General features: G+C 42.2%; 1 protein-coding gene across 1 annotated transcript; it reads left to right on the top strand.

Moving 5' to 3' along the window:
• The first annotated feature begins 69,773 nt into the window (after positions 1–69,773).
• Positions 69,774–140,691, top strand: HPGD (15-hydroxyprostaglandin dehydrogenase). The gene is made up of 7 exons (XM_088448471.1): positions 69,774–70,105; positions 84,741–84,864; positions 86,947–87,053; positions 103,336–103,432; positions 126,663–126,739; positions 130,934–131,097; positions 136,801–140,691. The coding sequence occupies exons 1-7, from the start codon at positions 70,013–70,015 to the stop codon at positions 136,931–136,933; spliced, it is 795 nt and encodes a 264-aa protein (XP_088304597.1). The 5' UTR covers positions 69,774–70,012; the 3' UTR covers positions 136,934–140,691.
• The last annotated feature ends 3,488 nt before the right edge of the window (positions 140,692–144,179 follow it).

Here is a 144,179-nt window from a genome sequence, read left to right as displayed (position 1 = left end):
AATTTCTTCAGAGGTTCCCCATTGCCGAGAAACCACCATATAGGTAAGGTGAGTTTTTATTTATTACACACAAATGCAGTATTTATTTTTGTCCTATTAAGTGGAGCACCAAAAGGAATTCTCGCCCTGGGCTCTACTTGGTCTAGCCCGTCCCTTATATAACACACAAGGTCCCCCTCCCACAGGTGACTAAAACTGGATTAATGAGGAGTCTGAGGACCCAGGTGACATGTACCTCACTCCCTGGGCCCCCATTGGGATCCATGATGATGGACAGATCACCGACGCGGTGGCAAGCACATCCTTGCCACCACTGCATATACACACACCGCCCCCCTAAAGCAAGAGTCTAAATCCACCCCTGGGGGAAGCAGGTACCAATTGCTCAGGCCCAGGCTTGCTGGAGGGGCCCCGGTGGGGGCCCGGGTCCAACACCGCCCCCCTCCCTCCTACCTGTCAGCAGCCCAGCACACGCTGCTGTGTGCTAGGGTGTAGTAGGTAATACCGCCGGCCGCATGGCCAGCGATTCAAATCCCAACAACGGAAGCCTGGCAGAGGTGAAGACCCTGATCGCTAATAAGGTAAGTATTCTAACCCTATTTTATCCCCTAACCCTCCCTTAGGGGTGCCTAACCCTAACCTCCCCCCCAAGTGTCTAACCCTAACCCCCCTCTAAGTGCCTAAACCTAACCCTCCCCATCCCCGCAGCCTAAACCTAAGTCTCCCTGGGGGGGTACCTAACCCTAACCTCTCCCCTGGGGGTGCCTAACTCTAACCCCCCTTCCCCTAGCCTAACTCTAACCCTAACCCTCCTGGGGGGTGCCAAACCCTAAGTCCCCCCAGGAAGCCTAAAACCTACCCCCCCAGTGGCTGTCCACGCCCGGCGCCCGGCTTACCTTCATTCGGTATGCCGGGTGTCGGTCTCCCGGCGTAGGTCTAATGACAGGCGTCGGATTTTCGATGCCTGTCATTAGTACTTTGCCGGGATTAGGCAGTCGGGAAGCCGGCGGTCGACATTTAGACCGTCGGCTTCCTGACTACATCCCATGTGCTAGGCTACAGTTGGAGACTGTTCACTGCTGCTGAGCGACAGCAGCAGCAGTCTCCTTTGTCTGTGGGGAGTAGGCAACCTATGCCACTTAAGCTGCTGTGAAACAACACATCCCAGCATGTCCTGTCACAGTTTTGCTGTTATGGAATGTTAAATGCTAATTCTGTTTACTTACTTACAGTACTAGTCGGGTTACATGAATTTGAAGTTGAACACAGATCTGTATAACACACTGAAAATGCACATCCATAAGCATGCACTCATTAAATATTTATATTCATTGATGAAAAATCACATCACACCTTACCACAGCAGTAGGCAACATGTGGTACTCCAGCTGCTGTGGATCTACACATCCCAGCATGTCCTGTCACATTTTTGCTATTAGGGCATGCTAATACTGTGGCAGGGCATGCTGGGATGTGTATTTTCAAGCAGCTGGAGTGCCACAGGTTCCCTGCCCACTGTGTAGAAACCACTGTGGAGAAAGGTGTCTGTCTAGAAGCATTGGGGAGGGGCCCCTGCAAAATGTTGCTATGGGGACCACAATGGTCTGGCTATGCCCCTGACCATACGTCAGCCCATTTTCACAGTTTGTTTATTGTTTAAAAAATACTTATGATAATATAATTTTTCTATATTTTGTTTTTCATGGTCTTATGTTGAGGCCATTTTTGTAATTTTTTTTACTTATCACTGAAAATACCTTTTTAATTTGAATTCACTTTCATACATTTGTGATAAAAGTCCTTTATTATTGCCACGCTAATAATTGATCATTTTTGCATCTAAGATGTGATAAATGATACATCTGCCCCCAATTATGAAACATACGTATTATTAAATGGCCTTATAAAGCACATACCCAGGGGAAAGTTTATAAAGTACAAGCAGCAAGCAAACCATACCAAAGGATCACCTTTAATATAATCGGGATGTAGTTGGCATCCAGGCTGTCAGGATACCAGAGATCAGAATGCCAATACCAGAATCCCGACAGCAGTCAGGATCCCAGCTCCAGGACCTCAACCGCTGACATCCAGATGGTAAGTATTAGGAATTAGGGTTAAGCTCTAGGGGGAGGCAGTAGTGCACACAGGGGGGCTCTCTGTGTACCCAGAAACCCCCCGTGACAGCCTTGAGAGCAGACACCATGCTATTAAGCCCCGCCACCTCGCTGCCAAATGCTGCGATACGTGGGTTAATAAGGAGGAGGCGGAGCCAATATGACACCATTAAATTAGAATCGTGCCATTTGGCTCCACCCCCTCTCGATTGACCCACGAATTATGGCATTTTGCCACTATAGGGGAGGAGCATAATGACATGGTGGCTGCCTGCCAGGTTCCATCCCCACAGCTACTGCAAGGTAAGTGTAATGTATGTGTGACATTTGTATTTGTGTGTAAGGTATGTATGACATATGTATGTGTGTACATATAATATATGTATATGTTTGTGTATATATGTATGTCTGCATGTGTGTACATGTATACGTGTGTGTGTGTAACACCCCCTGGAAAAAATCCTACATTTGCCAGTGGGAGGGATAGGGTTAAGTTGTGGGGGGATAGTTAGGCTGCAAGAGGGGTGAGTTAGGTTTAAGCTGCGGCGGGGGGTAACTGGCTGAGGCACTGGCTAGTATCAGAGCCAGATTTACAGATATATTCAGTATATGAACCCGGGGATTCATGTGGGCATTATACAAATGTGCAGCTGTATATAGTGCTGGAAATTTGGTGTTTTTGATAAGGGATGTGTGGAAAAGGTAGACAGGGGAGGCAGTGCCTCACCTGTCATACACTTTTTGCTCCAGAGTTTTGGCAATAAAAATGATTAGAATAATACAAAGAAGATATTTATAATATTTTCTTTAATTTTTTCTTATCCTTTTATAGTCAAAACTTTGGCGTGTACCTAAGTATGACAGGAAAGGCTCTGCTAACCTGCCCCACATCACTGAACATCACTGGCAGGGGGGGGAGGGTTAGGTTTAGGGATAGGGTTAGGAGTAGGGTTAGAGTGCTTACCTAAAGGTGTCGGTATTTAAAATTAATCGGGATTCCAGCATCGAGATTCTGAGCGCCGGTATTGTGTGTGCCAGGATCCCATACCCAACCCATGTAATTAACTTATACATAGCAAAAAAGTAAATATATGTATAACATGTAAAGTACTGTACCTGTACAACTCATTAAATGTTATTTATGAAACATACTAAATACCAATTGCAAAACACCTTGGTTTTGCAGTGTTGTGCCTAGATGGTCTGTCTAGCACAGGGCCGAAACTAGGACATCTGTCACCCGGTGCAAGGCAGCAATTTTACGCCCTCCCTTCCTGTACCTGGATTTTGTAGTTGCTCCTCCGTAAGGCAGTGCACTACTCAGATGTCCCTGGTATAGTGACTTACATTATTCCACACACCATAATGCCCATTATACACTGTAATGCCTACTACCAAAGTACCACTTACATATTTGCCTGACACCATTTTATGCCCCACAGTAAGGCTTCTAATTACTTTAAAATTACCTACTCATTGTCAGGGGTTTTATGCTCATTACCATTTCCATGCTCGTTGCCAGGGGGTTTATGCTCATTGCCAGGGGGTACATGCTCGTTGCCATGGGGTTTCATGCTCGTTGCCAGGGGGTTTATGTTTGTTGCCAGGGGTTACATGCTCATTGCCATGGGGTTTATGCTCGTTGCCAGGGGTTACATGCTCATTGCCAGGGGGTTTCATGCTCGTTGCCAGGGGGTTTCATACTCCTTGCCATGGGGTTTCATGCTCGTTGCCAGGGAGGTTTATGCTCATTGCCAGGGGGGGTTTTGTTCATTGCCAGGGGGGTTTATGCTCTTTGCCAGGGGATTTCACGGGAGAAGATGCAGCTTTCAGCATCTTCTCCCGTCAATGCTAGTGTTCCCAGCACTTCTGGGAACGCTGTATACATTGCGCTGGCCTAAAAGACACTAGAGGTCCAGTAGGACCTCTAGTATCTGTCTCCTCCTTGGTGGCGGCCATTTTTGGATGGCCATTTTCAGCAGAGAACATGCGGACGGCTAGTCCGCATGGAATCTGCTGAAAATGGCCATCCATAAATGGCCGCCGCCAAGGAGGAGACAGACACTAGAGGTCCAGTAAGGACCTCTAGCATTTGTCTCCTCTTTGGCGGCGGCCATTTTTGGATGGCCGTTTTCTGAATCTGCAGCCACCAAGCCACCGCGAGTCAAGCTTTTTTCATCCCCTGCATTCCGGCACCCGGTGCACGTGCACCTCTAGCCCCCCCCTAGTTTCGGTCCTGTCTAGTAGACATGACATGAGACATGAGTAGACATGAGATCTCTGCAAGCTAGAAGTACATCTTTTTGTGAGAGTCCAGCTGTGCACAAGTGACATCAACTACTCACCTTTTTTCCTTTAATACTCTCTTTCAATAAAAAAAAATTTATCCAAAATATTATTTTTTTATTTTCATTTTTAAATACATGTACTTTATATTTGTTTTGTCCTGTTTATTTTACCTTTTGCGTAAGCTTATTACTGAATGTTAGATTGAGTAACAATGAATCAGCTGGCTACAGTAAGCATGTATTTACTAGAAAATGATGGGGTCGAAATGATGATGATATACAATATCGGTTATGAAAGCCAACAGATGGATAACTATGACACTTACAAGCATTAGTAAAATTGAGTACATGCCATTTTCTATGAATGAGGTGGCGAAGTAATTGAAAGCTTACACAATACTGAAATTACTTCTTTCAACACTGCAAATATTTGGTACAGGTGTTCTACAGGTTTAGTCATAGTAAATATATTTACAGTAGAAAACATTGTTGCTGACTTAAGGAGTATTTATGACTGATTCACTTATAATACGTTTCCGCTTTAACAAGCTAAAGTGATCAAAACCGTGTCCTGCTTAAATTATTCTTACCTGTACTGTATGTCTAGTCAGGTGCAATTAATAGGCATTACAGAGTGACATTTTATTCTGAACAAATTTATGACCAAGAGCCTTCTTTTATAATAATACTATTATGATAACTGGAATGTACTGTACAGTATAGGAATGTATGAGATAATAATTTGTATGTGACATGCTATGATAATTATATGTTGGTCATGTGCTCTGACCATAAACTAAAGCTTATGTCGAAGTTCTCAATATGATTCATAGTTTCAAAATGAGGACAGGAATAATAAACAAGATATATCTGTAGTTAACTGTTTCAAGGCTGGTTTCATGTTATATTTCAATGCTTAAGGGTAAATTTACTAAGAATTGAGATTGGTCGAGATGCCATTCTCAGGAGAGTTTAGGAATGATTTTCAACTCACAAATTTACTAAAGGCAAAGTTGGGTGAGTTAGAGAGATAGAGATATCTCGCAAAACTCGGGTGAGATAGCATACTCGAATCAACTCACCATCGGAACAGCTCTGAAATACTTTTCACCTAAAAGATAGATCTCTCAAATTTACCAAGAATCGGGATGACAAGCTCGGGTGAGATGACAGCAAACTCTCTGCCAAACTGACCATTCAAACTCTCCACCTCCTGAGCTGCGAGTTTAGCAGAAACATACACAAATCATTGTGATTTGTGTATGTTTCTGCATGTAAATAGTTAAAATTGGGTTCCCCTATGTTAGATCCCTTGCCGGGATTACACTGTCAGTATTGAGTCTCATAACTACATACCTTATATACAGCGTGTGTGTTGTGTCTTTATTTAACTATTTATTTTACAGTGGAGGTACGGGTGCCAGCCACCTGCTGGCACTTGTAGTTCCACAAGTGCCGAAGGGCAGGCATGCTGGCACCTGTAGTTCCACTGTAAAATACAATAGTTTACTTCTCTTTTACACTTTATTACCCCCCGTACCCACAGCCCAGGGGTGCTGGGAAGAGCACCGGGCTTCAGACCAAGCCTGGGGTTTCGGGAGAGGGGAGAACCCTTTTTTGGGGGTCCCCACCTCCCCTGAGATCCCCAGCTTGGCCTGACCAGCTTGGGGTGAGAATGCTTTGGCCCTGGAGACCCGGTAATAGGGTCTCCTGGCTGTGGCATTACACCCCAGTCGGTTTGGGTCCGGTGCTGGTTTTAAATATAGGGGGACCGCTATGCAATTTTTTCCCCCCTTTATTTAAATCCAGGACTGGCCCTGCAGCCTGGTGCTGGTTCCTAAATTATGGTGGAACCCTACTCAATTTGTTCCCTGTAATTTACGGAACCAGGACTGGCTGACAAGTCCGGGGCTGGTTATTCTTTTGGTGGGGGACCCTACATCTTTTTTTTTACAAAATGTAACTCGTCTTTTACAGGTTTTACACACAAGCAGCCTTCACATATCTCACTGATATGTGCAGTCTTCTAGCTCGGGAGAGATTTGCAGAGAGAAAACACTGCAATCTCGGATGAGTAATCTCATCTTCACTTGCAACTCGGGGAGATATCTCGATCTGCTTCACCATCTGCCATCTCACTTTCAGCTAAACTCACTTTTTAGTAAATTTGAGAGATGAAAAACTGGAGGAAAATCACCCAAGATTCGGCGATGCAAATTCAGATTAAAAAAACTAAACTCGACCATTCTCGATTCTTAGTAAGTTTACCCTTTAGGCTCACATGTTTGCAATATCCTAGATTTAGAAGGACTTACTTGTTTTGTAGAAAAAGGAATACTGATCCTGGCATCTATAAGTTCAAACCACACACATTAACATTAGTACTCTGATCTGTAGTTTCTGGTGCTTACAATAGAAAGGTGCTAGTCCTCTAACAAAGAATCAAAATAAAAAAATGAAATACAGAATGTTACAGCACTTGGAAGTCAGAATCAGAGACTGCATTCAAATTATATATATAATAGAAAGATGTTTATTGCACAATATACAAAAAAAATAACTCCGTGGAGTGGAAAATAACATGTCCACTAAAATGAAACATGGAAAAGCTCCAATAGGTAAATGAAATACTGTGCAAATTTCACTATAAGACACCACTGGTGATCCATCAATAAATGTAATAAAAGATGTTGTACTGGTTGAGTCTCTGGGATGGAGAAATGAAAACATCAAGAGTATACAGCTCATTTGAAGCTAAGTGATACAAAGTTTCCAACATTTTTGCAAACAGATGATACGGAATCGGTATGAAATATCGCCGGCCACATGGCCGGCGGTTCGATTCCCGGCAGCGCCTGGCCGACAGATGAGCAGAGCCCGGCAGTGGAAGCCCGACAGCGCTGGAAATCCTGATCGTCCCTAAGGTAAGTATAAACTAACCTAACCCCCTAACCCTCCTTAGGGATGCCTAACCCTAACCTCCCCCCAAGTGCCTAACCCTAATTCCCCCTCTAAGTGCCTAACCCTAACCCCCCCTTCCCCACTGCCTAAACCTAAGTTCCCCAGGGGGGCCTAACCCTAAGTCCCCCCCGGGGGTGCCTAACCCTCCCTCCCCCTAGCCTAACCCTAACCCTCCCAGGGGGGTGCCTAATGCTAAGTAAAAAATGAATACAAAGAAGACTTGCGCTGCTGATGTATAATAGATCAATGTTTATTAATAGATTCCAAAGTGGAATATCAAAGTATAAAATGCACAATAAATTATATGTGGTAAAAATTAGTTATAAAGTAAGAGAAGATCTATAAAAATAAATAAGTAGGAACACGTATTGAGAATGAATCCAAATAAACAGATATACAGATTCAAAATGAAACCATGACATGAAACAATGTATTGTTTCTTTAAAAAAGAAAAAAAAAAAAACCAGCTGGTGACTAAAAAAAAAAAAAAAAAATGATGGAAGTTCCTTATAATTAAGAAGTGGGCCTCCTTGGCACAACAGAGTCTATTAGGATATGAAGATAATCCCTAAATAAGGGTGCAAATCCTCAATATGCACACTGTAAGTTTACCTCTGTATATGAGTACAAAAAAGCAAATAATGGAGGATATTTTAGAAGGTAATAGGCCCCCTTAGCACAACATAGTCAGTTGAAAGTTAGAATATATTCCCTTTAATTGGGCACAGTTCCTCAATTGGTACACAGAATGTTCACCTTAATGTAAAAATGGTGAGTATATACTCACAGTGAGAAAGATGGAATTTAAATAGTACCTACATCAGGCACAAACTTCAATGTATATGGTCCCGTAGATAATGGACAGGAAACAACTCACAGTTAGATGAATAAGTCCTGGAGTGTAGGTATAGCTGTGTATCCCCGGTATACAGCACGGACTTGTAAATTCTGCGCTGTAGATGAAGCGCGTGTAGTAGCAAACGACTGTAGAATGATGCACTAGATCTATCCGAGCGTCCTCGGAGATCAGTGAAGGTTGGATTAACCGTGCTGGAGTCCGGTGTAGGTCCAGAAGGGACAGATAGATGACGTGGTTCCAAGTGAACAGATGCGGTCTCCGCTCGCGGGACCAGAGGTCTCCCGCTAATCTCCACAGCACAGGTGTAGGACAGGAAAGCCGGCAATAGTAGTTGGAACAGCCAGACACTCCGGTCTCCCTGGATGTAGACAGGGTGGTCACCGATAAGGGACCAAGGTTATCCGCTTGTCTCCACTGTACAGGTGCAATGAATAAAAGCCGGCAGAGGTAGCTGGAGCGGCCAGACACTCCGGTGTCTCTAAAGGTCAGAAGTCCAAGAAGCCCTTAACGCATTTCGTCACGCTCACGTGACTTTCTCAAAAGGTGTGGCTTCAAACCTTAGATGCTTCCTATATATAGATCCCATTGAATAGTAGCAGGTGTGGGAATTAATCAAATCAAAGTAATCGTTCTTTTTAAAGGCACATGAGGTGATAATTGCATGTTAAGCACTCATAAACTATTATTATAATAAGAAAGTATATATATATATTTAAATATATTGACCAGCAAAAAATCACTGAAGTAAAAATAATTATTCTAAACACTAATCATATCAAAAATTATATACATATCTAGACAAATAAACATATATAGATAATACAACAATATAATAATGTAAGGGGGTATCATAAATAAGGAATTAATAAAGATTCAGATGAGAAAAAAATATATAAAAAAAGGAGAAAATATATATATATATATATATATAAAAAAAAAAGAAAATAGATAACAAGACCATAGTCTCAAATATCAAAAAAGAAGGAGATAAAGAATAAATAAGAAATCATAATGGATATCTATTGCATAGTATAGTGAGACCAGAAACTTATCTTAAAATCTAGCATCGTTAATTAAATTAGATACTATTAATCCACAATAACTATGTAATAATTTCGTATCCCTGCAGTGATTACGATAGATAATAAACATAATGCATTTATATTAAACCAGATATGTCGTATATGTCTCCAATAGAGAGAGCATCAAGTTCAATACAGATTAAAAAAATGTATTCAAATAACAACATATAAGAGAATAAATAAATAAGAAAGTCTGCATTCATATAAGAAAAAACCACAAGAAAGAACATTGCATAATTTCTCCTTGTGGAGTGATTGAAACAAATCCACAGATAACTTAAACAAATCTACATCGGCTTGACTCCATATTATGGGTCAAATTCTATGCATTCATTTAGTCCCTCGGGAACGAGGGTCCTAAGTTTATGTATCCAGAAATTTTCCCTAGTACATAATAGTTTGAATCTATCACCTCCGCAGGAGGTGGGTTTGATCCATTCTATTCCTATCAAGGATAGTCCATGTGGATTATTGCCATGAAGGTCTACAAAATGTCTGGAGAGCCCATGAGTACAAAGACCCTTTATAATGTTCCTTCTATGCTCGAAGAATCTTGTTTTGAGGCAACGTGATGTTCTACCTACATACATTAATTGGCATTTACAGATCAGCACATATATAACAGATGTAGACTTGCAGTTAATATGTGACTGTATCTCAAATGATTCGTCGTCGTTTGAAGTTTTAAAAAAATGTGTTTTATTCTTAATAAAAGAACATGTTATACATTTTGTTGACCCACATTTATAACAACCTTTTACATTGCTTGGTAACCAGGATAATTGTGAGGGCAAGGCAGTTATTGAAGGATTCCTTTTATCTATAAAGAAGCTTTGTGTTAATCGATCTTTAAGATTATCCGATTTTTTAAACACAACTGAGGGTTTATTTGAGAGACAAGAGTTGAGTATATTATCTGTTTGGAGTATACTATGATTCCTTGTTATTATATTCTTTATCTTGCTAGACGCAATATTGTACTTAGAAATAAATATAGGTTGGTCTACATTAAAAGTAGACTTTTTACTCTTATATTGTAATAAGTCGTCTCTATTAAGATCCCTGGTTTCCTTAAGTGCTGTATCCAAAAGGGATAGCGGATATCCTTTGGATCTAAGACCATCACAAAGCTCTCTTGCCTGTTCTTCAAAGATGTCATTATTAGTGCAATTTCTGCGGATGCATCTTAATTGCCCCGGGGTATGTTGTTAATCCAGGGTCTATGATGTGAGCTTTTAAAATGTAGAAAATTAAAGTTATCTACTTCTTTCCTGAAGGTTCTAGATATGATGGCATCACTTTCTATGGAGAGTGAAATATCAAGAAACAAAATATTTTCTTTGTGTATACAGGTAGTGAATTTCAAATTAAAATCATTACTATTAAGTGTATCAGTGAACCGTGAACAAAAATCATGTGTATCACCATCAAAAATAAAATATAAATCGTCTATATACAGGCCATAGAGGACGAGGTCCGCGCCCATGCTCCGCCCCCAAATGTGCGCATCCTCGAACGCGCCCATATAAATGTTGGCGAAGCTGGGCGCGAACCTCGTCCCCATCGCCGTGCCGAGTGTCTGCAAGTAATAAACGTGATTAAAAATGAAATAATTATGTGATAATATAAACTCAATAGAATCCAAAATAAATTCACGTAGTCTCTCCGTCACATCTAAAGAGCATTCCAAACGTTTTCTCACTGCCTCTATACCTTTATGGTGTGGAATATTAGAATAAAGTGCTTGTACATCACTAGTAACAAAAAAATATGATTTTTTCCACTTAATTTTGGAAATAAGATTCAAAAAAGTAGTAGTGTCTCTAATATGTGACGGTTGGGAGACTGCGAGTGGTTGTAAAAAATAATCTATAAAATGTGATAAATTAGCAGTGAGGGACCCAACACCAGAGATGATAGGACGTCCAGGGGGTGCATTAAGTGATTTATGTATTTTAGGAAGGTGATAATAGGTAGGAGTGATAGGGTGTTTAGGAACTAAATAATGTGATTCGTCCAAAGTAATAATACCATCAGATCTAGCCTTCTCTACTAGATTTTTCAACCTCAAAGCAAAATCCCTCGTAGGGTCCATTCCAAGAACTTGATAAGTAATCTGATCATTCAATTGTCTATTAGCTTCTATGACATAGTCATCTGTATCTTGTATCACTATACCTCCTCCCTTGTCAGCAGGCTTGATGACAAGGGAGGGGTCTGAGGCTAAACTTTTTAAAGCCTCTCTTTCACTCTTAGACAGATTATTTTTATACTTAAAGCGTTTTTGTTCCTTTTTACACAGTGTGTTAAATTCGATCTGATTGCTTCTATAATGATAAGGAAAAAAATTGGATTGCAATTTGAACTTGTTTCTCTCATTTCCAGATCTATCTACATCAAAAATTCTTACATCACTTTCTGTTAAATTACCTTCTAATTGTAAAGACTCCAGGATCTCAAGAGTTTCTTTATCTGTGTCATCTAAAATTATGCTATCCCCTACTATACCTTTATTTTTTTATTTTTTAGTAGCGAAATATCTTTTTCTGGTGAGGCTCCTTATATATCTATTCAATTCAACAAATAGATTAAAAAAGTCAGGAGGTTTGGTGGGAGCAAATTTAAGACCTTTCTCTAACAGACTAATAGCATGTGAATTGAGTGGTTTGGAAGATAAATTATATATATTTGACCCTTTTATGTTCTTATATCTTTTCTTTTTCTGTATTCCAAAACCTCCTCTACAGCCTCTGGGCTTTGTTCTCTTCTTCTTTTGGGAGTTTCTACTCTCAGGATATCGTATCGATTCCTTTGCGATGGATACGGGTAGTGAGTTCTCAGGGGTCTTTCCTCTAAAAAAGAGGTCTGTCTCTGTGTATTCAAATAATGGGACTGACTATCTAAATTAAATGTTTTGGGTCTGGTGCTTTGTTGAGAAAACATAGGTTTATTTTTAAATTCCTCATTATCCTTTGGATGTACATTATCAGACCTACCCGGTGATGATCTGTCGGTGGACATTCTGGCCCTCCTAGCATCATCCCTTTTATTTGAATATTTTTTAGAGTCAAGGGGAGATCTATCTCGTCTCGCTGTCCATTTATATTGCGAACGTTGATTATAAGATCCCTGATCTTGGTAGAAATTTTTTCCGTTCTTATATACCCAGTCTGATCTACTATGTGACCTTCCTGGTTGAGGATGTTTTTTATTATAAGTCCTTACTTTATTTCTTCGATAGTCATCTAAATCACGATTAAACTTCTTATTTTTCCCTTCAATAATTTCTTTTTCGAATCCTACTATCTTCAAGTTGGTCTCTATGTCTCTTTTTTTATAACTAGGGTGCGTAGAAAAAATTTCAAAAGCTTTTTTAGTATCCTCTATTTCTTTAATTATAGTTTCTATTTTCTCCTTTCTATAGGATATTAACAATTCCATGAGAGCAAAGGAACAATTATCTAAGAGGCCTTCCCATTTTTCTGTTAATTCAATATTGTCAATAAAAGATAAAGCTTTGAAGATCCTAAGACCTCTAGGGATCTTCCTAGCTTTAACATATTTTTGTAATGTGATCATATCCCACCAATGGCGAGTCTCTGCTTTAAGAAGATCCTCAAGTTTAAAAAATAAAGTATTAAAATTCCTTTCACTACTCATATCATCCCTAACATCAATGATAGGGCTGGATTCATCATTTAGGTCAACCAGGTATTTTTGTCTCCTTTTCTCTCTTTCTGAAAAGCAAGTGAGATCTGACATGTTGTAACAACAGTCGCTTAAAGGACGACTCAAAATGCAGCCCTGCTAGAACAGTAAAAAGATTCTAAGAACAACAAACAACAGAATACAAGGCGCTTTAAGAGAGTCCAATAATAATCAGTGAAATATATGTCCTCAGCGCTGCAGGTCCAGAGAAACCTACTGTGAAGGTTCCCAAGTAACAAGCAAAAAATGAATACAAAGAAGACTTGCGCTGCTGATGTATAATAGATCAATGTTTATTAATAGATTCCAAAGTGGAATATCAAAGTATAAAATGCACAATAAATTATATGTGGTAAAAATTAGTTATAAAGTAAGAGAAGATCTATAAAAATAAATAAGTAGGAACACGTATTGAGAATGAATCCAAATAAACAGATATACAGATTCAAAATGAAACCATGACATGAAACAATGTATTGTTTCTTTAAAAAAGAAAAAAAAAAACCAGCTGGTGACTAAAAAAAAAAAAAAAAAAAAAAAATGATGGAAGTTCCTTATAATTAAGAAGTGGGCCTCCTTGGCACAACAGAGTCTATTAGGATATGAAGTTAATCCCTAAATAAGGGTGCAAATCCTCAATATGCACACTGTAAGTTTACCTCTGTATATGAGTACCAAAAAGCAAATAATGGAGGATATTTTAGAAGGTAATAGGCCCCCTTAGCACAACATAGTCAGTTGAAAGTTAGAATATATTCCCTTTAATTGGGCACAGTTCCTCAATTGGTACACAGAATGTTCACCTTAATGTAAAAATGGTGAGTATATACTCACAGTGAGAAAGATGGAACTTAAATAGTACCTACATCAGGCACAAACTTCAATGTATATGGTCCCGTAGATAATGGACAGGAAACAACTCACAGTTAGATGAATAAGTCCTGGAGTGTAGGTATAGCTGTGTATCCCCGGTATACAGCACGGACTTGTAAATTCTGCGCTGTAGATGAAGCGCGTGTAGTAGCAAACGACTGTAGAATGATGCACTAGATCTATCCGAGCGTCCTCGGAGATCAGTGAAGGTTGGATCAACCGTGCTGGAGTCCGGTGTAGGTCCAGAAGGGACAGATAGATGACGTGGTTCCAAGTGAACAGATGCGGTCTCCGCTCGCGGGACCAGAGGTCTCCCGCTAATCTCCACAGCACAGGTGTAGGACAGGAAAGCCGGCAATAGTAGCTGGAACAGCCGGACACTCCGGCTGGATGTAGACAGGGTGGTCACTGATAAGTCCCCCCAGGTGCCCTAAACTTAAAGCGGCAGTCCTCTCCCGACGCCCGGCGTTGGGGAAATGTCAGGCGTCTACATCTAGACGCCCGGCATTTCACCCTCGCCGGGATATGACAGTCGGGATGCCGGCTGCCGGTATTATGGCAGCCGGTTTCCCGATTGTATACCAATGATACAGATATTTATGGGCCACTGTATAATGCTATTTTTTTCATAAAATTATATAGAAACAACAGTTACCACATAATTTTATGTATCGATCTTATGTACTAATGTCACATTGCAGGAGATTTCACCTAAATCTCCTGCAAAGTGCTAATTAGCACTGCAGATCGCAGTCCCCATTATTATAAATTGGGATTATGATCTGTTCCCTATGTACTAAACTCCAAAGAGCAAAGCTTTTCGGAGTTTAGCCACTGTAGTTTACACCACCTTCAGATTAGATCTCTCCCCCGCAGACCCTGTCTGGCCCCGGAAGCTGGAGCTGTGTGCATGTGCAGTGTCAGCTTCCCCCGGGGAAGTCTTTCACCTCTCCAAAATGCCGGGGATATAACTCACAAGGACAGCGGTTACCGCAACCATTGTCTCTGCGAGTTCCCGATAGTACATAGCCGGAATATTTTCATTAAAAATGGAAATACTTACGGTGAGTTGGATTGTTAATAATTGTGGCAGTACCACGATTATTAATACATAGGCCCCTTGGTCTGTAATGGAATTACTGGATCCTTAAGTAAAAGAATAATGGAATGCTCCTAGAATGATTGTGTAAGGTCACCATTCCTGATGGCGTGTGTCCGGTGGCCTTGGTCCTGCACTGGAGCGTGCTCTGGTCAGGAGTTCCTACTCACTATTAGAAGGTTCTGATATCTGGCTTGCAACAGCGTGATGTATTGGGACTCACTTGTTTTGTATCTACACTTTTCTTCACCATTCATATTGTTTTTGTTTTGCTGAACAGACAGCCCTATTAGTCATATTAAATGCTGCAAATTACTGGAGCTGTGTTTGCAAGAACAAGTAAAAACAATGTCAAACGTATTTGTTCAAGTATAAAGAAATCTGAATACTAAATGTATTGTTGTGTGCAGAAATTTTACCTGACAGGGTGTGAGGATATATCTGTAGTAAGCTATCTTTTGTTCTGTCTTTAGAGGAACTCCATTCATATCTGCAGTTGCCTGGAGCCTCCCACCCCCAGCCAGAGGCTCAAATCATGTCCTCAAAAGTATATAATGTGATTTTATTAGCGCAATGGCCATAACATAAGGGATGGAATGGAGCAACTACACATACCCAGTGGCAGCAGCTTCTCCTACCAAGGCCAGTATTCAATTTGGAGCGAAAAGACGGAATCGGCGAAAAAGTTTTGCAGATGATGCCATTTCGCCAGACGGAAAAGTATCGCCGTATTCAATTTGAAAGACTTTCCGCCTAGACGGAGAGTCAATTCAATGTAATAGGCGAAAAAGTTTTGCCTATGAATAGCAGGCGGAAAAAAGTGCAGAATTGGGGTTTTGGGGTGCAACGTTGCGGGAACACCCGTGCAGCCTTCAGACACCCCAAAAAAAAAAAAAATCACTTTCAATTTTGGGGCGAAAAAAAAATGTTGGGGACAAAGTTAAAAACCAGCGAAATAGACTCTAGGGGAGTCCCCAAGTATGCCCCATGTGTCTCATGTGTTTTTTTTTCATTGCAGGGGCTTGCGGAAGATTCATTTTTCACGATTTTTTAAACTTAACTGTAGCAACTTTAAAATATGCTGGCCCCCATTTTAAAGTACCCCAAATTTGCTGGGATAAGTTATTTTCTGCAAAAAAACCTCCTGAATACTATTCTTCAACACTTATACAAAAACACTACTTAGCAGCTATGGAGCCCATTTAAAAACACCAAATTTCTTCAGCAAGCCACATCGGGGGGTACCATACCTAAACCCCATGTCAGAGCATCTTTTGGGGGGTGTCAGGCTGATTTCCCCAAATCTGACAGGACTTTCCGCTTGTTTCAGTTTCGCAGGGTCCCGTTTTTGCCTACTTTCAAATTGAATACGGGGATAAGCGGGCACGCACATGATACTTTGCTGCATGCAAAACAGGCAAAGTAGGCGGAAAGTTCGGGAGTCGAAAAAGTATCGCCGGTGAGATTCAAATTGAATACGACTCCAAGTCTGCTGTGTGGGTGGATCTGAACACTCAATCAGTGTATGGAGCAGAGAAGGAATCGTTATGTAATGCAGCCGGCTCTATTCCCAGCGGACCATATACCAACGCCGGAAGCCCAAACAGTGAAGATCCCGACTAGGGCTGGTAAGTACCCTAACCCTTCAGGATGCCATGCATCAGGATTTTGGCGTGGGGCTAAAGATAGGTGTCAGGATTTAGACACCTATCTTAAGTCCCTGGTCGAGCTTCCAGCATTGGGATTCCAACAGGCGGCATTCCGGGCGCCGGTATGTTAACTGCATCCCGCAGAGAGATCAGAGAGCAGCTACCAGCAAGTAGTGAAAGGTCTCTTAACATGAGGTGGGAGAATGTGTAAATAGAAAGCTCATTGCTGTCTTTTATTGTTTGTATTATGTTTGTATATTTATAATTCGATGTTTAAACTTTCCTGACCAGTTATGTTATTCATATGAGATAAATATTTTAATACAGAAAGTTAATTTTTAGACGGTCTCCCCTACAGTCTATACTATAGATCATCTATATTGTTACTTATTAATACTGTTTTACATACACTATCCAGTGTATAAGGAGACTAATGTGTACATATATGTCCAGAGCCAGTGCTAGGCTGTTTTAACCCTCCATTACACTTCTGGACTTGCTCCATTGGTCCGCAGACCAGGGGACTTGCATTGTGGAATGCAAACCCAGAAATTAAAAACATTCAGCTCAGACAGGCTGGCCCTACTGCCGGGATCAGTATGATATACCGCCGGACGTAAGCCTGGCGGATGTCATACCAATGCTGGAATGCAAACAGTGAGGATCCTGACGGAGGTGAGTACCCCAATATCACTAACCTTTTCCCCTGCTAACCCTAACCCTCGCTTAGGGGTGCCTAACCTTAACCCCCCTGTAAGTGCCTAAACCAACCGCCCCTTCCCCACAGCCTAAACTTTACACTCCTGGGGGGTGCCTAACCCTAACCTTCCCCCGGGGGTACCTAACCCCCCCTTCCCCTAGCCTAACCCTACCGGGGGGGTGCCTAACCCTAAGTCCCCCCCCGGGAGCCCCTACCCTAACCCTTCCCCCTCCGCGGCTGTCCGCGCCTGCCGCCCGGCTTACCTATGTTTGGTCTGCTTGGCGTCGGGCTCCCGGCATAGGTATAATGACAGGCGTCGACATTTCGACGCCTGTCATTAGACCCCTGTCAGGATGACACAGTCGGGAAGCCAGCGGTCGGCATATAGACCGTCGGCTTCCTGACTGCATCCCTTACTGCCAGGTGTTGTATATTAAATCTAATTTCAGGATTTCCACATCACAATGTTGACATGGTCAGAACGTCAACATATCAGATGTCAAACTTCACAATGTCGAAACTGGCAAAAAGTCAACATTGCCAGTGTGTCATATAATGCTAATCCTAACCCTAAATGTATCCCTACCTGCAGCTTAACACTAACCTTAATAAAACTCTAACCCTATTTGCAATTTAACCATAATCATAACCCTAATGTAACCCTAACTCTAAATAAGGAGTACCTAGTGTCGGACTCGGGCATAATGGGTTTTCGGGGGAAATGCAGCAGTAAGGGCCCATGCTTAAGGGGTGTGGTCAGCCACCACAAAGGCTTGGCTAATCATTAGAGAGTGTGTGGTCTGGGCTTCTTTATAAAGATAGCGTTCCCCCTTAGCTGTTTTAGCGTTGCACCCTGCTCGATTTCTAAAAGGCAAACTGCTCCCTGCCCTGTGCATACCCTGTTGCTGTATTTAGTGGCTTACTGTTATTGCTAGTTTATGCAGTTTGTGAGGCAGACTATAGCTTGTTACATGCTAGTTATGTCCTCTTCATGAGCTGGCTAAGTTTACTCTAAAATTAAGTATTTGGAAACCCTCATTTAGAAATATTGCTTGTCCCCCAGCTACCCACCCCTCACAAAAGTAAAATTAGAAAACTTATGATAGTAGGCAGCAGTTTGAGAAGAGATTTACATTTCAGAAACAAAATAAAAAATTCAGAAAAATGTTGGGCCAATCAACGGTTCAAAAGGACACTGGTGGTGAACAGGGCTATTTTACAGTAGGTTCAGGAGCTGTGGGTGTAGCTACTGGGGCTAAAGAAAATCAATTATGTACAGTATATATATATATATATATATATATATATAAAATACATCAATTAACTTCCCTTAGGTACAGAATAATTGACCACATCCCGGTTCGCTTCAGAGGCGGTGATCGTATTAAAGCTTTAACTAGGTTGGAAGCCTCTTGGATCTTTAAATTGGACACAGTTTCCCCTAGGGGTTTAAATGGACGTATATCATGGAATACATTACTGTGAACTAACTGCTCTAATTATATCAGTGTACCAAGTTTTGCTCTAGCTTTAACTTTGGTGCCTTACGAGTTAATATTTATAGGTTGTTATATTTGCATGAAAACATTTTTTCATTTATTAGCTTTCATATACCATTTGGCATTGTTACTTGAATACTGTTTTATCATCTGACTGATGCAGATCTGTCTTTTTTATACATGTCTTTCTGCTCTATTTCACATATTTTCTACAGTCAGTCTATGGCCGGGCAAGCGTCTCAGGTTTCCATGACAACCGCCGGAGAACGTAGGCTGCTGCGTCATGAAGATGCGCTGATGCTGCCACCCACTCCCTCCAGTCTCGTGCACCCGGCTACACTGCCTGATCTGCATTCACATCTACCATGGGAATATAAGATAAGGTGATCATCTCTTTATTTTCTTATGTATTCCTGATGACGGTGAATTAAATCATTGCATTTATTAGAAGTACTGCAGTGCCGTGTTGTGATTTGCCTAGTGCATCTCAGAGACCATATATATATATATATATATATATATATTATTTGGAAACAGGCACTCAAAAGGGATTTTAAAATAAAATTTATTTTGTGGAAAATACATTTTGGCCCCAAAAATTACATTATAGTTAATGAGAGGTTCAGGAAATGTGTGCCTGCTTGTTCCTGCTGAATAATAGCACTGGTGTTGAATTCTAAATATATATACATACTGTATGTTGCAAGTGCATTGAAGTGATGTTGTGAATACTTCCTCATTTTATACACTCAGTGGTAGAACTAGAGCCTTTGGTGGAGTTGTTATGAGAAGAGGGGGTGCCTGTTGCCACCGCAAAACCAGCAAATGCTATAGTTCCACCATTGCCAGTGATCTATTAACCACTTGCCTGGCATGGTCGTATTTTTCCAACCAAACCAGGCCATGCTTTATCTGATCTAGTCGCAATATTTCAGCTAGTCAGATAAACAGTGAAGGCGGCTGCAGCAAGAGAATCTTCCCGCAGCTGTTGCTTTTAGAGGGACCTTCCGGTTCCTCTATTTCTGCTCTGCTGCCGATTGGTCAGCACAACAGGACCCCACCCAGCGGCTGCTGAAATTAGCAGCCGCCGGAAAACTTTAAATTTAGTCGCCCTCAAGTGTACTTGGTACCTAAAGCCACTCTGAAATGGTATGTCATGATGGTCGCGATGTTTCCAAAGTTCTCGATGTTCCGATGATGGTGTTGCGATGTTTCAAAAAACTATTTTTTTACAAAAAATTTAAAAAAACAATCTTTTTTTTAATTAAATCATTTTGGATAAGTGGAAATAGATGTTCTTCACCTAATTCACTCATTAAAAATACCCGACAATTTCTGAGCGTTTTTTAGAAACAAATGTTGTCAGTTAAGTAGTTAAAACCACAAATAGGGGTATTTATGAAAGCTGGAAGAGAGATTAAATTATGAGAGATAAAGTACCAACCAATCAGCTCCTGTCACTTTACAGACTGTGTATGAAAAATGACAGTTTGGAGCTGATCGGTTGGAACTTTATCTCTCTTCACTTTATCTCTCTCTGAGTTTTCATGAATACAAAATTTCACTTCACTGTGCATGAACAGGTCCCCAAGCATGCTCATGGGCCATACGAGGATAGACTGCATCGCCACTCCTCAGCAAAGTTTGCTATGATATGTGGTGATTTGGGGCGGGATGTAATAGAGTTCGAGTTTTTAGTCATATCTAAACTCGCACATTCTCGCACATTTGTTTTGATCGTGTTTCACATACAACTCACGCTATGTAATGGGGTGTCAGCCAAATTGCGATTTCGTGTGCGCGTTCTCCTGAGAATACAGATCCGGAAGTATGCGTTTTTTTGGACCAACCAGAATGCGAGTTTCATTTAGTGTTCTGTCGAGTTTAAACAAAGTCACTCATTGGCCCTCCAAAGTCTCCTGATGCCTACCTCACACACCATATATAAACCCCTATCCTCCATTTTGTCCTTTGAAAGGTATTGAGGAGTTTTGTGAAGGAGTGGTGAGAGAGAGTGAAAAAAAAGCCTACAATTGTATTGTAATTGTGCTGCAGCATGGCATCCAGAAAAGCAAGGAGGGTGGCCAGGATGGTGGAGAAGGAGGATGAGGAGGTTGTACTGCAACCTGATATTGGTGAGGAGGTGAGCAGTGAGGAGGAGAGCAGCGAGGAGGTGAGCAGTGAGGAGGAGAGCAGCGAGGAGGTGAGCAGTGAGGAGGTGAGCAGTGAGGAGGTGAGCAGTGAGGAGGAGAGTAGTGAGGAGGTGAGCAGTGAGGAGGAGAGCAGCGAGGAGGTGAGCAGTGAGGAGGAGAGCAGCGAGGAGGTGAGCAGTGAGGAGGAGAGCAGCGAGGAGGTGAGCAGTGAGGAGGAGAGCAGCGAGGAGGTGAGCAGTGAGGAGGTGAGCAGTGAGGAGGAGAGTAGTGAGGAGGTGAGCAGTGAGGAGGAGAGCAGCGAGGAGGTGAGCAGTGAGGAGGAGAGCAGCGAGGAGGTGAGCAGCGAGGAGGAGAGCAGCGAGGAGGTGAGCAGCGAGGAGGAGAGCAGCGAGGAGGTGAGCAGCGAGGAGGTGAGCAGCGAGGAGGAGAGTAGTGAGGAGGTGAGCAGGGAGGAGGTGAGCAGGGAGGAGGAGAGCAGCGAGGAGGTGAGCAGCGAGGAGGAGAGCAGCGAGGAGGTGAGCAGTGAGGAGGAGAGCAGCGAGGAGGTGAGCAGTGAGGAGGAGAGCAGTGAAGAGGTGGAGGAGCAGGAGACTGTGGAGCAGGAAGCGCAAAAGCTGGAATCTGAGGCTGAGGGTAGTGTTGAGGATGAGGAGGCTGAAGCACTCCCAGCCCCATGGAAAACATGTACTGGCCGTAATATACGCTTCAGTTATGATGAAAATTGCACCCTGGTCCGTGCAATAGTACCTGTTTTTTCAAACCTACTTGGGCACAGTCACACCGAACGTCAGCAGCGCGGCGACAGGAGATGTGGCATAACATCACTGATGCAGTGAATGCATTGATTGAATACCTGCGTGACCTTAAAAATATCAAAAAGTGCTATAATGATATTAAAAGGAACACAAAAGAGAAAATGGCTGAGGAGCATTGGCAGCGACGCATGTCAGGAGGAGGACGAGCAGTGTGAGTTCACTTCACTCCATATGAACAGGAGCTGAGGCTGATTTTTGCTCCTCAGGTTTTTCCAGGTCCACATATAGTAGACACTGACTGGCCAGCAACCCGTAGGTGTCATGGTGAGTATGCAAACAAATGTTACTACTTTTCACTGTCTTTTTTTAAAAGTATTGTAGATCGTAATTTATTTATTTATTTTTTTAAATGGTGTAGTGTGTATGCACCTGTAGGCAGTCCCATAATTAAGCCATATTCAATTTGGGACCGTATTCAATTTGATTCGCACCCGCAATACTTTTTCGCCTCCCAGACTTTCGGCCTACTTCGCCTGTTATGCAGGCGGAAAAGTATCGCAGGGACGCCCGCAATACTTTTCCGGCTGCAAAACAGGTGAAGTAAGCAGGAAGTCCGGGAGGTGAAAAAGTTTCGCTGGTGATAACCCATGTCAGTGCATTTTTGGAGGGGTGTCAGGCTGTTTTACACCAATCTGACAGAACTTTTTGCCTGTTTCAGTTTTTGCGGGTGCCCTTTTTGCGTCCTTTGCAATTGAATATGGGCCAATGTTTCAAATTGATTTGTTTTTGTCTAATCTCATTTTTTTTTTTTTTATTAAAACACAGCTCCTGCGCCAAGGAGGTCAAGAACTCCTAAAAGACTTTGCATGGAAAGGTCAATGGAGCAGGCTGGTGAGTTAAGCAAATGTTTGTAGAACCCACTTACACAAAATTTTTATTTTTTAAAGTTTTGAATTTATAAAAAATTTCACATTACTTAATTAACCTTAGGATTGTGACATTAAGGTCTACAACAATAGAAAGGTCGAAATTATGTTCTACACATATTATTTATTTTAAAGTATTAATTAAAAGGTAATGATAGAGATGTGTACACATACATAGCCTCCTTGCATGTTAAACAGCCCTTATCATTTTTATGCAAGAAAAAAGAAAAGAATGGATTGGCGCTGTCACAAGCAGCTGGTTCAAAAGGAGTTGTCAAACTCCAAGCAAAGATATAGTGGTAGGAAGGGGATTGAACAGTGCTGAGGCAATGAAATAATAAAATGGATGTAATAAAATAAATTATCACTGAAGACAAATAATGGGATAAAACATGCTGAATATATCAACAATCAAGGTACCTAATGCTCGGCTCTCCTATTCAATGGTCTCATACGGCTTGGTTCACAATGAAAAGGTATTTAATGATATAAAACATTACATAAAAATCAATGCATAAAAATCAAACATGAAATTGAAAAGCAGTAGTGGTCTGATCCTGATATATAAATTAACTCAGTCTATATAAATCCATTGTCCATGAAAAGATATGAAAAGTCAATGACAAAGTCACATAATTAGTAGCAGCATTCATATAGAGGAAATGGAGTCAGATATCAGGGCAATCCAGATGATTATCCAGCAAACGAAATGAATATATTACCAGCCTTCAAAATTGGTCCATTTTAGCTTTTATCTCCTGTTTAGCAGATGGAAAACAATGTCAGTGGCTGGGAAGGAGTGTGAAAGATGCTGGTCCGGAACCTCCCGTAACATCTCCAATTCAATAAGATATTCAAGGGGTGCTAAACGCGTTTCGTTGTGGAAAAACCCAACAACTTTGTCAGTAGCTTAATGAACAGTGATCCAAAAATGGGGTTTATATACCATTAGGCACCTTGATTGTTGATATATTCAGCATGTTTTATTTTATTATTTGTCTTCAGTGATAATTTATTTTATTACATCCTTATAATTTTTATGTTTTTTTATATTATAGAAATTTTAATTGTAACAATGTGTTTTATTTGCACATCAATGGAAAAACAATACACAAGCAGCTTCTGCTGATTCCAATGATATGCGGCCTATATTTTTTGACAGACAGCGGGTGTATCTGCATGCCAAATGCTACGTTACAGTGGCATAAGCGATGCCACTGTAACATAGCATTTATCATGCAGATACACACGTTGTGTCACTTAATTGCAGTCACTACTGAATGTACCTGTTTTGTTTTTTATATATGTGAAACTCAAATTCAAAAATTAATCCTAACACACTTTTAAACATTTTAGATCTATTAGATTTTATTTTAATTTTTCAGGACCATCAGCAGTTTCTGTGCCTCCACCCCGGACCACACCACCAGCGTCTAGGGTCCCAGGAAGTAATTTGGCTTGGTGTCCTACACGTCTGAGGAGGAAGCTGAGGCAACAATTCCTCTTAGTTCTTTGGAGGCAACAGCACCAACAGCCACCAACACAGCAAACAGCACTGCCACCCACCCCCAGTGCAGATGATCTGGCTCAGTCCCTGCACACCTTCCATCAACACCAGATGCAGTACATGGAGATGCAAAAAATGTAAATGGATAGCATCACACACAAGCTCAGGAAGCTAAATAGGACCTCCGTAGTAGCCAAGGGGACCCGCACCCATATGGATAGTGACTTTAGTAGACATCTGGTGGAGCTAACCCAGGCCGCCAGAGACCAAAATACTGCCATTCAGGAGCAAACAGAGACCAAAATGCTGCCATACGGGAACAAACACAGGCCTTTGTGGCATTACAAAGGGAGCTGGTGGCACAAAGGGCCCTTAGGGAAGTGCCATCAGCATCTACACCCAGCTCACAAGCCACCAGTCCCCAAACGGCCTCACCAATGAGTCCCCCGAGGCAAAGTGCCCGTACATGGGGGGTGCAACTACAGAGTCAGGGAGGGGTAGAGGCTCATCTGCCTCACAGTAATTTTTGTTGTTTTTATAATTTGTGGGTTTTTTCCTCATACCTTACTAGTTTAGTAAAGTAAGTTGAATTGAATTTGTGTCTGTCTTTCTTTATAAACTAAACTTAGATTGTATTGTTTATTTTGAACTATATTAAATGGAAAAGATGTTGTATATAATTAGCCGCAAAAAGTAGGTTTCCGGGAAAAAAAAACACTGATTGTGACTTTTCGCCGTGGCAAAAAGTTATCCCCAAGACTTTTCGCCGGGGCGAAAACTTATCCACAAGACTTTTCGCTGGGGCAAAAACTTATCCCCAAGACTTTTCGCCGGGGCGACAACTTAAACGGGGATCATTTTTCACCACACAATAGGGGTTGAAAAAAAGTCCATAATTTTGGCTCCTAATCGAATATGGGTTCGATTTAGACACTTTTAAAAGAATTATGAATTATGAGTATTTACATCCTTGAAAAGGTGATTTTACACTGATATGCATATTGATATTAGGGGTGTGCACCGGCCACTTTTCATGTTTTGTGTTTTGGTTTTGGATCTGGATCTATCTTCGTGTTTTGGATCTGGATTGGTTTTGCCAAAACCACCCTTCCGTGTTTTGGGTTCTGGGTTTTGTGTTTTGGATCTGTATTTTTTTGAAAAAAAAGCATAAAAACAGCTAAAATCACAGAATTTGTGGGTTTTTCTGCTCCTATGCTATTATTAACCTCAATAACCTTAATTTACACTAATTTGCAGTCCATTCTGAACACCTCACACCTCACAATAGTGTTTTTATGTCCAAAACGTTGCACCGAGGTAGCTGGATGACTATGCTAAGAGATACGAGTGGGCGGCACAAACACGTGGCCCATCTAGGAGTGACACTGCAGTGGCAGACAGGATGGCAGTTTGAAAAACTAGGCCCCAAACAGTACATAATGCAAAGAAAAAAAAGAGGTGCAAGATGGAATTGTCCTTGGGCCCTCCCACCCATCCTTATGTTGTATAAACAGGACATGCACACTTTAACAAACCAATCATTTCAGCGCCAGGGTCTGCCACACAACTGTGGCTGAAATGATTGGTTCGTTTGGGCCCCCACAAAACAAGCTGGCAATTAATCTGTCCCTACACAAACTGGCTCTACGGAGGCAAGATGTCGTCCTCATCCTCCTCATTCACCGATTCCTCACCCTCTTCAGTTTGTGTACATCCTCATCCTCATAGAGTATTAATTTGTCCCCGCTGGAATCCACCACCACAGGTCCCTCTGTACGTTATGGAGGCTGGTCTCCCTGAAAGAATTGATAATTCATTTTTATGAACACCATCTTCTCCACATTTTGTGGAAGCAACCTCCTACGCCTTTTGCTGACAAGGTTCCCGGCTGCACTAAACACTCTTTCGGAGTACACACTGGAGGGGGGGCAACTCAGGTAAAATAGAGCCAGTTTGTACAGGGGCCTCCAAATTGCCTCTTTTTCCTGCCAGTACATGTACAGACTGTCTGACAGACGCACGCTTGTCGCTGCTGCTTTGAGGATGCAAGTGCGGCTACAGCCCACACAATTCACAAAGACAGAAAAAAAAAGAATTTTTTATTTTTTGTGGAGCGCACTTTGAGGGTTACACCACCCTTTAACAGACAGATGCACGCTTGTCGCTGCTGCTTTGAGGATGCAGGTGCGGCTGCTGCGCATACATTTCACACACAAACACAGAAAAAAAGAAGATTATTTTATTTTGGTTGGATCGCACTTTGGGGGTTACACCACCCTTTAACAGACAGACTCACGCTTGTCGCTGCTGAATTGAGGATGCAGGTGCAGCTACAGCCCACACATTTCACAAAGACAGAAAAAAAAGAAGAATTTTTTATTTTTTGTGGAGCGCACTTTGGGTGTTACACCACCCTTTAACAGACAGACGCACGCTTGTCGCTGCTGCTTTGAGGATGCAGGTGCGGCTACAGCCCACACATTTCACAAAGACAGAAAAAAAAGAAGAATTTTTTATTGTTTGTGGAGCACACTTTGAGGGTTACACCAGCCTTTAAAAGACAGATGCACGCTTGTCGCTGCTGCTTTGAGGACAGTAACATATGCAGTGACAGTAGACTTGTCAGAAATTGTTGGCACGTCCTTCAGTCCGGACCAGATGTCCAAACCGGCCCTTAACTTAGGACACAGGCGCACGCTTGGCGCTGCTACTGTGTTGATGCACGTGCGGCTACATCGCACACAAGTCAGAAACAGAAAAAAAATAGTTTTTTATTTTTTGGAGCACTTTGGGGGTTACACCACCCTTTAACAGACTTATGGGACACAGGCGCACGCTTGGCGCTGCTCCTTTGTTGAGGCACGTGCAGCTACAGTGCACACAATTCACAGACAGAAAAAAAAAGAATTTGTTTTATTGTTTGTGGAGCGCACTTTGAGGGTTACACCACCCTTTAACAGACAGACGCACGCTTGTTGCTGCTGCTTTGAGGATGCAGGTGCAGCTACAGCCCACATTAATTCACAAAGACAGAAAAAAAAAGAAGAATATTTTTATTGTTTGTGGAGCGCACTTTGAGGGTTACACCACCCTTTAACAGACAGACGCACGCTTGTTGCTGCTGCTTTGAGGATGCAGGTGCAGCTACAGCCCACACAATTCACAAAGAGAAAAAAAAAGAAGAATTTTTTTATTGTTTGTGGAGCGCACTTTGAGGGTTACACCACCCTTTAATAGACAGATGTGCGCTTGTCGCTGCTGCTTTGAGGATGCAGGTGGAATCTAGACAGGATTTGGAACCGGGGACACACTGCCTCCATCAATTGTCTAAATCCCACTGCACTAATGGCGCATACCGGACGCACGTCTAACACCAACATAGCAGTCAAGGCCTCAGTTATACGTTTTGCTTCAGGATGACTGCTGTCGTACTTCATCCTCCTCGCTAAGGACTGTTGGAGGGTCAATTGTTTAGTATCTTTATTTTTATCGGAGAAAGTTTGGTCCTCCATTTATGTTATATTGATATATACGTGCGGCTAAGGCGCATACAAACACAGAAATTATTTTTTTATTTTTGTTGGAGACTCGTGCACTTTGTGGGTTACACCACCCTTTAAGAAATGAGCCAGCCGGCCCTTTACTTATGGGACACAGGCGCACGCTTGGCGCTGCTCAAGCAGCCACAGTGCACACAATTCACAAACACAGAAAATATTTTTTTATTTTGTTTGGAGTGCACTTTGGGGGTTACAGCACCCTTTAAAGGTCAAGCCAGCCGGCCCTTTACGTATGACACAGGCGCACGCTTGGCGCTACTTTGTTGATGCACGTGCGGCTACTGCGCACACAATTCACAAACACAGAAAAATATATTTTTTTATTTTTTTTGGAGTGCACTTTGGGTGTTACAGCACCCTTTAACGGTCAAGCCAGCCGGCCCTTTACCTATGACACAGGCGCACACTTGGCGCTACTTTGTTGATGCACGTGCGGCTACTGCGCACACAATTCACAAACACAGAAAATATTTTTTTATTTGGTTTGGAGTGCACTTTGGGGGTTACAGCACCCTTTAATGGTCAAGCCAGCCGGACCTTTACTTATGACACAGGCGCACGCTTGGCACTACTTTGTTGATGCACGTGCGGCTACTGCGCACACAATTCACAAACACAGAAAAAAAATATTTTTTTTGCACTTGGGGGGAGCACCCCTGTGGACAGAGCACCCCCTGGACAACACTACAGCACCCCTTTAGGACTGGGACACTGCACAGGACTTTGGAGTGGACACAGCCCCTATGGACAACTGACTGCACAACACAGTCCAGCCAGCCCCTATGGACTTTGGACTGGAGGAGTGGACACAGCCCCTATGGACAACAGCAGCACAGCACAACACTACACTACACAGCCCAGCCAGCCCTAACTCCCACCGTCCCTCTTCACTGTCCACAGCCGAGTGAGAAAATGGCGCCGACGCAGGTACCTTATATAGAATCCAAAACCCGCGAGACCCGGAAGGTGGGATGATGACGTTTTGCCTCGATTTCAGATCCGAGTCAGGCGCAAAAAGTCGAGCCTGACTCGGATCGGCCTCGGATCGGGTGGGCTCGGGGGGATTCGGATTTCAGAAATCCGAAGCCGCTCACCCCTAATTTATATATGTTTATGGATTGAAAGATTCCTTTGTAACCTTTTTGAAAAAAGATTTCAATTTTTCACATACAACTCTCCATTGTTACTTTGGTCTATTTTTTGTCGTGATTATGGTAATGTTTTATGTGCGAGTTTCGAACTTGCACCCTATTACATTGCACGAGTTGTATGTACAACCTGGGGAAACATCTGGATGCAAGTTTGAAAAATGTGTATTTGGAAAAATGCCAGTTTGCAGGATCGCGCACGCTATTACATTGGTTGAGATTACAAAATGTCCGAGTTTTGCGGGAAACTCGCGAAATCGAAAAACTCGTACTCTATTACATCCCGCCCCTGGTTCTTCAACTCTGTCCATAGTGTTAATGATTACTAGCTGGGATACCCGGCATTGGCCGGGTTGAAGAATGGATCGTGAAGTACATCTGCAGCCTTCATTTTTTACATTGCAGACCAACATTGGGGACCATGTCATATGAAAATGTGGTTGGAGGAAACTGTCAGCGCATGTGGAGTGTGACAGTTGATCCTCTGACTCACTGCTCTTCTGTTGGAGCTCTGTCTGCCCCTCACTGGTACATATCAGCCTGTGTCTTCACACCAGTGCAGTTTTAGGCTCTGGAAGACATCCTGAGTGAACTTGCATCAAAATTTTATAGCAGAGACTCCACGGCCTACTTGTAAGCGCCATGTAGCCCTCAATGGCCCTGATGAACTTCAAACATAGCCAAAACCCTAATCCTGATCAAACTACACCACAATCTCAAATCTGGTGGAGCTAAGTACAAATCTCTGGCCACGCATAAAGGACATACAGACGAACACACTTTCTCACTTATTATATAGATGTTACCTAACTGACTACTGAAACAATTACATATTCTAATTTTAAAAAATGGTTAGTAAATAAGGCACAATTATAAAAATATTAAATATAGACCATTTCATATAGTGACATAACTTGACACACTTATACAATATGGGAGCAATTCATTGTTTTTTGGGCAGCTATAATTAATGGACACCCAACAGAGCAATTTAATTGTTTTGGGCGCCCATTTTATCTCGCTTGTCGCACCCAAAAGCACCCAGTATAGCCATTCAAAGCAGCTAAACCTGATTAGGGTGCCACACTATTGTTTGGGTGCCCAAAACATGGACTTTAGTAAATTTCTGCTTGCCACCTCGGGAGGTTGTGCGTAGAAAATTGTGCCCATTAGTTAAGGTGTGCAAAAAAACTATTGAATTCCTCCCTAAGGGGCTTATGCGGAGTTGAATACAACCCAATTTGTAGGCACAATGGGCTAAATTCAGACCTGCTCGCTAGATTCGTTCGCACGCACCCAGCGTATGTAAATTCAGCAAAGGCAGGCGATCGCACGGCAAGGCATCAACACACTATGTCTTGGCGTGCGTTTGCGGTGTGTATGTAGATGCCCACTATTGCACATCATCTCCAGGAAGTGTATGCAACCATCGGTAACATCGAGTACCATCGGATGTGATAGCAGCACTTGTGGCTGACCATACCCTACCGAAAGCACTGCGTGTGCTTCAGTGTGATATTCTACTAAGTGATGTGTACTAGGATGCTCCATATTAATTATGCATGCCTCTTAAATGGCGTTGAGACACGCCTGTGTTTGCACCACCCCTCCCCCATTTCCATCGACCAATCTCTGTTACCACCCACAAACGGCTTGTCCTGTCACTCAGTCTAGTGAGCTGTCTATGGGCAACGAGCGACGGCTTCTCGATCATCTGGACTAGTTCATGCACGCGCACTGCGATCCGCACATTGAAAACCATCAGCAGCTACAAGCGAATGCAGCCTAGCGAGCGGGTCTGAATCGGGCCCTATATGCAGTCAATAAGAATATATATAACAAGTTTGTCTGCACCATTAGCATATGTGCCAGGTTTCTATCAGTCATAAATCCCAATACACTTACTGTATATCAATGTTTCAGGCTTGCCTACCCTCCCGATTTGGCCGGGAGCCTCCCGATTTTCGGGTGCCGCTCCCGGCCCCCCGGAAAGGCAGGCAAGCCTCCCGGAAGTCTCACACCCTCCCCACCTCCACCCTGAAAAAAACAGAAATCCCCGCAGCGGGGGGCCCGGTGACGTGATTCGCGCAGAATCGCGTCATCGTGGCCCCGCCCCCTGCTTCACAATGCCGAAAATCACGGCATTGTGAAGAGGGGGCAGAGTCACGATGACACGATCGTGCGGCTCCACCCCCAGTGTGACCCAAAATGGCCGCTCCGCCTCCAATGGCCGGCCCCGCCCCCCCTATTAGCCGAAGATCAGCTCCCTCCCGGAAGGCTGGAGCTGATTGTCGGCAAGTATGCAATGTTTTTAACCACTTATTTTGCATGTGAAACATGCATTTGCTGTTCGTCTTCAGTCGAGTTTAAAAACTGTCTCTAAAACAGCCATCGCGTGTGTCCCCGCGATTCGCCCTATTCACTTACAAAGGATCCGAAAATGCAACCTGGCAAATGCAAACCAGGCAAAAAGTGATGTCAGAATTGGGGAAAACAGCCTGACGCCCTCTAAATGTACATGCCACCGAATAGCCCTAATAAAGCTATTTAGGGTACTTAAGGTGTGTCAATTTCTTCTAATTAGCATCTTTGCACAAGTGGTGAAGAATAGCATTAAGCATTTTTTTTGGGTTAAAATAAGTACTTGAAAAGGGGTGCAAGCATGGTTTAAAGTTGCAAAATTAAGTTTTAAAAACTTAAGAACTGCACCTGAAGCAAGCACCTGCAATCCAAAAAACACCTCACCCCTACTTGCAGATGCCCCAAATGTCTATTTCACTAGTTTTTAAGTTTGTATCCACACTTTGCACTTTTTCACCCCCATTTTCAAAGTGTTTTTTGGGGTGTTCCTCAATTTTATTTAGGGTTTATTTTGATGCAGTTGTCCTTTGGGGGGCTGTCCCAAGGGTGCTGAGTGGTTTCCCCACCTTTGCACCCCTGAATAGCGTTTTTGCACTTATTTTCTTCACCTATTCATAGGCAAATCTTTTTGGCCTATTATATTGCATTGCGTTTTCGCGTTCGCGAAGTGTTTGCAATTGAATACAGAGATAAGTTTCCGCCTGGTGAAAATTCGCAATCAGCGATACTTTTTCGCGGATTCCGACTTTTCTCGGCTAATTGAATATGGCCTTAAGATGTGAAGATGTTCCCAGCAAAGTACAAAGTAGGAGCACTGGTGCACCTCGTGTTGTAGAGCAGAGCAGAAAAAAAATATATTTATTTTTGCATAACAAGATGAATGAAATTAGATATATGGGTGGAGAGGCACATTTTTAGTGGTGGTTCTTGCTGAGCAGAGCAATGCAAGATAACTTGAATACTGCACCAGCACTGACCTTTCAGTCTCCTTATTCTTGTGATGTGACCTGTTTTGTACCTTCCAGGTTGCACTTTAGTGAAGAGACACCTGATTCGGTAACTACTAAAATGTTGACCACTGTGGGACTGTCCCATCAAATCAGGACTGTCCAGCCAATATCGGGACAGTTTGTTGATATGTTTAGGGTTAGAAGTAAAGAATAAAAAAGTTCAAGCGATGTAAGCAGGGCAAATACATAGGGCCAAATGTAATAGGGTGAGAGTTTAGAAAATGTTTAGCAGTAAACTCTCACACTTTCTAAACTCGGCCAATGTAATAGAGTCCGAGAACATGCAAACTCGAATGTTCTTAGACTCACAATTTAAACTCTCATCCAGATGTTTTCCGATTTTGAAGATAAAACATGACCAATCTGAGAGTTGACTGCTAAACTCTCACATTTTTTAAACTCTCACCCTATTACATTTGGCCCATAGTTTTGATTACAGACAGGAGAAATACTGGCTTCTTTTGCAAGTAGCATACTGGCCAGCTTTATTTTCACAAGGGAGTTTAGATATTTTCTGAGAAAATGCCCACTCCCGACTGTTTAAATTGGCCTCCCACTGCTTGTCCCCCACACTGCAGTGCAACATAATTTTTATCAAGGTGCATTTTTTTTTACTTTTCATTTATATATTTTACATTATATTTTAGAAAAGGCTGAAAAGTAAAACATGAGTCACCTGATATGAATTGAGCTCACAACTAGCAGCTTTAAAATAGGTTACAATAAATTAATATAATATGCAGCCACATGATAAAATAAAGCTCGACCTACAAAAGAAAAGTAACATACATTTTTTTATCAGCAAAAGTCATGTTGGAGATGGAATGTATCACACTATCAATTTTCATGTGTATTTTCTTACATAAAGTATGTCTATTTACAAATGTGAAAAGGGTCAAATGTATAAAAGTTCATGAAATCAATATGAAATATTGAATATTGAGAAGTATACCTTGCTAGTAAGTATAATATTTTGTTATGCATGTTTAATAAAAAAAAAAAGTGTACTAAAATGTATATTGTAAGTTTCTATGTTTGGGATAGGCATAAGAATATCCTTAAAAGAGACGTAAGGAGCAAATAGGGTTGAAGTTGCCAAAAGGATAAATGAAAAGGGGCAGACTAGATGGGCCAAGTGGTTCTTAACTGCCGTCAAATTCTATGTTTCTATATATGTTCATTTTACATTGTCTAATGTAAGGCATTATTTATTTAATACAACCTTCAAAGACTAATATAGTTTACAATTCTGGCTCACTATTCTTTGTATGTGTGAGTATCTGCCTTTGTACTGTATAGTAAACATCCATGTGACTTCATGTGGAACGTATCCCGCCCACTGGTCTTGCGTCCACAGCCGTCATCTTTAGAATCAGGACTTACATCAACCCCATGCTGGGTAGAAAAGATCCATCTGAAATAGACATCCTATTTCCATCCGCATGCTACTAACAAGTAAGGAAGCCATATTGCACGTTCACCACACTCCCATGACACTACATACACCTCATTTGGGACAAAGCTTAAAAAAAATGGCCAGTCCCATTGAATGGCTATAGCAAAGTGATAGCTACCACTGTCACTTTGCTTCCAGGTTTGGACCACACACGCATACTGTTCATACGTGGCCGTCAGCCTGTGCATTCGTCAGTAGGAGCAGACGAAGGAGCTGGAGGATCACTGTCCAGTAAAATATGTGGTCCAGTAGCCAATGGGCTTTGTATTCCAGAACTTGGTAAATCCAACAGTTTAGAAGCCCACATAGAAAGCTATTGGGGCTGCTTTTATGGTTGAAAATGGATAGTTTTTGTTGGGATACAGCTATTTTGGGGGGATTTAACCCAAAATGTTGCTTGTTCAATTATACTCCGTCGCTCTGGGTCTCGCACCAAAGGGGGAGAGTTGTCGATGTTGAGTGACAGCTCGCTCTGTTTGGTGGGCGGGCCGGGGGGGTGGCTGCCCAAACGGTGGCGTTCCCCTGAGAACGCCTGCCGTTTGGGGGCGGTCCCACTGACATCACAAGTGATGTCAGTGGAGAGCTTCCGGCTCTGTTAGAGTCTCGTCGCAAGCCCGATAGTCGCGATGGTCTTGACCATTGCGACCATCATCCTGGCCACTCGCAATAGCTGTGGGTGGTCACCCACAGCTATGTGAGCGGCCAGGAGGCCGTTCTTAAAAAAAAAAAGACCGGCCCTGATTCAGAGCGAGCGCTCTGTCAGAGCGAGCGCTCTGTCAGAGCGAGCGGCTCTGAATCAGGCCCTCTGTCTCCTAACACTGCTTAGTAAATAGACCCCTAACTCAGTTATCTTCCAGATAAAGACGGAGGTGGGTTTTCTGTCTAGTTTAGCAGATGGGAAACTGTTATCTGGTAGAGTATTTAGGAGCTCTGGTTCTACTTCAGATAACTAGATTAGAAACATTAGTTAACATGTCAACCTGAGTAGTAGTGATATGCCTTTTACCAATAGACACACAGTTATACAATAGAATCCAGATTTTACAAAGTTCTATTTCTCTGCAACAAGTAACTACTATACATTTAACATTACAGTTAGAACTAGATTTTTTTTCTGTTTTATATAACATATGGAAGAGCATTGTCAAACTATACAAACTGTAAATAAACTTCTAAACAGAAGGACAATAGGAGTACTCTAGATAAATGCTTGCAACATATTCATGACATATTAACCCCTTCATTTCCTCAAGGATTTTTTTAATTGTAAAAAATCTATGTCCAAACACCTGTTTCTAAAATTCTCTCAATTGATTCTATTACTTAGAATTGAATTTCATGTGATTGCTCCAATATAAATATGTTTAATAAATTGTATGCTCCCTAAGCTGATATAAAGGTTAACACATTCCTCAGGCTAATAACTGATCTATCTTTAGCTACTTTTGAAAGGAAAATTTGATGAAGGTGATAGCACCAGGGCCGCAACTAGGGGGGGGCTAGAGGTGCACGTGCACCGGGAGGGAATTGCGGGGGGGTGAAAATGCAGACTCTGCCATCTGAAAATGGCCGCCGCCGAAGAGGAGACTAATGCTAGAGGTCCTTACTGGACCTCTAGCGTCTGTCTCTTCCTTGGCGGCGGCCATTTTTGGATGGCCGTTTTCAGCAGATTCCATGCAGACTAGCCGTCCGCATGGACTCTGCTGAAAACGGCCATCAAAAAATGGCCGCCGCCAAGGAAGAGACAGATGCTAGAGGTCCTACTGGACCTCTAGTGTCTGTTAGCAGAGCGCAATGCACACAGCGTTCCCGGAAGTGCCGGGAACGCTGGCGCTGCAGGGAGAGGATGCTGAGAGCTGCATCTTCTCCCTTCAAACCCCCCTGGCAACAAGCATAAATCCCCCTGGAAACGAGCATGGAACCCCATGGCAACGAGCATGGAACCAGGGACGTCTGAGTAATGCACTACCTTATGGAGGAGCAAGGACAAAATCCAGGTATGGGAATGGAGGGGGGCGCAAGTTTGCTGCCTTGCACCGGGTGACAGATATCCTAGTTTCGGCCCTGATAGCACATCGCTGAGAAAAAAAACATGAATCTAAGAATATGGTTGAAAGTAATAACAAAACCTGTACACTAAAGGATCTATTGTTTCCCAAACTAGATGATGATGTGACAAATAAAAAATGTATAGATCAGTGATGCCCTACTAAATATCTTAAAATACAAGACAACATCACAGTTTTAAATGTTTACATTTTTTAAAACATGATTTTATTGATTTGAATAAGTGAATAAAGGGCCTGATTCAGTATTGCACATAAGTGTACTGCTGAACGCAAATTCCTGATTATCGGGAATCTGCATGTGCGCGGGACCCGTTCTGCGCATGTGCAAAACAGGTCCTGCGTGATCACACGCAGGACCCCATATGCCTCTGCCTGATTGACAGACAGAGGCGTTTATGGGTTGGGGCGGAGACTGCCTGCATTCCCGGAAAAGGGAATGTCGCCCCCATTTTCCAGGAGTGGCAAGGCCTGGACCTGTGTCCATGGATGCAGATTCCTGGCCTTGCATGCCTGAGGCTTACCCAGCTGGCCGACGCAGTCCAACATCGCGACACATGGTTGTGTTGGTGATCCCAGGCTGCAACCTCGGTCGCACCCCTGGAATTGCAGATACAGCAGGAGGTGTCAGACAGCTCCTACTGCATTTGCACTTTAGCAAGGATGGAATTGCAAAACTGTTTGTGTGCAGAATCACCCACAAAGTGTGAATGAGCAGAGAATGAGGTGACCCAGGTACAATATACTAGTTTATATAATAGTGTAAGGCTGTACTGTCTCTATAATGCCTGCAGTGGAAACCTGGGTTTGCAAGGAGATGGGACAAACCTGGTGGAGGAGACTGGCGAGAATTATGGCAACTGGTATATAGGGCCACATGTAATAATGTGAGAGTTTAGACAATGTGAGAGTTTAGCAGTAAACTCTCACATTGGTCGAGTTTTATCTTTACATCTGATTGCAAGAGTTTTTGGAGTCTGAAAAACATGCAAGTTTGCTCTGGTGATTAGTTCTCGGACTCTATTACATTGGCCAAGTTTAACAAGTGTGAGAAAACTCTGACATTTTCTAAACTCAGAAAGGTATATAGTAAAATATGAGTTTATTGAACACAAATCTGGTTGTTCCTAGTTCTAGCATGGCAATTCCTAGCAAATCAGATGTTGGGAACGCCAATCGTATTACAGGTATTGGAATTAACTTAAAGATGCAAATACTTACATAAAGGACGTTTGTGTAACAATTAATTGTAGCTGAAATGTGTGTATCTTCGAACTGTGCACACTTTTTCCCAATGGCCTCAATATAGCTATAACATAAAATGACTGATATGTGTAGTGAATAACACTGATTATCTCATTACAATGGCACCTGTCAAGGGGTAAGATACATTAGGCAGCAAGTGAACATTCAGGGCCTGATTCAGAGCCGGACGCTCTGACCAGGGCCCTCCTTCATGAAAATGGAGCGTCACAGCTTATGCGAGCGTCCATGATGATGGTCGCGATGGTCAAGACCATCGCGACCATCGGGCTTGCAACGGTGACCCTGCGGTAGGGTCTTGCTGCCGCAAGCCCTGGAGTGATTTTGGCTCTATCAGAGCCAAAATCACTCCCACTGACATCACTAGTGATGTCAGTGGGGCCGCCTTCAGATGGTAGGCGTTCCCATGGGAACGCCTCCACTGGCAGCCACGCCCCCGGCACGCCCACCAAAGGGGGCGTGCTGTCAATCAACATCGACAGCACGCCCCCTTTGGTGCGAGACCCGGAGCGACGGATACCCCATCGCTAGCCGGGTATCACGCATGTGCACGACGGAGCTCCCTCCGTCGTGCGCATGTGCAGTGGGGTAACATTGACCCGCTTGTGAGCGTCCTGCGCTCGCGAGCGGATCTGAATGACCCCCTCAGTTCTTGAAGTTGATGTGTTGGAAACAGGAAAATGGGCAAGTGTAAGTCAATATATGGTGGGTGCTCCTTCATTTGGATTTTATGAACTTCACACAGTATTGGATAGCTGTGTGATTTGGGAAGCAGCTATATATATATATATACATATATATATCGCAAGTGGGTATATATATCGCAAGTGGGTATATATATATATATATATACTGTATAATATAATCCCTCAGGAGTGTTCCAATAAACTAAAATAAAGCAAATACTACAGTGCCACAAGTAGACTAATTTTTTGGCTACTAATTCATTAACTACATATTTTTGTCATTGCCCACAAGGCAGTTATATGCTGTATTGTCACCTAAACACAATAACCTTTCCTGCTCATAGATTAAATATTACATATGTTAACGGATAGGACTTATTTATCTAATTCATTTTAACAGTACGCTCTGCCCTTAACAAATACAAATTAAATATGCAGGTAAAACCAGTTCCTTGTAACCTTTACATGCACTTTGTAGATTACAGCTGGTTATTGTACAAGTATAAAAGTGGAGATTGAAATAATTAGACTGAATTAAAAACGTAGTTACAGAAACTTCACTGAAATGAGCCTATTCAATTAGCCATAGGTAAAGTGGGTGATAAGTCCCCGGGTAAAATTCCCGTAGATATATAATTATAGTTCTGCTATTAAAACGCAAGCAGTCCCAGAGGCAGCAGCTAATACTTATTTCTGCTCACACCTATAGTGCAAGCAGGGAAAAGTTTAACTGCAGAAAGGGATACAGCAGGGGTTATCCCAGCATGCCCTGCTACAGTTTTAGCATGCCCTAACAACAAAACTGGGTATGGCATGCTGGGTTGTATAGTTTCCAAACAGCTAAAAGGTTGCAAACAGAGGATACTCCCCTTTCTGTTTTTTTGTTTAGTATGACCCCTCCCTATCATGCACCTGAAGAGTATTGCCAAATTGATTTGAGCAGTTTCCATTTTATGTTTGCTGTTTTGAGAGGCATGAATGAACCAGCATTTGGAGGGCATACTGGCTCTTGTAGTGCTAGTTTGAGTTCCCTGGGGTGACTCCCAGGTAAGCTGGCTCTCAATTTAGATGTATATCTGTGTGTGCCTTTATCATGACGCCTTACAACAGATAATTACATAGCCCCGAGTGGGCACTGTTATCATGCAGAGTAGGGACTGCCAGTATCAGAGAAGCCGTGAAGTGGCCTGGCAGCTTACCATGTACTTATAAATGCATGCAACAAGTATCTCTGAATTTCTATTACCATATAGTTTTCATGTATTGTTGCAGGTACAATTTAGTGTGCTGGGGGACATATAGGGGATATTCCCCTTTCAGATTTTCTGTTTAATATGACCCCCTCCCTTTCATGCACCTGAAGAGTATTGCCAAATTGATTTGAACATCTTCCATTTTATTTTTAATGTTGACATATTGCATGTCGTCATTTTAACAATGAAGACATCATAACTGTTGACATTGCGATGTTGACAGTATGAATGTCAACATTGTCATTGCTGACCTTTTGACTACATCCCCCTAATGCCAGGGTTAGTAATAATTCTCAGACAGGGGTGGACTGGCCTGGGGGACATGCTCTCCCTTGGTTAGCCCGACATCCGGGTGGCTAAGCGTAGTACTGAATGTGGCCACTGCCTGCAGGCTATATGGCTGCTATCATTGGGTGCTGTAATTTGTCGATATTCATCATTTCGACATTCATAATGTCGACATACTTGCCATGTCAACATTGACTTCAAAATTATTCATGTCAACACTGATGAAATGTTGACATATTGGAATGCTGGCAAAATGTTCGTAGTGGTCTAGCGGTGACATACCTGGTACGGCAGGTTTGGCAGCTCCAGCAGTGTATTCTGGATATGATGGTGACGTCATGATGATGGTTACATCAATGAGTATCCCTAACCCCTAACCCTCCCCCTAGTGCCTAAACCAAACCCTCCCCTTCCATAGCCTGACCCTAACCCTATGCTGCCGCAGCATAACCCTAACCCTCCAGTCCGTGCACAATCAATATTTCACATATTGACATTTTGAACATGTTGACATTTTTAACATGTCGACATTCGCAGATGCCAACGTGATCAATGTCGACATTTCAACATTGTCTACATAACTGTTGACATTGTTTTGTCAACATTGTAAATGTTGATATAATAACGGCATCCTACTATAAACACCTGATCAACCAATAGACTGATCATGCTACAGCTGTTGACTGGACTGTTTTGCAAGAGAGAAGAAAGGATTGGATTGTGCAGAATCTGCAGTAGGAAATCCAAGGAAGTTATAGTAAGCTCTTGCGAGCAGGGCCCTCTACCCTCTTGTGCTTCTCCTTATTTTATGTTCATCTACTTCTTACTCACCACTAGGACACCTAACACTTGGGGTCTGATTCAGACCCACTCGCAAGCGGCTGTCCGCTCGCAAGTGGGTCGATGGTGTGCACTGCGCATGCGCACGACGGAGGGAGCTCCGTCGTGCGCATGCGCCAGACGCGATGAGCGAAGGACTTTCCTTCGCTCATTGTGTCTGATCAAAGGGGGCGTGCTGTCGATGTTGATTGACAGCACGCCCCCTTTGGTGGGCGTGCCGGGGGCGTGCCTCCCAGACGGGGGCGTTCCCAAGGGAACGCCTACCGTCAGAAGCCGGCCCACTGACATCACTAGTGATGTCAGTGGGAGTGATTTTGGCTCTGATAGAGCCAAAATCACTCCGGGCCTTGCGGTTGAGAAACTCAACCGCAGGCTCCGGCTCGCAGTGGCGATGGTCGCGATGGTCAAGACCATCGCGGCCATCAACCTGCACGCTCGTATAGGCTGTGGGTGGTGACCCACAGCTATACGAGCGTCCAGGAGGACGCTCCATAATTATGGAGGACGGCCCTCATTCAGAGCGTGCGCTCTTCTCAGAACGTCCGGCTCTGAATGAGGGCCTTGGTGCCTATGCTTTGTTGCTTAATTGGGTGTTATGGTCACCTATGTATCAATGTATATTATCCATGTCCCTGTCCTTCATTGTATTGTATTTTACTGTAAGTCACGTTTTGGTCATGTACCTTGTAAGGCGCTGCGGAACACTTGTGGCGCCATATAAATAAACGATAATAATAATAATAGTAAGGGGTCCATTACAGGTATGCATTCTGCCAGGGGCGTATCTTCCTATTGGCCAGGATGGCACTTGCCAGGGGCACCGGCCGGTGGGGGGCGCCAGTGGGGGGCCCCCCACCGGTTGGTGCTCCTGGCAAATGCCACCCGCAGCTAAAACCTCCCCCTGATGAGTCCAATTATTTATTTTTTAGATGGAGACAGCTGTGTCTCCAACTCAACACAAATGGCAAACGCTGCCGCGATCACAGCTACAGAGAGCTCAGAATGTCAGAGGGAGCTGCTGCGTATGCTGAGCCACAGCTGCTCCCTCTCCCTCCTCACAGCATGTGTTGTCGCGGCTGCCGATCTCCTCCTCCTCCTCCTCCTCAGGTATGTGATTGTGTGTGTGTGTGTGGTGTGCCATGTACAGTATGTGTGCTATGTATATGTATGTGCAGTGCTAGGTGTGTGTGTACAATGTGTGTGTGGTGTGCCATGTACAGTATGTGTGCTATGTATATGTATATGCAGTGCTAGGTGTGTGTGTGTGTGTGTGTGGTGTGCCATGTACAGTATGTGTGCTATGTATATGTATGTGCAGTGCTAGGTGTGTGTGTACACTATATGTGTGTGGTGTGCCATGTACAGTATGTGTGTTATGTATGTGCAGTGCTAGGTATATGTGTGCACTGATTGGGCCACCGGGTAAGTTCCCGCTGGCCCGGTCCCATTCCCACCTCTGCCGGGCTAGCTTACCCTGTTTGCCGGGCCGAGCCGCTACGCCTACCAGCCCATGCTGATGATTTATGCTTTTGCACTGTCACTGGCTGATTGGTGTACTTCCAGGATTTACGATCCACGTGGATCACAAAACCGGAAGTTGTTACAGGCTCCGGCTAGAAGGTACTTCCTCATGCCGTTAGCCAGGAGCAGCTCTGCAGCTAGCCCACAACGTGATCCCGGCGGTCGGCGCGCTCTACTAACATGCCTGGGTCTCCGCGCTGGGAGCCTGGCAAGATAAACGGCAGTGGTGACTAGTAACGGGGAAAGCGCAGGGGAGGACACACAGCTTCCAGCCCGGCCCAGGGAAGGGAAGTTATGCCCATAGATGCAGATTACACGCTCCCCAGCCCGGCCCAGGTACACACACAGGCAGGTAACAGTCTCTCACCCTCCTTCAGCAGTGATAATATACAGCTGCCAGAGACAGCACTCACTAGGCAGGGGAATAATGAGGGTCAGCGCAGGGAGAAAAGCCTAGCAGTGACCAGAGTTGTCCCAGTTACATATCACAGCTATAGTCAGTCTCTGGTCTGAGATTTCCATATTGCACATTTTTCCGCATAAATGCACACCAGGGAAATTGTTTGTAGCAGCATTAGCAAAAAGGTCGCTGATGCAACGCAGAAGACGCTAGGAAGTCTGCGACTGTGTCCAACTCAGAATCAGACCCTGTGATGAGGGATCCCACCCCCTTTACAGGCCCCACCCCACCAACAGACCCCCACCTCCATTAGGGCTGTTTACATAATTCTCGGGCTGGTTTTCCATCCCAATCCGCCCCTGTGTGTGTACAATGTGTGTGTGGTGTGCCATGTACAGTATGTGTGCTATGTATATGTATGTGCAGTGCTAGGTACAGTATATCTATATCTGTTTACTAACTGACAAAGGGAGGGGGCACCAGTCCCCTACTTACCAGGGGCGCTCGGACCCCTAGATACACCCCTGCATTCTGTACGTGTGCATGTGTGTGTAACCTGTTGATATGTATGTACTATTTTGTGTTGTACACAGGTGGTAAATAGTACACACCAGCGGAAAGAAGTATTTGAGGTGCACCAGGCGGCTAAACTTTAACAGGAGCCTGGGTTTATTGCAGTGCACAGATTGTATAGCTGTACTCACAGTAACACCAGTAGGTAGCGGAGATGGAGTAGAGCAGCCGGACCAGCGGGTCATGTAAGGATAGCGGCAATATGCAGAATATTGCAGGGTAACCCTGGAGCTGAGTACTGTGGCGCTCAAATATGATGGTGCCGTGTATGCCCAGAAGACAGCACCCATCTTGGTAAAGGACAAATGCTTCAGCATCAAAGAGATAGCACAGTAGCACACTCCATACTATAACACAACCAGTATTGCCTGACACTCAGATGCCTCGGTGATCAACCATTGGTAAATTATGGTGAAGGAGGATTAAATATACCACCAAGAGTCTAAGGGCCTGATTCATTACGTATCGCTATTGCTATCGCAGCTGTGTTTATGCTTGCAGTCCTACTGCGAAAATATGCTAATGAATGCTATCGCTATGCCATCGCAGCTTAACATATGGACGCCCTCTTCACCTTACACACATCCGTAATACTTTGCAAGTCTGCAAAACCATCGGTAACATCGAGTACCATCGCAGCCTCACGCACACTTGCACAAGGTCTGACCTTATTAATGAATTACTAACCTCAGAGCATGGAGTGAGAACTGGACAGAGAGGAGGGGGCCTATGTCGGAGACTGCACACGGGCCCCCTCCTCTCTAGAAACCTGAGCCGGATGGTACTGTAAATATAATGGTTGGCGTTAGGCACTAGGGGGAGGGTTAGGGTTAAGCTGTGGGAGAGGAGGGTTAGGCTGTGGGAGGGGGGGTTAGGGTTAGACTGCAGTAGGGGAGGGTTAGGGCTAGGCTGTGGGAGGGGTGGGTTAGGGTAAGCGTTAAAATACCAAAATTCATCTGGATTCTGACCATCAGGATCCTGTACCCAACCCATATGGGCAGCTGTAGTTGTAGTGACTGTACATATTGTTCATTAGAAGGAGGCTACAATTTGTCGACCTCATGTTTTTGTGTAGTAGGATCTCATGGAACACGAATTTTCAATTTCTTATGATGTGACAATTGTTTGAATTTCATTGCACCCTTGTTTAAAGATGTAATAATCAGATATTATATTACAGAGTGTAGGAACTATATATAAAATCAGCTTTTAAGGATGGCAGCTGGTCATGGTCCAAAGCTATGTACTAGCCCCCGAGGCTGAAATATGCCAACCAGCCCCCATTCAAGAGGGTCATATTATAAACCATAACAGCTCCTTCCCAGTCTGCAGACACTACCTGGGAAGCCGGGAATTCCCCTGTTCTCTAACACTGACAACAACAATGCTATTTAATGTGTCTGCTTAATTATAAAATTATTATAATTCTTTCTGATGTGTATGTTCGTCAGCACTGAATTTACTGGAAGATTGTAAGTCAGATTACTTTAGAGGCCAGGTCCTGTGTTTATCCTAGCTAATTTAATCACTGAAGTAAACAACAAGCAAAAGACAACGCCTCGGGAGTCATTACACTTTCTTTATAATCCTCTTAAACGCAGAGACTTAGATACACAAATAAATAATGTTCACCTTAAATTATCTTCAGCATTTCTCACAGCAGGTAAAGGCATTTTAAGGTTTGTAAACATTTATGTTGGGAGCTAAAGGATTTGTCCTTATGTGGAATTTTAATGTTTAACTTAGTCATTTTTTGTTATTCACATTCCTTTGAAAATAGTAAAAAGGAGTTATAACATAGACATGAAAATAAGTATAAATAAATACTAGTGGGCTAACCCTAATTACGTCATTCTTATGTTACATAATCCTGTAAGGGGCAGCTCCCCACATGGAGAAAAAAAGATAGAAAACATTATTCTGCCTTGGAAGCACTTTTAAATCCACAATAAAATTCTAATTAAATAGTGTATTTATTCATCTTTATTATTATTACTTTAAAAAGTTGCTCCAGACTAAAGCTGGGTACAGACTATATGATCCGCATATGTATTGTTCCATCGTGAATCGTAGTGATATATTGTACGGATCGTGCAGTGTGTACGCCCGATCCATCGTTCTGCTCAGCAGATGGGGCGATGCAATGGACGGGGCCATGCTGCTACAGGAATCGGTATGTAATGCTGGCAGCTGATTAGCCGATGGATGAAATACCGTTACAGAAGACCGAAGGCTCTACATTCCAACTGAGGCTGGTAAGAACCCTAACCCTCCCTAGTCCCCCCCTCACCCTAACCCTCCCTTAGTGGTGCTTAACCTTAACCCCCCTTCAAACACTCTAAACCTAACCCTCCCGGGGGGGTGCCTAACCCTAATCTCACCCCGGTAGTGCCTAACCCTAAACCCCCCATATCCCCTAGCCTAAACCTCCCCTGTGGGGTGCCTATCCCTAATCTCCTCCCCCCACACCTAACGCTAACCTGTCCAAGCTTACCTTCGTTTGGGATGCCGGTTGTTGGGATGTCGGCTTCAGGATAAACATAGGTGTCGGTATTTCGATGCCTATCTTAAATCCCAAGTCGGGTTTCACTGTCGGGTTTCTGGCAGCCGGTAACATAACTACATCTCCTGCTACATACAGCATGTAACGATATATATCTCGCCATCATACACCGAATTTATCCATGTGTACTGCACGCACAATGTAACGTTACATCGTATCATTCCGTCACTGCATACACACATCATATAGTGTATACTGAGCTTAATCCTCTCCCAAGCAAATATTTGAAAAATAGATAAATGTAAAAAGAAACAAACTAAAAGTGTGCAAGTGTAAAGAAGTGAAAAAGGTTTTCAATACCTGGCCAGAACTTAATTGAATTCCATTTGATCTAATTTTGCTTAGCTGCACTTTAGGATGGGGAAAGTGATCCTCAGGCAATCCACTTACCGCAGTGCCAAACGTTATGGGATAACAGTATGTAAAGGTAATGGTTGGTGGTGCCACTATACTGTGACGTCTTGTAAATGCCCAGACATGCATCAGTTGAAATCTGACATTTCGTGAGTCACTTTGAACACTATGCTGTCCAAGGCAAGGTAACATAAATGATCAGATTTTGAGCAAGGCATGATAATGGGTGCCTCACAGATGGGACATTCCATTTCCGAAGTTGTGCGGACATTCAACATTCCTCAATCTACAGTGTGACGTGTATACCGGGAATACTTTGTGGAAGGCATTTACCACCCACCATGGACAGTGTAGTGGCTGATCACAGGTGCTTAATGATCGTGACCAGAGACATCTGGCCAGAATTGTCTGTGGTAACAGACAAGTGGAACTGGCTCAAATCACATCCACATTCAATGCAGGATGTTCCAGACGCATATCCAGTAGGTCAGCATACCTCCCAACATGACCAATTGCTCTGTTCCTGGACTACCCTCTTAATTTATGATTGCCATCACCTGTGTTGAAAGACCTGTCTTATCAATTATCTAGTTCAACACAGGTGACAGCAATCATAAATTAAGAGGGAAGTCTCAGAATAGAGCATTTTGTCCCTTCTGGAATGGGTAATGTTGGGAGGTATTGGTCAGTGCAGCGTTCTTTAGATTCCATAGGATATGGGAGGAGAAGACCCACCAGAGTGCCCCTGTTAACACTATGTCACTGGACATAGCACCTCACATGGGATTGTGGCATCCCTAATTGGACTCTGTAGGACTGGCAACATGTGGCATGGTCTGATGAGTCATGGTTCCATTTGTTTCCGGCTAATGGTAGGGTGCTGGTGTGGTGCAGATCCCATGAGACCAGAGACCCCAGTTGTCAACAAGGCACTATGCACACTGGTGGGGTTCCATAATAGTGTGGTGTGTGTTCACATGGCATGGATTGAGTCTGCTGGTCTCCTTGGACACGTCATTGACCAGTAACCGCTACATTGCATTGCTTGATGACCATTTGCAGCCCTTCATGGTGAAGAAAGTGCTCCACTTCTTTTTTGTGCAGCATTAAACAGAAAGTAATATAAATATATATTTTATTAGCTGAATTGAACATCATAAGGATAAGGATGAGTCGGTGTGAGAAGAATGTGGCTGGTTAGCAGTAGGGTGTAGAATCACTTTCCTAGTCAAGTTTGCTGCAACTGTAGAAAGCTGCTCTCTAAACTGCCATGATCATGAAGTAGCCTTTTAGTTGCCACTTTAATTTGGTCAAATATGGTTGTGTTCATCCATCTGATGCTGTTTCGGGTTCCTGTGTGGACTATGCTATGTGCATGCACTAACTTATACCCCTTTTACACCAGAGCTAAAACCCGGGTTATTGAAGGGTTAACCCGGGCACTTCCCAGATTTAAAAGAGGAGAGGGTTGGATCGCAGGGTCGAGTGACCCGGCAATCCAACCCAGGTAAATAGCAGGGTTTAACATGGGCATAGCCCGTGAAACCCTGCTGTGAGAACAGCACACTCCAGGTCACGATGACCTGGAGTGCGCTGCTAGCCGGCCGATTGGTCCGGCTTCAGTGGCGCTTGGAGATGACATCATCTCCAAACGTCCACTTTCACGGCGGGAAAGCCGGGTCTATGCAGACCTGACTCCGGTGTGAGCGGCGCCGACTCGGGAATATCCCAAATATCCCGAGCCGGCACCGACTACATTCCGGGTCTGATCCGGATAGGAACTCTGGGCCCGATTCAGAGCTGGACACTCTGACAAGAGCGCTCGCTCTGAATCAGGGCCCTCCTACCTAAAATTGACCACCCACAGCTTATGCGAGTGGCCAAAAAGATGGTCGCGATGGTCAAGACCATCGCGACCCTGCGGTAGGGTCTTGCTGCCGCAAGCTCAGGAGTGCTTTTGGCTCTATCAGAGCCAAAAGCACTCCCACTGACTCCCACTGACTACCGGCCCCAGATGGTAGGCGTTCCCATGGGAACGCCTCCATATGGGCAGCAACGCCCCCGGCACGCCCACCAAAGGGGGCGTGCTGTCAAATACCTACGACAGCATGCCCCCGTTTGGTGCTTGGCCGTCGCTATGCGGGTCTCACGCATGCGCACGACGGAGCTCCCTCCATCGTGCACATGCGCACTAGGGCACCATCGACCCGCTTGCAGGCGCTCGCGAGCGGGTCTGAATCAGGCCCTCTGTTCCAACTCCGGATCAGCCACGGAATTTAGCTGGAAAAGGGGTATTAGTTGAATGCATTCACCATATGTTTGTTTCAAATTAGCAATAGCGTTTTTCACATTACTGTTACGCATTTGGTGATGTCCTGTTATTCGCTGCGGATCTGCCTTTTTGGATCAATTTGCATGAGAGGTGAGTAATTCATAATGTATTGCAATGATATGATCCAATACATTCTACTAATTACTGCTGAACAGAGAATATTACTGATAAATCTAACCATATAAGGAAGCTTCAGCCCAGGTTATTTCATGTGCTTCCTTCTTATTCAGCTCTCTTTCATTTATTTGTTTATTTATTCAGTTACAAATAGCAAACAATACCATTAAACCTAAACCAACCTATTTACCTATATGTGTATTGGTTTTCTCAGCTGCCACCAAATCTTTGATCCTACCACGATCACTATTTAACCCACTTTAGTTGTGCAGTTTGAAATGGATTTATTTTTTTCTGTTATTGAATATATGTTATGTTCTTGTAAGCTCTCACAGGCATGGCCCTCTTCTTTCATGTGCTTCTCCTTTTCCTTACTTATACTATCATATATACTCCCTACAACGGCACCTAAGACCGGCCATACACGGCGTGATTTGAAAACGTACAACACCTCGCTACGTTTTCAAATTCAGCCCGATGCATCGCATGCTGCTGTGAATGGTAAACAATGCATCTTACAAGATGCTTCGGTTACCTATTTAACAGCATGATGGATCGCAGATCTTATGGTTTTTCCATAAGATCTACGATGCCGATGTATGATGGCGGGGACGCGCATCACCGTCGTACAGAATGCCAAACCACACACGATGTGCACGATTGATCGTTGCGATCGATCAAAATCGTGCACATCGTCTAAAATTTTTTACTGTGTATGGGCCACCTAACACTTACTTGCTGCCGCCCTGCTGCTTATTTGAGTGTTATCATCACGGATGCAGCCATGTTTATAAACCATGTCCTTGTCCTGCATTATTTTGTACTGTAAGTCACTGTTTTCTTGTTTAGCTCATTTGTAAGGCACTGCGGAACCCTTGTGGCACCATAAAAATAGATAATAATAATAAATGTTAATTTGTTGCTTCCATTATTTTTAATTAATCATATATATCCATGATGAAGTAATTAGTGATGAAACATGTAGGTTGGCCTTGCACGTGACATTGCAAGTAACTTTCTGAGCCTTTGAGAAACAGTGTCTGCCTTGGAGATATTGTTTAGATAAGGTTGAGTGTTTTATTTTTTATCAGTTTGAGCAGTCAATTTTTAAGTTGTTACTTTTAATAAAAGAATATCAATGGTATCAAACTATGGTGGCCTACCGTGGCTTGTGATCTATATATTTTTAGATCCTGTGGAAATATATTCCCATCCTAATGAAACTGTGTGGATCCCTAAAGGATATATGAGTATCTCCAAAATGCCTTACAATCCCAATATGAAGTATGTTCATTACTTGTCAGGTAAAGTAAAATTCGGGAGAGACTTCCTTTGACATAGGGTTCCCCCCAAAAAGCATAACCAGCCCCGGGCTCCTGAGACAGTCCTGGTTTTTTAAAATACAGGGGGGGGGGGGGGGACGAGTAGGGTTCCCCCATATTTTATGAACCAGCACTGGTTTTAAAAATTGGAGAAAAAATGTGTGTGGTTCCACTATTTTTAAAACCAGCACCAGACTCAATTCTAGCCGAGGTGTCATGCCACAGCCAGGGGACCCTTTCACCGGGTCAACCCGGCCAAATCAATTAACACCCCAAGCTAGTCAGCTAAAGCTGGGGATGTCAGGGGAGATGGGGACCCACCCAACAAAGGTGTTCCCCTCTCCTAAGCTCCACAGGCTTACAGTGAGGTCCTGTGCTCTTCCCAGCACCCCTGGCCGGTGGGTGCAGTGGAAATCGTGTAAAGAATAGATGTAAACTATTGTTTTTTACAGTGGAACTACAGGTGCCTGGGTGCCTGCCCTTTGGCTCTTGTGGAACTACAAGTGCCAGCAGGTGGCCGGGAACCTGTAACCCCACTGTAATAAAATCGAAAGCGCAGAATGATAGAAGACGCGGTATAGATGTATGTGATAAGACATACATCTATACATGTCCGATGGTTCGGATACTTGTTTTGTTTTTTTTGCCAAGACCAGTGGAGTCTGCTGGAGTAGGGGACCGACCTGCTCCAGAAAGTAGGTGAGTATTGAAAAAATTTTCACAGGTAAATCATGGGAATTCGACTTCGACAAGGGGACGTAAACATCTGGTAGAAGATAAGTAAGTGTGAGTGTGTTAGGTGCGTAATAAAATAATCAAATAACTCCGGCGTTTAGCAATATAAATTACATTAATTATTATCAATAAAATTAACGTATAATTCCAGCTGCAGAGACCTTAATGAGTCTGTGCATACTCATCCAGTGATCAAAATTATAAAAACAATCAATAGAACTCTGCGCTAATAAAAAAAAAAATATAAACACAGTATGTGAGATGGCAGACAAAATATAAGAATTGTCAGGACTCGATCAAGAATGCATAAACATGAATTTTTAATTCAATAATATTATAAAAACACTTTACCTAAAAATATCATACGTTATATACTTGCAACGTTACAATATCTGTAATTATTCCTCGTCAATCAGCTGAGATAAGTGAAACAATATGAGACACAATGTATATACAGTATATTGATTGAGTTAATGGATCTCTCAAATCCTTTTTACTGATATAAAGTGCAGGTTTAGTAGCCTGATGCCGTCTGCATATATTTGCTGTGTAAATTGCATGTGACATACACTGCATACTACCAGAATTAATTGTGTAAGTAGCCAAATGGTCACCCTCTTCAAAAATGCAGATAAAGTCCAGTGAGGGAAGGAGGCTATGGATGGTCTGGAATGTACCAGAGTCTGAAATAATGCTCACCACGTTGGTTTGATCTGTATCTTGGAGGCGTTTTGCCGCGGCTTGGCTAAAAGTGCCTTGAATGTGTAGATTAGCTCCACTCAATGACGGCTGGTACTAATCTACACATTCAAGGCACCTCCCCTGACATCCCCGGCTTGGGCTGACTAGCTTGGGGTATTAATGCTTTGGCTGGGGTGATGAAAGGGACCCCTGGCTGTGGCTTTACACCCCGGCTAGTCCAGTGCTAATTTAAGAAATAGGGGGAGCCCCACGCATTTTATCTCCCCTATTTTAAAAACCAGGACTAGTTCAGGAGCCCGGGGCTGGTTATGCTTTTTGGGAAGGATCCAACGTCATCTTTTTCTTAACATTAACCATGTAACTCCTTAAAAAACACACAAGCAACCTGCACATATCTCACTGATATGTACAGGCTGCTTGTTTGGGAGAGTTTGGCTGCGGTCAGACTCAGGGAACTCGGGTGAAAAATCTCAATCACATACACCATCGGATTACACGATCTCAGCTAATCACGATTCTTAGTAAATTTGAGAGTTTCAGCAGCCTTAAATCACCCAAGATTCAGTGATGTAAATCTAGTTTCTAATCAGGCAATTTCAATCAGACACAATTCTTCGTAAATTTACCCTTAAGTGTGCCTTCTTGTCCTCTTTTTATTAGATGGTAGCAGCAGTATACTATTACTAGTTACAAGAACACTTGGGGATAATTACAGTATTATGAAACATTTTGTGTCACCATAAATTTGAACTCTTGCTAGGTAGTGAGAACTTTTAATGGTATTATTGACAGTTTTTTTTACACTTGCACATAACATTATTTCTTATTACATCTAACTATTAATTCTTAATATTTCATTCGGGAGAGCAGTCAGGAGTAAGTATTTTAATTGTTAATAATAAAGATTCATTATAATATTATTGTGGATTTAAGAATGCCTCCAAGAATCTTTTTCTTCTTTCTTTTATTCCATCAAATATATCTCATTTATTTTGTTAGATGCCCTTTCTAGTACAGTGAAAGTAAAGGTTACATGATTTTGAAATTCTACTCCTGCACATGTCAGAGCATTTTAAATCCCTAGTACAAATAGGCTTCAGAGAGACTTGTGGTGAGAGACATGCTGCATTTAGAGTGCTTGCAAACTAACTGTTTAAGACAAGAATTTAAAAGCTGTGTAAACAGATTAGAAAGTGCAACACAATAAAGCAGAAAGATATCATCGATACAAAGAAATTATTATAATAGTCTATGTAAAATGCTGTATCCTTATATTGTCTATTTGCATTAGATGTTTTGGCAACTCTGCTGCATCCTTAAATTATATAAAATATAAGGGCATGTACATAAGTTTTATTCATACAAATTTGACTTTAGTTGCATGTGTAATCAGTTCTAGTCAGACATGGTTAATGCATTACAAGCTTATTCAACCTCATGAAAAGATGAGGTTAATTTCTCACAAGTCTGCAGAAAACCATAAACTATATATCTTTATGGACATGTGGCAAAGAATATATAGGCAATTCATTAAATCATTTAACATAATCCACAATCAATCAAATTAAAACTATTCTACTGTCTCGAAAGTTTTTGTATACAACATATTTATAAAACACTAGCTGGAGTACCCGGCGTTGCCCAGGTTGAAGACTGGACCTTCAAGTGCACCTGCAGCCTTTATTTTTTTACATTGTCCTCTCCTATAACCCCGTTTGATTGCACCTGAAAAAGACCCCACTGTTTGCTAACATGCATGCAAACAGTGGCGTAACTACCATGGGTGCAAGGGGTGCGGCTGCTGTGATGCCCAAGCTGACTCTGAGGCTCGCCACTCCCCCTGCATCTAGTCACCCACACAAGGTGGGCCGTTCCAGTCATAGTTGTCAAGGGGGGCCCAGGTTTAAGTGATGTTGATTTGGTGCTGGCAGGCAGTCATAGAGAGACAGCACAGCCGGTATGCGAGCTTCGATTAGCTCATGACCAGCACCAATTTCAAATTGTACCGGCGCTGTCTGTCCATGTCTGCTGCTGCCTGCCAGTGCGCCAGCTGTAATTAGCTGATGGCTCGGCCCCACATCCACTCCTGCTGGCTGCTGATGGTACACAGGGTGAGGTGAGAGGCTGCTGGAGGGACATGGGGAGTTGAGTTGCTGGGGGGGGGCATAATGTGTAAGGGCACTACTTTTGTGTGGAATAATGTGTATATGGGGCCCTACTGGCATAATCTGTAAGGACATTACTGTGTGGCATAATGTATAAGGTACACTACTAATGCATGGCATAATGTGTATAAGGGGTACTACTATGTGGCATTACCTGCATTGGCTCTGGCACAACCTGAATGGAGTCTGTGTTTCATAAAATGAATGGGCTCTGTGTGGGGGTAATGTATTTTGTTTTTTTACCTCTGTGGGGGCCCTTTTAAGATCTTGCTATGTGGCCCATGAAGTTATATGAAGTTCTAGTTATGCACTTGCAGAAGTTCTGGATTTAATATGAACTTGCATAAGTCATCAAGTTTGCTCAAACTGAGGTTGAAAGGGTACTTTTGTAGCTTTCTCGCAGGTTTTTGGCAGACTGCCAATTTCCACTGGAGCCAGCCCGGATGTAATTTAAAAGTGTGCCCATTTTTAGGGATTGTGTGACAGTGTGTGGTCTTGACGAAGTTCAGACCTAGGCAAAAATCTAATCCTGGTCAAACTACACTGTTATGCCAAATTTGGTGGAACTAAATCTAAATCTCTGGTCAGGCATAAATGACAAACAGACGACCGACATGCTTTCTCACTTATTTATATAGATAGTACTAGGAATACAGATTACATTTTGATTCAAGTATGGACTGGTTAGACAGTTGACCCAACTGATATGTATTAGAGATGTACATAGACTCCCAGGTTTTAGCTATGGTTCTAATTCATCAGTGGGTTTTGGTTTTGGCAAAACCACCCTCAAGTGTTATGGTTCTGATTTGGTTTTGGTTTGGTTTTGGATTCCTTTAAAATCGATAAAAAATTTATAAACACAGCTAAAATCATGTAACTTTGACCTATATATAAGCAATCCAAAACCCGAGTTTGCTTTTAAATCCAAGTTATGAATTGACAGCAGACCCAAACCAGGACTCGGTTCCACTCAGAACCTCAAAGTGATTCCGAACTGGGACTCAATTCGACTCAGATCCCTTAAGTTCAGGTGTATTTGAATTTCAGGAAATCCAAACCGCAACACATCTAATATGTGTTATAAAGAGTTCTCCATATGGACCTTGTTGAGGTGATAGTCACAAATTAATCAATGAAAAGAGATGTACTGTATGCTTAAATCTTTTAATTTTTGCCTGTACATGTATTCCCGAAAGAGAACACAGAAGAACATTAGAAAAGAAGAACATAAAGAACATTAGTGTACACTGTGTGATGGTAAATGAATTGTGTGAAATGTACTCACCTGCACTTAATCATAACACTAATGTTCACCTGTGGAATCTGAGCATACAGGCATGGGAACTCCAAGGAATGTGACAACAATAGTGTACAATGCATGATTAATTAAATAAAGTGTATTGCATGGATTGCACTCACCTATATTAAGTATCATATTATCTCTAGAGCACAGGTTCTCAAACTCAGTCCTCAGGACCCCAAACAGTTAATGTTTTCCAGGTCTCCTCACAGAATCACCAGTGAAATAATTAGCTAAACCTGTGGATCTTATAAAGTGTGTCAGTGAGCAATAAATACACCTGTGCACCTGCTGGGTGACATGGAAAACATGGCCTGTGTGGGGTCCCAAGGACCGAGTTTGAGAACCACTGCTATAGAGAATCTTCCTCCAATGTTCAGCTGTGGAAGCTGAATAATTAGGGACATGGAAACTTCAGAGTGACATTAAATTTACCAAAAATATAGTTATGTTGTATGAATAAAATATTTGTATATTAACTGAACTCGAATAAAATAAGTGTGTTCAGTTCTGGTATACCACTTGATATTTGTGGTATTGTAATTAACCAGACCTCAGTAAAATAAATAGTTAAAAATATTCACAGCATAAAAAAACAAATAGAAATTAAAGCCCAAACAAAAATTCAAAAAAAATTGTAAGTTAGTAAACAAATAGAAATAAATAAATAATTAAAAAAATAAATGGTAAAAATACCAAACCTTCCCTTCTGATTAGCAAGTGCACTCAAAGAATGCTAACTGCATATATCTGGCAGAATCGTATAGTGGTTAGCACTAACTGCCTCACAGCACTGAGGTCATGAGCTCAATTCCCGACCAAGGGGCGTATCCAATTAGCCACGATAACGATAAGTTTTTTCCGATGAAAACTTTTTGGGCCCATCGCATAAATTTGCCACTTATCGCATGTATGCATGTTCCTGTTTATCGTGCAATCCAATTACAAAACCGGCGATAACACATAATTCTTGCAGGGCTGGCAGGCAAGAAGTACGGGTCAAAATGGGGAAATCAGCTTCTACCCCTAAAAAAAAGGAGTACTTAAATAGTGTCAGTTGGCTGTTATATGCATTTTTCTATAACAGTAAAAAAAAGATAGAATACATTATTTTTTGGCCAAAGGTAAAATTTGTTAAATTAGGGGTACATACAGTAAAATGTGGGTAAGTATATTTTTGAGCCATTTTAGGGCACTTTTAAAAAATGTTAAAAATACACCTGCTGCAACGCAATGTTTAAAACACCTGTCCCATCCACACAGCCCCCCAAAATACCTAACCAACTACTTTGAACCCATTTTCCTGCACTTTTTACTTTTTTACCCCAAAACGATGTCATTATTGGCCCAAATAAGCTAATTAAATTATTTTTTTGCCTAAATAGTCATTAAGGGGGGTTCCCCAGGGCTTTTTAGAGCAAAATTTGGGATATTGCACAACCTTTCACCTACTTAGAGATGGTGAACACTAATTTGCTATATTTGCTATGGAAGATTTCGGACCTGCAACAACCGCGGCTAATTGGATAGCATGATAACCATTTTTGGAGAAAAGTTTTCACAAGGGGAAACTTCTCGCCAAAAAATGGGTTATCGCGGCTAATTGGATGCTCATCCAAGTCTGTATGAATTTGTATGTACTTGCCGTGCTTGCGTGTGTTTCTTCCGAGTGCTTCGGTTTCCATCTGTTTATTAGCAATTACCCTACTCCCACGGGACTTAAGATAGGTGTCAAAATACCAATGCCTATCTTAATTTCCGATGCCGGTATCTACACAAACACCATCCCGAATTAGGTAAAAACGGGGCAAGTTAGCAATTAGGGGGGAGGATTAGGTTTAGGCACCCCCTGGGAGATTTAAGATTAGGCACCCCCCAGGGATGGTTAGGGTTAGGCTAGGGAAAGGGGGGTTAGGGTTATGTGCCACTGGGGGGGAGGTTAGGGTTAGGCACCACCTCTGGGAGGTTTAGGGTGCAGGATGGGGGGGGTTTGGTTTAGGCTCCCTTGGTGGTCTTAGGGTTAGGGACCACCCCAGGAGATTTAGGGTTAGGCACCACCAAGGGAGGCTTAGGGTTAGGGGGGAGAGGATTTGACCACTCCTATAACTGTCCCCAACAGCATACATTGCAGACAATCAAACCGGTGAGTAGAAATACAGGCCTTCAGTACTCCCAGTGTTAACAAAGTCAGATCCCCAAAACTTAGTTTGATCAATACCTGATTATCAACATATACATCAGCATTAACAAAGTGGTAAGTGGAGAAATTAGCTTGATGCACTTCTGCTCCTATGTATAGCATTATCAGCAGAGGCATATACAGTGTGTATATATATATATATATATATATATATAGTAAATAATGGAGTGAGTGAGCACCCAATAGTGGAGTAGTTTAGAAGTATTATTTCTGCACACCTATTTAGAATATGTGTACCAGATTCCTCAATATTATCAAGCATATCAGTGGAAGTCTTTAAATCCCTTTTAAATGATATCCCAGGGTAGAACTACTATATCATCTGCACCACTTAACATCAGCATGTGACTTTAAATATCACCCAGAGTAATAGCAGTGACCACCCGCCCATCATCTCCGATAATGGCGTTTTTCTGAACTGCCTCAGAAAGCGGATGCTGTGCAGAAATGATACACCCTCCACCATCGACTAGAGAGAAAATAAACTATACTGTGGTTTCTCTGCAATGGGGAACCTCTGAAGAAATTGATCCTCCCTGGGCAGATGGTGACTTCAGTTGGTATTCACTACTCATATAGGGCAGGGGTCTTCAGCCTCTTGTAGATGGATCTTTCCGCTGCTGTTACAGCTGAAAGATCCATCTACAAGAGGTTGAAGACCCCTGTCCTACATGAGTGCATAATTCACACTGAAACATATGGAAATTATAAACATTTGCTTGGAACTGAGATTATTGGGTCTATTCGTCATCACTTAAGTTATAGAAAAGCATGTGAAAATTAACAGTTTAATATACTTTTGTATAAATTAACTGTCAGGGCAATTCATCAAGTGTCAGAACTTGATGGCGTTACTGTACGCCATCTTCAGATGGCGTACAGCCCCCGATGATATTCACAGGCCTACTGTGAAGATTTACACTGCAGACACTGCAGCCAGCAAAGGGATTTATTCAGATCCCTCTCTGCTGTAACTGCACTGCAGAGGTCCGTGAGCTGAGAGCTACCCGGGCACCATAGCCCTGTGTACAGCCCACGCTGCCTCCTGCTCCTACTCACCTGTCACGTTCTTCTTCACATCCAGTGTCCAGGCTCCACAGCGCTACTCTGGGTAAGAAGAGGATACAGGTGAGAGGGAGTGGTTGGAGAAGGAATGGCAGGAGGGGACGCTTGCCTGGCAGAAGGGTGAGGACAATAGAGCACACACCGCTGAAAGGATGCAGGGGGAGGAGAGACAGAGGACACCATGGGGGACACAGAGCGCATCCCGGGGTAAGGATGCTGGGCACAAGACACACAAGCAATGGGAGGAGAGATGGGGGGGAGTCAGACAACAGAGCAGACAAAAGGATGCAGGAGGAGGTGACACCGGCGGCGGTGGGGAATTACATAGGAACATGGCAGGTGTAGGGGGAAAAAGTATAACTTTTCTGAATAGCTGACTCCGCAAAAAGAGCAGCTTTTATGAAGTGATACTTTTGTTAATGAGGCATGATGAATGCCTCCAACCAGTTTTTTAAACTCGCAGCAATTATAAACAGAACCCTTAGACAGGGGATGGTTACGGGATCCCGGCCCTCGGAATCCTGGTGGTCAGAATCCCGATGTCAGCATCCCGGCCAGGTTACAATCCCAACACCTAGAGGTAAGTAAGCCTAACCTAACCCCTAACCCAACCTCTAACCCTCCCCACTGCCTAAACCTAACCTCACCCCCTAGTGCCTGAGCCTAACCTTCTCCCAAGTGCCTAAACCTGACCCTCCCTCCCCACAGCCTAACGCTACCCCCCCATGCAGCCTAAACCTAAAACTTTCCCCTAGTGCCTAACCCTAACCCCTAATCCTCCTCCTACCCTCAGTACTCACCTTGGGATCCTGGCGGTCGGGATACCAGCGCTGGTATTCTGATAAGTGTCAGGATTCCGGCGTCTGCATTCTGAACGCCGGAATCCCATTTGTCAGGAATCTGACCACATCCCCTTAGACAGTTATTAATACTACAGTGACTTCTCTGTGGCTTTCTGTAGTTAGTGGACATAACAAGTTCCTGGAGTGGTGAGAACGTTATATCAAGTTTTGTTAGCATGTTCAGATAGAAATAACTATTTAACTCCATATTAGCTGTTTTCTCACTGTAAGAATCATCCTATCTCTTATTAAGAATAGTCTAGCTCTAGATATAATGTCTCAGGTATGTTTTAATGCTTCATCTACAGTAATTAGCCATTAAATGGAAGAGGTGAATTTTTGCTGTCAGGAATACTCTGCATACATTGTTTTATCATTAGCACTGATTATTAACACTGTTTATTATGATTTTAGTGGTATATTAAATAATAATACAGCATATCTGATTTTTACATAAACTGTTATAACATTTTCATTAGAGGAAGTATGAGCATAGCCAAAATACTTTCTGTTTTGGCTTTTGCTGTTAATCATTAATCAATTAGGCAAGAAGAAAAGTGAGCTTATACATCCATCTGTTTTATTATGTCCATGATGGGAGTGAGGTGTGTTTAAAAGACAATTGTAATTGTAGCATTATCCTACTGTGCAATAAAGCATATCTTACAGGTATTTGCTTTGCTAATTATTATTATTATTATTATCATTTATTTATATGGCGCCACAAATGTTCCGCAGCGCCTTACAAAGTACATAAACAAGTTGTAGACAAGCGACTTACAGGACAATACACTACAGGACCAGGACATGGATAATATATATTGCTACATTAGCGACCATAACACACAGATAGGCAACAGAGCATAAGCAACCAAGTGTTAGGTGCCCTAGTGATTAGTAAGAAGTAGATGAAACTAAAGTAGGGAGAAGCACAAGAGGGTAGAGGGCCCTGCTCGTAAGAGCTTACATTCTAAAAGGGAAGGGAAGACATATAACAGTATTTATAGATATTTTATAAATATTAAAATAATAACATAGGTGCACTTGCATCTATATGCCACAATGTAGATTAAAACATTTAAACTCCATACCAGCTGAGACAGTTAAGAAACAATATATACTTATCTAAAGTACAGACTCAAAAGCCCTACTGACAGTGTTACCATCTACAAACCTCCACCACCAGGCCTAAATGGGGGCCTTCTGCAGACCCATCATACTCCCCTCAAGGTATCCAGCTTCCCTCTCAATGACACAAATCCATAAAGGCCCACCTGGACCAGTGGTGCCGCTGACCCCAGTAGAGTAGAATCAGCCTAGCCCATGTATTGGCGAGGAGCGCAGAAGGAGGAGCAGATGATCCAAGCCCTAATGGACACAGACCAGCAGCAAGGAGCTGGAGGGGTTCAATCGGATTCCAGGTCTGAAGTTGAGGATTGGTTGGCACTGGAGACTATGGGGCCTATCCATCACGGATCGGGCTCCTCCAATACTCCCAGTGAGGATTCTGCCATGGATCTGTAGCTACAGTTGGTTCTTAAGTATGTGTAAGAGCCGGACCCTGCGATGGTGCTGCAGCTTGTACAGCAGTTCAATACCAGGGAAGCTGCCAAGCACAAAGCAGCTATGGACAGAGAACCTGCCAAGGGCAAAGCAGCTATGGACAGAGAGGCTGACCGCAGGCTCCAGTTGGAGTTAGCTAAGCTTATTCAGCAGCCTGTAGCTGGAGACATGAATCCCAACAGGCCCACGTCGAGACCAATTCCCTGTGCTAGAGAAGGACGGTGCTTTGGACACCTTCTTCAGGAGCTTTGAAAAAACATTCAGACAGTTTGCACTAGGATTGTGGGCAAGTTATTTACACTGTATACAGCTGCAAGGACCTCTACGATGAAGAAAACTTGGGGGCTGCCGGGGCAACCAGCTTGGGAGGAGAAGCGGCTTGGAGGAGCTAAAAATGACATTACAGAGCGGCAGTTGATAGTTCCCCAAACTTATCAGGAGGGTCTGCTCAGGGTAGTCCATGAAGTACCCCTGGCAGGCCACCTTGGTATTAAAAGGACCAAAGCACACCTGACACAAATTTTCACTGGCCAGGCATGCTGGCTGACATAACCAAGTACTGTCAGTCATGCTATACCGGCAAGTTAGTGGGGAAACCCGGGGATGTGGGGATTGCCTCCCTCATTCCCCTCCCCATTATTTGAGAGCCATTTGAGTAGATAGCTGTACATATTGTAGAGCCCCTTGCAATTCCCAGTAGCTCAGGGAAAGAATATATTTTGAAAGTGGTAGATTACGCCACCCGTTTCCCAGAGGCTTTGGCCCCTCCTCAATTAGAGCAAACAAGGTAGCTGATGCCCTTATCAACATATTTTCCTGGGTAGGGTTCCCTAAGGAGATGCTGCCCAACCAGGGCCCGCAGTTCATGCCCACACTCATGCACAGCCTCTGCAAATGAATGCAGGTGGATCACCTGATCACCTCCTCTTATCATCTGGTCTGAAATGGGCTGATGGAGAGATTCAATAGCACCCTAAAACAAATGCTCCGTAAGCTTGTGGAGTCCAACTGGGAGCGATTCCTGCTGCACCTCCTCTTTGCATACCGCAAGGTACTACAGGAATCCACCGGCTTCTTACCCTTTGAACTCCTGTATGGGCGTAGGGTGCGCGATATCTTGGATTTGTTCCGAGAGGACTGGTAAGGGAAGCTAGCCACCCCTGACACATCTGTTGTGCACTATGTTATGCAGTTTAGGGAAAGGATGCAAACATTGATGGAATTGGTCCAGAGCAATCTTAATGCTGCACAAGCCAGACAGAAGCTCTGGTGCCAAGAAACACACATTTGAAGTGGGGCAGAAGGTCCTGGTACTGATTCCGATGAGGCAGAACAAACTGCAGGCTGCATGGGAAGGAACGTACATGGTAGTTCAATGCATAAATGATGTGAACTACGTCATTGCCAGAGAGGAAAGCAGAAAGAGACATAGAGTCTATCATGTAAATATGCTCAAGGCCTACCAGGACAGGGATGCCTGCTTGCTAGCAGTTTGTAACCTCCAAGAAGAGGAACAGGAACCGAACCCATTGCTTGAACTAACAGCAACTGCTGCTTTAGGTGGTACCCTGCCTATGCCCAGTATGGGAAGTAGTTAACAGAAATGCAGCAAAGTCAGCTGTCTGGCAGCCTGTGCCCCTACCAGACCTACTTCACAAGGAATCCAGGGAAAATGTACCTAGCCACACACCACGTAGACACAGGCAACCAATTTCACACCCTTAGACAGCCAGCATACAGAAGTACACGGGAGGTGTTACATCAATGATGCTGGAGGTGGATGAGATGCTGAGGTTAGGGGTGATACAGAAGTCCTGTAGTTTATGGGCTGCGCCTGTAAGTACTGGTCCCATAGAAGTGTGGGGGCACTCAGTTCTGTGTGGACTTAAGGAGGTTAAATGAGCCCACAGTATATGATGCCTATCCCAAGCCCAGGATGGATGACCTGTTAAGTAAGCTGGCCTTGGCACGCTATGTCACCATTATGGATCTCAGCTGAGGGTACGTGCAGATCCTATTGTCATCCGAGGCCCCGTGAGCAGGCTGCCTTTCGGGCTGTACAAATTTTTAGTAATGCCCTTTGGGATGAAAAATGCCCCAGCCTCATTCCAGTGCCTGGTTAATGACCTTCTGGAGGGCCGGGAGGGGCACACAGTTGCTTACTTGGATGACATTGCGGTATTCAGTCAGACCTGGGAGGAACATTTGATCTATGTGGATGACATCTTAAAGCAGATCACTGGGGCCAGCCTGACCATTAAACCAGATAAGTGCCAACTGGACATGCGTGAGGTACAGTACCTGGGGCACAGAGTAGGGGGTAGTAACCTCCATCCAAAGCCAGGGAAGGTGGACGCTATTGCTGTGTGGCCTAACCTCAAAACCAAGAAATAGGTAATGTCTTTTTTGGGGACTGCAGGGTACTATCGCAAGTTTGTACCCCAGTACAGCACAATTGCAAAGTTCCTGACAGATCTCACAAAAAAAAGCTTCCCCAATTAGAACACTGGACTGAGGCTTGTGAACAGGCCTTCTGCACTCTGAAAACAGCTCTGTCTGAAGTCCCGGTGCTCCAGGCACCTGACTTTAGACAAAGGTTCATAGTGCAAACAGATGCATCTATCTTTGGGCTGGGGGCCGTGCACAGTCAAGTTGATGACCAAGGGAGGGAACACTCCATTATGTTTCTAAGCTGAAAGCTGCTTCTTCACGAGGTAGCATTTGCAACCATTGAGATGGAGTGTCTTGCAATAGTTTGGGCCCTCCACAAATTACTGTCCTATCTGTATGGACGTGATTTTGCCATAATCACGGACCATAACCCATTAAGTTGGTTAAACAGAGTCTCCGGTAACAACGGAAAGGTACTCCAGTGGAGTTTGTTACTTCAGCAGTATAACTTCGCCATCAGCACTGAAGGGTCTCACAACATGGGAACTGCAATGGTCTGTCTCGACAGTGGGATGACAGCAGCCCATAATGCCACCAGAATTGCACCTGTTAGATGCCACTACTCTTGTGGCTATCTAAAGGGCGAGGTGTAGCATAACCCTGGTTATGAACATGCCATCTTCATAGGCTGCACCTATTCCTGTAAAAATATGTCTTTCAAATTGTATGGCAGATGGCTGGGAGGTAATTAACTGACTAGTGTTTACTTATAGCCACTAGGCTCTCGATGTACAAGTTGTTAATATCTGTGGCTTTCTGGCTTGGAATACTGATCAAAAACGAAGGTCGGTTTATAAAACCACAGGGGGTCTGGCTTACAGGTCAAGGAGAGACACCTAGGCCAGCAAGGTGTCGACTTTTCCAGCTGTAAAAATTGTCCAGGTCTGTTACGCAAGTCTGGTCTCCAAACTTCAAACAGGATGGAGTAATTAAATAACCCCTGCTCATGTGACCAGGAGACCCTGTGTTACAGTCACCTAAACAATTACTTCTGATCTGGGACCGGTTAAAACTATCCCAAGTGGGGTAGTGACCAAGAGCAGCCTGCAAAAGGGTATTTATGTGTTTGAAGTGAAACACGGTGCATTACTTATGAGGAGGCAAAGACACGCCTGGGTGCAACCATATCTTTAGGAAGAGACCTCACTTCCACCATCATTTGGCCCTGTCCAGGTGATCCAAACGGTGTTCCTCCATTTTTTATTTTATTTTATTTCTTGAAATTGTGAGTAACTGGTGTGATCTTTAAAATTTATAATCATCTTTGTAACTTTTTTGTAACATAAGCCTTGAAGATATTCTTAGAATTAAATACTTAAAATTCTAGGTCTGGTTCTGTGTTCTTAGATCCAAGGCCTCATGTGTCCCATGTTCCCTATTTTACTAAGTGTCCATAATTGTGTGAGCAGGTAAGGGCAAAGGCTTATCTTGTGTTTTAGCACTAAAGTTCTCCCTTTGCTGGTGGCAGTGACTGTGTTTGAGTAACCACATGTGCTGAGTGGCGTATTTGGAGGGTCGACCTGCAGGACTGTGACACTACCCATTAGAAAGCATGATAATTTGATAATAGCAGTCACCTTATTGCTCCAGTAGGTGTTCAGTCTCATATTTCAAGGAGCACCGTCCCTGTGTATCATATTACGTTTCAAAGCCATTTGTCATTAGTTGCTAGGGGTTACTGCCCATGTGTACTCCTATTAATTTGCAAATATCTTCTATGAAAGGGGTATGAATTTATAAGCAAAAATTTAAAAGTAGACCTTGTTAAATTAGCTTACTGTCCCTCATTTCCAAACTATATAAAAATATTCATAATTTAGTTATTTGTTACCAAGTAGTGTCTTGTTTTCTGCAACAAAACATTTTAAAAAGTTCACGTACATGTAATAACAGTTTGAACAAGCCATAAAAAGCTACATTAGCACTCTTTCCCTCAATTACTTTAAATGGGCTTACTTTATTTTCCCTATTACTACGATATTTTATGGCATTAAATACATTTAGGGGCATATGTATCAAAGTTTGATTTGAGATAAAATTGTGAGATATATATCACCAACCAATCAGCTTCTAACTTACATTTTGCAGGCTGTGTTTAAGAAATGATAGTTTGGAGCTGATTGGTTGGTGACATATATTTCACAATTTTATCTCACATCAAGCTTTGATACATATGCCCCTTAGTTCACAATCCAATTACACCATGGCTTCAGAATCCCAGGATGCTTGTATGTCCTGTGAAATCACCAGGCTAGATGTCAAAGAATGTTCTGTACCTAATGTCTACAGTAGCTGAATCACTTATACCATACACTAGGGATGAGGTCACTATAAAGACATTAGCTTTATAATACCTTCATAATATGACTATAGTTCCCAAACCTCTTGTTTGTTCTAAAGCAAAGGTGCAATGTTCATCAGTATTTAACATTTTTACTTCTTTAGTTTCTGGCCGAGCCATGCACAGAACATGGTTCTTGAATAACAAGTATGACAAGCTTTTATAAAGGAACTTCTGTTGTTGATAAAAATTGGTTTGATTTATATTACTGTAGGTTAGGATGACTCTAGCAGCAATTAAAACAACTACAATCAATTGAGTCAGAAAGGACGCACATCATTTTTTTTCTGTGTAAAATGAGTGCCCTGAGGATCAGGAAATGAATAGGTGTCACCATACACATTATGCAGACGGAGTGACTTATGTAAATACAATTATAATTACACTATAGAAAGATCTGTTTGTGCTCCTGCAAACTTCTTAACAAATGAGAACTATAATCAATGTTTACAATATCAGAATAGTAAAACGCCTGTTTTGTTTCACACAACGTGAGTCTACCTGTAATTCCTCACATGCAATCATAATGTTGTTTCGATTGCTAATCACAAAGATCTTTTTTCAGATACATATTATGTAACAACTTTGGTGAGAAACCAAAATAACAATATTCTTAATGCTGTACTACCACCACCTAGTGAAAATGTTCTACTGTTCCTCTTACAGTCCAGGCCAAATACCAGGGGTTCTGGTTTAAAATATGCTCAGTGAAAGGGTCCTCTGGCTGTGGCATGTGGCATTACACTCTGGCTAGGGGTGTAATGCCACTGAGCAACAGCTTAAACACATATTGCACATCATCCCAATCATTGGAAGTTATATTGGTGTGTGAGGAGTTGGGAGTTGTAAAAGAGTATGCCCAGCTCCCCTATTTGATGAGGTTTGTTGTTCATATTATAAGAAAACACACTTGTTGTATTGACTTCTCCCCCCCCCCCGAATATACTTCCTGCAATCTATACAATAGCCCTATATCCCTTTATCTGGGCTTGTTGGGTATACAAGTCTCAGGGTAATGCACTACAGCTTTTTTTTTTTTCCTTCATATTGTACAAATAGCTTAAGGATAACCAGAGAAACACAATATGACATCATCACTCAGATATCCACCTCAGAATGACATGCAATGACATCATTCAGAATCGGGAATTGCTTTTATCCAGCCATTGGTAATTGGAATTACTTACAGTCCAACTGTTTTTCCAATGGCTTCCACTGCACATTTGGAGCCTAGTCTATATGACATTATAGGTGACTACCCATAAACTGGCCAATAGCATGTATCCACCCAGTGCTATATAATCACACTTTCTCCTTTCATGTACCGTGCACTGAGGAATGCAAACCGAAATAGGTGGGGAAATCAACGGAGAAAAAGAAAAATATTGCCCATAATGATCAGATCATAGAGGCACAATCAACCAAAGCTGGAGAAATTACCTAAAACATAATGAAGAGCTAAAGAGCCTAAAAGTAACATTTACTCAGGCAGGAGCGTATATATAATGGGTGCAGGGTATGCGGTTCACATGAGCCCCTGGGTCCAGAGGGGCCACTCACCGCACACCCTGCACCCATATTATCTAAAAATCACCTGTCCGTGGTCCTGCATCGGTTGTCAGCGCTGCACAGAACACCGGAAAATGTCTGCCGCAGCCATTTTTTATGGCATTCTGCACATGCGCAGTAGACTCTGGGCACACTCTAGTGCCCAGAGTCTACTGACTCTGCGATGGCGGCCAGCTGCGTCAGTCGGCTGCCAACCCTCGGGGATAGAGGAGGGGGCCCGGCATGGGGAATGCACATGGGCCCCCTCCTCTTTTAAGGTGCCCCTGTACTCAGGGGTCTATTTACAAAGAAGTTCCTGCAATTTTCGGGATAATTAAGGATTTTCTTTATTTGATGCCATTCTGAGATGGCATTATATATACTGTAGTAAAGATTTTTCGAGTAATTTAATCCTTTTTGGTTTGTTGAATAGCAAAATGCATTAAAGCACTATAGAGAGCAATGGTGCAGTACTCTGTGATATGGGAATTAAGATAATTGCGTAATCTTCTCCATTAACCCATTGCTGAATTGTGGAAATACTTAAAAAACGCAGAAATGATAGTTTCCGCATTTTTTAAGTACAAAAAATAGACCCCTTAGTTATAATTACTCCATTAATATGATTACTTTGAATCAGGCTAACTAGTCCTTAAGCAAAGTTATAGACTAAATTAGTGGTTCCCAAACTGGGTGCTGTGGCACCCTGGGGTGCCTCGGGATGCTTTCAGAGGTGCGACAGGTTGGTGGTCCAGAACCAAATCAAACTATTTATGGTCAATGTGATAGGCAAAGCAGCACTGTTGGCTGTCAATCATAAAATATATGTACAAACAGAGCCCAACCCTGTCCACCACCACATAACTGAACCTGAGGATGATAGGTAAGCACAACTGACCTAATGTATTGCTAAATTTCTCAATAAGAAACTTTTAGCCATGAAAAAAATGCTGATAACCTACGGGGATGTGATTCAAGAAAGTTTGGAAACCACTGGACTAAATTGCAATAACACAAAATAAAACTACATCCACACAATTCTATTCCATCTTTAAACTATAAAGCCACTTTCTAACGCATATTTAAAATATACGATTGCAGTGTTAAATTTTTTTCCAACTAAAATGCCCTGACTTTGTGAGTGGGACTTCCACACCTGAGGACATCTGTATGATTGGGTTGGCACAGGCGTTTGTATGTAGTGAAATGTCTTATTTAGCAGTGGTCACTTGGATTGAAAACTGGGACTCTTACAGAACTATACAGGTCAGCTATACTACTCCCCATACCCCAACCCTGCCAGATACCCCAAGGAAGCCCAAAAATATGCATTTCTCATACACTTACTACACCCATACCATACTGCTTTGTGTACTGTATTCCTCCTCATATATTGTTGTCGACAACCTACATCAATTACATGCGTTGTTACAAAACTTACAGGGGGTGGGTAGTGGCAAATTATACACTGGAACCGTCAGTAATACTTTATCATGTTATGCTTACTGTCATTCATATAAATTAGGATGTGTGTGTTCATTTATAATTTTTATTATTATTATTTTGTGTTCTCTGCATGAAAACAAAAGACCAGCTAAGTATTGATAATAGCAATATCTGGGTATGACATTGTCTCACAGCTAAGCATGTGTAACACCCTCTAAGGGATGGTATTTGTAAAAACACCCCTCTCAGTGTTAGAGCTTGCTTCCTGTTGTAGATATTACATGCCTGAGACCCTGGGATCAGTTTTGAGGTAAAGGAGGGGCTGGAGAGATAGACACGCAGGGGTGGGAAGACTGGGTGTGTAGCTGGCAGAGCAGAGGGAGGAGGGGGAGAGAACAAAGGGTGTTGAGAAGAAGAATTTGGGAGAGAGCAGACATCTTTGGGAAGCTTCAGAGCTGGAAGCAGAAATGTAGCCCTCGTGCTCCCCTGGCAGGGGGAGATTGGCGGGGCCGTGGTGACTGCCATGATGCCCATCTAACGCCAAAGGAGGAATAGGTCTGGAGTGAGACCACTGAGATAAAGTCTGTGAGAGACCACAGAGAAAGAGCTGGAAGGTTGCAGAGTGAGCCGCTCAGTGAAGTGTTCAGCACCCATGAGAGGGGTAAGAGACGCAAGTATATGTGTTGAAGAGATGGGGAAGAGGAACTTCCCAGGAGCTTCTACTGTTAAGGTACCAGAGGAGTCCCTTATGCATAAAAGCCCCCCAGCAGCCATTAAAGGGGGGGTCACTGTGGTAGCAGTGTGGCTATAGGAGCCATCCCTGTATATTGCTGTCCCATGTGAAAGAGCAGGGGAGCAGAGAGAGGCAGACTGTGTATGAGACACTCTGTATATTGTCTTAGAAGAGACAAAGGAGAGGCAGAGTGCAAAAGGAAGTTATGTGAGATGCGTGTGAAGCTGTGGAACTACAGGCACCAGCCAGCATAGGGCCAGGTGGACCTGCATGTATGAAGTGGAGAACTACAGGCACCAGCCAGCATAGGGCCAGGTGGACCTGCATGTATGAAGTGGAGAACTACAGACACCAGTCAGCAAAGGGCTAGGTGGACCTGCACGTATGAAGTGGAGAACTACAGGCACCAGCCAGCAAAGGGCTAGGTGGACCTGCACGTATGAAGTGAAGAACTACAGGCACCAGCCAGCGAAGGGCTAGGTGGACCTGCACATATGAAGTGGAGAACTACAGGCACCAGCCAGCAAAGGGCCAGGTGGACCTGTGTGGGTAAAATGCAAAGCATTCATTGTGACTGTGCTTAAAGAGTGTGATGTAATGTAACCATATCCATAAGATTGTCATATACCATCTGACATGCCAAGTATATGAGCCGGAGGGAGAGGAGAAGCTGCTGTAACCATATTCTTGTCCTGTAAAGTCATGTGCAGGAGGAGAGAAATAAATTGGTTTATTTTTATAAGAGAAGGTCTGGCGCCCAAGTTATTCAAAAGAACTGTTGCTGCATGTGTCCATCTATACCTGTATCTATATGTGTGACTGTTATAAAGCCTGCATGGTCAGGGACCCCCTTCTCAGGTATTGCCCACACCCTGGAGAGCTAGCCTGAGGCAATAGGAGGTGTATCACTCCAAATGCACCTATGTACCACACCGCACACTGAAGGGGGGTTACACATGGAAGCTATGCAGTGGTTTTACAGCAAATAGACACAAATTCTATTATTTTGTTCCATAAATGCTTGTTCTGGGAAAGAGCTAAGACTGTACTGTGTGACAAGTATCTCCCTTTGTTTCTCTTTATAGCGGCAGCACTATGATGGATAGAACACTTGGCATAATTTAGGACTTTTCAGTGAGATGAAAAACACAGAGAGATAAATGCCAGACAGAGCACAATAGCGCACAGCTAGGGGGGAACTAAATAAATGGGAGATAACCTCCAAGTTTCCAAATAGAGAAGTGAATCAGTCAAATGAGATATATTTAAAGCAAAGTGGAAGTCACACAGAGTTGAACATTAGACACCCCCTGCTGTCATGTGCTTTGTACAGCCGACACCCTAGTGAGTAAAGCAGGTAAGACAGTGACTCGGGAGCAGCCAGGTTACTATAATAACTGCAGCCAGGAGTCACTCCCGCCCACTGCACGTACAGAGCACGGAGAGATAAGAGCGCACAGCACAGGGCTCCGGGGAAGGAATAGCAGCGCAGCAGCCGCCTTATCATACACATGCAGCCTGGGAGGACGTGACAGCACAACCCCAGACTGTAGCAGCTTCCAGCCGGGTCACAAGCTGGGACAGAGAGTGAAACGCATCTACAGGCATCAGCAGGCACGGGTACCCATCATGTATGCCAACGGGAAGGTGGCACTGGTCACCGGGGCTGCACAGGGAATTGGAAGAGCTATGGTGGAGGAACTTCTGCAGAAAGGAGCTGCGGTAAGATTGCTAATAACTGTATACACAAGGTGGTGCTTATGCTGTTAGTATATAGTGATGGGCAACACCATGGATTATTACTTCCCTTTTCTGTATTGCACACTGGGTCTAAGAAAGCGCTTATTGCTGATCTGTGTGTATAGTCCCATTATACATGCTATAAGCGTTTAGCTCTTTATTGTTTATTTACTAAATGTGTTAAAATCTTTTGTAACTGAACTAAAAATACCATGTCATGTATACCTATAAAAGGCAAGTTATGGACCACAAATCCCTGGAAGGTACTGACAGGAAGGGTATGCTGAGACTTGTTGTTCCGTGACAGCTGGAGAACCTTGTGATCCCTTCTGTTGATTCAGAATGGAGCATCTACAGATAAACTGCAATATAACAAAATAGTGTTATATAATGTAATACAATGTCAACATTATGTTGCTCTTTTTTGCAGTTCCATTGTTTAATTACTGTACACAAATATCAGTTTTGCAATGTCAGAATATGCTCAGTAACCAAGTAGATCATATTTAGTCAAAAACTGTGTGGACCATGCAATATACTATAACATAATTTATTTATACTGTATCTACTTTAGTAGTACATGCAGTATGTTTAGATACGTATTGGAAATGCAATATTTTAATATCATTTGACCACATAAATCTACTTCTCTGTACATAACATACAGCACTGGGATGAAATAGTGACAACATTATATATTTTAAAAGTAAATATTCATAATGCAAAAAATAGATATATTAATGTTTTCTTATTGTAGGAGTAGAAGTAGAAGTACTTACTATGCCTCAGCTGTCTGTCTGCCTGTGGAATGCAGGATATTGTTCCCCCAGGTGAACACTTCACAAAGGGGCCAGGTTTTCAGAAACTATGTTAGTTTCTCAGTCACCATGGAGTAAACTACTCCTTAGGGCAGTGATGGGTAACTGACGGTCCTAGAGCTACCTGCAGCCCTCTGAGCCTTCAACTGTGACCCCGTTAAATTGATTTTTATGAAGGTTTTAAACAATTTAACAGCTAAGACAGAACTTTTCTACTATTTAACAAAGCTTGGAGAGAGATAAAATTGTGAGACCCATAGGGATCTATTTACTAAGCCTTGGATTGAGATAAAGTGGACAGAGATAAAGTACCAGCCAACCAGCTCCTGTCATTTTTCAAACACCAACTGTGATATGGCAGTTAGGAGCCGATTGGCTGGTACTTTTAAATTTGAAAAATGTAAGTTATACCCCTTTTCCACTGCTGCAATAACCTGGGATTTTGCTGGGTCTAACTGGGTCTCTGCTCAGTGGAAAAAGGTCCCAGAAAAAAAAACTCGGGTCCAATGACCCAGGAATCTAACCCAGTTAGCTACCAAGGTTGGACACGGGTAGGAACCGGGTTAAGGGGCAGTGTAAAAGGGTAACCTGGGTCGGATGACCCAGGTCCTGTTTACAGTATAAGGAGATACGGATTTCCCAGTGCTTGGAGATGATGTAATCTCCAAGCGCTGGCAGAGTTCCACTGCACACGGGTGCAATGTGAACGGCGTTGACCCGGGAATAACCCAGGTCGGCTCAGCAGTTTGTAAGGGGTCTGTCCCATGCCTGACCTGATGTGGACCCGTGTTCAGAATTATGGGTTGAACCTGGGATTTTGGTTGAAAAGGGGTATTAGAAGTTTATTGGTTAATAATTTATCTCTCTCCAAACTTTGATAAATACCCAATGATTCTGCAAAAGTATCACAATATACATGGAGTACCCTTTGATTAAAAAAACAAAATAAAAAACAACGCCAAAACATTTTGGTCAAGACTGTAATGGTGGGTACACACTGGGCGATATTACTGAGCGACGGCACGATTACGACATTGTAATTGTGCAATCGCTCAGTAATCGTGCACAAATCGTGCACTTTTATGTCGGAAATGACCAGCAATGCGCACTCCCGCTGGTCGTTTCCGACATTGTCCATCGCCTGAACATGCAGCACAATCTGACGACCTCGTCAGGTTGCTGCATGTTGGGGAATGGGGGAGAGAGCCCGGCGCTGAACGATATCGTTAATGATATCGTTCAGCGGCTGTGCTGAATGTCATGAACGACATTGAGCACAGCCTGCCGGGGACACACTAAACGATATCGCTCAGGGAGCATATCGTGTAGTGTGTACGCACCTTAAGTTACATATGTCAGGAAGGTCTAACATTGTTATTCCAGAATATCTATGTCTTTGAAAGTATAATATTTATTTTTATTCATTTATTTACAAAACAGGTAATTTAAATGCCTTAGAATATAACAGGGTAGTTAGAAGCTAAACAGGTGATGGCAACATGTTAATTAGCTTTTGTTATTTATTAGAGTCTAGTTACTATACAGGAAGCTTCAATGGAGTATTACTTTGTCTACTTTGTTATCTATTTATTATAATGAGGCACTAATTAACATTCTGTATCACTGCTATTCACAGTATCACACAATGTTGTACCACTGCAATTTAATATTCTGGGGATCCTCTGGGAAAAGGTATTTAACAGACTCAGGAGTCTGTTAATAATCAGCGCTAACTATAAACTGTATCACTGCTTATCGTGGCAAAACAGATTTGTTTGTGCAGTATTTACCCATCAGGAACTACCAAAATAAACACTGCCAGCAAATAGTCACAGTGATATTCCCAGGCACGGCCAGCAGCAATACAGATTGAAGTTTACCATGCTAGGGTTCTGGAAGCGTTTTTTCCTAGGTACCAGCATCCTGACAATAATGGCAAAATGCACGTGCAGCTAAAAAAAATGCCATTTGTTTGGTAAATATCCCCTCCTTTGTGCAGTTACTCCTCTTACCTATTATACTGTGTTATGAGCTCCCAATATAGTAATGCAAGTAGTGACTTCAACATTACTGCTTGCTCCCCATAATTCATCTAATGATTCTATTAACTTTGCCCACTTAAAATAGTACTGTTGTATACTGTATAATTACAGTACCTCAAACACTCTGCCTGCTATTGAGTAATGACCTCCTTTCTGTGTCTCTTGTGTGCTTCATTTACTTTGACATGCTTACATCTCTATTTATGTCTGCTCCTCATACATATTGTTCTATCGTACATGCTCTCACATCTTACCTTTCTATGGCGTGTCTATGCTTCCCTACACCTGTGCGCATCCCCATGCCAGGTTGTGTGCTTGGCCCTGTCTGTCTGGATTATCCTAACTGTAATCAGGTAGGCGAACCAACAAAGAGTCGCCCATACTATTAAAAAAGAAAAGAGAAACCTGCAACAAGCTTACCCCAATTTCCAAAATTGGAATATTCCCAAAGGGAGGCCCAGAGCTAATGTAACATAAGATAGCACAAGGACTGTCAGGGGAACCCAGCCAAAGGATACATGCAAAGGAAAGATAACTCAATGAAAACTATTTTCCTCAATAGGGAATACAACAACAAATAAACAAACATAAAAACCCACTTTCACCTGCCTGGCAGCACTAAGGACCTAATTTAAAACCTGAAATTAAGAAAATAATAAAAACAGATGTATGTGTGTTATTATTTTATCAATTGCAGTGGTAATCACTCAGATCACAGTTTTTGCTCTCAATGGATCTTGTGCTCTCCATACTGTTTTATTTATATTGTATTTAAATGGAAGACTCATTAGGATAGAATTACGATCATATTAATCTACTAGATGTAAATGTCATTATGTTAACACATCCGGAACTATGAAAAACTTGAGCTCTCAAGACAAGAACAAGCCACAGAAAGGATTGTGAGAGCATCTGATATTTATGGGGAACTGCACAAACAACTCACACGTAACTGGACAAATACACCAACACAAATTATATTGATACTGTACAAGTATAAAACACCACTGACCATTTTGCAGTGTTGTTTTTTCATGGGATAGAAACAGTCCTAGAATAAAACAAACATGTTAAATGCTTTAGAGCAACATAACTTAGTCTATATTTTGTTGTGACTGTCCAATTTCCTTGGCTTAGAGTGGAACATGACGTCTAAGAATGTGGGAGCAGTTAAGTGGTTCTGAGTGATGTTTTGAGAGATATTGGTGTGCTGCAGGTTGAACAACGAATGTTGGCAAGTATGGGTTAATACTATATGTACAATATTACTATGATTTCTACTGAAGGAAGATCTGTTTGTCTGGGCATTGAAACGTCAACATTTTTAAGGTCTTAACCCTTTTTATTACATTTAGATTACAGTACATTTATTTTATGCAATATACAGTGCAGCAGCCACTTGACCAGTGTACAACACAATCCCCAGTTACCCCCTACCACACCAAGTCAAGAATAAGTATTCTCCCTACTGACTGGATGCATTATAATTACCCTTTAGTAATATTATTAACCTTTATCTATATGTCGGGTTCTGCAGTGCCTTAAAAAATACATAAGTGGAAACTGAGCAAACAAGAAAAAGTGAAACAGATTAATAATGCAGGCTACACCCCTATACAATCAGGCTGTTCTTTTGATTTCTGATTCATTTATGAGATATCTTAAGAGTGTGTGCGCACCTTTAATCATGTTTTCTGGTAAGAATACTGGCCGGACTGAAAGATAGGGGTTTATGTGCCTAACCCTAACCTCCCCCCGGGGGTGCCTAACCCTCCCCTCTAGGGGTGCCTAACCCTAACCTCCCCACCCCAAACCTATCCATAAGCCCGCTAGGCTCCTTAAACCTAACCCCACCATACCCCGCTAAGGGTGCCCCAGACTTACCTCGTTCAGGCTGGAGTCCTTTGGTGTTCCAGCATCAGGATTAAGATAGGCATCAAAATACTATACTAAGTTCCTTGCCGGAATTCCGATGTCGGTATTGAGACCAGCGGCCACATAACTACATCCCGTCACAGTGTATGGCCACAATATCTGCTTTCCTTTCCTGGGGATGAGACATCTCACCCTTTAGTATGCAAGCTCTTACAAGTAGGGCCCCCTACCCTCTTGTGTTTCTCCTTACTTTACTTTCATCTACTTCTTATTCACCACTATTGCATCTAACACTTTGTTGCTGATGCTCTGTTGCTTATTTGGGTGTTATGGTTGCTACTGTAGCAATGTATATTATCCATGTCCCTTGTCCTGCATTGTATTGCATTGTACAACTGTAAAGGAACAGAGGAAATGTTGGTCTGGGACAGCGCATACACTGCCAGATGCGACCAACCAAAGATCAGATCAGTCAGGCATGTTCGAAGATTTATCATGCCCGACTGTCTGATCAGGACTGATGTGTCGTGACAATACAGTATGTAATTATCTGCCTGAACTGCAAATAATCTGTGGATTGGGCGGATAAATGCATAATGTATGCCCTGCATTACAGTATAAAACTTTGCAGAACATGGCATACAAGCTATATAAAGATTACTGAACATGCAGTCAAAATATTAATTATACCCCTTTCAGATTACAAATGGCAGGTCTCATCCGGGCTTTGTATACGCGCCGTTACCAAGTGCGACCTGCCTGAGACCCCTTTCAGACTGGCGGCCCGACCCGGCAATATGCAGAGTCGATGATGTCACTGCCATCGCTGCTGAGCAGGCATTTGGAGATAAGATCATCTCCAAGCTCCGGTTCTCCCTATGCAGTGAACGGGACCAGGGTCGCCTCGACCCGGGTTACCCGATCACACTGCACCATTAGCTGGGTTGAACTCGAGTTAAACTCTGCTATTTATCCAGGTTGAAATGGCTTATTTCAACTAGGCCCTTTCACACTGTGCAGTAACCCGGGTTGCTTCGCGTTCATGTGCAGCAACCTGGGTTATTTGATGGCAGTGTGAAAGGGGTATTAGGTATTAGTCTAAATCAGGCCACAACAAGTTCTCATTTATTTTGGCACATTACAGCTCACAGACGCACCATCGTTTGCACAGGTCCTCACTGCGACCGCCGTTGGCAATGAAACTGCTTTTTAGAAAAGGTCTCCTGACTACTAATATATATTTGGAACTTGCTTCATCAGTGTAAATTTTTAGACCTTTCCATATTCCATGTGCATTTTTTCCTGTAGATCTTCATGTGAATTCCATTCTACAAATGGTGTTGGGCTCCATAAATCCAGCTTTTTATAGTGCCAACATATTTTTCAGCAATCTACAGTGTTCCGTACTGACTAAAGCTAAACCTTTCCTACTATCAAATAAGCCAACAAAGATTTAAGTCTGTAGAATTGTGTATTTACAGCAGTAACAGGATGAATGTGGTAATACAGAGTAAACAGACAAGAAAATATGCAATTACAATATTAATAAATCACACAAGGTAAGCAAATAACATATGCAGGATGTATGAAAAACACATATTTGCAAACAAACATGATTAAACACATGAGATGATCATGTTGCTACAGTAGTAAATAAAAAATGCAAATGTTTGCTGCACAAACACAAATGCCAAAATTCCCTGCTTTCACTGTACTACTGTAATAACACCAGATAAGTCTGTTCGCTCACCAGCAATGCTGTTACAAGAAGAGATGTGGAAACACATGCAGTTTCTGTTTAAAGCCCTTTGTAAAAGTGATTATCTGCTGCTTGTACCCAGAATGTACTTGTGTTGTTTCCGGTGGAAGCCTAGTGGGGCAAATTTACTAACAGTTGTCTGAGATAATGAGGGAGACCACTAGATGGAGGTCACACGATAAATACATGATGCAGAAGGCATGACACTCCCCCATCTGGTATCAGAAGACAACAACAGGACCAGTTTGGATCAGGCTTGCCTACCCTCCCGATTTGGTCGGGAGCCCCCCGAATATTGGGTGCTGCTCCCGACCCCCCGGAAAGGCAGGCAAGCCTCCCGACCGCAGCCTGCCCCCCTCCGGACTACATGTAGAAACCCCCGCAGCGGGCGTCCCAATGATGCGATTCGCGCAGAATCACGTCATCGTTGCTCTGCCCCCTGCTTCACAATGCCTTTATTTTCGGTATTGTGAAGAGGGGGCGGGGCTCCCTCCCGGAAGCAGTGCGCATATCCGCTCGCGGGCGAACACTTCGCACCATGCGTGGCAAGTTCTCGTAAGCGGATATGCGCACTGCATTCGCACTCGTGCCTCCATAGGATTGCATGGTGTGATCGCAGTGGATGCCATAGCGTAACATAGTGTATGCTGCTGCGGGTAATCGCATGGTGCGATGTGTGCTCACATTTGTAATGCTATCGGCAAAGATGTAGCTGGACACTTCTGTGCCTTCTGGCAGTGCTGTCTTCCTCCTCCACTTCCCCAACTTGCTGGAAGTCTTCCTCCTCGTCTTTCACAGTGTGAGACCCCTGTCAGTGTGTGTGAGACCAGCAGTGTGTGTGAACCCCTGTCAGTGTGTGTGAGACCAGCAGTGTGTGTGACCCCCTGTCAGTGTGTGTGTGAGACCAGCAGTGTGTGTGACCCCCTGTCAGTGTGTGTGTGTGAGACCAGCAGTGTGTGTGACCCCTGTCAGTGTGTGTGAGACCAGCAGTGTGTGTGACCCCCTGTCAGTGTGTGTGTGAGACCAGCAGTGTATGTGACCCCCTGTCAGTGTGTGTGTGAGACCAGCAGTGTGTGTGACCCCCTGTCAGTGTGTGTGAGACCAGCAGTGTGTGTGACCCCCTGTCAGTGTGTGTGAGACCAGCAGTGTGTGTGACCCCCTGTCAGTGTGCGTGAAACCAGCTGTGTGTGTGACCCCCTGTCAGTGTGTGTGAGACCCATTCAGTCAGTGTCACCCAAGTGTATGTGAGACCTGTGAGGTGTGTGTGTCCCAGTCACTGTCAGGGGTGTGGAGCATGCGCGGGAACAGTAAAACATTGGTGTGTGCCAAGGGTGTTCTGTGGCCGCATCTATTTTTTGTTAAGAAACAATTGGAATCATAAAATGTCTGAAAAAAATACACAGTATAAGCTGTTGATGTATGTATTATTGGGTGTGGTATATTTTGTAGACATTCATAATGTTTGTAAGGTCGGCATGCTTGGCATATTGATATTGACCATGCCGCCATTCATCATATCTTCACTGGTGAAATGTCAACATGATTAGAATGTCGAAAAAATATCCCTGGTGGTCTTGTGGTGACTTACCTGGTATGGCGGCTCCAGCGGTATCTTTAGGGTATGACTTCTGGTAGATCCAGTGGCGCTACTGACGGTGAGTCACTAATCCTAACCTCCCCTCCTCTAGCTTAGCCCTGACCCTCCCCCTAGTGCCTAACCCTAACTTCCCCTTCCGTCACCTAACCCTGACCCCCTGTCAGTGTGTGTGAGACCAGCAGTGTGTGTGACCCCCTGTCAGTGTGTGTGTGAGACCAGCAGTGTGTGTGAACCCCTGTCAGTGTGTGTGAGACCAGCAGTGTGTGTGACCCCCTGTCAGTGTGTGTGTGAGACCAGCAGTGTGTGTGACCCCGTCAGTGTGCATGAGACCAGCAGTGTGTGTGACCCCCTGTCAGTGTGTGTGAGACCCATTCAGTCAGTGTCACCCAAGTGTATGTGAGACCTGTGAGGTGTGTGTGTGTCCCAGTCACTGTCAGGGGTGTGGAGCATGTGCGGGAACAGTAAAACATTGGTGTGTGCCAACGGTGTTTTGTGGCCGCATCCTTTTTTTATTCTCCCCCGCAAACAATTTTCAAAAATTGAATGCCGCGGCTACCAAGAGCGTGCATAGCCAAGGTATTTGAAAATTGGGCGCAAATGCAATTGAATATGGACCTAAGACTGTCCTAGCTTTAGGGGAATGAATTTATACCTTGATGATACCACATTACCAGTGTCAGATTAAGACTTGGGTCACTTGACAAAATACTGGTTTGGGCCCCATTATTCGTAAATTTGTAAACAAAAATTTACTAATCAAGAAAGTGGGTTATAATAATATATAATCCTTAGTGTTGACTGGACCCTAGGTGGGAGTGATCTGGTTATGTATGCTAAATGTCCCTGACCATCAATGATGTTCATCTGTGTTCTTGGCATTGACATTTTATTTTATTAGAATGAAGTAGCCTTCTCTTTTGTGCCCTGGAAAATGAAATATTTCACTACCACCCTGCATCTGTTATGTTATATAAATATAGATTTACAATCGGCATAGAAGTATCATGTACACTGAAGTGCCAAAAGTCATGGGATAAATGGATAGTATCATGTAGGATCCCCTCTAACCCGGTGAAGTGCAGCAACTCTACATGGCATCGATTCCACAAGCAGATGGAAGACCTCTGGAGAGATGTTGACCCATGCTATCTGGATAGCTTCCCACAGCTCCCTGATATTTGAAAGTGCAGGATCTTGGGTGCGAACAGACCTCCCCACCACATCATATAAAAGCTAAATTGGGCTCATATAGTGCAAACCTGGTGGCCACATTATTCATCGGAACTTTCCAGAATATTCATGAAGAAAATTCAGGAAACCTGGGACTGATGACACAGTGCATTATATATATATATATATATATATATATATATATATATATATTTATAGTGGGAATACATGAAGGGCTGCAAATGGTCATCAAGCAATGCAATGTAGCAGTTACTGGTCAGTGACGCGTTCAGGCGGACTAACAAACTCAACCCTTGCCATGTGAACATACCCCACACCATTATGGAACCATCACCAGCCTGCATGATGCCATATTAACAGATGGGGTCTATGGCGTCTGCGCCACACCTGAATCCTGCCATCAGCCCAAAAGAACTTGAACTATGACTCATTGAATCATGCCACATGTGTTGCCAGTCCTCCAAAGTCCAATTAGTGATGTCACAAGCCAAGGGCGAGGCGCTTTCATGATCAAGTAGGACACAACAACATCAGACAGATTACTATAAATATTTAAGAAACAATTGGAATCATAAAATGTCTGAAAAAAATACACAGTATAAGCTGTTGACGTATGTATTATTGGGTGTGGTATATTTTGTAGACATTCATAATGTTCGTAAGGTCGGCATGCTTGGCATGTTGATATTGACCATGCCACCATTCATCATATCTTCACTGGTGAAATTTCAACATGATTAGAATGTTGAAAAAATATCCCTGGTGGTGACTTACCTGGTATGGCGGCTCCAGCGGTATCTTTAGGGTATGGCAGTAAGGTGATGATGACTTCTGGTAGATCCAGTGGCGCTACTGACGGTGAGTCACTAATCCTAACCTCCCCTCCTCTAGCTTAGCCCTGACCCTCCCCCTAGTGCCTAACCCTAACTTCCCCTTCCGTCACCTAATCCTGACCCCCTGTCAGTGTGTGTGACCCCCTGTCTGTGCAGAATGGACACAATATTTTAGATATCGAGATTGTGAACATGTCAATATTCTGCACATGCGGATGTGTTCAATGTTTACATTTTAACAATGCTGACATCATAACTGTCGACATTATGAATGTTGACATTATGGGGTATATTTACTAAAGTGCGGGCTTGTAGAAGTAAAGGTATTGGCCACAGCAACCAATCAGATTCTACTTATCATTTATCTAGCACCTTTTAAAAGATAATAGCTAGAATCTGATTGATTGCTATGGGCAACAACTCCACTTTTAAAAACCCACACTTTAGTAAATATACCCCCATGAGTCTAAATGGTTTTTACAATCTTCATTGCTTGCTCGGGTACCCAAGTTAACCAATAACAGTTTTATATAATAAGTAATTTTCTGCTTTGTCAGTGTTTGCCTGGATGGAAGGTAGTGGTGTGTCAGTCTAAAATTCGACCTTGCAGAACCCTTAGGTCAACCAAGCAGCTATAGCCAGACTCATATCCTTCAGGATCCGGTGGCTTAAATTAGGTGTGATTGCAAATGCAGATCTGATAACAGTAGAAATGTTTCATCACAGAAATCACTGATAATATGAATGGACATCAGGTCATCTTGTTAGGATAAATAAATTAGGGTTATTTATTTTATCTAATCACTTATTTGTCATCTCATAACATGGCAATAATTATCCTCTTTAGAACTCACACTTGACTGATGAGCTAACATTCATTTGCAGTGGGATTGTATATCTAACTCACTTAAGCTATACTGCTGCAGTGACCTTAACTTAACAACACACTCCAACCGTGATTCTCTTATTTGTTCTTGACTACTCTCAAGAAGCCCCTCATTGCCTGTCAAAGTGAGCTCCCACTCTCTCAACTTTTAACTCACAAATGGGACAGGTTGGTGACATAGGGGCCTATTCATCAACACTAAAATAATGTTTTTAAGGACATTTTCCTTAAATAACGTTATTTTGGTATTCATGTAGCCACTTAGCACAGGAGATATCACAGATATCTCCTTGCTAAGTTCCCCTGCGTTAATTTCCACACTCCCCATACATTAGTATGGGGATGTGGAAATTGTGGTATTCATCAAATTCCGAAAATTATCAATTTTCGGAATTTGATGCAGTTACTATTCGCCACTGTGAGGTGGTGAATAGCAGGGGAAACTTACCTGTATCCGTGTGTGCAGGTCCACCGACGAGTCCCTCCGGTGCTCTGCTCCGTCCTCAGGCTCCGGAGGCTGGTCGGACATGTGTGCTCCCCAGCAGAGCACAAGAAAGTTTAGGCAAAAAAAAAAAAAGTTTTTTTTTTTCTAATCTGTCATGTGGTCTGCTGGGAAACCACATGACAGACCAGCAGGACGGAGCCGGAGGCTGCTGCGCGGACAGGTAAGTCGGGGGGGGGGAGGTGAGCGGAGGGGGGTGGGGGGGGTCGGGGGGGTACACAAACTTAACGCATCTGCAGACAGTGCTGCGCATGTGCTGGTTTTACAGATGTAACAGCGCATGCGCAGCACTGTTTCCAGATGCGATAAGGTAGTGTAGGCAGGGAAAAGTATCTATTTCCCGAAAAGCTGTCATCGCAAAAATGACAGCTTTTCGGAATAGATCATATGGAGAGGTGGAATGATGAACTCCACCTATAATTAGGTAGAACTCCATGCGAGTTCTAAAGCTAATTATCTCCAGAGAATTTTTAGGTTTAATGAATAGGCCCCATAGAGGCATATGTATCAAAGCTTGATGTGAGATAAAATTGTGAGATATATATCACCAACCAATCAGCTTCTAACTTATATTTTACATGCTGTGTTTAAGAAATTATAGTTTGGAGCTGATTGGTTGGTGATATATATTTCACAATTTTATCTCACATCAAGCTTTGATACCTATGCCCCATAATACTCCGATGTCACACAGGGTCAGATCTCAATCTAGGCAGCATCACTGTCCTTTATCTCTATGTTACGAAGAATCTCTGTCGGAATCTGGGAATGCTGGAGCAATTAGCAGTATTAGCTCAGACTGCAACATGAACAGACCACACTTGGGCCAATACAAACATAATTCGGAGTCTCCATAATAAATTAGAAAGAAAACTCTTGGGACCCAATAGCTAAATTCCTCTACCGCAAATATTCTCACCATGGTCTGTCCTATGGACTTCACTCCAAATTCACATTTCATAAGTGGTTACATCTGCTCTGGTAAAATATTGCAATTCTTGTAATGTTTTTCTATAATTGTTTTCTGTTCACTTTTATGTCAATTTGTTTTTTGCTATAAAATATCTTGGCTAAAAAGTTGTAGTAACATATTTTGCCAACACTATAAATAGATACGGCGGTGTATCATAGCTCAGTAATTTTGCTTGTAGTGCCAGTTATCTTTATTAGTTAGAATTATGTATACTAATCTGTTCTAATAAATTCCTAACATCAATATTTATAAGGAATTGCAGGTGTGCTAGCAGAGTTTTTCCAAGCATGAAGCCCCCCTTTCGCTTCATACAATGCCAAATGGACAGATGTATCAGCAATAAACAGCCAGCCCGTGTCCATGCAACATAATAAAATAAAACAAATGAGGGGCCTCAAACTTGTCTCTGTACAAATGTAACTTTTAAGGCTGTTAGATTATGAAGTTTGACTTTGCCTCTTAAAGACAGTAAAATGCTGTCTGCTGGAGCTCAAATGGTTGGTTACTTGTTAATATATTTTTTTAATGTTTCTTTTTTCTTAGACTATCGAACATTACTATGCTCAGCATTGATTTGTACATGCCATACTATGCAATGTAGCCAGTTAAACTTTAATTTGTTGCAAGTTATCAAACTTCATAGCCTGTTTGATGGACCACATTTCTAGTTAGCTGTGTTTACAGGACAGTTTCTGATTGCGCTGAAATTGCTAACGGTTTTATAATATTGCATGTGTCTTGGTAAAATAGTACAATACATACTATAAAAACACTGAAGGTGTCAAAAGGGGACGTAGTCAGGAAACCGACAGTCTAAATGCCGACTGCCAGCTTCCCGGCTGTCAAATCCCGGCAAGGTACTAATGACAGGCGTCGAAAACCCAACGCCTGTTATTAGACCTACGCCGGGGGCCTGATGCCCAGCATACCGAACGAAGGTAAGATGGGCGCCGGATGCGAGCAGCCGCGGGAGGGTTAGGTTTTAGGGCTCCCTGGGGGACTCAGGGTTAGACATCCTCCTGGGAGGGTTAGGTTTAGGCTAGGGGAAGGGGGTTAGGGCCATTCACCCCCGGGGGAGGTTAGGGTTAGGCACCCCCCCCCCCCCCCCTGGAGACTTAGGTTTAGGCTGCGGGGACGGGGGGGTTAGGTTTAGACATTTAGAGGGGGTTAGGGTTAGACACTTGGGGGGAGGCTAGATTTAGGCACCACTAAGGGAGGATTAGGGGGGGAAAATAGGGTTAGTTATACTTACCTTATTAGCGATCGGGATCTTCACCCCTGCCAGGCTTCCGCTGTCAGGAAGGCCGGCGGTATTACATACTACACCCATCAACACTGTAATAATCTAAAAAACACTTTTTACAAATACTACAAATATTTAATCATAATAAAAATAACAGAATATATAAATCACTTTTTAGTAAACTGGAAAATATTGTATATTTTGAACTATCTGTAAATCCCCACAAAAATTACCCAGAGGGCCTGTGTTGAGGCAACTGTCTCAGGCAAAAGGGTTTGAATGGAAGGAAAGTAAAATAATTTAAATTAAAAGTCTTTCAAAGTACACTCAACGGATATACAAATGATTATGGCAGTTTGTATTAGGAATGAGAAGGGAACTATTCCAGTTGTTGCTTCACACAGCAGGAAAATGTTTGGCACATCTTGAGCAATGACAAATCTAATCAAATAAAATAGACAATTCTGCCTGCTTCCAAATCTGTCGTCCAAAACGTAGAATAAAAACATATGTTTGTCTAGTAAAGATACTTATATTTTCAAGACTAATGGGTCTGTCTGTTTATGAAATCACCTTGAAAAGACTCTATCGTCACTCAACAGCAAATATTTTGATAAATTTAAGTGACTTTATATATATATATATATATAATGCAGATTTGTATCTATTAATTAAAAAAATACAACAGTATGACTCTAAAACCAGTCAACCTTGTACAGCCTCTTGGAAGTAGTGTTTGCTCAGCTCCAAGCCACATAAATGTATTTGGTATTTTAGAGTTTTCTTCAAGAGTAATCAAAACTGAAGAGGAGCAGAGACATTGGAAAATATAATTAAACCGTTGATGAGCACAAGTGTACTATATTGTGTTTTTATCCTGTGTTTTTTTCATGTGCAGCTGGCAATGGTGGACCAAAATTGCATAGCGGGTGAGCAGTGTAAAGCCTCTCTTGATGAGCAGTTTGGAAGTCACAGGACGTTGTTTATCCAATGTGATGTCACAGACCAAGAACAACTAAAAGGTACAAATGTGTGTGGCACAGTCATCAGTTCTGTACTTTTGTTGTATTATAAACAGCAGTTCAAATTGAATATGTATGTGTAGTGGCACTTAATGTTTATCAAGTAGTAAGTGCAATAATTATTAAATGTAAAGCTACACTATAACAATGGCAAGTAGCACGTATGGTTGCAACTGGAAATCTTACATTTTGAATACTCCTTTTCCAGCAACTGAGATTCCTAAAGCACATAGTGTATCGCAGCATGAGTACTTATATGTCTATGGCTGCTTTGATGCTGGTGTTATGAAAATGCCAGTGACACCATGTGTCAAATGAGATCAGGGGCCAGATGTACTAACTGGAGTGATAAACCACCAGCCAATCGGCTCCCAACTATCATTTTAAAAACACAGCCTGTAACATGACAGTTGGGAGCTGTGTGGCTGGTTGTTTATCACTCTCCAGTTTATCACTTTTTAGAGCTTAGTACATCTCACCCCAGATATGGAAAGGAGTATTAAATCAAACTAATCAGAGTCTGGAGAAAACAACATCAACACAGTGGCATGGTAAAGCAGCATGTTTACAGTTACACTACTGATACAGTTAAAATGCTTAAAGGTGCATTTAAACTGTGTCGGTATAGTGGAGTCATCATGCTGGTGCCCATCTGCACGTTAACGTTATGAATATCAATATGCAGAATGCATACCTCTGCAGGTGAGGCAATGCCTGGTTGTGTGACTATGGCTCTGATTTAGAGTATCACTGTCAGCAGTAACAGTCGCAGCTGCTACTGATAAATTATGCTAATGTCTGCAGGAGGTGTCTGAAGGAAGAAGACGCCTCCTGCCAGCATCACAGATCCAATGCCTGCGTCCAAAATGCATAATCGGATCACCATTGTGACCATTGGTTGCAGTACTCGCATTCCTTGCCCATCTGAGTAAGTCTAAGCTTTCTTAGAATGGGCGACAGAACTCCTCACCTGGAGCCAGGAAATCTGGCCTGGTCATGCATACAAAACACAGCAACACCCCCCTGTTTTGTGAACAGTCCCTGTCGCCACCCTGCAAAAGGCCACAGCATGTCAATCATGCTGCAGCTGTGAGGCACTGCGAATGAGATCACAGATCAGGATCTGCTCATGCGCAGTGTGACCTCTGTGCATGTGCAGATCAAAAAACGGTATGGTTGCGATAACATCACAATTCCATGATACTCTGAGTCAGGCCCCATCTTCCTGTATTGCCAGAATGTTGAGGATGTCTGAGAGAAGGGTCTAAGGGATCAAGGTTATTTAGGTACAAACAGCATGCATTAGGGCTCATATATGTTTCTCTGGCAGAGATAAGTTCTCCCCATGTAAACAGCCTTTTCTCCCCAGCTATCAATGTGATATTTTAATGCCCATCCAAAACTGTAAGGAACTTTGTACGCCAACCCGATGTGCAGAACCGGTCCTCTGTGATCGCTCACAGTCCCCCTTTAGCTACAGCTTGATTGACATGCTGCTACATTTTGGGTGTGGACACAAGGACCATTCTCCAAAATGGAACCAGGTCGCTCCCATTTTGGAGGCATGCCGAGCCCAGGGTCTGCATTGTCGAATGCAGACTTCCTGGACCCAGCTGTCTAGTTCCGACAGACAGCTGGGTTTCAGCTTATGAAGCCTGACCAAAGCAGCAACCGATGGTCGCTATGTTGTTCCGAGCCAGCATCTGTAGACATTGCCCTTGAATCGCAGATTCAGCAGAGAAGTGTCTATATCCTCGCACAATTTTAGCTAATTTAAGCACGCCCATGCAACAGCATTCAAATGGACAACCACTGCCCCATCGCCACCCCCAAGCACTCACAGCCTGTCACTCACTCTGCAATGGATTTCTGTCTGTAATTGCAGTGCAATCGCCGTGCACGCACAGTGCGGTGCATATGTATGCGGAGTACGCAACAATTGTCCAATCTGCATACGCGGTTGCAATTGCGATCCATGCTGAATCAGGCCCATAGTCAGTTATATGTATCTTTGTAAGTCATTTAAATCATCCAAATAATTAAATGCAAGCTACCTACAAATCAAACTTTTTTATATTTTAGATGCATTTCAAAAGACAGTAGAACATTTTGGAAGGTTGGACATACTAGTGAACAATGCTGGAGTAAATAATGAAAAGGACTGGGAGAAAACTATTGAAGTAAACTTGGTAAGAGCCTTTTGGTGCCCCTACATTCTTTGAAAAACTCAGTGGACATACTAGGTCACAGGAGTCCATCATGGTGTAGAGTAAAAAGTAAAGTGATAGACTTTTGGGTTTGGACTTTGCTTACGTATATCGCATGTGCAGCAATCGGACTACTTTATGTATACTATACTTAAACATTATTTACATATAAAGCATTGTATAATGGCACAGATATTACTGCATTTATTTGCAAATCTGTACAGGGATATCCCACGCATGCGATTGGCACAATGATATATTTCGTATATAGGTACTTTTATAGGTGAATGGCCAAATTCCACTGTGGATACAGCATGCCCCTGTGAGATGTAACCACACTCTGTGAGATGAGGCTGCACCCCCTTTTAGGTGAGCGTGCATACCACGTGCGCAGAGAGGGGATTGCCAGGGCTGATTTAAAGCCCCAATCTATCCCTGCATTTACCTTTCACTTTACAAAGGCTGTAGTAAAGGATATGCCTTTTGTCTCACAGTGTCAAGCTCACTGATTACCTCAGCTGTGCCTGTACCTGTGATGGTGAAATGAAAGCATGAGGGGTGGATCATATAAGTGAGGAGCTTTACTGAGAAGAAGAGATAGAGACCACCACCTACATGAGCGCTGACATGTTTTTCTTTTGAGACCAGGCAATGGGACAATTGCTTAGCTGCCAATTTCTGGAACTTGGACAGCCATATGACCTGGGTGCAAGGCCCCCTAATACCACTTTCACATTGCAAACCCAGCTCTGACCCGGGATTTTTGAACACGGGTCCAAACCAGCTGTGACCCAGGTCAGACCCCTTTCACACTGCACCTTTGATCAGGGTTATTCCCGGGTTGGCCCTGTTCACACTGAACCCGGGTTAGCCATGAAAAATCCTATGGATGTCATTAAAAATTGACTTTTTCAGGCTTACAAAGATAAGATCACAAAAGGGAACACAAGGGAGGGGTGGGGACTGCTCACAGCATTGCAGAAATCATGGCAGATGGATTACCAATGTGTAGCCCTGAGTTCAAGAGTGTTTGTGCTTTACTGCTATTTGATTCAGCCAGTGAGAGCATGATGCAGCTTCTGGCAGTATAGTGTACAGTTCACCACTTCACTCCAGCCTTCACTGTAATGACAGTAGTGGTATTAACCACTTTCAGACTGCCAGAATACTGCCTCTGCTGTTGTCTGCAGTGTGCTGCCTGTGTGTCTGGTTGCTGACATCATCAAGTGAGATCCAGTAACGTCCAATCAATGGTGTTTGCTGAGTCCCTGGTTGGATAACTTGGGTAGGGCCTGTTCACACTGCACTTCAACCTGGCTTGTTCCCGTGTTCAACCCTGCAGGGTTGAAATGCCAGGTTGCTCGACCCGAGAATTTGTTTGGTGGCGCGTTCACACTTCACCTCGACCCAGGTTGACCTGGCAATATCCCGGGTTATTTTTGCGATGTGAAAGGGATATAAGTATCTGGGCCCCATAACAATGGCACCCCCAGCACCCACTATAGCTACACACTTGAATGTATATCGTCACACACAGAATGGCTGCTGGGTGTGCTGAAACTGTGTAGGTGGCGGGTATATTTTAAGAGATAGCAAAAAAGAAAATTAAACTTATATTAAAACTAGATATGGGTGACCACTTTTACATATCATCTCTCTCAAAAAGTGCACATGTATTTTCTATGTTAATGCACACAACCAATAAACACATACATATAAAAACAATGTAAAAATTGTCTTCCCATCAAAACGTCCTCTGCAGTCCTTCTAAGCACATGTTTATCTCCATCTGACTTGTTGCCAGAGGTGTACCTAGTATTTATGCTGAATGAAGTGCTACTAGAGTGGTCTCCAGCACTGTAGGGAAGAGTGTGAGACCATTGCCGAGGGGGTGTCGTGGCTGATGTCCTGGTTGCACCTTTTACAGCTTTTTGGTGCCTTTAAGCCCTTCTATAGCACTGGTTGTCGCATTCTCATTAATGAACCATGCAGTTCATAGTGGCAGTTATCATGTCCTAACAATACCTCTTTTAATGCACAAGCAAAATCCTAGTGTGAATTAGCCACAACAATTAATATATCTTGTCGCAAAGTTAAGAGTTATCATGCATTGCGCTGCCATTAAATCTTACTGACTGGAACGGCCTTAGTTTGACTAATTATGGTCATTCCCCTATATGTAATTAGCCTCCTAGCCCTCTAAGATAAATAGCTCAGATTAGACTGGCAGAGAGTAGGTGCTTTGCATGTGTACGACATACATCCTCCTAATGGCAGCACTGATAATAGAACAGTTCCTAAAATCAAATAGCAATATATAATAATATGAGGCTGCAGCAAATCATTTTTGCACCTTATAGCAGATGGACTTTGTAATTATGTCCATGTTAGCTAATAATTTTTGGTTATTTAAATAGTACTGACACATTCTAGAGCAATATGCAGTTAGGGAGAATATTTAACAATATATTAACAGACATTGAAGCTTACAGGGATTAGATGAAGATAATGTTTTGTATACACTTAGTGGCTTCTTTATTAGGTGCACCTTTCTAGTACTGGGTATAGTCCCTCTTTGCCACCAGAACACCCTGAATTGTTAGTGGCATTAATTTAGCAAGGTGCTTGAAATATTCCATAGAGATTCTGGCCCCTGTTAACATCTGATAACAGTTGCTGCAGATCTCCTGTTCCACCTCATCACAAAGGTGTTTTGTTGGATTGCGATCTGGGGACTATGTAAGCTATTGGAATCATGGCTGGCTCTAGGTCCCTGTGCTATACTGCCGCCGCTGCCCTCCCCCACTGCACATGACTTCCCCACCACCCCTTCCTTCCCACTCTCCCTCCCCCTGAGGTCATACCGTAAACACAAGCCGGTGGGTGGAGAGCGGGGTTCTCGTGCCCCACGAGACACTTCCGGAGCTGGGCAGGTTTTGGTAGCTGGTGGTTTCCACCCTGTGTAACCGCACTGCTCGAATGGCCCTCAAGCCGGCCCTGATTGGAGTACACTGAACTTTTTGTAATGTTTCTGGAACAAATTTGAGATGATGTTGGCTTTGCGACATGGTGCGTTATTCTACTGGAATAAGATAAGGTAGTCTGTGACCATAGAGATGTCTACATCGTCACCAACACTACTCAGGTAGGCTGTGGCATATAAAATGATGTTCTATTGTCATTTATTTGTGCCAAAAAAACATTTCCCACACCATTACACCACCAAAACCAGCCTGAACCAGTAACACAAGACAGGATGGTTCCAGTGGCGTGTGGTGAGGTAAATGGCTGGGGAGGCACTGGCTAGTTTCAGAGCCAGATTTATAGATACATATATGAACCTGAGGGTTAATGTGGGCATTATACAAAGGTGTAGCTGTATATAGTGCTGGAAATTTGGTGTGTTTTGAACAGGGATGTGCAGAAAATGTATACAGGGGAGGCAGTGCCTCACCTGCCATACACTTTTTACTCTAGAATTTTGACTATAAAAATGATTGGAATAATACAAAGAAGATATTTATAATATTTTCTTAAAATGTTTCTTATAATTTTTATAGTCAAAACTCTGGAGTATACCTAAGTATGACAGGAAAGGCTCTGCCTCACTTGCCTCGCCTGACCACACATCACTGGCATGGTTCCATGGATTCAATGTTGCATATGTCAAATTTTGCACCTGGCCCAATTTCCTAATCTTACTGACAGGAGTGGAACCCAATGTTTTCCTCTGCTGCTGTAGCCCATCCACTTCATTGGGCAATAAACAGTGATATGCAGAAGATCATCTCTAAATACACAGCAGGCCGAACCTTGACGTGACTTGAAGAGATGATCTTACCACTGTAATAGTGTGTGATTATATGAGTTACTGTCGTCTTTCTGACATCTAGAACCAGTCTTGCTATTAAACTCTGATCTCTCTCAATAACAAGGTATTTTCACCCACAGAACTTATGCTCACTGTATGTCTTTTGTTTTACAAACCAGTCTCTGTAATTTGAGTCAATGTTGTGCCTGGAAATCCAAGGAGATCAGCATTTTCTGAGACATTAAATATCTCATATCTGGCAAAAATGTGCTAATAGTTTACAGTATGTACGCAAAATATCCATCAAGTCTTTATCAGTACACAATTACTATAAATGTATCAAATAAACAGAATACATTCCTCTCTGTCCATGTTTCTCCCGTTTGCACAGCAATAATGAATCATATTTGTAGCTACCATTAACCCAAGATATCATACTGTATTAGTGTAAGATACAAAATGGTTGCACTGTGTATGTCAATCAGCGAAGGTTTAAATACTAAAATCTGTGTTGTACAGAGAGTTATTAGGAATTAGAAGGATTATTCAAACATAATTATTTTAACGATACATGATGTATACTTACAATGAAACATGTCTTGGTATTCTCTGCAAATTTCCCATCCCTCTTTAGAGAGTATTGTACAATTGCATAGTGGTTGGGATTGCTGCCTCACAGTGTTACCTTTGTGTCCACTCCCTTCCGCCAGGTGTTCTATTTCCTCCCACACATCAAAAAAGACATACTGGTATTCATTGGCTTCTGAGAAAAATTAGCCCTAGCTTGTGAGTGGTAGGAAATATAGATTGGAAGTTCCACTGGGGTTGGGATTAATGTGAATGATTAAATATTTTCTGTAAACCACCGTATAGAATGTAGGATCGGTATAAATAAATGTTACTTTAATTCACTTTTCATTTTTATAATATGTTTATTTACTCACATTCAACAAGAGTGTAAGGCAGGCACTTGGAGAGATAAAAGAGGCCAGTTGCCATGGCTCCAAACTCTTCGGAGCCTTCTAAGCATTTTGTTGAGTTGTGTGAGGTAGCCCCCAGAGCTGACATTAGCAACAGACTGGAAATGATATATAGAACCAGAAGGTCCTTACACAGTAGATTATGGCACTCTCTTCCATTAGCCATTGTACAAGTAGCCCAGTGGCGGATCTCCCACTAGGCACTTGAGACATGTTGTGATTGCGAAGAGGTTGGAGCTACCTACTGGGTGCTGGAGGCTTCAGCTTCGAGACCAGCTGACCCCGGTTGCCATTAAGGGGACAGAGCCAGAGCTGGATGTGTTTATTCAGAGCCAGCTGTCACAGCTACTAGGGGGCTCTGCATAAGAGGAAGACTATACATATTGGTTGGTCTGCATGGTTAACATCAGCAGATTTACAGCTCCAAGAGCCTGATTCAGTAACAGACACAAATGCATTTTACAGCTGCAATCGCTAATGGATCGCAGTTGCTAAAATATGCTAATGCATTCCAAAACACATCTGAGCTTAATGGCTAATTTATGCACGGCCATGAAACGCATTTAAATTGTCAGACACGCGTTTTCTAATCACCACCCTGTTACCACCCCCAAATGCTGACTACCTGACACTGGTTTGAGTGTGGGTACTCTGGGCCTGATTCAGACCCGGTCGCCAGCGCTGAGCACTTGCAACCGGGTAGATGGTGGCCCACAGCGCATGCGCACGACCTGGCTATCGACGGGCAATCCGTCGCTCCGGGTCTCACACCAGGGGCGAGCTGTTGATGTTGAGTGACAGCTCGCCTCCTTTGGTGGGCGGGCAGGGGGGGGTGGCTGCCCAAATGGAGGTGTTCTCATGAGAATGCATGCCATTTGGGGGTTGCCCCACTGACATCACGAGTGATGTCAGTGGAGAGATTCCGGCTCTGTTAGAACCAAAATCTCTCTGGAGCTTGCGGCCATGAGACCCTACCACAAGGGTCTCATCGCAAGCCCGATGGTCGTGATCGTCTTGACCATCGCGACCATCATCATGGCCGCTCACCATACCTGTGGGTCACCCACAGCTATGCGAGTGGCCAAGAGGCCGCACCAAAAAAAAAAAAAAGCCCGGCCCTGATTCAGAGCGACCGCTCTGTCAGAGCGACCGGGTCTAAATCAGGCCCTCTGTGTAAACGTAATCACAATGCAATTGCTGCTTGTGCGCAATGGCAAATAACCACTATATAAGTTTATCCTCTTTAAGAAAAGCCATGACGTTAAAGAAAAGTCTTGTTCAGCACTCTGCCATATGATGTTGGCTTCTATTTAACATTCCTCATTTCTGCAGATTCGCCTCATCATATCTTATTATTTTAGCAGTGTTTTAATGCTGCATTTGAAGTTGTTAGAATTATTTGTTTTTGTGTATTCTGTATCAGTACATTCAGTGATGTAAGAGTGACACTAATAGTTGTTTAATTTACTATATGATTATAAAGCACTCACAGGTCCCGGATGTCTGTCCTTAGCATTCACTGTATTTGCCTTGTTTATTTTATCCACATATTGGTACAAGAATATTTCCTCCTCTGACCTATTCAGTGCTTGTTTTTCTCATTATGTTTTCCAAGGAAAGGATTTAAAAATACATACTACGTAATATCCAGAGAAATAGGCCATTATTTATAGCTTTTACTATATGTTTTCGTGGACCCAGATGTTTCAAGTTGGGCTATCTTTATCCTTTCAACTTGTAGCATATAAATCTTACAGCAGCTATTTGCTATTACTGCTATGGTTAGAATTAGAGATGTGCGCCGACCCCCGTGTTTTGGTTTTGGATCTGGATCTCCCCTGGTTTAGGATCTGGATTGGTTTTGCCAAAAACCTCACCTCTGTGTTTTGTTTTCGTGTTTTGGTTTTGGATCTGGATTTTGTTGTTAAAAAATATAAAAAAAACAGCTAAAATCACATAAAATGGGCCTTTTTTGTTGCTACAGTATTAATAACCTCAATAACATTTATTTACACTTGTTTCCAGTCACTTTTGACCACCTCACAGCTCACAATATTGATTTTTTTTCATCTAGTTAAAGGGCCAAAAGGTTGCATACTGCTTGCTGGCTCAAAACTGATTGATATAATTATTAATAGAGTTGAGGATTGAGCAAATATGATGGTTGGGATACCCTTGAGGATTGAAGAATTGATAGTTGATAGTTGGTGTAGCCCCTGGCTGTAAAATTGATAATAAATTAATTCAAAAACTATTCATTGGTGCAGCCCCTGGCTGTAAAATTGCTAACAAATTAATTAAAAAACAATTCATTGGATGCAGCCCCTGGCTGAATAATAAATAAAAGGAAATTCATTGGTGAAGCCCCTGGCTGTTAAATTGATAATAAATTAAAAAACAATTCATTTGGTGCAGCCCCTGGCTGAATAATTAATAAAAAGCAATTCATTGGTACAGCCTCTGGCTGTAAAATTGATAATAAATTAATTAAAAAACAATTCATTGGGTGCAGCCCCTGGCTGTAAAATTGATAATAAATTAATTAAAAAACAATTTATTGGGTGCAGCCCCTGGCTGAATAATTAATAAAAAGAAATTCTTTGGTACAGCCCCTGGCTGTAAAATTGATAATAAATTAATTTACAAATAAATCATTGGTTCCTAAACCAACCATAACATTAATTTAAAATGTCAGGCAGCAATGCCTCAACCAGCACACAATGGAAAGGAAAAAGGTGCAATATGGAATAGTACTTGGGCCCTCCCACCCAGCCTTATGTTGTATAAGAAACAGGACAGTTTAAAAACCAATCATTTCAGCGACAAGAACTGCCAATTGTGGCTGAAATGATTGGTTTGTTTGGACCCCCATAAAACAAGCTGCCAATGTGCATTGGACATGGAAATGAAAATGATCCCATATACAAACCAGCTTTACATTACAAGTTGTCGTTGTCCTCCTCATCCCCATCAGTGTGTACATTCTCTTCTTCACACAATATTAATTCGTCCCCGCTGGAATCCACCATAGGCGCCTCTGTAATTTTTTTATGTAATTGTTGATAGAGGTCTTCCTCGTGGAATTTGTAAGTTATTTTAATGAACATTATCTTTTTCACATTTTGAGGAAGTAACCTCCTACGCCGATCACTCACAAGGTTGTGAGCTGCACTGAAAACTCTTTCGGAGTACACACTTTAGGGTGGGCAACTTAAGTAATGTAAAGCCAGTTTGTGTATTGGACTCCAAATTGCCTCTTTTTCTTGCCAGTACTGAAAGGGACTGTCTGACATGCCTATTAGGATGTTATCTCTGAAATAGTCCTCCACCATTCTGTGAATGGATACCGCATCACACATAGGGTCTCATTCAGACACGGTCGCAAGCGCCGATGCGCTCGCAACCAGGTCGATGGACCCCACAGAGCATGCGCACGACCTGGCTAGCGATGGGCGCTCCATCGCTAGGGGTCTCGTAGCATACGGGGCGAGCTGTCAATGTTGAGTGACAGCTCGCCCCATTTGCTGGGTGGGCCGGGGGCATGCCCGGCCAAACGGAGGCATTCCAGTCGGAACGCTTGCCATTTGGGGGCGGCCCCACTGACATCATTGATGATGTCAGTGGGGAACTTCCTTCTCAAACAGAGCAGGAAGTTCCCTGGGGCTTATGAGAGCCAAGACCCAACCTTAGGGTCTGGTCATAAGCACCGATGGTCGCGATGGTGATGACCATCGCGACCATCACCCTGGTCGGATGCTAGAGCTATGGGTGGTAACCCACAGCCTAGCGATCGACCAGAAGGCGGCACTTAAAAAAGTAAGTGGCCATCCTCATTCAGAGCGATCGCTTGCAGCAAGCGATCGACTCTGAATGAGGTCCATAGTCACAATAGAAGACATGTCACTAGTAGGCAGTTCACTCAGGCCCGACCAGATGTTATTTTTTGGTGATCGATCCGCATGACCAGCAGGCATTCTGTAAGGAAAATTGAGATTTTCCTGGCAGCTGTAGAAACTGAAGGAGGAGATGATGGCGTTTCACGTGCTGCTGCAGCTGATAATTTTTTTTTACCAACAACTCTTTGCATAGTTTTAGATTTTGGTCTGTTGGAAAAAAACTCACAAGGTAGGACTTAAACCTAGGATCCAGAATGGTCGCCAAAATATATTTTTCAGATTTCAATAGATTGACGACTCTTGGATACTGGTGAAGTGAATCAAGGGCTTGATCCACCAGTCTGACATACTTTGTGCAATCGCTCCATTTCCGCTCCTCCTTCAGTTTCTCCAGCTGTTTTTGCAAAAGTCTGATGAGGGGAATGACCTGACTCAACCTGGCAGTGTCTGAACTAACTTCACGTGTGGCAAGTTCAAAGGGTTTGAGAACCTTGCACAACACGGTAATTGTTCTCCACTATGCTTGAGTAAGGTGCATTCCCCCTCCACGGCCTATGTCATAGGCCATTGTATAGCCCTGGATGGCCTTTTGCTGTTCCTCCATCCACTGAAGCATATAGAGGGTACAATTCCACCGAGTTACTACCTCTTGCTTCAGCTGATGGCAGGTCAAATTTAACAGTACTGCTGGTCATGCAATCGTCGACAAGCATTTGCCGAATGTGTAAAATGTCCAGATATTTTGCGGGCCACCGAGAGCATCTCCTTCATGCTCCTGTCATCTTTTTAAAAATGTTGCACCACCAAATTAATTGTGTGAGCAAAACATGGGACGTGTTGGAATTCGCCCACATGTAATGCTCTCACAGTATTGGTGGCATTGTCCGAAATCACAAATCCCGAGGAGAGTCCAAGTGGAGTAAGCCATTTAGCAATGATTTCCCTGAGTTTTTCTAAGAGGTTCTCAGTGGTATGCATCTTATTGAAACCAGTTATACAAAAAGTAGCCTGCCTCTGTATCTGCTGTCTTTTGGTAGATGTTGTTGCTGCTGCTGTTGCTGTTGCAGGCAATACACCTACCCAGTGGTCTGTCACAGTCATGTAATCCTTAGTTTGCCCTGTCCCACTTGTCCACATATCAGTGGTCAATTGGACAGTGGATACAATGGCATTTCTGAGGACATTAATAAGGTTTTTTTTAATGTCATTGTACAGACTTGGAATTGCTGTTCTAGCAAAGTGGAGTGTAGAAGGGATCTGGTAGCAAGGGCACAGGACCTCAATTAACTGTTGAAAACTCACTGCAGTAATGGATGCACATCTAATACCAGCATATCTATTATGGCGTCAGTAATCTGCTGTGCAACTGGGTGATTGCGGTCATACTTGTTTGCCCTTGCAAACTATTGTTTGACATTTACTTGTTTTTTGGAGGATACGCTACAAGTAGTCTTCCTCCTGGTTCCCTTCTAGGATGAAGATCCACTCACAGCAACAGCAGCCACAGGCGTAGTCATCAAGGATCCTTTTGAGGAATCACGGATAGGAGAGGAGTCAATCATGCTTCGAATAACAACATTGGATGCAGCAGGACTACTCCCGATGACAAATAAGGATGTTGATGATGCAGGTGTTGGTGTTGGAGACCGAAGGCGCTTGGATCCCACAGAGAGGGAGCAGATAGGTGACACTTGTCTTGTTACGTTTTGAGTTTTGGAACTAGGCGACATACACTTTGATATTTGATGAATGCGCTCCAAGTGACGTAACAAGGAGGAGGTTCCTAGGTAGTTTAGGTCCCTCCCTCTACTCACTTTTGCTTTGCAATGGTCACATATGGCTTGACAACTGTTGCCCGGATTGGGGTGGAAATATTCCACATGTGAGAAGTGGATTTTTTGTCTTTTGCCCCGGCATGACAACAATGGGCTTTAGCTTTTTCAATCCATGGGCAACAGCTGTTGCCTTACTTACACAAAGGACATCCTTGGCATCAACATCCTCATCACCAACATCTTCATTATCAACATCCTCATCACCAAAATCTTCATCATCAACATCCTCATCATCCTTCGCACCTTCAACTTCCAAAATATCATCCTCCTCCATGTGCAATTCCATAGAAGCATCCTCGATGACTACATCTGCAAGATGTCGACTGCCCTTCCCCACATTTACAGAGGGCACACAAATGTTGGAACTTGGAGGATCCTCCAGTACACTAGTATTTAGGTCTGGCTCACACATGGCAACCACGGACACACTTGCACACTCTCCTCTGGGATTTGTGATTTCGATTTCTCAGGGCACACACTTGTTTTTTACAGAGCTGTCTTACTCATCTTAGCACCACCACTACTACTACAAGCAGAAGGGCTATCAGAATCAGAACCAGCAGTCTTCCTAAAGAAAGGCCAAGGCCTTATCCTTTCCATGCCACTTCGTGTAGTGAATGGCATATTGCCAATTTTTTGTTTATCTAAAGGCGAATTTCCTTTCAATTTTTTTTCTTAACTTCAGTAAAAGTAGCTTTACCATATTGATGGCGTGACTTAAGCCCTGGAGCATGGGCCTTCGTAGAGGATGAGGAAGTTGACGGCCTTGCACTGCTGGCGGCAGCTACAACATGTGGTTCTTGGCCTTGCTCTCCTGTCATGTGACAGCCCTCCATATTTTCTGCGGTATTGCAGCAGTGTCACAAGCACCAATAGTGTAGCCAAGGTGCGGTTACAAAATTCACACACGTAAATAAATTAAATAAAATAAATAAATTAAAATAAATTGACAATATATATTTTTATTTGACAGTCCAGAACTTGGGCCCAGAGCACCGATTGATGACGACTGGAGTCGGGCAGCACTAGGTTGCGTTGCTGTATATTGTGTGGCTAAGCCTAGCACGCACACACACACAGAAGATAAATTGACAATATATATATATATATATATATATATATATTTTTTTTTTTATTTTTTTATTTTTTTTAACAGTCCAGAACTTGGGCCCAGATGGACACAGCAGACAGCACAGCACCAGCCCAGATGGATCAGCACCTGCCTAGATGGATGCAGCAGACAGCACAGCAGCAGCCCAGATGGATCAGCAACAGCAGATGGACACAGCAGGCAGCACAGCAGGAGCCCAGAATGGATCAGCACTAGCCCAGGACACAGCAGACAGCACAGCACCAGCACCTCTCTATGGTCCCTATATACTACATAGATCATAAAGACGAAAGCTCGCGAGCCGCGAGATTTCATCTCTATGGTTTTGCCTCGGATTGAGATCCGGGGCCGGCGGAGGAACCGAGCGCACGTTCTGTTCTCGCCCTGGATCTCAAAATTCGGGTGGGATCTCTGAGATCCGAACCCGCTCATCTTTAGTTAGAATGCAGCAATGTGAAGAAGGGCAGCATCTGTTTTCAATTTTCAGTGCATACAGGTATAATTAATAAGATTAGTACAGTTTTGGTCTGTAAAATACAGCAGATATGGCAGTGGGGCCCCCCTTAAGCACCTTAAATTAAACCAATCTCAGTTTTTTTGTGGGACAGTCCCATATCTTCCAGGACATTGTGAGCCTGGATCGGAACAGGGGTGTGTGTCATGATGTTACACCTCTACAGTTAATTAATATGATATTATTATGATACAGTCATATATCACAGTGTCACTATTATAGGGAATATATTCCTCTAACAATTATTGTACCTTGTGTTGGTATAACTTTTCAATTGTTGTAGTATTAGTATTAATAGAAGAGTATTATTAAAGAGGAAAAATATTTCGGAATATTATGCTATTTATGGTCCTATTTTGCATGATGTCAGAATACTTTGTTTCAGTAAATTACAAGGACCAATGGGCCTGATTCAGAGCCGCTCGTAAGCGGCCGCTCGTTCGCTCCGAGCGATGTTTGCCCAACTGCGCATGCGTACAGATCGTTATACGCATTCGCGAACCAGTCAGTGCGGTCGCAATTCATGTGCTCGCAAAATAGCGAATGCCTGACAATTTGAGTGACAGAAAGAGGCGTATGTGGGTGGTAACAGGGGAAGGTGCTTGAAAACGGGGAGTGGAGATCCGATCGCAGGCGTGCTTAAAGGTCAAAACGGGCGTTTTATGGATGTGCATAATTAAAACAGCAGCGTCATTGACCACGTCACTGGGTTATTTTATAGCCAGAACTGCTCGCAAAATTGTGGTAGCAAAAAGCAGCCACAAGAATAGCGAGCAGCTCATACCCTGGTCGATGTACTCGATTAATCTAATAAATAGCGGACATGACGTAGGATGCGAGCGGCCAGGGGGCGTAGTTTCTCAAAAAATGACCGCATGTTTTTGCAAAGAGTGAATGGTTCATTTGAATAGCCACCCCTATTTTCTGGACGAGCGAGCGCTAATTGCGTCCGGCTCTGAATCAGGCCCAATATGCAGTCTGTGCAATTAGCCTTGTGTATCACACTCCTATTTTCCTACAGATTGCTATCATGTCAACATGGCCTTCTTACCTTTTGAATGTTTGTTAGTACCTAAAGTAGGTTTGTTACAATATCTATTTCCCATTTTAAAGCACTGCTGATTATGCTGGCATAATATAAATAAAGTGTTAATTATCATAGTAATTTTTAGAAAATAGAAATAAAGATCATTTAAAAATCATTATTTGTGTGGACAGCCTCTATAAAAACTTTGCAACTGTCGTGAGTTAGATATGAATGAGCATTCCAAAACATAAATAGCAAAAAGCATTTTGTTATTCTGTGGTTGTCATTAAGTAGCTAAAATACTTAAATCACTGTAACAACAAAGATACCACACCAAAACACATTCTGTTCAGACATGTAAGGAATTACTAATTCTGGGCAAACTTTGACAGGTTCTGACATACATCAGTGATTTGCAATAACAAAAGTTATTCTCTTACAATGTTTTTTGGGGGAGAAAATACAGTCAGGTGCATAAATATTGGGACATTGACAGAATTTTCATATTTTGGCCTCTATTTGGTGTCTATTCACCACCACAATGGCTTTGAAATGAAACAAACAAGATGTGCTTTAACGGCAGACTTTCAGATTTAATTTGAGGGTAATTACATCCAAATCAGGTGAACGGTATAGGAATTACAACAGTTTCTATATGTGCCTCCCACTTTTTAAGGGGCCAAAAGTAATGGGACAAACTAAACAATCCTAAATCTAACTTTCACTTTTTAATACTTTGTGGCAAATCCTTTGCAGGCAATTACAGCCTGAAGTCTGGAACGCATAAATATCACCAGACGTTGGGTTTCATCCCTGGTGATGCTCTGCCAGGCCTCTATTGCAAATGTCTTCAGTTCCTGCTTGTGCTTGGGGAATTTTCCCTTCAGTTTTGTCTTCATCAAGTGAAATGCATGCTCAATCGGATTCAGGTCAGGGGATTGACTTGGCCATTGCATAACATTCTTCTTTTTAGCCTTAAAAAAACTCTTTGGTTGCTTTTGCAGTATGCTTCGGGTCATTGTCCATCTGCACTGTGAAGCGCCGTCCAATGAGTTCTGAAGCATTTGACTGAATATGAGCATATAATATTGCCCGAAACACTTCAGAATTCATTCTGCTGCTTTTGTCAGCAGTCACATCATCAATAAATACAAGGGAACCAGTTCCATTGGTAGCCATACATGCCCACGCCATGACACTACCACCACCATGCTTCACTGATGAAGTGGTATGTTTTGGATCATGAGCAGTTCCTTTCCTTCTCCATACACTTCTCTACCTATCACTCTGGTACAAGTTGATCTTTGTCTCATCTGTCCATAGGATGTTGTTCCAGAACTGTAATGGCTTTTTTAGATGTTGTTTGGCAAATTCTAATCTGGTCTTCCTGTTTTGAAGCTCACCAATGGTTTACATCTCTCTTGATTGTTGACTTTGACACATATATACCTACCTCCTGGAGAGTGTTCTTGATTTGGCAAACTGTTGTGAAGGGGTTTTTCTTCACCAGGGAAATAATTCTTCTGTCATCAACCACAGTTGTTTTCTGTGGTCTTCCGGGTCTTTTGGTGTTGCTGAGCTCTCCGGTGCGTTCTTTCTTTTTAAGAATGTTCCAAACAGTTGATTTGGCCACATCTAATGTTTTTGCTATCTCTCTGATGGGTTTGTTTTGATTTTTCAGCCTAATGATGGCTTGCTTCACTGATAGTGACAGCTCTTTGGATCTCATACTGAGAGTCGACAGCAACTAATTCCACATGCAAATGTCACACCTAGAATCAACTCCAGACCTTTTACCTGCTTAATTGATAATGAAGTAACGAGGGAATAGCCCACACCTGTCCATGAAACAGCTTTTGAGTTGATAGTCCCATTACTTTTGGCCCCTTAAAAAGTGGGAGACACATATAGAAACAGTTGTAATTCCTACACCGTTCACCTGATTTGGATGTAATTACCCTCAAGTTAAATCTGAAAGTCTGCAGTTAAAGAACATCTTGTTTGTTTCATTTCAAAGCCATTGTGGTGGTGAATAGAGGCCAAAATATGAAAATTCTGTCAATGTCCCAAAATTTATGCACCTGACTGTATATTGTACGCTCATTCAAAGGCCATTTACTGGCAATATTGCATTTGATTTTTGTTCAGCTATCATAAAATATAAAAGTGGCTGGTTGCATTTGGCATATTGATCTTTACGGAAGTACATTATGAACAGTTCCTAAATCATTACTATTGTTAACATTTATTTACAAACAGGACCTGTTTAACAAAGAGGGGGGACCATGTGCAGTTGTATTCTTCGCCTCCTCCCTCAGGTTACCTGGCTCTCAGTGGTGCTGTCTTTCCAGTAGTGTCTCCCGCTGGACAGTAGCCTGGAAGAGTCTGATCTGGGTGCAGTGTATGACGTGAGGAGCCCCACTTGGCTCGTTGGCCCGTGTGCACCATACACCCTGCACCCATTATAGACACGCCTCTGTTTATATAGCACCAGTATACCCTGCAGCACTTTACAATTGGGAATAAACTCTGTAATAAAAGAACACTGGAGAGTAAATGTAATAGGCTGTGGCTTAGAGACATCAGCTTGTCCCGTGCGAGACTGCCTGATGTTTTAAAGTAGCAGTCTTTTAGTAGGCAAAACCAGGTTGATATTGCCTCTTAAAAGACTGTGACTTTAAAACATCAGGTAATCTCACACGGGACTCGCCGATGTCTCAAAGCCACAGCCTATTACATTTATCTCTGGGTATTAACATATAGAAACTGAGATAAGTAGATGCAGCTCGCAAGCTAAAAATCTGTAGGATGATGCTATATAACAAAGAATAGACTATATTATAATCTTTAAGAATTGTGTATGTTTTTTTTTATTCTACTGCACCACATTCCAAATATATCTATCCCATTGTATTTCTGTTTATTATTCTAGTCATGAGCGTTTGGCGGTTCAGTTGTTCGCCACTACGGTTTTCAATAAGCTGTGCTCTTTATTCAGTCTGTGGATGTTGCCTTCCTGAAATGTAGAGGGTATTATAGCTGAAAACTAATCTGTTATAGCTGTAATACATGTAATACTTTCTGTTTCAGATTTCAGTTATTAGAGGAACCTATATTGGCTTAGAACTCATGAACAAAAAGAATGGAGGTCAAGGAGGTGTCATAATCAACATATCATCTTTGGCAGGTAAGATATTGCTTTTCTTAACTAGTACTGGGAGAAATCAGCACTTACACTTCACTCTGAGTGCTGGGAAGGCAGGGGAGCTGTAATGTGTGGCAGAAACTATACACTACCATAGTACGTGGCCATTTCTGACGTTAACTCAAGTTTTACAGAGCATGTATTTATTTATGCTCTCTTGCAGGTAAAGGCATGTATATTTTTCTACTCTCATAAGGGGCATAGTAAATAATCTGCACATGTTCCAACTGTCCCACTTTAAGCAGGGTGGTCCCAATTTCAGGGTTCTGTACTTTTTCCCAGTCTATATGGCTTTATACCGGTCTGGTGTGTAGCTGTGGAAGTGTGATGCACGGTTATGACTCCTTTATTTGTGCATACACTGCTGCCGCATTCCCTGTCCTGATTCTCCAGCATTACATTTTTGGAATACTGGGCCTGATTCAGCAAGGATTGCTATTGCGATTACGCATGTAATCAGCCGATTGTTGCATTCTGCGCATGCTTATGCATCACAGAGCACTTGCGCAAACACAGTGACTACGCAGACCCATCGCAGAGTGATTGACAGGAAGTACAGTTTGGGGGTGGTCGGAGAAATGCAGACGTGCCAGTACGTTTGAACGCCGTTGCAGGGGCATGCATAAATTAGCCACTGTGATGCATACCGGCGTTGCTAATGATGGCATGCATGTGAAGGGTGGCGGGATGCATTATATGCATCCCGCCCAATAAATGTTAATTAAAGAGATCATTTTTAATGTGTATGTGATAGATATTTTCCCCATAAAAAATTGCTTATTAGTAGCCCATAGGCTACTATAGGATAACACCATCTGGAGTAACTTTATCCTATCGGGGCCAAGCTCAGGGATGCGAAGGTAAAGCTGACAGCTTTGCAGCCTCCATAGAAACCTGTATCAGCTTAAGTCCCTCCGTGGTACATTTGGGGGATACTTGATGTTTGTGGGTATCCAGCAAAAATGGGTGTTTTCAGTGAACGTCCTTCAAATATTATTTTATAAATACATTTTTTATTCAGCAAATGTCCAGTAGAATGCCCCTGTAAGTCACTGACTAGGATGCTTTAGGTAGCTGCTTTACGACATAATTTTAGGCTTTGGGTTTTATGTATCAAGCATTGAAAAGCATGGAGAAGAGGACAAGGGGAAAAAGTGGCCTATAGCAACCAATCAGCATTGAAGTAGCATTTATAAAGTACAGTCGATAAAATAATAGGTAGGAGCTGATTGGTTGTTATGGGCCACTTCTTCACTGGTCCACTTCTCCACACTTTTCCCTGCTTGATACATAAACCCCATTTCATTCTGTATACAAAAGACAGTAGAGCTCTCTTTCAGGTCATCATTGGCGCTCCACCCAGGCAAGAAATGCTAAACTAGCACAACTTAATTCATACAAAGTAGTATTGCTTCTAAATTGGAAATTCATTATATTTATTGCAAACACTATAAGTGTAGTCAGTCTGTGGAACTGATGTTTGTTTCAAATGAAAGTAACGGAACATAAAAATAATATAATGCCTCACTCAAATGCATCCATTGTCTAGCTTTTTATTGCTGACATTTTATCAAGGAGATTTATAGTGTGTCCTTGAAATCGCAATTCTCTTTATGATTGTGCTGAAGGCATAACAATGATGGTAGGCATTGATCTGTTCACCTGCTGTGTGTCTACTTTAATAGTGACTCAAATTTTGGCTTCACGTGGTGTGTAAATAATTCCACTTTTCTTAGAAACACAGCATTCATTAAACTTTCACTAACAATTTCTAGTTATCTGTTACTTAGAAATGCATATTCTTCTCTGACTCGCCTGTACATATTGCATGCAGTCTGCCTGATACTAAGTTGGATGTCATTTTTGTTTAAAGAATTTGCTTATAACAACAGCGTATCTGTGCCTATATACAGTGATGTACTCCTCTTAAGATGCATGTGAATCAGCTAGTTTTACCACCTTCACAAAACTGCAGTTATTATTATTATTATTATAATTTATATGGCTCTACAAGTGTTCCTCAGTGCTTTACAAAGTACATAAACAATTGCGTGACCAAAGATTTACAGTACAATACAATAGAATGCAGGACAAGGACATGGATATTATACATTGCTACATTAGCAACCATAACACCCACATAAGCAGCAGAGCATAAGCAACCAAGTGTTATACTGGGTACACACTGGCCGATATATTGGCCGATCAATTGATCAACCATTATATTGTGCCTCCGTCGGCCAGTGTGTACGACGTCGTTCACAGACATATCGCATTTGCTGTGCAGCACAGCCAATGCGATATATATGTCTGCAGACATATCTGTCCATTGGCCAGTGGGTACCGGTGATCAGCCGATCCCCTGTACACAGGGGCTCCGAGAGGGGGGTGGAGCCACATGCATGTACTAATTACCTGGGTCCGGCACTGCTCCCCATCCCTCTTAGGTCACAGCAGCCCAGCACATGCTGCTGTGTGCTGGGCTGCATTGAGAGACAGTCCGAGGCTGCTAAAGCAGCAGCCGGAGAGTCTCCTATGCCAAAGGGGGGGAGCGATCACGCTGATCGTGCCCCCCATTGGCAGTGCGCCGGGCTGAGGGGCTGTGTGCGCAATGCCGCAACCCAAATGTTTTTTCTGTTTTTATTTTCTCGAAGGGGGCATGGTCACAAGTTCAGCGATTAGGCCAGACTCCCTACCCACCCCCCAGGCCGGCCCAGGCCGCTGCAGCATACAGATGATGGTCGTTCAGTGTGTATGAACGACCATCATCTGCAGATATATCTGCAGATCACTCGATCTGCAGATATATCGCTATAGTGTATACCCACCTTTAGGTGCCCTAGTAGGGAGTAAGAAGAAGATGAAAGTAAAGTAGGGAGAAGCACCAGAGGATAGAGGGCCCTGCTCATAAGAGCTTACATTCTAAAGGGGAAGGACAGACAAACAGGTGAGACACAGATAGGATAGACGGGGATGAGTTGAGTTAGATCCATTTTATTCATCAGATTTCAAACTATTTTCTACCAACTCTAATTTAGTGACTGTCATGCACCTTGATATGCTTCAAACCCTGCCCATAAATATGTTCCAGAGCACCCTAATTCCCTAACATGTCGGCCCAGAGCTCTCTCATGCCCTTAATATGCCTCAAAGCCCCCTCTGTTTCTCTCCAGCTTTGTCCTCCTCATGCATCTCTCCAGCTTCAGCCCCCTCTGTGTCTCTCCAGCCTCTTGTGTCTCTCCATCCCCAGCTTGTATATGTCTCTCTAGCCACCCTGCATCCCTCTAGCTCCAGCCCACACTTACCTATAATGTTGTCTTCTAGCAACTCCTCTGCTTTTCAGAAGCATGACATGATAACATCATGCATGTTTCACCTGCAACACCGAGGAGGAGGTGGTTCGTGGGGTGGGCTGGATGAGCTCCATTGAAGTTACTGTCAGTGTATCACTGGCCAACCCTCTGTGCTAATCCAATCCTTCTGGCCGTCAGAATTCCAGCACCACTGTTGATTATTTAGACCAAATTGCAATTACCAGTAATTTTATACATTAATGTGATAGCGTGTCAAGTAAAAATCATACAATGTAACATCAAAATATAAATGCACTGCAAAGCATGGTGTGCAAGTATACATTAGTGTTCACATCTTGAATCAGGCATAACATGTACATGTTGGAGGGGCCCGGATCTGCCGCTGCTTCCCCTCCCTCTTACCTGTCAGTAGCCTTTATACCCAGGCTGTAGTGGAGCTCGGCGCTGCAATTATTTTATTTTATATTTTTTTGTAAGGGAGGTGTGGCTATGCCTCTGTGATTACGCATGTCCCCTCCCACTTCCCCACCCCCAAAAATATCCAGTTAATCTGCTTTTCACGCTATAATGTATAAGATAATGTGTTATTCAAAAATACTAATACTAATATAATAATATTGCTTGCTTAATTTTATTTATTCCTAACAGAGATATGGTATAATTTTATTTGTGTATGGATCCACATGAGTTACATCTCTAAGTACTTAGATAGAACAAACTTCAAAATGACATAGCACATTACTGATCAGACAGGACAGTTCTAGACTATCGAAACAGCTGGGACTTTTTTACTACCTCCAGCATGTTGATTTGACAACAGTAAATTACAGTATCTGGTTTTTGCAGATTTTTTATTTCTAAGACAGTGACAGATATGCACAAGGAGTATAATAACAAGCTTAGAATGGATTGTCAAAGAGTCTGTTTCCTTATCTCTTCTGTAACTAAAGCAAGGAACTCAACTCTGCATTTTTAGCGTTTCTGGAACATTAAGGCTTACATATTCACAATAACAAATCAGCCACCTTACAAAACACAACTTCATACTATATATAAAAAAGCTAATTCAGCAACAGAATGTATTAACAAAATACAATATAAGCTTTTACCTAACACATGAGTGTTCAGTCAATATTACAGGACATGTGTGTAGAGATCTGATAGGGTGACAGCTGTATATCACTAAACCATCTGTCCACTTACACGAGTGTGGTCAGCCAGTCACTGGAATCTCTGCAAACTCAGCTTGATCACTTTCTTTCCTGAAATTAGTTACACCCAATATCAAAGTGAGAAGTCATTTGTTAGACTATATACATATGCGCCTGATTACATTGTGACTGATCGCACCATATATGTGTGCACGCATCGCACCATGCAATACTCCGCGTCTGCATGTGCTACGATATGCTATGGTGTGCACTGTGATCACACCATTCATTCTTATGGAGGTGCGGTCGTGTACACAGTGCACATACCTGATCACGGAAGTGCATCTCGCGTTATGCGTGGCGCGATTAGCCGCACCTAAGGCAAAGATGTAGCTGGATAGATCTGTACATGCAACTGATTTGATTTCAAGTAACACTAAGTGGTCAATTCATAAAAAAAATCTGAAAATCCACCTAAAATTAACATTGCTTATCAGGGGCATATCATATACCATTGTGAGGTGTTATTGGGGCTCATACCATTGTGACGTGTTATCGGGGCTCATGTCCTTGTGATCAGCAAAAAGTAAACTCACAACTTACGCTAACACTTTACTTCTGTGTTCGGATGCTCTGTGTTAGAAACTTGTTATGGTCATCGCAGTAACTCCAGTCGACATGACAGAGATCAGAAGATCTCGCTCCATCCGTTCTTCCCCTATAGGGAACAGCAGGCTACCACCATTTGAAGATGGCATTAGCCACTGCATGCAAGTTCTGAAAAGCTAAGTTTTTCAGAACTTGTTCAATTGCCATCCCCATGGCTGTTGATATGGTGCTATTACTAAGCTATACACACTTACCAATCAGCCATTTAATGTGTTTGGGCTGATACCACAACTGGGTAGGCATTTAAAATTTGACCGCCCAGTTGAGATGTCAGTGTCAGCGGTCCCTTGCAGCAAGTGTACGGGTGGTAGTCAGGTTACCCGTGCAAACAGGCAGATGTGCCGATATATCTGCAAGATATATCGGCATTGGCTGTGCTTAAGAGCTGACCTGATATGTCTGTGAGCAACGTCTGTTACAGACATATCGGGTGTACACACCCACCGATCCTTTTACTGATATATCGCTTGTCAATGGAACGAGTGATATTCTGTATCGATTAGTGTGTATCCAGCCTTACTTTGGAATATTAATGTTAAAGTACTTGTTAATGAAATATGTATAATTGACCTGTTTTTTTATTAAAATAAACATTAACTATTAAAACATGAACAACAAATATACTGGTCGCTTCAGTGTTAGGTATTTTCAATATGGAGCAAAAAAACTGCTCACCAAATAAAGGGGAAGGCTGTCCCTGGATAGAATAGAAAATATACAAAGAACTGGGAGCGCTAAATCGTTTCACAAAGAATATTGTTTTAATATTGCCATATGAGTGTTACATAAAAACATTTTAAAATAAGATCCCGCAGAAGCAGAATAATAAAATGGACAAAACATATATAATAATAAATAAATAAAATAAAAATAAAATTACAAGAAAAAATTAAAACAGGCTAATGGCTGACAATACCATCTAACAGTGAGCATGAAACTGTGGTCATTGTGGCTACAGATAATGATATAACAGATAAATGCAATTGGACTAGAATATAACTGTATACTGAGTATTTTAATGAAAAGCAACACCAGGTACAGAACAATATGTCATGAATCTAAATGTGTAGTCCAAAAAACCTTTATAACAGATCATCCAAGTGGGCTGCAAAAAATGTGGTCCGTTTGCAGCAATATATAGTAACACTTCGTATATGTCATCCGGAAAAATAAATATAGTGTATAGTAGAACCAATGTCTCTCACATATATATGGACACTGTGGCCACAGATGATAATCCAGAAAAAAAAGCAGTCCGATTTAAATGTAACAGTAAAATAGGTGCATAGGTATATACCATAAATAGGTAGGAAGCGATTCATATCGATCCATGTGCACAATCCAAAAAGCTCCTTATGAATGGTGTGTTCTTATATCCAAAATAAGAGCTAACAATTGTATTCCATTAATAAACTGTAGCCATAACTTGGATTGTCCAATAATAAAAATATGCCAAACACAAGATAGTGCTGGATTAAACACAAAAATACTCAGACTGATGTGAATGTCCATATGTTGATACTTTCTACTGGTGCACAGTCCATGTAGATTTCAACTAATGAAGAAGGTAATTCATGACATATGAAAAATAAACACTATAAAACACCCTTCAGAGATTTTTTTCTGTATGATAATAATATCTAAATAATAAAGTCCAGATATAAAGTCTAGTATAGATTTAGGCAGTATAGCGTACCCCACATACTATACAGTAGGTGGTGTATACACATAGAAGTTTCTATTTTAACCCAATGTTCACCCGTGCAGAGACAAGTAGTATGTGTGTGTACCCAAACTCACATCACAGTATGCTCTCACGTGCATATAAAGGCATCTTTCTGGAGATGCATATTACACCACACTCTCTTTAGATCCTTGTTCCCTCATAAAAGTTAAATATCATAAAAGATAGAGGGGAACGGAGTATCAGAACAAATTTATTTAAGTAAGTAACAATGTTTTAAAATATGGAAGATTCCACAGTCATCACACTGAAGCAAGATGGACAATACTAAAAAAACATAGTACATGGATTCTGGACTTCCCCAGACTACTATAAATAAATGCCCCAGAGTGAATAAGAATCAGACCATACTGTCACACAAGTCCCTCCAGCAACGCGTTTTGATCAGAGTGAATTATCTTTTTCAAGGTGCATGGGACTGACTTCGTGGGCTGGCATTAAATACCTCCCCCAATCATTCTCTAAATAGCTAATTAGACAAAACCCCACAACCTGTATGGCTCTATGCTCAGTTCATATAAAATACCATAACATCATATGACATATTCATGCTGCAGCCACGCTGTCATTATCGATCACAACAGCACTTCCGGTCTGGTCACCGGAAGTGATGAAGTCCATTGCTCCCACAAGATACTCAAGGGAGCAATTGACTTCATCACTTCCGGTGAGCAGACTGGAAGTGCTGTTGTGACCGATACGGACAGCACAGCTGCAGCATGAAAATGTCATATGATGTTATGGTATTTTATATGAACTAAACACTCTGATCGACACGCGTTGCTGGAGGGACTTGTATGACGGTATGGTCTGATTCTTATTCACTCTGGGGCATTTACTTATAGTAGTCGGGGGAAGTCCAGAATCCCGGTACTACGTTTTTTTTAGGGGTGAGCGGGTTCGGATTTCTGAAATCCGAACCCCCCCCCGAGCCCCCCCGATCCGAGTCCGATCCGAGTCAGGCTCGAGTTTTCCCGCCTGACTCAGATTCTGAAATCGAGGCAAAACGTCATCATCCCGCCTTCCGAGTCTCGCGGGTTTTGGATCCTATATAAGGTACCCGCGTCAGCGCCATTTTCTCACTCGGCTGTGGACAGTGAAGAGGGAGGGTGGGAGTTAGGGCTGGCTGGGCTGTGTAGTGTAGTGTAGTGCAGAGTAGTGTTGTGCTGTGCTGTGCTGCGCTGTGCTGCTGTTGTCCATAGGGGCTGTGTCCACTACTTCAAAGTCCATAGGGGCTGGCTGTGTTGTGCTGTGCTGCTGTTGTTAATAGGGGCTGTGTCCACTACTTCAAAGTCCATAGGGGCTGGCTGGACTGTGTTGTGCAGTCAGTTGTCCATAGGGGCTGTGTCCACTCCAAAGTCCTGTGCAGTGTCCCAGTCCTAAAGGGGTGCTGTAGTGTTGTCTAGGGGGTGCTCTGTTCATCAGGGGTGCTCCCCCCAAGTGCTAAAAAAAACCTATTTTTTCTGTGTTTGTGAATTGTGTGCGCAGTAGCCGCATGTGCATCAACAAAGTAGTGCCAAGCGTGCGCCTGTGTCATAAGTAAAGGGCCGGCTGGCTTGACCGTTAAAGGGTGCTGTAACCCCCAAAGTACACTCCAAACCAAATAAAAAATTTTTTTTTGTGTTTGTGAATTGTGTGCGCTGTAGCCGCACGTGCATCAACAAAGTAGTGCCAAGCGTGCGCCTGTGTCATAAGTAAAGGGCCGCCTGGCTTGACCGTTAAAGGGTGCTGTAACCCCCAAAGTACACTCCAGTCCAAACCAAATAAAAAAATATTTTCTGTGTTTGTGAATTGTGTGCGCAGTAGCCGCACGTGCATCAACAAAGTAGTGCCAAGCGTGCGCCTGTGTCCCATAAGTAAAGGGCCGGCTGGCTCATTTCTTAAAGGGTGGTGTAACCCACAAAGTGCACTAGTCTCCAACAAAAATAAAAAAATATTTTCTGTATTTGTGTGCGCCTTAGCCGCACGTATATATCAATATAACATAAATGGAGAACTAAACTTTCTCCGATAAAAATAAAATAGGGAAAGATCAAGAACCACTTCCTCCTAGTGCTGAAGCTGCTGCCACTAGTCATGACATAGACGATAACATGCCATCAACGTCGTCTGCCAAGGCCGATGCCCAATGTCTTAGTAGAGAGCCAAATGACAAAGTTCAGGAAAATGACCTTGAAAAAAACATTTAAATCATCTGAAGAGAAAAGTAAACTTGCCAATAAGCCATTTACGACACGGAGTGGCAAGGAACGGCTAAGGTCTTTCCCTATGTTCATGACTAGTGGTTCAGCTTCACATGACGATGGAAGCCCTCCTCCCGCTAAAAAAATCAAACGAGTTAAGCTGGCAAAAGCACAGCGAAGAACTGTGCGTTCTAAGAATATATCACAAATCCCCAAGGAGAGTCCAAGTGTGGTGGCGGTTGCGATGCCTGACCTTCCCAGCACTGGACGGGAAGAGGTGGCTCTTTCCACCATTTGCACGCCCCCTGCAAGTGCTGAAAGGAGCACCCACAGTCCACTTGCTGATATGCAAATTGAAGATGTCACTGTTGAAGTACAACAGGATGAGGATACTGGTGTAGCTGGCGCTGAGAAGGAAGTTGGCGAGGAGGATTCTGATGGTGATGTGGTTTGTTTAAATCAGGCTCCGGGGGAGACAGTTGTTGTCCGTGGGATGAAAAAGCCCATCACGGTCATGCCTGGGCAGAAGACCAAACATTCCACCTCTTTGGTCTGGCAATATTTCTATCCAAATCCGGACAACAACTGTCTTGCCATATGTACCATATGTAAAGGTGAAATAAGTAGGGGTAGGGACGTTAACCACCTCGGAACATCCTCCCTTATACGGCACCTGCAGCGCGTTCATAAAAAGTTACTGTCAAGTTCAGAAACTTTGGCTCAGACCGTAAGCAGTCCAGGGTCACCTAAATCCCTTTTTCCTGTTTTATCCAAGGTGGATGAGGAGGATGAGGACGACATCTTGCCTCCGTAGAACCAGTTTGTGCAGGGACACATTAATTGCCAGCTTGTTTTGTGGGGGCCCAAACGAACCAATCATTTCAGCCACAGTCATGTGGCAGACCCTGGCGCTGAAATGATTGGTTTGTTAAGTGTGCATGTCCTATTTATACAACATAAGGGTGGGTGGGAGGGCCCAAGGACAATTCCATCTTGCACCTCTTTTTTTTCTTTGCAGTATGTACTGTTTGGGGCCTTGTTTTTCAAACTGCCATCCTGTCTGCCACTGCAGTGTCAGTGCTAGATGGGCCACGTGTTTGTGCCGCCCACTCGTGTCGCTTAGCATAGTCATCCAGCTACCTCGGTGCAACCTTTTGGCCATAAAAACAATATTGTTAGGTGTGAGGTGTTCAGAATAGACTGGAAATGAGTGGAAATGAAGGTTATTGAGGTTAATAATAGCATAGGAGCAGAAAAACCCACAAATTCTGTGATTTTAGCTGTTTTTATGCTTTTTTAAAAAAAAATACAGATCCAAAACACAAAACCCAGAACCCAAAACATGGAAGGGTGGTTTTGGCAAAACCAATCCAGATCCAAAACACGAAGAAAGATCCAGATCCAAAACCAAAACACAAAACACGAAAAGTGGCCGGTGCACACCCCTAGTTTTTTTTAGTATTGTCCATCTTGCTCCAGTGTGATGACTGTGGAATCTTCCATATTTTAAAACTTTGTTACTTAAATAAAGTTGTTATATCCGTTCCCCTCTATCTTTTATGATATTTAACTTTTATGAGGGAACAAGGATCTAAAGAGAGTGTGGAGTAATATGCATCTGGAGAAAGATGCCGTTATATGCACGTGAGAACGGACTGTGATGTGAGTTTGGGTACACACACATACTACTTGTCTCTGCACATTTAAGGGGTGAACATTGGGTTGAAAAAGAAACCTTTATGTGTATATACACCACCTACTATATAGTGAGTGGGGTACGCTATACTGCCTAAATCTATACTAGACTTTATATCTGGACTTTATTATTTAGATATTATTATTATCATACAGAAAAAATCTCTGATGGGTATTTAATTGTGTTTATTTTTCATATGTCATGAATTACCTTCTTCATAAGTTGAAATCTACATTTTTGTAGAACAACAAGAGGTGCGCTTTCCAACCTGTCAATATAATTTCAAACAAGCAGCTTCAATAAACAGGATCTGCAAATCCTGCTAAGAACAACAACTATACAAATGAAATTGAAGCGCTAGTGTTTGAAATACCACACAATATTAATATAAGAAGATTTATTTAAACAACAATAATAACAACATATAAAATTTCAGCGGGAGTCTATCAACCGGTCACCAAGATGTTTCCAACCATAAAGGTAAGTAGTGGACCTCCGACCTCCAATATACAATATACCAGCCAAGAAGACGTGTGTGCTGGATAAAGGGTGGATTCAGCCTGGATCCGCGTCCACATTCAGGTTATGTCGATGAGGGTTCGTCCAGCAGTTGGAAAGTTACTACCAAGGCAGCGGGTAGGTAGTGAACCAGGCAGTGAACAGGATATTGGAGAAGCACTAAGTGTGAGATTCCTTGATGCTTTTCTCCAGGTTCAAATGTCCTGGTTTCTTCAGAAGGCTGGTATATTGTTGGACATCGCTCCCAGCCATTCTGCCCTTCAAAGCCGGCGCACCCCACAGGTGCATCCACGGAGGCTGAAGCATCTGCTCGCCTCCTACGGTTTTGAGTGCCCTAACAGCCACACAGATAGTGTCTACAGAGGTCGGAGGTCCACTGCTTACCTTTATGGTTGGAAACATCTTGGTGACCGGTTGATGGACTCCTGCTGACGAGCGGGGTATGTCTTCACATGAATGCTGATGGTGAGCATTCCAGCATAACTACAGATTTATTTGTACAAGTAACATACCGCATAGTAACATTCTGTGTACCAAAGCAACGGGTATCATTTGACATTTTTCATAAAGGACACATATATTTATTTGAATCTTCTCCATTGTTTATTTTTTCATTATACACATGTGAGTTAATTTGAGACATCATAAAAACAAGTGTTATTATATAGGATGCTCAGTGAACCATCTAGTTCCTATAGGCAGATGATATATGTTAATCTATAAATTTGAGCAAGCACTTTATGAGTATGTTTGTGTTTAATCCGGCGCTATCTTGTGTTTGGCATATTTTTTATTATTGTGTATTTGTTGGAGTGTGGTGACACTCTGTTGTCAGAACTGTAAGTAGGCAGCAGGAATTTTTGCGCACTTTGGATAGACTCCCTTTTAATCTCATAATTTGGATTGTGCACATTGATCGATATTAATAACTTACACCCTATACCCATTATCGATACGTTCCTGGATGTATCCTGTTTTATGTTGCACAGTTGGTTGATTGGAATATGTACACAGGACCACTTCTATTAAAATGGTTTTGAAAATAGGATTCTACATTGAATTACCACTCTACTGCATATAATATTTCCACACCTATCCTCAGTTCAACTTTGAAGTAGGAGCTGCACTTGTAGTTTATTGCACTAATATATTATTTACAACTTTGGATCAATTCCAATTGTCATTTGTAAACACTGGATGTTCTTGGATTACACTATTGTGCACATTTCCAAGGTCATTTTAAGTCAAATAACATGGCAATGAGCTTACCTGGCAACCTAATAACGTGATTACGTAATTTTATCAGCTCCAGTTAGAATCCACACAAGTAAATAATATAGTTGGCTGATGTTAACCCAGTCATAATGATGAATGCAGTGTGAGTTTATATCCATGTGACAGAACGTCTATTACTGTATACAAAAAGCATATTTATTAAAATGTCACCATTTTACCAACATATAAATATTCTATGTAAAAGACTCTCCTTTGAGATTTTACACAGCATATTATAGTAGAATATACATGTTAATTGCATTCTAATTTCTAAGTGGACTGCCGTCTGAAGGAGACCCATGGTCTATAAAACAATGTCTTTGCCTACATTCAAATCATACCTGCTAACTCTCCCTCATTGTCAGGGTGACTCCCTAAAATAGTTGCAATCTCCCTGTCTCCCTGAAAAGTCTAGCTATCTCCCTGATTGCACCTTACCCCCATTATGTAGCTGGTATATACTTGGAAAAAAAGAAGAAATCAGAGATATATACATTCAAATGTTATAATCGGTGTCATTTCCTTGCCTTGCTTATAAGGCACTATGATCCCTATGGCTAAATGCATTTTCATATAAGGTTTCCCTTGGCCTCTTATATGGAACCCCTTGTAAAACACAATACATGAGAAAGCTCTGAAAAGTATCAGTGTGTTTCAAAAAGTAGATCTTACTAACTGCTTTGGGGCTCATTTACGTTTGGATGTACTGTAAGTCAGTTTTATGACACACCTCTCAGATGTAGCTGTACACGCCCACTTTACCGATGCGCTTATAGGTGTTGCTTTCACAATCTCCCTGAAAAGCTTTTTCAAGAGTAGGGAAGTATTATTACAATCCATCAACTCCATCTACCTTTGATGTTTGTTTAACCAATGGGATCATGTATTATATTATTTAGATTTTATATTCATTTTTATTTTATAATATTTGGGGGCCCATGTTTGAAAAATGACAGTAGGGAGCTAGTTGGTTTGAGCACCATTTATTATACGCAATGAGTTCTAAAACTCGTTGCGTATGATAAAACTTGTTGTGTATGATAAAACTCGTTGATAAATGGGCCCCTTTGTTTTTATATTATATCATTTATTAAGTTATCTTAAGGACAATATTATAAACTTCTGTGTTAACCTGATACAGACTCTCTTCAGGAACTAATAATGTCAATAGCCTTTTCTGAAAAAAACCCAACAACATCATAAATATTGATTATTAATAATATAACCCTCTTTGATACTAGATTCTGAAGCCCTTCTATCTGGTTTGTTAGGGGCCAAGTTCTGCAGACATTTTCACAGCCATTTCAGGCAGGTTAGCAGTAGGTCTGGCCTCAGATCGGATAGTCACAAGTGGGATGGTGAAGCAAACACAGCAGCCATTATTGTCTGTTTTTTTAATGCTTAACAGTTTATTAGAATTTGGTGTAATGAGGATAGATCTTGTACAAAATATGCTTATTGGCTCACACAATTCAAGTCAAAACTAAGAAAAGAAGGCCCTGGACAAACGCTCTCTCTCCTCTGCCTTCAAGCTAACCTTGATACAAGCAGCCATTTTTATTAGTATTGTTGTTCTTTATTTTAGCTGTCCATGAATTAAGAGCAAAATAACTGGTTCTGTTTAGTTGTTTTGAGCTACGTGATGACACTAAACTAGGGGCAAACACAGGATTTCCAGAAGGGGTTTCCAAATATTTGATTTTGGAATAAAGCAAAATCTCGCAGCAATAAGCCTGGTATAAATACTTTTTGTAGACTAAATGTTTTACTGTAAATAACAAGTCCGGTTGATCAACAAAGTATAATTCATGTAGTGTAAGATATAATAATAATAGATATTAGCGCCCATTAAAATGCGGTCAAACCTCCAAAAACTGTAATTTTATGAGGTTTGCTGCAATTCCCATATGTATCAAGCACCGGAAAGCAAACTTTCCAGGGCTTGTACCCAATAGGCAAGCCTATCTGAAAGAGCCCGCTCTATCCCTCCCTTTGTTTGCGCAATTTGACAGCTGGGCATGTGCAATAGGACTCCCGGGCAGTGGCGTAACTCGGGGGGGTCGAGCGGGGCACATGCCCTGGACGATGTCGGGGAGAGGGTGGGGGAGGTGTGTAACTCCACACTAACCTGGACGGCGGTTTGACAGTGGCACAAAACAATAGCACTGCTGCCGGGTAGTACATTCACTGACCACCCGGCGGTGGTGTGTTTGTTTTAGCAGCCAATAAGATTCAGACAGATTCTTATTGGCTGCTGCACCCAGGGCCAGCACTAGGCTGGAGCTTACTCATCAGCTCCACCTTCCGGCTCCCGCAGTGGGTGAAGGGAGACGTCATTATGTCTCTCCCATAGTGCCCAGCGGGACAGAAGGAGTTGACGGCGGCGAGCGCAGAAGTGGGTATTCAGGCAAGTATAATTTTGTGTGTTTTATGTGTAAGGGGCCCTACGGGGGGCACTGTATAAGGGGCACTACTGAGGCCACTACATAATGGGCACTCCTGGGGGTACTGCATAAGGGGTACTACTGGGGCACTGCATAAGGGGAACTATTGGGGCACTGCATAAAGGGCACTACTGGAGGCACTGCATAAGGGGCACTACAGGGGGCATTGCGTAAGGGGCACTACTACAGTGGGCATTGCGTAAGGGGCACTGCTACTGAGGACATTGCATAATGGGTACTACTATAGGGGGCACATCATAAGGGGCACTACTACAGGGGGCATTGAATAATGGGCACTGCTATTGGGGGCACTGCATAAAGGGCACTACATGTGGGGGCACTGCATAAGGGGTACTACTACAGGGAGCACTGCATAAAGGGCACTACTGGGGGCTTTAAGGTGCATATGGAATGGAAAGGAATGTTCCCAGATTGAGAAGAAATGGTGGTGTTTCGTGTTGACACACCTCCATTTTTTAGTGATCACGCCCCTTGTATCATGTGGCCACGGTCATTTTTTTGGCACACGCACACAGTTGGGTGGTGCGCCAAATACCCTAGTGATGCTACTGCTTCCGGGTCATAAACCCAGAAGTCCTCACAATGCAAGGGACAGCTCTTATCGGTAGAGCTGTCCTGTATATAATTGTTTACAATTATTCATGCATACGGTGTTAATAAACGCAGCTATGCCAGTAATAATGGGTGGAATGCATTTGATACATGATACATCCCACCAAGAAGCTGTTACTGAATGAGTGTTCACAGCAGACATACAATGATTCCACTCACATACAGGAGTAAAAAGTTTTAGGGACATATAGAAACCTTTGTAATTCCTACACCGTTCACCTGATTTGGATGTAATTACCCTCAACTTAAATCTGAAAGGCTGCAGTTAAAGCACATTTTGTTTGTTTCATTTCAAAGCCATCGTGGTGGTGAATAGAGGCCAAAATATGAAAATTCTGTCAATGGCCCAATATTTATGCACCTGACTGTATGTCTGTCACATGACTCGCTTCCAGCTCCACTCTGGATGAGTGGGAGCTATTTAAAAGGCCTTTGGCAGTTATTACTGTATTAAAGAGGGGATGAGGCAGTGAGTATGGCAAGTTTGGGGCCACCCATAGTACTGCAACACAACACAAACACACAGAAGGGGGTGGGGCCACAAACGCCAGAACTTACAGCAATGCCTGGGAACTGTAATGGCAGCAGTGTGCACGTGTAAAGCATCCTAATTACACTTCAGGCGGCACTGCTGCAGAGATTCTGGCTGCAGGGTGCCTTTCCAATTACAGGGGCTGTGGGTGAGTGGCGGTGCCACCCACAGAGCTCTGCGCTCTGTGCGGTGGCACTGCTCACACACCCCTAGTTACGGCCCTGGATACTCGCATTAATATAAGGTAGTGAGCAGTGTGTAACGGCCATACAGAAAAGATGTGTCCAAAACAGCATTAGCCCCTAAAGCACTGGATCTAAAACATAGGTAAAAATAATAAAATAATAATACACTAGAGACAAAAAAATAATAATTGAGACTGATTACTAGAGATTAAGAACAACTCTCCCACATAGTCTCCCTGTTCTTTGCTTATTGAAAGGGTTGACCTGTGTTTATTCCAAGGATGTTTCCGTTTATTTGCTGTTGTTTTTTATATCTACAATATATGTCCTAAAAATTTGTTTCCAGCATCTACTACTCATTCACTGAAAACATATTTTCCAGCCACCAGCCTTGCTTCTTTTACCCCAATGGTTTTAAACTGAGGGGTTTATGTATCAAGCAGTGGAAAGCATGGAGAAATGGCCCAGTGGAGAAGTTGCCCATAGCACCCAATCAGCTTTGAAGTAGCATTTATCAAGTACCGTCTATAAAAATAATAGGTAGGGACTGATTGGTTGCTATGGGCAACTTCTCCATGCTTTTCACTGCTTGATACATAAACACCTTAATCTGATATTAATGTTATATTTCTGTTAAACCTCATAATAAGACATTAAAGTTGTTAGTACACAATGAATGAAATGAGACCTGTTCACTATGGGCTTTTTTTTAGAGTTTGACTCCTTTTGAGCTCTGAGCATGTGTAAAAATAATGCTGTGAAGATTGTTTTATTATGTATTTTCAGTTGAACATTTCTCAAGATAAAGACTAACTCATACTTGCCAACTCTCTCTGATTGTCAGGGAGACTCCCTGAAATAGTAGCAATCTCCCTGACTCCCTGAAGAATTTTGCAATGGTTATAAGGCACAATGATCCCTATGGCTACATTCATTTTCTGAAAAGTATCAGTGTGTTTTCATCTTACTAAGTGCTTTGGGGCTCATTTACATTTGGATATAAGTCAGGTTGATGACATGCCACTCAGATGTAGTAGTACACACTCGCTATACTGCAGCGCTCATAGGTGCTGCTTTCACACTCTCCTTGAAATGCTTTTTCAAAATTGGACTAACTCAAAACACAGCAATGTGGCATTTTCCATATAAAGTATAATGAAGTACAAACACCCATACATTTGTAGTGAAATGATTTATAATTCCTGTGAGCAACTTCTTAATTGCAGGCCAAATTTAATGGACAGCTAAGAAATCCAAATAGATGGCATTATATAACAAAATTGCTAATAAATTAAACACTATCAATTGAAGTAGTCAGTATATACATGAAACAGCATATCAGATAGCGCTGATGGTGTCACTATCATCACCAAACATCTTTACATTAGCTATCCAGTACAGGCGAAACATATTTCTGCTAAGACGTTTATTTTGGGAAGCATTCAAGCCATATTTGTTTGCATCCCCGATGAGCGTGCTCTTGTGCACACCATTACTGTATTGACCTTACGCTTGCCTCCTCTGTTCTGGCTCGTAGGCCCTCATGTGCCATGAAACTACATTTGAATATACAGTAATTATGGACTTTCTCAAATGGAGTTGCTCTTTTCTGACCAAAATTGAGTTAGTTTAAATTGTAATTAAATTAGCCACCATTAGGAATAGATTACGTGTCGCTAATATACCATCGCAGGTCACCTTGCTCCTCTTGAAAACTTTCACCAGATGCTATTATATAGTAAGCTGTTTTACTGAAAAAAACAGCATTTCCCCTGATAAATGGATAATAAAATTAGATTAAAAACTATTAAACGAAGGCAGTATATTACTGTCTAAGCCACAAGTTTACAGTATAAAAGCCAGTTCAGTACAAACATCCTCAGTACGTTTTGAAAGTTAGATAGTTTATTGGCCTTTTTTTTTTGTTCTTGGCTTTTTCTCTATAATACTTAACTCTTTACACTGCCACATGTACGTAGGAAAGATTCCTGGACTGCACACCCTGAATATATATAATGGGAGGTGCTACCTGATGAGACTAATTGCAGGCACAGAAACAGACATATCTCAGGTGCACAACTCCAAATTACTGTGATAATATATAAATGTAATAAAATTTTGCAATCAATTGAGGTTTTTAGCATAATCATGGCCAAGGTTATGGGCCTACCCACCATATCCAGGTAACCTCTTTAGAGTAGGTCCCTAACATACTAGGGTTCAAATCCAGAGTGCAGAACACCCCCAAACTAGCCCAGCTAAGCTGCCCCAGGGCACCGCCATAGTAAGAAAAGTGCAGTGTAAAAGAGATAGTTAAGAGCAGCCACAGCTGCATATAAAGAATGAAAATAAAAAAGTGAAGTACATGTATAATAAACAAACAGTGAAGGGTTAAAATGTGTTATAAAAGAAAAATGTGTTATAATACGATGCCCTGAAACAGATCAACCAAAGCAATCCAGGTGGACCCACACCCCAAAAATTAACCAAAGTTGCACTACAGTATATAACTTGTAGGACTTGTGCCTAATACTAGTGTACATATACATTACCAGACTCCATGCTTTTAAACCAATAAGGAAGGGGTGCTAATCCAGACTGAGGGTGTCTCCTATCCCTCAGATGTGCAATAAAGCACATTAAATGGAGTATATGGGAAAGATTCCTGGACTGCACACCCTGAATATATATAATGGGAGGTGCTACCTGATGAGACTAATTGCAGGTACAGAAACAGACAAATCTCAGATGCACAACTCCGAATTACTGTGATAATATATAAATGCAATAAAATTTTGCAATCAATTGAGGTTTTTAGCATAATCATGGCCAAGGTTATGGGCCTACCCACCATATCCAGGTAACCTCTTTAGGGTAGGTTCATTTTTGGGGTGTGGGTCCACCTGGATTGCTTTGGTTGATCTGTTTCAGGGCACCGCATTATAACACATTTTTCTTTTATAACACAGTTTAACCCTTCACTGTTTGTTTATTATACATGTACTTCACTTTTTTTATTTTCATTCTTTATATGCAGTTGTGGCTGCTCTTAACTATCTCTTTTACACTGCACTTTTCTTACTATGGCAGTGCCCTGGAGCGGCTTAGCTGGGCTAGTTTGGGGGTGTCCTGTGCTCTGGATTTGAACCCTAGTATGTTAGGGACCTACCCTAAAGAGATTACCTGGATATGGTGGGTAGGCCCATAACCTTGGCCATGATTATGCTAAAAACCTCTATTGACTGCAAAATTTTATTGCATTTAATTATTATCACAGTAATTTGGAGTTATGAACCTGAGATTTGTCTGTTTCTGTGACTGCCACATGTACGTGATAAATTTGCCGCTACAAATATGTCACTTGTTTTTTCATTGTGACAATTTTCCAGGAATACATTTTCTTCCGGCCAAGAAAATTTTCAGGACACGTGGGGCTTTCAAAATAATTATCTTAAAAAAACGACATTTCTAACCATTATGTGGTGAAGACATTGGAAACAAATTAAATATACTTTTATAGGTCTGTATTGTATACCATTGTATCCAAAGAACAACTTTGTGTTGTATTGAGGACAATAAAAATAACCAGCTCTGCTGAATAATCTAAACAATGTAGATGTCAAAAATGCACAGAAGGACTCCAAAAATAAAAGAGCAGTGTATTTAGTAAAAGTTGCTTGAGGAATTATACAAGCCAATACATTAGTTTTCTGACAGTGGAAAACCCATACCTCTCAGCATTCAGAAATGCGGAGCTGGGATGATATGAGCAGTGCAAAAAAGGGACGTGACCTCATGGGTCACTAGTCCACATCCCTGGTGTGACGTTTTGTCATACGTGGGGTGAGCCCAGCACTCTGGCACCTGCTGGGACACCCCCAGCCTCTGCCCGGCACTAAATGGACCCCATTGAAATCAGAACGGTTAAGAGGTATAAAAACCACTTTAGCTATGCAAATTGAAATGTGCAATACATTGTAGTAATATAAATACCAAAATGTATAAACAACTGTCTTGGGATATATATTTCCCAATTCTCTGTTGTGGCCACCTCACCATGCATCAGCAGTGACGGAATGCAGAATATTTCTGAAGTAAAGCATTTGAAGAATTTATAGCACTAAAGATTCTGCAAACCTGTTGCCATCTTCCTTATAAGAACAGCTGGTCTGTGGAGCTTTCACATTAATTTAACACTGTAATTTGTTACGTAAGACACACAATCATTTTTAAATGCGTAAATTAAACTTATAAAGTTATAAAAATCTAACCAAAAGTTATAAAATGTAGATAACATGCTATTAAATGTCAGGAGATTTCAGAAAAACATGCATTTTTTAATTACTTTGTGCTTCTTCATTTTGCTGTAAAGATAGCAAAATAGAGAAGGAAATTGTAACATCTATTGCTACTTGATTCACAAACAGTTGAACTTCTTTTAAATTGCATTACATTATTATATGTTTTTTTCTTTTCATGTATATGCAAATTAAGTTCAACATTGTATGAGAATCCTGTGAGGACATAATTTATAGTGATGAGATTTTTTTTCCCCATATGAAAATACTTGGTCTGCGACTTTATACTTTTATCTGGACACAACTCCTTGTAACTTCTTATAAATCTATAATTATAATAGGGAGTACATTGGCCTATATATTATTTGTGTTTGACATATTTATGTATCTCTCTCTCTATATAAAATAAAGTCCCCAGTTTAGGGGTCTGCCTATTTGTTTGGGCTAGTCTCTTGAACTACTGGATTAATTTTGATGGGGTTTCCACTATTCTATACAGCATTGGTCAAGGAAGGTTTAGGTGTATGAACCATTCATCTATGGCAAAAGGGAGCCAAGCAGTGACGATTTTAGTGAAACAAGTCACAGAAAAAACTCTTGCACCAAATTGCACCAAGCTGCTGTATAAGAGCTGGCCAGAGTGCTGAAACAGCAAGAGAGCATCTGAGACTGAGGCTTGGAATTAAGCAAGTCACAGAAAAAACTGTTGATCTGTATGTGTGTGTGACTGACTACTGCTGCTGCAGGGGTGAGGGCTGCTCTCTGATTGGCTCTCTGAGACAGTGAGAGCCAACCAGAGACAGAAATGTGCCCTGTTGCTTAGCAGCAGCCTACGGAGGGGAGGGAGTCAGGGACTGAGCAGGCTCATATCTGAGGCAGACAGAGAGTGACAGTCTCCAACAAACCCATGAAGATGCCCTGATTTCAGACTTAGTAGCCAGGATGCCTGGAAGGAGCCATAGCTATCAGGAGGCATAGCTATCAGGAATGAAAAAAAAATAAACATTGGAACACCATGAAATTATTTCAATTCGATGGTGGCAAACATCAGACTGCCACCATCAAATGGCAAAAGCACTACCATCATAACAAAAACATCTATGGTTAGTAACCATCAGATTCCAATGTCCGTCCCAATGCTAAACCTGCAGATGGACTCCGGGCAAGCTTCCTCCAGGGACTCACATCCAGCATCAGAGCACCTCCCCTGGCAGATTGGATATGTAGCCTACCAGGTTGCAAGAGAGCCCAATCATCTACACCTCCAGGCCTTGATAAAGGTACACGGAGTACCGAAACGTGTTGGCAGGAGGGAGTTAGAACCACTGCAGCACCAGGATTGTGGAGAATCAATGGACCTGTGGATTTGAGGGACCCGGACTACCTCTCCGCAATTTTTTACACCTATGCCCATGACCTGCATAATTCTGGTAAAGCAGCCACCTTATATTATAAACACCGGGATTGGACTTATATGTATTATATATGTCATGCATCTGTGATTTCTTGGTGACATAGTTATTTACATCAGAGTTACCAAGCTGAAGTTTTTATGTGTCATATGTATTGTGTTTTATACTTATATGTTCCATGTCAATAAATAGTGTACACCCTATGATTGTTTTAAATGTACCAGACATAGTTACATAAGTAATTCTACCATCTTTATCATCTTCTATCATGAACTTTTTTGGTTAAAGAGGTAGCGCTTGTGTCAGTTTTTCAATCAATTTCTTAATTATGTTCTTTTGTTTGGTATTTCTTACCCTTTGAGGGCACCTGGTTAATTTGTTATACACATATATACTGAGAGAGAGAGAGAGAGAGAGAGAGAGAGAGAGAGAGAGAGAGAGAGGATGGTGTTTTAGCACATTGCCCCTCTTAACTAGTATTATTCCTTCAGAATAAATATAGAAATGCTATATTTATCACTAATTAATGGGTGGTGCTTAATGAACACTGATATCAGCATGACACACCCAAAGCAGACATGTTGCCGTTAAATGCATATTACATTAGTGAAACAAATAGTAACTTCCCTCTGATTCTATTTCTATAGTATTGTAATGTAACGTGATACAAGTCTTTATGCAGCTTGTGAAAAGCCACAGTTTTCAAACCTGGATTACCTCGTTTATGTGTCTTATCAGCTTGAAACAACACTTCCTAAACCAAGCCCTCGGTGCAAGTTTAGAATGCAATTGCCTTTCCTTCCTCACAAATGTTATAGTCTGGAAAATTACATCTTATCTTCACCCATTGCTAGACTGTATTTTAAACATACTATTACAGCATAATTGCAAATGAAAGCTGAATATATTATTTTTCAACTCATAGAATTCCAAAGATTTAACCAAAACAATTTATAGTGAATCTCCCTTCAGTATACTTTGTATAAGATTGCTTTTTATGATCTGTTAAAATTATGTACTGTTATGTGGGCTGCAGAAATTTAAGGTTATCTAAAGCGATCAGGCTATGCCAGTAATCCAGTTGTATCACTGTGACCAAAAAGCAAGTCTTGGTAACATGTTATTGATTGAAATTATATTTATTATCTTTCTCAAAGGGCTCACACCTGCTGCCTACCAACCAGTGTACTCTGCTTCAAAGCATGGGGTAATTGGATTCACAAGATCAATAGCTGTGAGTATGATGTGGTATATAAATTATCATTCATGACAATGTGATCTCACTGGAATTTGTTTTATTTACAAGCTTTTATATTTAGCTGTTCTCTCTTTAATGTTGCTGTTTGTAGTGTCATTGGTGTTTGTGTTATTCTGGCAATTTGCATAGTTATTTATTTTACTTTTTGTCTTTCTGGTTTCACTGTACATATCAATTTTCTCACTATCCATTGGGTGCCAACTGCAGGCAAAAGGGTTTTCCATAAGCATAAAAATGTATTGCCCGGCACATGACAACCTGTACATTTTTCTTAATACATTGGTTCTTCTGATTATAATTAATTCTCAGTTTTAGCTACATATTCCTATAAAAAGAAATAGTTGTTTATTCCTTATTGCCCTAGACCACTGTTCTGTGCTCCCTGTATCAAAAGTATACCAAGAACAAGGGGGGACTGGCCATCTGACACTTCTGGCAAATGCGAGAAGACCTGATGGCCTGATGAGCCAGTCCAGCAGCCTGAACGCCTGGCCAAGCAGCTCCACCATGTGATGCTCTGGTCGGCCAGCATGCAGAGATGAAGTGCCGCAAGGCCATGCCCAATGAGTCGTGGTCATGCCCCCGTAATACATGGCCATGCCTCTTTATCCATGCCATGCACACACAAACAATGCCTTGGCCGATTCTTGTCCCCCGACTATTCCTTACTTGAGCAGGTAGTGTCATATGAAATGAAAATAAACCATTGTTGAGAAAACCTATAACCAGTTATAGGTGGCTATTCTAAGTAATACTGTTCATCTAGAATATATATCAAGCATCAGTTACATACCTACCAGCTGACCCAGTTTCATCTGAATAGTCTGGATTTGAGGGAACTTCACTTCTACCCTGCATACAGCAGGTTTGTTCCAGCTCGCAGGAAGTTGGGTGATATAGTCCCTACTCATCAGAGGCAGTGCAAGGACATTCTTAGGAACGGGGAGATTGGGGGGTGACCTAGCACTACAGAAGCAATATGTGATGTGGACATACTCCATTTTAATAGGCAATGTGACTGTGTCCCAATTTGACATTTCAAATGTTGGGAGGTATGCAGCTATCAGTTACATATTTTTAGTGACAAAACTGATTGTCTTGTAATAACTAGGACACAAGGGAGACGAGTATGATTAACATTTGTTGCCTAGTAATGAGGGACATTTTGTAACTGTGGTGTCATTGACTCAAATAGTCTCTTCAGAATTGGCAAATAATAGTTTCTCCTTTTATCTTTTTATGTGGGTTATTTAATAATTGTCACTTAGTGAGCAAACAGAGTTGATTGTGGGAACAATTTGTTCTGTGTGAGATTGCTTTGTGCCAAATAAAACGGAACTTCCAAAGTACAAGTAAAGATTACATATTTTAAAACCAGAGAAGTTATTAACCTTGGAAACAAGGCTCAGCTCAGAGGAAAGATCAATTCCTTAGAAATTACTATTTAATTGACATAGTCATATCCTGACTAAAAAACAATAACAACCTAAGCACTGTTAATAATAAATCCTGGTTATAAAAGCCAAGTGTAAGATTTGGTGCTTTGTACAATTTCCTATAATAGTAGAGAGAGCAATATTTTCATTACTATTCCTTTTTATATTTGTCTCATTGCACATTTGGACATAGAATTGTGCATGGCTGTCCAGCAGATTGTGGCCCGAAATGAAGATTTATTACATGTATTTCAGCTGCTGCATTTATTACTCTTGCACTACTTTGCTGTAGTAATCATAACCCTACTTCTTTTCAAACCACTCATTGGCCCAGCTCTACTAATTGACAATAGGTTACATGGAGTGCAGACATTTCAAAAACAGTGTATAATGACTATTTGCAGAATAACAAAGCAAAGGCGGAACTCAAAGATCGTATTATTGGGACTTCTGATTTGCAAAGAAATTCAAAAAAGGAAATTTTCTGCCACACCTTTGCTTGTCTCTGGAATACAGTAAAATGTCAATAGTCTGTATTTAATCACCTTATAATTTATAGATGTTAGTACATAATAGGTAGAAAAGTGTATATGCCATTAAAATGTACACACAGTACATAATTTAGTATGGTCACACATAGCCTAAATGTTAATAACATGATGCATTCCAAGTAAGTTTATTTCCTATAAAATATGTTTACATGATTCACTACTACTCTGTAAGAAAGCAGACTAGACAAGCACAATAATCCATGTGCATTACACAAGAGAGCAATACCCCTTTCACACATACAACCCGGGAAAATTTCCTGCTCAGACCCGGGAATTTCTCCTGTGCAAATTCCCGGTATTTGGTCGAGATCAACCTTTCACACTACAGTGTCTACCCGGGAAAATCCCAGGTAGACCCCTTTCAGACATAAGCCAGGTTTTTCTGCTTACCTGCCACTCCTCTTCCGTCTGCTCCTCCTAGCCTATCCCCTCTCAGGTTGCCGCTCATTATGTCATCGATATCATCATTGGGCTACTGGAAGACGGCCAATCAAAATGCTGCATTTTTAATTTTATTACTTAATTATTTGTTTTAATTCTTTTATTGCCCTGGTGGTCCAGCGGGAGTGCGGGTGGCCTGCTATTGCTGAGACCAGTCAGCGGTCTCCAGCGCAGGTGGGTGTCCCCAGCGTCCGGCTGGGGTTCTGTGTCGCTGACTCCATCTACAGCGACACAGCCACCGGCGCGCGGGGGTGGTGAGCGGCAGTGCTGAGCATCCTATAGGACGCTCTGTGCTACCAACTCTATGTAAAAGCTGCCTGGTGCAGTCCGGGAGTAGTAAATTCCCGGGTAGCACCATTCAGACATGAGCAGGGTAATAGTCCCGGGAAAAACCCTGGTCGATTGAAGGGTCGGCTACCTGGCAACGTGTTCCAGGGTAAGTACCTTTCAGATATACGCGGCTACCTGGGAATTTGACTGAGGCAGGCCAAATTCCCGGGATTCTCGATATGTCTGAAAGGGGTACAAGAGAGAGCTATTGTGTCAGAAATGCATTGTTGCTGAATGTCCCAATATGCCAAGCCTAATGGAACTTTATGACCCTGACAAGGTCCCTGAGGTTTAGTTTTGACTAAGTGCACATCCATTGTTAGCACACCCATTGTTTTGGTTGCTGAATGTACAGTAGTTTACAAAGTTTTTTTATGTTTCATGCTATTTAAAAGGAATTCAAAGCACCAGCAAGAATGTTTCTTCATTTACATCACCGTCATAAAATACCTGTTGTCATCAAAAATCCCTGCTGAGGAAGCAGCAGTGATGTGCGGTCATGTGAGGCAGGTGAGGCAGGTTAGCAGATCCTTTCCTGTCATATTTAGGTATACTGCAAAGTTTTGACTATAAAAATAAGAAAAAATGTAACAAAATATTATAAATATCTTCTTTGTATTATTCTGATAAATTTTATAGTCAAAACTCTGAAGTAAAAAGGGTATGATAGGTGAGGCACTGCCTCCCCTGTCTACCTTTTCTGCACATACCTGATCAAGACACACTAAATTTCCAGCACTATATAATGCTGCACCTTTGTATAATGCCCACATGTACCCTCGGGTTCATATATGTATCTATAAATCTGGCTCTGATACTAGCCAGTGCCTCCCCAGCCATTTACCTCACCACACGTCATTGGGAAGCAGAGTATCTGACGTGGGTTCCATCTTCAGCTGTTGTGATCTATATGAGCTTGCTAATGATAGCACAGATTAATTCGTGTCTACCCTCTTTTTAAAGCAGTTCTACAGAGTTAAAATAAATAAAGGATGGAACTTGCCCTTTCTCAGTAGATGTTGTTGCACAATGTTTCTCCAGCAGGGATTTTCTCTAGCTGTGAAAAGATGAAGAAGCACTGACAATGTTGCCTTCAATTGAACTGCTGTGGTTCTTGTCCCAGGAGTTGACAACCTGGAGTAGTTCAGATATAACCAGACCTATGCCCATTTTTAACAAATTCGGTAGTCAGCAGCCATGTTAGAGATTGAAAGATGAATGCTTATATCTCCACTTCTGCCATAAAGTTTTCCTCTTTGGCCATATCAAACATTGGGACGTGTTTGGATATATTTTGTATTCTAAAAGCAAAGGATATGCAATATTCTAGTAAAACAGGAGACTCCTAAAACATGAAGCGTTCAGGATTCATTATTAATTTTAATTCATATTTTGTTTTAATTGTGATTCAGGCTCTAGCATCTATTGGAAATTATGGTGTAAGGATAAATACAGTGTGTCCGGCATTTGTAGACACACCCCTTCTGGAAACCATTGACAAAGAAGAAAATATGGGAGTGTATTATAAGTACAAGGATAACATAAAGGATATGATGAAATCATTTGGCGTACTAGAGTAAGTATGGACATATCAGGACCTTGCTCCTGCTTTATAGTATTAGATAACGTGTTTGAAGGACATTTCAACAACTTATTGCAGTAGATAACACATTACTAGAATAAAAGCGCCTGATTATTTCTGACAGAGCCCAACTGAATAAATAAATAAAGAAAAATATTATTAGCTTAGACTAAAGCTGGGTACACACTTACAGATATTAATGCAGATGATGGTTGTTCATGCACACTGAACAACCATCATCTGTCATCTGGCCACGGGTCCACTTGGCTGGGGTTGGACCGCAATCCCTCCCTGCGGCTGCCGCTGCAGGTGTATGGGTGGTCGGCTGATCTCCCGTACACATAGCATGATGGACAGATATATCTGCAGATATGACATCATTCACAGACATATCGCTGGTACACACTGGCCGACGGGCATGCAATACAGTGGCCGATCAATTGATCGGCCAATATATCTGCCAGTGTGTACCCAGTATTAGAAAAGGAATAGAAAAACGTTTGCCTGTCTCTTTGATGTGTAGGCAATTATTAATTTTGAATACAGATTTTTTTAATGTGCCTAGTAAAAGTCATTTAGTAGTACATAATGCTGAATTAGAGCACATTTACTGTACTTTGCACTAGAGAGTTAATATTCATTGGTGTTAGGGCTATGACAGCACAGTGGGTGTTGGATGTGTATACAGGATGCTTATTAAAAGGAGCACCTAGGATTATGTAACTTCACAGCCCTGCCAATCAGGGGTGGATATACAGGACACAATGGAAAATGGTCGCCTCCAGGTGCCAGCCCTGAAGGGGGCACAATGACTTCTTCCATTGTTCCAGATTCTGCTTTATGCGCCTCAGAGCATGAATAAGCAGGGAGCCAAGGGGGAATGTGCTGCGGTCCTCTTTCTTCCAAAGCCTCCACCCTGGAGTCTGGTCCCAGTCTAGGGACAGATCTCCAACAAGAGGGCGGGGCAGAGGTTGGAGTACATGGCCCCTCCCTGCTTTGTTGGTTCTTCCCCCTCACACACATGGGACCTGCTGTATTTGCTCTTGTTGTGGGAGCATCAAATAGCAAGAATGGAAGACCCTGATCAGAATCAGGTAGAGTTTGTTTGCTGGGGTGTTGGTAGTTAAATGGGGGGAGGAGTGTGTGTCTGGGTGCTGCTGGTATGTTGTAAATTAATGTGAAAGGGAGAACTGTGTGTGCTGGGTGCTGCTCTTGTGAAGTGAATGTGAATATGTGTCTGGCTGCTGCTGGGGTGTTGACAGTGAATGCAGGAGGGGAGATGGTGTGTTTCTGGGAGCTGCTAAGGTGTTAGTAGGGAATGCAGGGGGTGGAGAGGGTGTTTGTATGGATGCTGCTGTAGTGTTGGCAGTGAATGAAGGGGCTGGGGAGGTTGTTTGTATGGGTGCTGCTGTAGTGTTGGCAGTCAATGCAGGGGGTGGAGCGGGCTCCTGGTATGAACTTACGACCCTGCTGCCAATATGTATGTGGTCAGAAAAGCTTACTCTAAATATCAAATAAACAAGAATAGTGTGTTATGGTCTCCAGATATACCTCTTAAGGTAACCATCAAAAGTCCAGATTGACTGAGAATTTGAGAAGATCAGACGTTGGAGCTGAAGTGTCAAGAGGGCTGATAGTGCAACCTGCAGGCTGGTCTTGTGGCTAATGAGCCGAAGGTGCGGCTATTGAGCCGATGGTGATGGCTGGAGTGTCGATGAGAAGGCCAACAGGCCGATGTGGTGGCTGGTGTGTCGATGAGATGGCCAACAGGCCAATGTGGCAGCTAGGGAGCCGATGATAGTGGCCTACAGGCTGATGGTACGGCCAAGGGGCCAATGAAGCAGCTACTGAGCTGATGGTGGTGACTGATGAGCCGATGGAGTGGCCAACAGGCCGTTGATTTGGTCAAGGACCCGATGGTGCAGCCACTAAGCCAATGGTGATTGCTAGTGAGTTGATGGAGTGGCCAACAGGTCGATGATTCAGTCAAGGGACTGATGGTGTGGCCTACTGAGCCAATGGTGATGGCTAGTGAGCCGATGGAGTGGCCAACAGGCCGATGATTCGGTCAAGGGACCGATGGTGCGACCACTGAGCCGATGGTGATGGCTAGTGAGATGATGGCAGCACAGGGATCTGGAGAAGCTGGACTGGAGCGAGGACGCGCCCAGCGCCAGGAGTCAGCAGGAATTAGCTGGTGCTGCGGCTAAGGAGAGCCAATGGCAGCACAGGGATCCGGAGAACCTGTACTGGAACGAGGAGGCACCTAGCGCCAGGAGTCAGCAGGAATTAGCTGGTGCTGTGGCTTAGAAGAGCCGGTGGCAGCACAGGGATCCAGTGAAACTGTACTGGAACGAGGAGGTGCCCAGCGCCCAAAGTCAGCAGGATTCAGCCAGTCTGGAGTCAAAAGATACACGATGGTGGCAGGATGACAGCGTGTCCAGCAATAGGTAAGTAACGTGCTGACCATGCAGCAGCCAATGGAACAACAAAAATCCAGTATAGTCGGCAAGGCAGCAGGGATCCAAATGAGTTTAAATATTCAGGAGCACAAATCAACCAGCTGGTGCAATCATGACCTTACTTCCTGGGGCGTGCCTGATTGTCCTGGCCTGGGAAAATACTGGATTAACCCCATCCTGTCCGGTCACTATTTAAGAGGCCAAACCGCGGTTGGTAACATAGTGGCATCCAGGGGGTGTATTGTCTAATCTAAGTTCGAGAATACACACCACTCACTGATGCTGTGGTAAAATTAAGAACATTCATTAATTTGTAATAAATATGATGTGAACTGTAAAATGCATAGCTAGAAAATGCTACATGTAATACAGTACTGCAGGCCATCCAAAAGAAAAACATTTAAGGGTTGTGTAAGTAGACATGTACTGAGATAACGTTTTCTCTCTAAGAAGTTAAATATTTTACATGTCATGACCATTCTAGCTTTCTGCTTATTTATATCACTTTTGTGCTAGCTCTAAGGTGTATTAATCATTGTTTATTGTATACTTAGCAAGTTTACTGCTGTCATAGTGCAACTTGTTTTACATTATTTGGCACATATAACAATTGCTGTTTCCTCCCATGGGCCTCTTTTAGATTTGATTGGCAGTTGTAGTAAACTTGCAAGTGAGTTAATTTTAGAACCAAGAGAGTTATTGTAGTTTTACTTTGTAAAAAAAAGAGCCCATTTAAATGTATATATAAAAGCACATAAAAAAAAAATTGAAATATAAATTTTTGTTTATTGTTTGCTGTAAGATTATAATTTATAACTAGGAAAATGTGTAATATTAAGAAATACCATGTAGGGTTTGGACGTGACAGCTTTATCTAACGTTATCTCATCCTTCCTTGCATTATATACACTGGAGGGAATAATTCTTGACCTTTTGTGCTTCTGGGGTATCCTGTGAGATAAAAACACATAACAATGACTCTTTCTCACTTTTTGTATAGTCCATGTGGAAGCTTTTTCTACATCTAGAAAGCACTGTCTGCTAATGAAATAAGCTGCACATTGAGTGGTGTTTTAGGCTTTACATAAAATGTATCTTTCGTTAAAGATATTTTTGTTTAAAAAAAAAAAAAATCGAAATATGAATAATATATTCCCAAGGAGTCACTGATAATATAGCGCTACCATATTATGCAGCACTGTACACTGTGGAGCTTACAGTCTATATTCCCTGCCACACAAATTATGCTCATGTTAGTCGCAGCCAATTAACGTACAGTACCAGTATGTTTTTGAAGGGTGGAGGAAATCAGAGCACACAAAGCAAATCCATGAAAACACGAGTAGGATATACATACTCCATACAGGTAGGGCCCATGGTGGAATATAGCTTACACTCTGACACTCTGCAGCAGCACTGTTACCCACTAGGTCACCCACTGCCAAATATCTTACCGCTTGGCAGCATTTAAACATCTATTTACATCAGGCCTAATCCAGCGATCCCCTCTTTATTACCACTCTATAATGCCACTCTCTCTTACCAATAGATATTTTCTGCATTATAAAGTATTCATTCCATTATCTGTTACCTACTTTATAATACAATGTCACCCTGCTGTGGATTAAACTGGCACAATCTAGAAAGCAGTGTAGTAGTTGGCTTGTTGGTGATTACTAGGCTAAATTTAAAGGTCGATAAAACTAGAAGGAATAATAAGGCTGCTGTGTAGCGTATATCAGAAGATGTCTCCAGAAGCCGGGATTGTAGGCAAGTAGGGTGTCAAATGAGTTCAAACTTCTCAGCATTATAGAAATAGGAGATATTTGGCCCTTCAGTAATTTGCTTCTTTTATTAACTTCTAAATTATATGGATGAATAATCCTAAATAGCTATAATGCCGAATAAACAATTTAGTATTCAGTAAATTAAATATCCTAATTTCTTGACTGTTTATGAAAACCTAGACTTACCTACCACATATCTACTGAGGAACAATTACACTGTCCTTCTGCTCCTGCTCTGCTGTGGGGGACCTGGGTTATAAGTAGCCTTAGCTGCTTGGTTTCATAGTACAAGAACTTAAGCTGGGCACATAAATCCCCAGTGTTGTCAAATTGGCACGATAACAGTGTGTACTTGTTTCCAATATGATAGGCAAGGAATGATGTGATTGAAATTGGACATTTATCAATTTTGGCCATCCACTTCCTTTAGTCAAGTATCAGGAACAACCCATCTGGGGATAGCACACATTAGAGTTTCCTACATCTCCCAAACAAAATAAATGTAACTACATTACCTAAATATTGTATCAATCTGTATCCATTAAATAACCTAGTTATTAAGGGGATGTAGTCAGGAAGCCGACGGTCTAAATGCCGACCGCTGGCTTCCCGACTGTCTCATCCCAGCAAGGTACTAATGACAGGCGTCGAAATCCCGAGGCCTGTCATTAGACCTACGCCAGGAGCCCGACACCCGGCATACCGAACGAAGGTAAGCCGGGTGCCGGGCGTGGACAGCTGCCGGGGGGGGGGAGGGTTAGGTTTTAGGGCTCCCGAGGGGACTTAGAGTTAGGCCGGGAGGGTTAGGTTCAGGCTAGGGGAAGGGGAAGGGGAAGGGGGGGTTAGGGTTAGTTACCCCTTGCAGGGAAGGGAGGGGTTAGGTTTAGGCACTTAGAGGGGGGTTAGGGTTAGGCACTAGGGGGGGAAGTTAGGGTTAGGCACCCCTAAATTAGGGTTAGGGTAGGGATTTAGGTTAGCGGTACTTGCATCAATTAACAATTGGGATCTTCACCCCTGCCGGGCTTCCGCTGTTGGGATTTGAACCGCCGGCCTATTACAGGGTCATAGCTATGTCTGCATTGCAGCTTCTGTTTTGTGACATCATGCACCTTTTTTATGTTATTGTGGCCATTTGCAAGTCATTCTGCATGTTATTTCTGAGAATTTGCTTCTATAGAAAATCTATTACGTAAGCATATCAGAATTTTGAGGAACTAACATGTTACATGACCTTGATCCTTTTAAAAAGTGATGATTGTGTTGCTTGATTTATTTTATTTTTTTTTACTGTAATTTGCACATCTACAATTTGTTCTGTAAAGCCTTTTCAGCTCCAGCCTTCCAGTGAAATATCATTTATTTTACTCCAAATAATAATAGAAATAAAGCCAATGTAATTCATAGAGTGCCACATTTTATTAACTCTAGGCATTCTTGTTTTATAACAGCCCATCACTAATTGCCGAAGGCCTGGTAAGACTCATAGAAGATGACACCGCTAATGGGGCAGTAATGAAAATCACAACCTCCCGGGGAATTCACTTTGAAGAGTTTGGAGCACAGCAGAAGACAAGAGTGTGAAATAACTAAATCATTTTTTTTTGTAAAACTGTAGCTAATATATGTTACTCATAAATGGAAAAGAAAAATTTAAAATTTAAAAAAAAAAAATACAATATGCACCAATGTAGAGTGAATATATATTTTAAGCTTTAATAGTATAACCATATTCTTGAGAACTCTTGACACAAGTGTCTATTTGAAATTAATATGCACTTACAGTAAGGACGTTCTCAAGACTGTTGATATACCTTCCAATTTTCAAGTTGTCACAGAACTGTTGTAGTTTCCAACAGCCAATCAGGAATTGATCTAATAGAAAGGGGGAGTGGTCTTACAGGAAAAGGTGTGATAAGGGCATAATGAATCATTGTCTTGGTGGGTTAGTGCCACCAAGACAATGGTCACAGCACAGATTAGGAAGCTCCTAAAATATAGCCAATTTTGCTGATATAAGGAAAAGAAGCAAATAGAGAACTATTTAAGATATCACTACCAACAGGATTGTGGGTGTGGCCTTATCCCTAGAGATATATTTGTGCATACCTTGTGTGTTTCTTGACACAGTGACAGTTATGTATACAGTATGTATTTTTACTATATTTTTGTATTAAAATTGTAAACTCTGTGAAAGCATGTACTGTTGATATGTATGATATGGGTCTGAATGATACTTCTTTTTTGGGATGTATTTTCCCCCAGAACTACATTATTTGCACCAAATATCAGCAATTAATACCTCTCTGTTCTTGGACCAAATTATATTCCACAAATCTTTGGTATTTTTCCTCTCCTCTTTGTCACTCACAATCACACAAAATATAATATTAAATGCATTGGATAGAAGTTAGTAATCAAAGAACTGGTGTTTATGGAATACACCATGAAACCTTTCTCTATAAGTGCAGAAAATCCACCAATATTATGTGATATTGTCTTTTTCACATTTTGGACCTGATTCAGATTTGGGAATAGTGTAAGATAGAGCAAGTAAGTGAGCGCCTGGGTAAAACCATGCTGCACTGCAGGTGGGGCAGATTAAAAAGTGCAGAGAGATTTAGATTTGGGAGGAGTGTGTCTGAAAATGAAATTCTAAATTGCAGTGTAAATATAAAGCTGTGCAGCATTTATGGGCTACAAGGAAAAAAGCAGCCAGCAAAAAAAAATGATGTATTTACACCTCTTGCATTGCAACATGGGGCCTGACTCAGTATGGATCGCAATTGGAATCCTGTATGAAGATCAGCAAATTGTTGTGTACTGCGCATGCGCAGCGATTGCACTGTGATTACGCACGCAGACAGGAATCCATCACAGAGTGAGTGACAAGATGTGAGCATTTGGGGGTGGTGACGGGGGAGTGGTTGCAGAAACACAAGCGTGCCTATACGTTTGAATGCCGTTGCATGGGTGTGCATATATATATTGCAATACTCACTGCATGTGACGAGACTTGCAATTTCTGAGACAGGTCAGACCTGCTGTAATTGTGCGTGACGGACCAATGTCCTCCCATGGTACCGATGTATACTCAGGACTGTGAGTTATTACGGATGTGAGAAAGCAGTAGTGGGCGTCTCTATGCTGGCCGAGCGGTGGCAGACATTAGCATATTTTCACAGTTTCATTACTTGCGATCGCAATTGCGATCCGTGCTGAATCATGCCGATGGTTTGTCCTGGTACACAGTTACTTGCTATATCTTACTCTGTTCCCAAATCTGAATCAGGCCCTTTGCCCTTGGTCTAATGGGATGGCATAGAGAGGGTATGAGTAACACATCCCTCCTCCTGATACTGGAAGTTTCAACCCAGAAAACATTCTTCTCTGTATATATGAAACATCTCCCTTTTTCTTAGTGATTCAGATAGTGCCAAACAGGTTCACTGATCCCATGTATAGCTGGTGATATCTTATCAAATCATTGAAGGATTTATGAACTATCCATTTTGTGTGAATTATGCATTGGTGGTCTGATGCATAGGCATATATATAATGGGTGCAGAGTGTGCATTGCACACAGGCCCCTGCGTCCAGGTTGAACCCTGCACCAAAGTATACTTACCTCGCTCCAGCAAGTGAGTCTCTCCTCCTCTGCGGTTCCATCTTCCCAGTGACATCTTTGGGAAGATGGCGCAGTGCCGTGATAGCAAATACTGGCACTGTACCAGAGTCTTTGCTGTCTAGGGCACATGGGCCATTTCCTGAATATCCCTGGGAAGAAATGGCCATGGAGAAAGAGGGACCTGCTTGCAGGAGCAAGGTAAGATGTTTGGTTGGGGGTGGGGAAGCCCGCTGCTCAGATGAGGGGGTGCGCTGCACACGGGCACCCTCGGACATTAATACGCCCATGATATGATGTCATAGCATTGTCTCTGGAAATGTAAAGAGAAGCACCCTAGAAGAGGGATTGGATATAAGCACTGCAGTAGTGCCTTTTCCCATTAATTGAAGGCATACTATTGTAGAAACTGTATTATAATGTATTATTATGTGCACACATTGAACCTGATTCAGAGTTGCAGGCTAGTGCTGCCACAGCAGCTGTGAATGTGCAAAAATATGCCAATGTAACACCTGCAGAAACTTTTATTGAGATGCCCACCGGAGCCTTCTTAGCTGTCCGCAACTGCATACACATACGTAGCATCGGACGCAGGTCAGGCAAACATCAACTCATTCAGTGAGTGTATGGTCAGGCAGCATTGCCACTGTAATTTTTTGATGCTGGAGCCATGTTCACTGCGTACAGGATCGTACACACTGCCGGAAACACCCCCCCGAAAACGGGTGGAACACATCTCCAATTTAGCCGTCACTCGCTGTTACCTCCCACAAAAAGTTTTCTTCCTGTGCATCACTTGCAGTTGAATCCTCACTGCAACCGTTTGCAAATCAATCGCCATATTTGCACTTCGATCATCGATCAACTGCGTTAACATCGGAATAGCTTGAAACTCTGAATCAGGTCCATAATGCATGCCTAGTTCATTACACATGGGAATTTTGCTTATTGGATTTCAGATGTTATCCCGTAGGTTAGGCAAATATAGCATTTACATATACTGTGAATATAGACTGAAAAACATTCATGTCAAAGGAAAAAAAACAAGATATGTCAAATAAATTGTATGGCTCTATCATGTACTATAGTACATGATAAATAATTAGCATTCCATTGATGAAAAGAAAATTGCAGCTATTTTCATTGTTGAATGTTGTAGCAAATGTACATAGTTAAATTATATTCTTTATAATTGCAAGGGTGGTGTCACACAGGTGCCTTTTATGTTAGAGCTTTCATAACTTCCAAAGTGCTGGTGCCTAATGTGTAGAGCATTTTCAATAGTAGCTGGAAAAATGCAACATTATTGAGTGCTCCAAACACTTTGGGGAAGTTTCAATTAAGCACGAGGTCCCGTCAAATCCTTGTTCAGTGTGTGGCCACGCACATAACATGTAAACCTTGTCGTTTTGTACTCACAAAAACTGTATAACCTACATGCTATTAGTAGGCAAGGTTCTACCAGGTCCTGATGCCTAAATGAAGTATAATGTATTTCTGTTGATTCAATGCTTTAGGCACTTGTCCATAAGTATGAACTCAGTGTTTGAAAATCACTTGAGCAATTAATTTTCCATGTGACATACTCTTCATTTTACTCTTAAGATTTCATTTAGAGCAATTAGAAGCTGCACATAGGCACCACCCTAAAAAATATGTTGTGATAGATGTGACTTTTTTATGTATTTGATTAATAAATGCTTCTGAACTATAATGTTTGTTGAGTATAAATGTGTTGTCTTGTATGCAAAAACATCTGAAATTAGATATTATTTAGTCCCAAACACGATAAAAATGTAAAACAAATAATATAGTAGTATAAAATAATATACAATAAAGGCTATTGTTACATATGAATGCCACTGACTATTTAATCCAAGTTGTTGGAAATAGTGTATTTTTTGGAAATAAAATTAATCAGTAGATAAACTGTTCCATGAATTCAATAATGTAATAAGCATTTATAAGTAAATTTATTATCTAAAATAATCGAAAAAAGTCAGTTGCAGAAATTGTATAACTTTATTCCACTTTTACATGTACTGGTTTAGAATCTTCCGGCTCCGGCAATACCTAGCATACCCAAGTGGGTGTGACTTCGGTTGTTCACACAGCAAAACACTAGGCCTCTGAATCTAGAGTTCCACGCAATTCCAAATGCGGTTGGATCTAGTAATTTCTAACAAACACTGAATGTGTTGTGGGCTGCATACGCAACCTGGAGCATTTACAAGCGAGTTGTATGCATCTCAGTCACTTATGGCTTATTAGTCATTTCTGGGTGCCAATGGGTTGGCAATGGGGTATTTGCACATTAGAGACACATCCAATGAGAATGTAGAGAAAGCCAATTCACAGGTGAGCGTATGCACATAGCCATCCTACTTCAGTTAGATCTCTTGCACCAAGCATATGGCTGGTGTCAATTGAGATAATAGTGATGATGTCTGCTCTCACAGTGGAGGGTTGATTTTGATGTGGTCGCAATGCCAACTCAGAATACAGACAGATGCTCACATGGATTTCTAATATATTATTAATTCCTAATAACCTTTATACCCAAATCTCGCTATTTAGCGTTATAAGTCGCACAAGAAATAATTGCTTTCCAGACTTTGATTGTGGTTCCACAGTACAAAAAGATACTATTCACCAAAAAGCAGATAGTTACACGCCTTGATCTAAAATACAATTAGCGCAAAAGATTATACATAAACAAGGTACAGTCAATACATTACGCAGGCGCTCTGGATCCAGATTTCCGGCATCAAAGGTGAAGCCTCCGTCAACAGAAATAATATGATGACTAACTAACAGATCCAGGGTGCTTGCATATAAACCCTTGCAGAGATTAGGCAATATAATAGAAACGAGTTGGCATAATCCTATTGGTTCTTCTTCTTGGTTCTTCTGCCATAGGTCAGTTGGTACAATGGTAGTTCAGCCCTCCAATGGCTCTTTGTGTGTGTTTTAACTAATCAATAGACACTACATACAAAGTACATTCTAACACATAATTCTCTATAATCCATAACTTGCAGATGCATGTTGCGATCTCCTTGCCGATGGAACCAGAGATCTGCAAATAAAATGTGGTTTAGAATAGCACCAAACATGACGTGGCTACTACATACTAAACCTTAGATATCAAATACATGCGTTTTAATAACATTATACATTAACAAATAAACCTTCTAATATTAGCCTTTATACTAAGGAACCTTTTAGGAAATTTGTGTATGGGTAAGTGTAAGGGAATCTTGCGTAAAGCTGCTAATATGCGTGGTGCATTTATGTGTAGTGTGCTTATGATAAACAGCGCAACTGTGCGTAATATGTAGTGTTTATGCATGTAAGTCTATGTGTGTGTTTTATGCATGTAAGTCTATGTGTGTGTGTTATGCAATTCAGTGTATTTATGATGGATTTAATATATATAATATCCCTTTCTAACATATTTTAAAACTACAGCGCAAGGTGTTACAAACAGTGAGGTTCACTTTCAAGCACGGTGTAGACCCCCAGCTGACTGCAGTTGCCACTTTGTCTGATAGCTAATTCAAAGGTTTTCCTCTGCCTATATAGAATACACTTGTCAGTACTTCTCAAGCAAACCCCCGACCATTGTTTCTAACTTCTCATTCAGACAAATTCAATTGTGCATATCAGTGTCTGGGTTATATTTCAATTGCCACAGCCATACTTGTATACGGGGCTTCTCAATTTATATGTAAAACACTCACAGTATCCTGGTGTATTTTTTTGTAATTACTTTTCTCAGACATGTATACAGAAGCTGTTTCTCATTACTAACTAAACCCTGCATGAATATTGTGTTTGTCAGTGTGAGAGTGTTGTATATTATTCTCTATTAGTGTTGTGCGAATGTGTGGATATGTGCGCATACTGGGTGCGTGTGCACGCAATGGTGCGTCATGGATTGTACCAACATAAATCAGACAGTGGACGACCAAATCGTCTGATAACAGTTGAATTGCGGTCGCATGGAATTATTCGACTTCGACAATATATATACAGTATACTGTATCAAGTAGAAACACAACACACTCACAAATCCAGGTATCCAACTGCTGAGATGCTAGGAAAACTCACCAGGGGTTGCAGCAATTTGTAATCCAGAAAAAGGAGTGCAATCCCCAAGGCTTTGAGAAGGTTGAAAAGGTGATATTTTATTCACTCACAGCATGCTACAAACATAATAATAGGTCGATGTTCAGGTCTGTAAATTAGACCTTTATCAAGTCCAACTACCACATTCTCTTCTGTGAAAGGAGCCTCCATAAATACTCCTACTAATCAAAATAATGTGGCTTGCCACTGGAAGTGATGTCATAATACATATTATACAAATAATTCTAAGTAAAGGCAGAAATATTAATGCAGCACTCATATATAAGCAGTTCACAAAATTGTGTTGAGCATATATTTTAAATTCATGCTTCTCCATATGCTCACAAGTGGAGGCTTCTTTTTCTAACCTTTTGAAGGCTGGATACTGAAGCAAGGACCCTATAAGAGCCTGCCAATTGGGTTTGTGCTTACAATTTTAGGGAAGATTAGGGAATGAAATCACTTTTCATATGAAGATGATTATTATGTTCAGACAGCTATAGGGTCAAAAATTGTGCCTTCCTATTCCATATGTTCATGGAAAAATATGAGAGGGAGAACATTTTATGTCACTACACCAATGATATCATCTTCTACAAATGTTTTATTGATGATATTTTCATTATTTGGAACAATATGAGGAGTTCAACTTGATGGTAAATCAGAAAAATTAATGAACAGAACCTTCTGTATGTATTTCTGTAATTAGAAGGATGAAGTAAAGATCATTGATCTCAGTTATCCACTTGGTGTTTTGAACCCTCCTTATTGTTCCATTTTTTTCCAGACTGAATTTCTTTAAAACAGAAATTTGAGAAAACTATCAATATTTGTTTTTGGGATCCTACAAGGTTTACTTGTGTGTCTACATTATTCTTATTCTTATGTATATATAGATTTAGATGTGTTACTGATTGGTCACTTTCTGTTTTTCGCACCTTTGTTCACTAGTGGTGAGTGTAGATTCAAATATGGGCTTAAGAATCTTGGATACACTTTTTTATTTAAGTCTCAAGTTAATAATTGCCCTTACTTATTCTGATATTATCAATGCCCAACTGGGCTTGTAGT

The sequence above is a fragment of the Taudactylus pleione genome, unplaced genomic scaffold, assembly GCF_031769625.1.
Source record: "Taudactylus pleione unplaced genomic scaffold, aTauple2 ptg000021l, whole genome shotgun sequence".
Classification (NCBI taxonomy): Eukaryota; Metazoa; Chordata; class Amphibia; order Anura; family Myobatrachidae; genus Taudactylus; species Taudactylus pleione.
This window is presented reverse-complemented; position numbering and strand designations above follow the sequence as displayed.

Coding starts and splice junctions, on each gene's coding strand:
- HPGD (XM_088448471.1), top strand. CDS start 70,013: ATGTATGCCAACGGGAAGGTGGCACTGGTCACCGGGGCTGCACAGGGA. Junction 84,865..86,946: donor AGACCAAGAACAACTAAAAG/GTACAAATGTGT, acceptor TTTATATTTTAG/ATGCATTTCAAAAGACAGTA. Junction 87,054..103,335: donor AAACTATTGAAGTAAACTTG/GTAAGAGCCTTT, acceptor TTTCTGTTTCAG/ATTTCAGTTATTAGAGGAAC.